This window comes from Anopheles ziemanni, chromosome 3 (assembly GCF_943734765.1).
Source record: "Anopheles ziemanni chromosome 3, idAnoZiCoDA_A2_x.2, whole genome shotgun sequence".
In the NCBI taxonomy this organism is placed as follows: Eukaryota; Metazoa; Arthropoda; class Insecta; order Diptera; family Culicidae; genus Anopheles; species Anopheles ziemanni.
In genome coordinates this window covers 37,182,511-37,326,689 of record NC_080706.1, presented here as the reverse complement: position 1 = coordinate 37,326,689, position 144,179 = coordinate 37,182,511, and the positions used below count along the sequence as shown (strand labels likewise).

At 44.0% G+C, this 144,179-nt stretch overlaps 7 protein-coding genes across 7 annotated transcripts; 4 read left to right on the top strand and 3 right to left on the bottom strand.

The window, feature by feature from the left end:
- The first annotated feature begins 37,486 nt into the window (after window positions 1-37,486).
- Window positions 37,487-66,661, top strand: LOC131284679 (mucin-5AC-like). Its single transcript, XM_058313543.1, has 9 exons — window positions 37,487-38,162; window positions 47,460-49,280; window positions 61,895-62,726; window positions 62,830-62,986; window positions 63,066-63,261; window positions 65,033-65,151; window positions 65,231-65,597; window positions 65,817-66,436; window positions 66,509-66,661. The coding sequence occupies exons 1-9, from the start codon at window positions 37,487-37,489 to the stop codon at window positions 66,644-66,646; spliced, it is 4,926 nt and encodes a 1,641-aa protein (XP_058169526.1). The 3' UTR covers window positions 66,647-66,661.
- A 4,677-nt stretch (window positions 66,662-71,338) lies between these two features.
- LOC131287470 (serine/threonine-protein kinase pelle-like) lies at window positions 71,339-73,451 on the bottom strand. Its single transcript, XM_058316520.1, has 4 exons — window positions 73,245-73,451; window positions 72,461-73,145; window positions 72,271-72,394; window positions 71,339-71,881 (listed from the first exon to the last, which is right to left on the bottom strand). Exons 1-4 carry the CDS (start codon window positions 73,449-73,451, stop codon window positions 71,377-71,379), a joined length of 1,521 nt encoding a protein of 506 aa, XP_058172503.1. The 3' UTR covers window positions 71,339-71,376.
- Window positions 73,452-74,045: 594 nt separating this feature from the next.
- LOC131286083 (recQ-like DNA helicase Blm) lies at window positions 74,046-79,337 on the top strand. The gene is made up of 4 exons (XM_058314948.1): window positions 74,046-74,149; window positions 74,214-74,316; window positions 74,398-77,293; window positions 78,039-79,337. The coding sequence occupies exons 1-4, from the start codon at window positions 74,046-74,048 to the stop codon at window positions 79,325-79,327; spliced, it is 4,392 nt and encodes a 1,463-aa protein (XP_058170931.1). The 3' UTR covers window positions 79,328-79,337.
- Window positions 79,338-80,313: 976 nt separating this feature from the next.
- LOC131288047 (thiamin pyrophosphokinase 1) lies at window positions 80,314-81,498 on the bottom strand. The gene is made up of 4 exons (XM_058317144.1): window positions 81,418-81,498; window positions 81,112-81,262; window positions 80,877-81,040; window positions 80,314-80,787 (listed from the first exon to the last, which is right to left on the bottom strand). Exons 1-4 carry the CDS (start codon window positions 81,430-81,432, stop codon window positions 80,314-80,316), a joined length of 804 nt encoding a protein of 267 aa, XP_058173127.1. The 5' UTR covers window positions 81,433-81,498.
- A 708-nt stretch (window positions 81,499-82,206) lies between these two features.
- On the bottom strand, window positions 82,207-84,215 carry LOC131286178 (asparagine--tRNA ligase, cytoplasmic). The gene is made up of 3 exons (XM_058315097.1): window positions 84,197-84,215; window positions 83,180-84,047; window positions 82,207-83,106 (listed from the first exon to the last, which is right to left on the bottom strand). Exons 1-3 carry the CDS (start codon window positions 84,213-84,215, stop codon window positions 82,332-82,334), a joined length of 1,662 nt encoding a protein of 553 aa, XP_058171080.1. The 3' UTR covers window positions 82,207-82,331.
- An 851-nt stretch (window positions 84,216-85,066) lies between these two features.
- LOC131286014 (importin-11) lies at window positions 85,067-90,910 on the top strand. The gene is made up of 11 exons (XM_058314871.1): window positions 85,067-85,328; window positions 85,396-86,252; window positions 86,317-86,492; window positions 86,573-86,761; window positions 88,496-88,707; window positions 88,787-89,057; window positions 89,124-89,337; window positions 89,408-89,645; window positions 89,753-90,085; window positions 90,185-90,359; window positions 90,444-90,910. Exons 1-11 carry the CDS (start codon window positions 85,099-85,101, stop codon window positions 90,585-90,587), a joined length of 3,039 nt encoding a protein of 1,012 aa, XP_058170854.1. The 5' UTR covers window positions 85,067-85,098; the 3' UTR covers window positions 90,588-90,910.
- Window positions 90,911-91,791: 881 nt separating this feature from the next.
- On the top strand, window positions 91,792-122,509 carry LOC131286015 (acetylcholine receptor subunit beta-like 2). The gene is made up of 9 exons (XM_058314872.1): window positions 91,792-91,876; window positions 91,951-92,462; window positions 92,531-92,663; window positions 92,742-92,869; window positions 93,064-93,239; window positions 96,468-96,620; window positions 99,595-99,674; window positions 100,246-100,355; window positions 122,168-122,509. The coding sequence occupies exons 1-9, from the start codon at window positions 91,792-91,794 to the stop codon at window positions 122,381-122,383; spliced, it is 1,593 nt and encodes a 530-aa protein (XP_058170855.1). The 3' UTR covers window positions 122,384-122,509.
- The last annotated feature ends 21,670 nt before the right edge of the window (window positions 122,510-144,179 follow it).

Below are 144,179 nucleotides of genomic sequence, written 5' to 3'. Positions count from 1 at the left end.
ACGCTATAAAGCATATACTATAGCTTTAGCTGTAATATTCAGAGCATTTTTTATGAATTAAAATTGGACATATTTCGGTAAAACAATACAGTCTTTTCAATGACAACGCATTGGTCAAGGAGTATTTTAACGTTCTGTGTGAAATATGCTTCAAAAATAAGTAATAGTCAAAATATATTCAAGTTTTTCGTACTACCACCACTATAGGAACACGATACCACAACTATAGGAACCATACCACCATAATAGGAGCAACCGACTAGGAAGAAAAATACGTTTTTTTTCGTGATTTTTGTATGGTTTAGGGTGAAAATAGATGTTTTTCAGAAGAAACGTCATGTTTCGATCATAATTGATTCAAATATGTAGAATATTGTGTTCTTAACACTCATAAATTACACCTAATTGGTATTTACAGTACTAAGTGCACCACTATTGGTACAGTTACCCTATGGGATGTCTTGCCAATGTTTTGCATTTAGGATTGTGCCTTTGATGCGCTTCCATCCAGATTTTGATCTTCTGTAATGTTAATTTTGGTTTTTATCTGTTTTGTGATGTTTATCATAATTTTTGTCTACCTTGGGTCTTCGAGGCTGATCAGAACGTCATTGATATCTTCGATACTGTTTTCTACATCATTTTGTATCTACATTGCATCCGCCTGAGGCTAAAATATCTGTCCATGAGAAGTCATCATTGTTTGGGTTATTTCAGGTTGGAATTATGACGAGCATTCATGACGGAATCATGTCGAGCATGAAGGAGAAGGAGTGTTTGCGTCTTGTGGTAGCGACGGACGTTGTGACTTCTGGTGCTCGAGATGATTGAACATCAAAGGTTTTGTCTCATGTGCCGACCGGCAAAAGCTATCTTTAGTGTGTATTACAAAATGAAATGTTTGAGAAATCTCTAGAACAAATCAGGCCAGTGCACTGTCCGGTACCTGAATAATGAAGCATTTCGAAATAACAGGCTTAAAATGAATCCTCATGATATAAGGTAGTTTTTGTTTTGTTCAAACTTATGATCAAATAATTATTGCGATTTGCTTGTCTCATTCATTTACATCATATTACTTACTAAAGACTATATTATTGAATAACTGGGTTTATGTTATAATTTTAGATTTTATTGACGTGGGAATTCAACTATTCCGGAATAAATATAGAAGCATCCATTTTATATCAAACGTGCATAGCACTGATGATAGAATCAAAATTTCCGTTCATTAGCTGGAAGTGGTTTGGCAAAAGAATTTCCGGAAGAGTTATTGTCCCTTTCCTTTCCGGGAACAAACCGTAATGAATGCTGGCGTTCAGGGGTTATCGATGGGTTATATATCTGATTTTTCCCCCGGCAGCATCGCGTTGCCCAACGGGTGGCTGGGTGGGTGGTTGTACATCAGTCGTGCTTGTTAGTTGGTTTGCGTGCCCGATAAGAAACCGGGTGGGTACATGCGCATTTGTAATCGACCAGCATGACATTCCGGTTGATGCATTTCTCCTGCCTTGTGCAGCCGTTCTCTCTTATCGCTTGGTCTCTCCTGAAAAGAAAATCGAAAAAAGAAGATACACACCTGCGAAGGAAAGCGAAAGCCGCAGCACCCGGCTTTTTAACTTGCGGCAACACCCTTGTAGGTGTTGGTTGGACGTGCTGATAATGATGTGATTCTCTTTGTGAGAGAACTGGCAGGAAGTGCTGCACGTCTGCTATATTTTCCCCCGTTTGTTTCTCCTGGCAACGTGACACGCAACAGCCTACTGATTAACGAAAGCTTAACGTGACGCAGGGACGCGGAGCGTTAATGTCGGCTTTATGTACCTTATTTGTCACATATCGTAAGGTGCGATAGTTATATGAAAATAAATTGCGTTCGCGTAACTTGAACCTATGACGCACATTTGTTTTAATAGAGAAATATCCACTGTTTGATACAGTATGTTGAAAGCACAGTAAATGAAGACATTTTATTGTGATTAAGGCAAACATTTCATTATTTCTGAAAACCCACACATTATTTTCAAACCACACATAGTTGGTAACGTTGACCTTCGTAACACTCGTTGTTTCAAAAGCATAGTCAACCAGGCATCTCCTTTTACCCTTTATTCATATCGATTGATTTTATATGTCCAATTTTGTTTACAAATAATGAATCCTTTTGTACACAAAATTTGTCTAATTTGCTTTAGCGATGAATACATACAATTAGTACCAGAAAATGTTATTTCCGCAAACAACTATTTTTCAACACTCCCAACCTATGAAACCCTTAAATTTGAGCATGTTGGTTTAGTTTTACACCCGCAAGATTAAGCAACTCCTTTTTCATAGTGAAACATAAATGACGACACGAAATAATGTTATGTTGATTTTTTATCGCTCCAAGGCTTTCCGACTGGATTTGCTGGAAGCGGATCGTGAAGTACCTGGCGCCTCCTTTTTTTCTTCCATTACATTTGGTTTAACACAATCGATCGCTTGGCGATCGGTTTAAAGAAACTAGTAAAATTGTACTGTGCAAAAGTTAAGTTTGCACTTTTCTTTTCTGCTTTATTCCGTATTTTAAGGATGATTCTCATCATTAGACTAACATTGGTTTCATAATTCGTTCACAGAACACATACACCAATCATAACAGTTGTTGGACATATTTTCGGTAAGTTAAATTGTTTAAATGTATTTTTACACATTTATCAACCATTTTCATAGACATGTTTTAACTCGTTTTCTTTGGAACGCAAAAATTCTGTGCTAATGTTAGTCAATATACGAATTGTATCTTTATTCGTCATAGCATAACATCGTAAACTACCAGATCGAAAAAGCTTAGGGAGCTTTTTGGTTGACTGCGCAGTAGTTTGTCAGGCGTTCGGGCAGAGTTAGCACTCACGTTGATGGGTCGAATGGGCACAATGATGATGATTTGCAAGATAGTACACACTCGTACAGACACCTCACCGTACACTGGCCCTCGATGATTGATGGGGTTTATAGTCGACAAATGACACTGCAGACAGGTCGGTTCCGTTCCCCACGCGTATGTTGTGTTTGTGTGTAAGGAAATGTTGGAGGGAGAGGGTTATCTAAATCAAATATACTGAAGATTACCAGTCGCTGTTTGGGTTGGTACGCAGGTGGTGCAGGTGAAAAGTGCCTCAATTGTGTGACATCACTTCATCTAGACAGGGTGAAACGGGTTAAAACTAACCCGTTGTACCGTTGACGTTTTGTTTTCGTCAGCCCCAGGCGGGATTGTACGGTTTCCATATCGATCGTGATGATGAATTTAACGCCATGGGGTTACATTTCTAGCACCCTTGATGTAGTTTTCTGGAACAAACACTAACCTGATATCTTGTGCATATAATTTTGTTCGATTAACGGAACGAACGTCGCTCAACATGGCCAGAACCCTATCAGTTTTTGCTGTGATATCGTATTCGTGAGAGAATCTTCCGTCATTGGCAGGAGAAGCGAACCAGGTTCTTTTCTTTCCGGGGTGCAAAAAAGTAACCACGTATTCCTTCGACTGCGCGCTGAGTCAGATTTTCTCCACGTCAGTTGCGGCCTGATAATCACCGGTGCCTGGTGCCGGTGCCGGTGTGTTGGTGCTCGGGCTCGGGGCCGGTGATCGCTTTATGTACGCCTGCAAGGGCCGCTTTGGACGAAAATGAACATAAAACGTGGGGGGGGATTATACTGACGAATCAACCTACTGATCGAATGATTTTCATCAAAACCCTCGATTACCGGTCCAGGGCGGCATCGTGTAGCCGGGAGAGATGTGCAGCCGTTCCATCCCAGTTTCGAGAACGAAGCGAAACTGGTTTGCAAAACCGATGATTGTGACCTTCTAGCGTCGTTCTCGGGCTGCTCGTCGCTTGACGGTGGTTGCACAGTGAAACAGGACCACGACAAGTGAGTGGATAAATTCGGTTCTATATTATTGGCTGTATCATTTATTTTTCTGATACGTTTATTTCTAGCTGAAGGTGTAAAAATTTCACACTTTATGTTATGATCGGTTTAGCTCTTTTGAGTTGTCAACGTGTGTACATTTACCAAACTAGGAGTAGAAAATAGTTATATAAATGACTAGAAAAATGAAATCATTGTTATTCTTTTTCAAATTTCTTGTAAATTTGTTTTATTACAGTAGTTTCAAACGCTATATCAAATTCAGGTTTTAATTGATTGATTGATTGAACTTGTGTTTAGTTTGGACGAAAACGAAAATAAAACGGGCGCATAAAACGGACGAATCAACCTACTGATCGAATGATTTTCATCAAAACGCTCGATTACCGGTCCACGGAGGCATCGTGTAGCCGGGAGAGATGTGTAGCCATCCTTTTTAAACTCAAAGGGGGTTGTTATAGACGGAAAAATACGGTAGTTGGATCTAATCTTTCGTGTTCTAATATCTTGAAAAAGGATTGTGAACGATAGATATTCTACCGAAAATTATTCAAAAATATTTTTAACATTTTCTTTCCTTTTCAGTTCCTTGCTAGTATTTCTAACTATCTTCAGCTATTGGGAGGATTACCAAATTTATGATTCGCGTGATACTAATCAACAAGAAAATTTAGCTACATTTTGTTTGGTTATCGAATTTCTCAGATCAAATTAGCATTAAAGATAAACTGATATAACAAATGTCCCATATGCAACAGTAATATATCATAAATTTACTTTTTACACTTTTACTTCTAGTAACAGTGCTGATGTTTTCCGGTTCAATATCTGGTATATTAGATCAAAAAATCTTAACTAATTGCTGACAAATTTAATTTGATATCTCCTATTCTTTTCGCATGGTGATTGGCCCAGAACCACGGAGAGTATTCGCAGGCGGATCAGGTTCTCTCCGGTTGAATCATGTGCACGTCCTTGCATGTTGTTGCAGGCAAACACCGGCAGAACCGAACTGCTGTGTGTTTGCCAACACGCCATGGACCGTGCGGTCCTAAGATGGGATCTTCACTCCATACTTTACACACACACGCCAAGGTTCGAGCCTGGGGCAATCACAACAAACTCATGGAGCATTGGGGGGGGTTTCTTTTTGTTCGATTTTTGCCGTGTAGCGTAGAAGGGCGACAAGTGGAACATTTTAGCTCGCGCTCTCCATCGGATTCGGCCTCTCGCGTTCGCTTTGTCGGGTGGTTGTTTTTTCCAACAACTCACGGACCGCGCCATCATATCACGTGGTGCTGGTTGGGGAAACAATGTTGCCCCTCTTTTTCCGCAGAGATGTTGTCGATCCGGTGGCGCAAAGCAACACTCGGCGGCTTTTTCGCGTATTTTGTGATGGAACGAAGGAGAGAGACGGAGAGAGAGTGTTGGTATACAAACACCCGGTGGGGACATGTTTTCAGTCCACCACCAGCTGACGCCGCGTTGCTGATGTTTCTACCACCGGCTTCATCGAATGGGGCTGCTTTGTGTGTGTGTATGTGCTTGGATGTTTGGTTTTCCGTGAGGCAACCTGTACCGTACTCACACATTGAAGGCAGCGTTCGCTGGGGCTGAAGAAGTTACATATCATCCTGCGACGTGGGAGAGATATCGGCGCGGGCCCGACCCGGGCAAAACCTCGTGGTTTCTGAAGGGCAGATCGTTAAATCGGAAGGGGGTTAAGGTTTGGGGACAAGCGAGCGGCTTGTGCGGCACTGTGTGTTGACTCTCGCAGTATTTCTCTCGCGGGTTTGCCTTTGTTTGCTGGCGTGATGTTGATGACGACGACGACGACGACGACGGCAGAGCCTTTTGTTGCTGCTTCTCCACTTCACTAAAAACAAGTCTCGTTACAGCAACTCCAACGATGTTGGTACGATACGTTTCTTGTTTTCGTTAGCTTTGAGCTTTCCAACGATAACCCTAACGATCGAGGTGTGGAGTTATCCCAAAACTTATGTTTGAATTTGCTTCTTGCAAAGTTGAAATTAAATTCTCAATTGAATGAAAGTAAAACAGGGGAAAAGTGATATCTTAGGAGAAAGGAGACAGTTGATGTTACTATTAAATAAACGAAATGTTTATCATTTTCGTAATCACATCGTCACTATAATTGACAACTGAAGAAAACTTTTTACAAAATCATATTAGACTGTGGAGATTAACATAAAAAGTTTTCCACCGCCTTCGGTTCACAATTATCATGCGATCACACTTGTTTACGAATTGTAAATTTTTTTGTTCGTAATTGTATTGTAAATTTGTATGTTATTTTCATTTGTATGTTGCAGTTCTGAGTGAGTTGAAAGAGGGAGCGTTGTCAACCCAGGTTCGTTTTACAATGCGGTGATCATTATGATATCAAAAATATCTCATAAAGCCATCCAAACCAAGCTATTGCCAAGGTTCCCAAGCAGCTGCAGCTGGAATGGATTTGAATTCAATAAAATCGATGGAAAATTGAGCACCGATTGATGGGGGGCAAATGTAACAAATCGTCAATTGTCACCACAAATCCACTGCATTTGTGTTTCGCTTCTTCGGTGTGTCATTACAAACCTCCGAACAAACCTGCCTTACCATTGGCGTTCATCAAATGACTCATAACGGCTTCGAATGGCGGAGTCCAATGGTAGTGTTGGTTGGAACGTGCAACCAACGATTGGCGCGAACGGTCATAAGGCCCGTTGTAAAGCTTCCCTTGAGGGCGATGAGTAAGCGTCACCGCGAGCGCAGTGAAACTTGTTTATGAAAGATAGAAACAAGAAATACAGCCTTACATTACATTATCTTTGCTAGACGGTTGTTATCAAGCAACGGAACGAAATAAACGTTGTAGAAAACACACTGCATTCGATTGGAGGGGGTTGGCATTGGTGTTTGTGTGTCGTAGGAGTCACGACCAGCAGCACTTGTTGATGAGCTCGATGGTGAATATAGTAGATATGTTTTGGAGCAGCCGAATGAATAAAATATGTTTTGAATGGAGAAAGAAAAAACGAATACTTGACTAAGGATAAGGAGTTTAAAAATGTTTTACAAAACATTACACAAGTATTTGTTACTTTGCAATTGATTGGATGATCGATGCTACGATCAACTGAGATGAGTTACGGAGATGCTACAAATAGGTACAGTAAAGAGGACCCAATCCTGTACGATCACGGGTCCACGGTGGAGGAAAAACAAACTCCCACTCCCGCCTTCCCGGCACATCCAACACCTGCTAGCCCAGCTTAGGAAAAACACAACCTTACCGATGGTCCAAAATAAATTTCCTCCACCAATATGTGTGCGTGGTGTGGCGGTATTTTTCAACGATATTTTTTCCTCACCCTTTAATTTCGGAGGAAGACATACGGTTCACGAAGCGATGATTTTGGTTTGAAAATTTTCTTTCATCTTCTGTCTGCTACAATCTCTTTCTCGTGGGTGGAACGCGGACGTCGCGCCCTGCCGGAATGATGGAACACATGCGCCTATCTTGTGGGCCGCCAGTTGCTGGTGTTTGTGTGCACGAAAAGGGAACGCGGCGTCATGTGGTGTGCCGAGAGCGTGTGTTGTATTTGCGCTGCTCGCTGGCCCAAATTTGAAAAACAACCTCGCGCGACTCGCGGTCGCGTTTTTCGGTTGCGTTTCACGTGGGTCGCCGTGTGTTCGTTGAAACTGTGGCCGTTCCCGGTGTGGTTTTTGAATCTCTGCGCTTTGCAATGGCTCGTTGATCGTTGTGAAATGGAACCAGACGGCACGAGCGTCAATGTAATCAACGAAAAATGGCCACCTGGACACACTTTCGCAGTTTATGCGAATTGTTTCGCGCCTAAAAGTCCCGCCCTTTCCCCCTCTTTGGTTAGCCCCACGATTCACCATAGCCGAACCTATCGATCACACTTGATCGTGCATGTCAAACAACACGTAGCCATCGCTACTGCCATTCCACCCCGATTTTTGTAGTTGCTTTTGGCATCGCATTTCCAAGTTGGCGATTGTTTATGTATTGCCCTGATGCATACTCCGTTAACATGCTGCCGTGTAAAGTTGATCATATCCTGTCCAGAGCCATATGTTTTTTTATTTTGAATCATTTTAGTCAATTACTTGATTTTGCCATAACAATTGGAGCCTTCAGCACCAAATCGTAAATGATTATTTCTTTTCATATGAGTAAAGTACTTTGGTTACTCCGACGATGTTATCAAGTTGTATTTGTCATTATGATTTCGTATTGTTCCCATTTCAGGTGATTTTTGTTTTTGTTTTTGTATTGAAACAAACCTGTCTTTCGTTTGATTTGAAGGTAGATGATTAGATTTTTGATTAAAGAAAGGTGAGAATAAACCGTCGGTAGATATTCTTTTAGTTTTGTCTGTGCTAAATTGTCTCTTGTATGGCAGAACAAAATACTCATGTTTGATATTGCACAAATCTTTTAACTTCCCTCCTCGCAATTCCTCTAATCGTATTGAGTTGCATCATTCCTAGAGATTTGGTCATTTTCTGATGAAACATGTAGACTATTTGATATTTGATTCATTTTCTGATGAAACTATAAGTACTGTAGAGTGTTGATTATCCGGTGTTTTCGAGACTGGGCGGACTCCGTATAGCCAAAATCCATGGATAATCGGGCCTTTTTATAAAAATGTATGTCACACAGATGTTTATAACAGTGGGATTAACTTGAGAAGGAATATTAACACTAAAAACCTTATTTTTTAGCAACATTAGTAAGTTGATAATTGAATGATTCGAATGAAATCAAAGTTGTAGTAACCAATGTTTTTACTCATCTAGAAAGAATATTTAAAGAACTTCGAGGAGATAGAGAACGGGAATCATGTTTAAAGAACTTTGTGTAGATTGAACAGTGAAATTTGTGAATTGTAACCCACAGAATAGTCTATAAATTCACGCAAAATTGTATGTTTCAATTGAGCTAGAAAGAGTGTGAGGCAGTCTTGGCAAATGTATCGTTTTCTGAATCACTTGATTTTTCTTGCCAGATTTTTGTAGAGATATGGTGTCCATCCAGATGTGTTACTATGAATATCTCAACTTGCTTCGGGCCTACGACATAGATATCCAGCAAACACTGTTAACGCTGGATTAGCGCTCGTCCCAGCACGTTAGAATGGACGCATTGACTATGGAAGGGAAGATCCGAATGTGCGTCATGAAATTCACTATCGGTATCCGAGATAAACTACTAAGCGGCCATCGCTGGGGCCATTTTTATTATCGCTTAGTGGTACGGGCCTGTGCGCTAGTGTGGCCTTCGCTTTGCGCTCCGTTCACTGGCTTTGAAGCGGTTCGCTGCAAACGCACATGGAGGACACGACCATGATGGTGACACACAAAGAGGCCATTGGTACCGGCGCGTTTTATTTCCCTCTGCGCCAGCTCTCGCTCTTTTTCTATCTCTCTCTTTCGCTCTCTCTGCTGTTACCCTATTCGTTCGCGGTCGTGGGGATGCAAGTGCAAATCAAAACCAACGAGCGAATGCAAGGCGAGTGTTGTTGATGATCCGGTGGCGGTGCCTTTGCATTGGCGTTGTCGGTGTCGGTGGCGGTGGCGTGTATGTAAAAAATCACCAGAATGACAGAGCGAGCAAGAACGCCGGAACGCCGGAATATGAAAACTTGCACATGGGAAAACAACAAGCGACTTCTCAGGTACAGATAGAAAGAGAGACAGAGAGAGTAACGGAGATTTTGGCCACTAACCGGTTTGTGTTGGTGCAGTTTTCCCGGCGCTAGCTTCTGGTGTGTTCTTTTGGCACCGAATGGATTACTGCTCCTGGTCGGTGTTCGTGTCATTAATTTGTAAATGGATTCATTGTGACTCCATCTCACCCATCTACCTCCACGGCATGTAATAACGGTAGTCCCAATCGTGGTTCCCCGTTCTTCGATCGGCGCGACATTTTTGGGGCTTCACGTTTTCACATCGCCATTTTTGGGACTCGCACCAAAACGGTATACCTTTACGAGCTGCTCCGAAATCCAACTGGCCATTTTTACGCCCAATTTGAAAGTGCGTTTTTTTCTCAGCCCAATCAACGAAACAAACAAACAAAGGCCGCGATGCATGTTTGCCTAGTGGCGCATACGCTAAAACCGAACACATACACGCATAGCACGCGGATGTCGTGTGCAACCGGGCGTCAACAAAACAGTTTGTCTGTGGGGAAGATCGAAGGGCGAGGAAAAGGGGAGCCTCGCTCCAACATTGTGAGTGTGTATGTTTTCTAAATCATATTTTGGCTGCGTTGGACGCGCGAAAACCCTTAGAAACTCTAAAGCTAGGATTTCTTTCGACGGTTCTGAGTACAGTACAGAACTAGAATGTTTTTGAAAACAGCAGTTTTAATCATTATAATAAAGTATATAAAATCATTACAGTCAATCATAAAAACCATACACGAAAAAAGGGAACGACGAACCGTTTTTAACACTAGAACGGTCGGTCGTTCCGACCGTCCCAAACCTGCAGGAGTGGTAGGACCATTATTTTTTAAACTGCATAAACTTTTCTTTTCTGTGGATGGTTTTTAATCTCCAGTCAGAAGCCGGTGTTGCCTTAGAATTTTTGGCCATGCTAATTTTAGCAAGTTCCATAAATTTGAGATTGAGCGAAGAGGTAAGCTCAATCAAGGTTAACATCCAGGCTGTCATTATCATTTTAGGTTTGGTGAGGCAACACTACAATAAAGTTATATACTTTAGATGACATACATTATTATTTGTAGGTAACACTACAATGAAGTTATATACTTTAGAAGGCATACATTATTTATATGAAAGGTTTTTAATTCTAATCTTTTAAATTTTCGATGGTATGAATGATCAAAAACTCCTAAAAAACAAAAATCAAAACAGCAACTTTCTAAAGCTCAACCATTAGCTTTGATGCTTAGTTTACATGAAGCCCAAAACAACCTTTACAAACGGTAAAATGTTGCCCCGTCGGACAGGCAACTGTCATAAGTTGAGCACCTGGTATTGAGTACCAATTTTATTGTTAAATAAATATACCTACGTTGTGTGTTTTTTTGTGTTTTGTGCATTTTTTATTTCAAAATTTAATTTATTTCTTTCTAATAACCTGAAGAGACTAGCTTTTACATTCAACCGACGCGGGAGCTGACGATGGAGAGCACGATTAAAAAAAGCTTCCCGCGTCTGTGTTTTTATTTTCGATTATGTATAATGTTAGTTGATAAGATTATGCATAATGTGGGTTGTACGCTGCTGTTTGTTTACACTTGAAGATGAACATCAACACTTAATGCGATTTCATTTGAATCAGTTCACGAATGTTTACGCGAAAAGCCAAAAATAATAGCTGAATGCAAAAAAATATTGTTTTAAATTCTAACGGATAAATGATCCGTTCTTTCGTGCAGAAAATGTTTGAAATATTTAAAAAATCATCCAAAACCAAGTTTTATTTGAAACCGTCAAATTGTCCACCCGATCGTTCTAGTGTTCAACCGTGTCAGAGCCCCGCTACACGACCCGAAAACTCAAAAACTTCTCGGCGAGAAGAGGGGAACAACCGAGAAGTTTACGTCAAAAACTTTTCAGCTCCGTGAGCTGAAAACTGCACCCGAGAAGTTTTTGGCAGCTAACCGAAAACTCAAATGCGTCAGAAGAAGAAGACGAAAAAGAAATAAATGTAAACATAACAAATCTCAAAAACAAAATAAACGAACATATGGTGATAAATTTACGAGTTTCTTTTGTAGTTACGGTTAGTTAATATTTTGTTATTTTATAGCTAGAATATCAATTATAAATTCACTATAGATCAGGGGTTCGCAAAGTCCGGCCCACCAACTGATTCCAAAATCTAAAAGTTTCAAAAAGTTTAATGATAAAGATTAAAATATTTTATTCTACCACTTTTTATGTAACTTGAGAACATCAAAATCTTCCTTCTTCATGCGAAGAAAGTTAATTATAGTTTCATTTGCTTGCTCTGCTACAGTATTGTCCAGCAAACGGTTGCCATCTTCTTGCCTCCGCACAATACGCCTGTTGCGTTGTTGCAAGTTTTGGGTACTCAACTCGATGACCCGCGATAGGGTAGTTAGCCACACTTCAACAGATTATCCATCTTTTACTTTTTGTGTGAATTGAAATAAGATCTTGTTTGCTTTGAAGGAAGATTTTTGAGTTAACTGAAAAATCAAAAACAAAAACCTCGTTGCGCCGCAAAGTTTTGAGTTTGCGGCTCGTGTAGCGTGGCTCACAGAATTGGTACCACAAAACGCGGCTACACGAACCGAGAAGATTTTGACGTAAACTTATACGGTTTTTGAGTTCTCGGTTGGAGTTTTCGGTTCGTGTAGCGGCCCGGTCATGCACCGCTCGGTCATCGGATTGGAAACTATTTTCATAGTATTCATCACGTCGCTACATTCTAGTACGCATGTCAACTACCCGTTTGACGTTAGATTTTCCCCTTCCATACACAGAAGGAAGCAAGAAAAAAAGGTAGTGCCGTTAGTACGCAGTAAAGCGGGTCGTGATACTACTCAGTGTTTGTCCGTTGGTGTGCGTGCGGAGAAAATTGCGCAAACAGTGGCGATTGGTGGTTGTTGGCAAGGCGCGGTGACGCCTGTTGTCATGTGTGTTCCATCCGGCAGATCGTCACGTTGTTGCTACTGCTGCGGCTGCCAAATCACGCCTCCACAAAGCCTCCTCCCCCGCCGACCGGCTTTTGCGCCACAGGGCCACGTGTGCACTCATGTGGTCGCATGTGAGCGCATCGCGTCCACCGGTGGGGGAAGCTCGGCGGAACCGCGTTTGTTGTGGCCTCCGTTCCGAATGTGGCCGTGTTGTGTGCGTGTTTTGAGCGTAGAGCGAGCTGCTTCGAGTACGACTCTTCGGTTTCGAACACACAACGGACCGCACCCTCATGTGGCCGATACCCATCTCACTCACCAACCCATTCCATTGCTGGGTTTTTAGTACTTGAACATTTTGTACTACATTTTCCCGCCTTCCCACCGTCCCCGGCTGGAGTTCTTTGTGTTTTTGCCAGCGAAAAACTTCCCCGGCCGATGCACAACGATTCCCGTAGAGCTCTACTACGAAGAACCTGATGTAGGGTGGGAGGGGAGTTGAGACATGTGAGTCACATGTGAATTGGAGGATCGGTGTCGGCGATCGGTGGCCGTCCTTTGTAACACGTGGTGTGATGGTGTTTGTTTCGAAGCTTGCCGTCACCGTAGGGGATGCTTTCTTTTTGTGTTGATTTATTGTTTTTCTTTGTGTTCCGGAGCAAGTAGCCATGAAATCGGCGGAAGGCTGCTCTCTGATGGACTTTCGGTCGGAGAGTTGGAGCGCAAGATTGTGCTGCAATGCATGGTTACAAACATGGGCAGCATAAGCCGCGCACACACACTGACATACCCGGGACATGCGGGGTGCATATGAGCGTAAAAAGGACACATCGACGACACGGCGGTGTGTGTTTCGATCAAATCGGGAGGATTTTTTTTTGTCGGGCCAGGAAGTGCCCAGGGACGTAAACCGATGAACCATTCCTACGTCGAAGGTCTGGCAAACAACATGTGTGCCGGAATAATATGGAATCCTCTTATCGGAAAACTTCCATGTTTCGATCGTAGTAACGTTTGTAAAATCCGTAAATTCGCTATCATGACAAGGCGGATAAACAATTGCTGAGATGAGCCAGCAAATCGGACCAACTGTCCGAACGCTCTTTCAGAGCACCACAGAGCTCAAAAATTGTCCTAATTCGGCCTTGTTTGCATCGCGGCCAACCTCATACCCTAATGTTGGGTGTTGAAGAGATTGAACATGTCACGACGACATGTTCCCGGAGTGCCAGAACGGATACATGACAGAAGCAGATTCTGTGGGTATACGACTTCGGCTAAGTGGGACTTAAGCGGCACCTTCTTAAAGAATCGGAGTCTGTTGCTGACCCAAAGCAGTTAACGATATGTATCGGCTCTGTTTGCAACGATTGAAATAAAGGCTGGAGCTTTTATCTATTTATATCAAGTGATACTGCAGCCTGAGTTGCTTGGAGTTTGATCATAATTAAAGATACAACTTAGAGTGTGTTGTTGCCAATCCATTTCAACTGTCTAATAACACACATTTCTAATACACTTATAAGAGGCAACAAAGCCAATGTTTCAACTTACAAGCGTGCCTAGAAGAAAATTATTGCTGGGACTAAGGCGAACATATGCAATTTACAGTAAAGTTGGAAGTTAAATATTTTATAGTTTCGGGTTTGTATAAAATTTGAGGAAATAGTTAAAATTTAACCAAACATCCTTATAAGTTCCTGCGGAATGTCTATGAATTATACATTTGGTATAGAATGTTTCGATAAATAAATCATAATGTTGATATGATTCATTTTAAAGCCTGTCTCATAGTAAATTGAGCCAAAGAAAGCGCGCTACTGTGGCGCCTCTAGTGGCGTCAGCCGGAAACTGATATTTTTAGTAGTATTAGTAACTAGTAACAATGAAGATGTGAAAGTTTCAGACCTGTAATATAGTTTTTCGCTAAATGCCGTATTTTGAAAATTGAACGACCAAAAATAAATCCGCACAAATAACTGGAGCGCCGGTGGAAAGATTGACAAGGCCTGGAATCCATAATAAAAGCAAAGAAAAATTAAAAATATTTTTCTTTTGTACAGTTATACATAAGGTTTGTTATAAAAATAGGTTTTTACTTTTTGCGTGTTCCCTGTTCTTATAAATTCACATACTTTTTTTGCCGATTTTTCGACCTGCCATTATTCTACGGTTGTCTAAGAGTGGTACAGGGCCAATAAGATTCACTTTGTACCAAAACCAAATTTCCCAGAATTTCGCCTCATCGAAAAACACTGGGCAGTCTCAAAACTTCGTCTTAGACAAACTGGTGGAATAGTTACAGATGTTCTTGGCAAGAGGAAATGAACGGAGGCTGCGAAAACGGTGTCCCATTCCACGACATGGGCGTTAATGCAGGAAACAAAAACAAAATACGTGAATTTAAAAAAACAGGGAACACGTAAATAGTAAAACCCTATTTTTATAACAAACTTTATGTAAAACTGTACCAGAGAAAAATACTTTTCATTTTTTTGTTTTTTGTTTTAATGGGTTCCCGGTCTTTTCAATTTGCTCAGTTGCCTTGGTGCTATAGTTATTTGTGCGGATTTATTTTTGGTCGTTCAATTTCCAAAATACGGCATTTAGCGAAAAACAATAGTACAGGTCTGAAACTTTCACATCTTCATTGTTACTAGTTACTAATACTACTAAAAATATCAGTTTCCGGCTGACGCCACTAGAGGCGCCACAGTAGCGCGCTTTCTTTGGCTCAATTTACTATGAGACAGGCTTTAATAAACTTTCTGACATGAGACATAATTATACCGTACTTTAGCGTGTCTTTCACTTTATACTTATTTATCTGTTTTTGAAAAAACAAATTGCCTCGATTGTGAATCTCGTAAAACGTAAAGAATAAACGATTTTCAATTATGTTGATCTAAGTACTACAAAAAAAAAAATACTTGGTAAGCAAAAAATTGTATGTTAAAATCAAAATTCCTGAAAACCACACTGGAGAGAAACAATTTTGCATGTTACAAACAATACATTTTCTGCTCTCTCACCTTGACTGGAGCATACTTTGACAAGCAAGCCTCAGTCTGTGCTTTTCAACGGAATTAAACCCTCTGCCCTTCGTTAGACTTGCAATAAAAAGTTCCTTTTCGTTCCATTGTACAAAGTGTACTGGGCAAATGGGAAGAGGATTTAAGCATTGCCAGAAAATTGCGCTCGGTGCGACGGTTGAGAAGGACCAATTCGCACACCATTGCCAGCGAATGGAGGAGTGTTCGTGCGAGTATAAGTTTGGTGGACCATTTCCCCACAGCAGGGTTTAGGCAACATTCCTCTGATGTACAGGGCCGAATGAAATTGGTTTCTTCTGCCATTGGCTTTACGAGGCAAAGAGAGATAAAGTTGCCGGGTTTGTTTTCACCTTGATAGCAACTCCAAGAACTCACAGAAAGATGCAGTTTTGGTTCCGCTGGCCATCTCGGAATTGAAAATAAAATGAACGCTTAATACGTCCGATCTCTCGTCGCATACATAAGTTCCATTACAAGTTCCAGAGCGATTTACTCAATAACTGGTAGATGCTAAAACAGGCTTTATGGCATTAATGAAAGGTTAATGAAACGCGACGTGCAAGACCTGGCAAGAGTTATCCCTGGAAGGCTTCACATCCATACAACAAACGGGCACACACAGCGACAGTTCTTGTGACCGTCAACAACTTCGGCATTCCCGGGCGAACGATAATTCCATCACGTACCGACGCTGATGAGATCCCATGCTGACAATCGACGACGGACGATTCGGTACGTTGTGCATGCACACACAGGAACGGCAAGCATACATCATACATATTTATGCTGAGCCGTGCTTCCTTCCTGCCACTTCGCTGCGGATGTTAAACTCTTGCTCCGGCCCCGGGGGTTCCTGGGGGCGTTCGTTGCGTTATGACGTTTCCAGAACACGCCCGGCACCACCAGCACACACTCGTGTAATGCTGCCTGTATGCTGCGCTCGTCTCGCGGGTCGGCGGACAATAGCCTGGAAAATCCCGCATCTCCGGGCGTCGTCCGGAAAGGGCATTCCGTCACCACCCTTCCCGCAAACCCGAACCGTGCAAAGGCAGTCGAAAACAACCGATCGTTCCTTGTTTGTGCTCACACATACAGATTGGGGTTTGCCTTTCCAACGCACACATGGGCACGGGGCGAAAGCAGCGACATACGCTGGCCAGGTAGTCAGATAGTAAAAATACGCTCGTAAAAGGGAACGAGCCCGAAGCAGGCTCAGAATGAAACGGAGCTCGAGATCGCAGCATCGATGGAGGGGAAGTAACCGGGCGGCGGCCAGCATATAGACACATGCCGACGTGTTTGTGAATGGTGCCAACGGCCGGTAGATCCAGGTGATCCTGGATGGCACGGGAGGAAGCGGAAAGCGTCGGGTTTTGTTTTGGAAAGGAAAGCTAAAGGACACGGGAAGCGCAACGGATGGCGGGAAGGAGGGAGGGTTAACGGATGCTCGGAATATAAAATCTGCGCTGTCTACCACTATTGCTCTTCGTGTTTGTGTGGTGTATGTGGTCTCTTCACACATTCAACCAAAGCTCGTGGTCGTTGCGGATTCTCGTGTTTTAAGGCTTTCTTTAGCCCGCCAGGATGTGTTGAGATGTGGAGCGATGCTGCTATAACTAGCAATCGAGCGTTCAATTCTCGCTCGAGGTGTGCCGAATAAATAGTGAACTTATCCCAGAAAAAAACGAATGTCCCGGACACGCTAAACATGAATCTGGAGAAGAAAGTATTTCCCCCCTCCAACGTCTTCCCTTCGGTAAATGAAGAGAGCGAACTATAAGAGATGGTCTGTATGACCCAAAACATGGTTGGCCAGAAGTTCTACACGTCGATCTTCGGCACTGAAGAGGAAATTCTCGCCAACACTTCCCGCAACCCCACGCGGGGGGAATTGCAGGCCACCGGGGTTGTGGTACGGCCGGTTAGTGACTTGATATGGAGCTACTCTGTTGTAACCATTGCTTTTGCTCTTCCAGCCGTCGCTGTGTGGGTGACGTGACATAACAACAACCGCGCCGAGCGAACGGTTCGGTTTCCCAAGTGCCTACTGCGATGCGAAATGCTCTCGAACTTGTCTCGGCTTCCCAGAGTCGCGACTTACTGCAAACGCAAGAAGACACTGTAGGAAGTGGGAAAAAGGAAGGGCTTTCTTATTCTTCTCCGTCCCTTTCTCTCCTGCAACGCATACTTCACGGACAGTTGAGCCAAGGAACGCGGTGGCTTGAAATTGGTCGATCGGAGTGGTGAGGTGGTTTCGTTCGGAAAGAAAAACAAAGTTCCAGGCAGATCGGCTGTGCCTGTGTGTGTGTGTATTGGTGTGTCCTCGCAACCGCGCGGTGAACGTGTGACGCGCGCGCGCACTTTTACTCGCGCTCGGTATCGTTTTATTGCGAATCGCGAGAGAAAGTCGGAAAACAAAACCAAAACAAGCAAGCATGCACGCATCGCGCGGCTCCTGAGCCAACACAACAGATGATGTGGAACCGGTTTGTCGGTATTGGTGCGGTAGCGAGCCGCGTCCAGAAGAAGCAGTCCCCGGTACAGTGACCGACAGACGGGTAGCAACAGTTAGCGATGGTGGTTTACTTTGAGAAGAACGGAGTAGGATTATTTTTTGGATGTTTTTTTTGACGAATTTTTGAAGAAAATAAAAAATTTACGTTCCCCACTTTATGTCTTAAAGAATTTTATTTGACGTGCGCACACACACGCTACGAGCTTTTCGGGCACGTTCTGTCCAATAAGTTTTCGCACTCAGCTCTACCAAGTATGGGTGCCACAGTAGGTAAAGAATAAATCTCAATCTAGTTCTCACCGAGCGCTTTTACGGGGTAGACCCCGTTACGCAGCAAAATGCAGCGGAATCTTGAGCAGCGGTATAGCATCAAATTCTGTGTTAAACTGGGCCTTAGCGCCACCGAAACCATCGCCAAGCTTCAGCAGGCTTACGGCGACGAAGCCATGAACCGTAAGAGCGTCTTTGAGTGGCATCGAAAATTTAAGGCCGGCCGTGAGCACGTTCAGGATGAACAACGCACTGGACGTCCGGTTACATCCATAACGGAAGAAAACGTGTCCAGCGTGGGCGATCTACTGACTACCAACGATCGACTGACCGCTCGGTCGATTGCTCGCGAGCTACCGTTGAGCAAATCCAGTGCGCACACAATTCTGAAGAATCGTCTTAAAAGGTCAAAAGTCGATCCAGGGAGGCACGGATCTGAGAGGAAATCATCGCCCCTACCCCAGAAGCAGCGACGGGGAAGCAATGCCGCGCAGTCTAGCAGTGGTAATCTTGAAACAACTTCAAAATCAATCTTCAAATCCTCAAAGTCCAGATCCTCTACGAACTAGCATTAGGAATAAAACGTAACTGAAGTAAACATTGATTTGCACGGAAACCATTTTGTGTACGGAAATTTATTGGATTATTGTCCAGAAATAGTCTCAGCCACACTTTAAACCTGGGGTCTCCAAACTACGGCCCGAGACCCTCTCCTCCTTCCACCCAATGCGGCCCGCGTTAAAAAAATTTTGGATACGATTCTAACTCGATACTCTAACAAAACAAACAAAACGAACACAAATGCCGTTTGTGAGGCTGACAAAATGGCTGTGGTTGTGCGGCCATTGCGCTATTGCTTGACGCCATCGCGCTTTTGCTTGCACCCATCTTCCTATAGGCTAAGGCTGGCGCACAATTTCGTGGAATGGATTTGTTATTGGATGGGCGTGTTAAGATGCTACAAGCGCAGCAATCAGGTGGAGGGATTTATTTAAAGCCTAATCATCGCTTCTACGTAAAATGGGAACAGTTTTTCTTCAGAAATCAGAAAAATTAGAAGCATTTCTTTAAAACCTTAATAGCATACACTTTGAGATGGTGAGACATTGGCGCACCATCACGGTTTCCCGTGCTGGTTTATTGTTTTTTCCGTACCTCACCGTAAGCCATGTGTGTGCGTTTGTGTCGACAGCATCACATGGGTGTTCGTGGGTGTGTATGTGCTTCGCGCAACGTGATAGCATGTGCGTTTTTGCCCTGTTTTTTCCACCACGCACGTGTGTGGAAGAGGCGAATGCAAGCGTCGTACGCCGTTGTTGTTCTCCGCGATGATCCAAGCAAGCTGCCTATTTGTTCGCTACGGTTGTGTTGGTGCGACCGGGATGTGTTCGCGGCAAGATGTGTCCGCTGCCGTTTGAAAAACGGACTGGTCAGCAGAAGAAGCGCCTACACACGAACCATGTCCATGTCACGTTGGCTTTCAGTGCTCGATCGGCGGGCTCACGGAGGGTCATCGGCACGGTCAGTGCAATGACGGGAACGACGGTTGGGGCTCTCCGGTAGCGTTTCGTTGCTTCGAACGGCGGCAGGCGGCGAGCGCAGGGTGTGAGATTATTCAAACGAACGAACGATAAAGCGAGCGCGAAGGTATTGTGGGGTTCTCGATGGTGTACGTGCGCGCTTGCGGCCGGACGGGAAGGACGGAAGCGAGCGTGTGTGTTGTCATGGCGAAGGGTGCACGTTCGCGCACGCGCCCGCTTGTTCGCGCTCGCGGTACGGATGCATGCTCTCTCGCTTGCCCCTTTTTCGCTGCGCGCGATCCGAAAGGTAGGCTGTTTGCCCCTTCGCTCGCTTCGCAGCATCCTCTCCATCGCAGCGCGAAAGCCGCCGGTGAGATGGTGCACAGCTCGCACGGGGTTTTCGACGCTCGGGCTCGTCAGTTTAGCGGTACGCGTCCGTCAGTGTGGTTCGTGATTTGAAAAACGTCCGTGTGGCGACTGCCTTTTTGCCGTGCATCGGTTGCGCCCTTCCACACTTGCGCTGCGCGTGTTTGTCGCCCGGTTCTCTTCGTTTCGCGTGTCCAACGCGTGCCGTGCCCCTACGGGGGGCTCTTGCAGCGGCTCCTCCGCGCGGTATCACACGGTGTGAGTGTTTCAGCGGCGTTCTCGCGGGGACACCGACACAAACGCACACAGGGGGGAACACAAGGCAAACGTACGTTTGGCAAACTTTTACTCTTATTTGTGCAAATCTTGTCGCTCGCCGTGGGTGAAAATCAAGAATAAACACGTCCAGAGATGCAAAGCAAAAGCCAATAAAAATACTAACGGTGCATTTGGGTACTACTGACGTCCGTCAGTGAAGTCACGAAGCAGAACAAACGTGAGCAAATCGTGAAGACGTGCATGGAACAGAAACTACACCGAAACGTTCACATCTCGAGAAGCTCGTTCAAGCTCACTTTTCTTCATAGCGCGTCGCCGCCTTTGATGACGGCGGGCCCTGTTTGACGTGCGCTGCTCTAAGCAATTCCTAAAACGGAAGCAAATGTAAGTTTTCTACCATCGTTCCTACCCTTTCCGACTCTTATATGCTCTTTCCATTTCCCGCTAGTTTTCTAGCTATCTCTACGTACGCTGTATCGGCGTATAGTTGTGTGTATGTGTGCGTGTGTGTGTTTCTGTACGTATGTATACCGAGTGAGGAGTGCGAGGTGGCCGTGAAAAACGCGTCATTTGCAAACGAGAAAATAGTGTAGTGCGCTTGCTAGGTGCGTTTTCGCTTTTCCAATCGCCCTGTGCTTGTTGATGAAGCTGCTGGGAGCAGCTCGACGTGTGTTCTGGTGTTGCAAATGCTTGGCGAGCAGTGCTGGGCGGGGGTGTTACCAACTGTGGGGCGAACGCTCCACCTTCTCAATTTTCCTGTATTTTTTTTCGTTCTCTTCACAACCACCACCGTTCGATCTTTCTACGTTCGCGCGTAGCTGTGTGTTTGCCCCAGCCCCTCGGAGGTAATGTTCCCGCGGGATGATGGTCGCCCGCCTAAAGGCTCGCGTTCTTCACGTCACCCGTCCGCCCTCCCCTTCCCTGATCTTCCACTGTAAGCCGCTCAGTCGGCTCATATCGCGCCACACAACAACCGACCGAAACCGTGTTGACAGTTGGAGGGTTTGAAGTAGAAAAAGCAACCTGACGTCATCTGGTGTGTTTCTTTTTTTTTCCTTCGTACGCCACGAACGCGCACTCTACGCGCGCTATTTTTCCACTCAACGACGGTGGCCAGCAGTGTGGTGGGCGGGGTGGTACGGGAGATTTTCAAACCGGGATAGAACATTCCCCGAAACTTGCTGCTGGTTTTTGGTATGTGCGACGTTTCTATCGCAATCGGGACATTAAATGGCCACCACGCAGCGGTTTTCGGGGGAACCAAGGACATTTTGCCATTTTGCCACAATTTTCAATGGAACTCTCGAGAAGCTCTGTTCGCTTCGGTCGTAGGAGATATTTTTTTGTTCGGTTCGAAAAAAATCCCCAACCAAAACCACACACTCTGCTATGCTGCTGCTTAGTAGCAACGGCACAATGCAGGCGATGGTCGTTGTGGGCCGTGTGCGATACATTGTGGCACACGCAGACCGTTGCGAGAAGAACCATCTCAGAACGGTCCTATGCACAACCCCCGTAACGGTGTGCGTTTTGTGTAAAGCTGTGCCCATTTTTCCACCAAACAGCGCCAGCGTCATCAAACTCTCCCCATTTTGTTCGCCAAACCCCAGCTTATTGTGTGCTTATCTCGTCGAAGGGCGAAGAATTCGGTTCCCATTTGTTCGCTTGCACATCCCCCTATTGGTCTTGCGTGCCTCGTGAATGTGTGTGTGTGTGTGTTTGTTGGTGCGCTGGTGTGGTGCGCATTGTGACATCGAAGCTGCTTGTGGTGCAATTTCGGCCCATCCAAACACACAAACACACACACCCGATTACTTTTCATCGTTGTGTTTGTGAAGGAAAAAGGGGTGTGTGCGCGCAGAGCACTCCGAAGTAGACAGCTGAGATCGACGGGTTTGTTTATGTGTTTGTGTGTGTGTGGCTTTATGCGGTGTGCCCGCGGTGTGTCACACAGCTACACGTTGTAAATGGAAGCTTGCCCCGGCCGTGTTTGGGGTTGCTGAGCAGGGAAAAAAAGCGAAAAATGAACCATTAAACGGTTCGAGAGGGGGATGTGGTGATGCGTAACCGCGTGCTGCCTCACTGTTTTGCCGCTGCATGTGGGGGAAACGGGCACCACCCTCGTGGGGGAAAGGACAAAGAAGAAAAAAAATGCAGGAAAAATCGTCCAATTGAGCATAGAGCATATGTTTTGCTCTCCAACATTGCAGCTTCTCACTCTCTCTCACTCCCTATCTTTCTCTTTCTTTCACTCTACGCTGGTTGTCCGTTCCGCGAGCGGAGATGCTCTTGCCACTTACATGCGAGACCCTATTTTTTCCCGCAGACAGTAAGCAACTTCCCGTCGGTTTGCATCAGCGCAATCCAGCACACACACGCACGCGGGTGCGGTTGCTTTGTGGTGCATCCCATCACGGGTTTTTCGAACGGCAACAGCAACGGAAAGCAAACCGTGCAGAAGGGTGAAGCATCGAAGCGACCACAGTTTGCAAACGGTCCCTTGCAGTGCACGGGGAAGGTATCGAGCAAGAGGCGAGAAAAAGGTGGTTTTGGTTTGCCAGAAGAAAGTGTCGTTTCCACATAGCAACACCATCCACTTGACACGGTGTACTTGTAGGGGTATGCTGCTTCACTCGAATAGCTCTGTGTTCTGCATCGAAGCAACCTACGGGAAACTCTTCCCACTACAAAGGCCTAGGTTTTAAATCTCATTTTCGATGTTAACGCTTTAGAAATTCAGCTACATCCGATGCTTTGTGCTGTGCGTTTCATATTGGAATGTGTTTTCGAGATCCGACGTCCGACTATTGGTGACTTGGCCGAACTGAGCATGTGACGATAGGCCGTGTTCTCGATTGACTTGATATACTTGAAGAGTGTGTGCGTGTTTGTGGTTGTGCTATTACTGACGTGTGATCGAGAACGGTTGAGTGTTTGTGCGCGGTTTTTTTTTATTGAAAAGGCAAAAGAATGGATAATCCGCGCCTCCGGGCGTAAACTCCATCGCTATCCTTACGCCTAAAGAAGACCGGTTTCCGCTGGGAGACCTAAAAAGGTGTGTGAAGAAAAGGTAAATGAAAAGAACGCACTCCCGTGTGTTTGTACTCCGTGTCCGTGCAAGCTGAAGCGTTTGCGTAATAAGGTTGAAAATTGTTGAAAACACACAGTTTAACGGAGTGATATTTTCAGGGCGAGCTGTTGCCAAACGCTAATGGGTACGTTTTATTTGTCCTGTGTGTTGCTGCTACCAGCATAAATTTATCGATGCTGCGGTTGCACGCCGCGTGACAGACGCAAAACCAGGGTGGGGAAATCATGCGCCTTTGCATTCACGAGAGAGTTACAGAGAGAGAGAGAGAGAGAGAGAGACAGAGAGAGAGAGGGAGCAACTTACGACGGGGTGCGATTCTTTGTGTGTACGGGCGCGTAGGAAAACGTTTGATCGCATCACAGTTGCAAAGGTTTTCCTTTTTAGTTTTTTTTTGTCATCGAGAAGACTTCGTATCCCAAGGGCCCCTCATCGGTTTGTAAGTGTGTTCGTGCCGAAGGATGTTTTGCAATGTTGTCCTTTTTTTTTATCGTCCGTGGAAAACGCGATGTTCCCCACGTGAGGATGTGGAAGCAAAAGGTTGCTTTGATTTGGACTTTTCCAGGCAAGTCGAAATGTGTTGATGGGTACACGAGTACACACATGTATGTTTCCGAAGTTGGAGCATTAAAAGCTTACATATACATATAGATGCACATTAACAGTGCCGTGTGTCATTCTACTGACAAAGGCTTTGGGGCGGTGTTTTTTATTTTCATTTTTGCCTCGTTCATTGAAGTTAACATTTCACGTGAAAATCCGTTACATTACGCATCATCTCAGCGAGAAGCAACAATGAATCACTTGGTTATGCTATACTTGCAAGTCGGGGGGTTGACTAGCGTCGTTGAAGTTTCCCAGGAGCTTCAAAGTAGCCTAAAGTGAACAAATCATCCATTTAAATCGGAAGGTACATCGGTGACCTAAGCTTTGGTGCCACCAAGGCACAATTGACCACAATCTGTAGTGTTTGTTTCTTTTCTTTTGTTTTGGAAATTTGTCACTAAATGACTCATAGAACGAAAATAGACCGCGGCAGTGAAAGTGGTGCGCACGCGAAGAACAAAGAGGCCGGCAGAAGAGAGATTCGCTGTTCGGCGATCATCAATCTCCATCACGCCACTACAGCGATGCGTACTCCACCCTCGCAAGAGAGCTTTTCGATGAAACGCTAGGGCAGAGGTTCTCAAATTGTTATTTTCGCAGCACATATTTGCTTACAATGAGTTTTTTTCTTTTGGAATACGGGGGTAGCTAAGAGTAACTGGATTATCAAGCTACTAGGAGTGATATTTTGAGGAATGGTTGAATAATATGTAGAGGATACATTACATAAATGTCTTATCGAGCCGGATGGAATTGCTTCAGACCCAGAATATTTGGTGTGCCAACGACACATAGCGTTCCCAAGGGGTCACCCAACTAAGCACTAACAATGCCCGATGTTACTTACCTTCGGTCGTACGAGAGCCGGTTTTTTCATCATGGTATGGTCGTTGATTCATAAATTCATGTCATGCAGCCAGTGGCGCATTTAACGGTGCGCGGATTGAGCGGCCACGGGGGGCCCCAAGCTCGCAAGGGGCGAATATTTTATACCAATTTTAATGGGAGAAGTAAAATTACATAATTTTCCTACTCTAACTATTGAATAAGAATTGTAAGACAAGATTGATAAAATCAAACTTCGAAGAATCAGCCATTAATCTTGTTGATTGTAGGATGAAAGTAATAACTAAAAATGATTTTGTTAAAATACATATAAACAAGACGAAAATTTATCATTTTTTGCAGTATTCGACTGGTATGGTTTACACGCCAGTGCTTCAAGTGAAGCGGAATGTTTTATTCATCTGATTTTAGTCTTAAGAAGAAAACATGAGAATCTCTGCGCTAGGGAATGACGCGTAGAGAATGACGAAGCTTGCCATCGGGAAGCAAGCTCTGGTCCGTCGTCGTCACACTGCTATAGAGGCATGTTATGGGGATGATTATCGCGTACCATCTCGCACATAAACTCGCGCACATTTTCCCGAACAGTGGCGCTTCGTAATAGTAGTAGTAGTAATGTCGTGGGACGATGCGCCGCTGCTCGGTTTCGCGTTCTCGCGGTTCCACGAAGCTGGTTTGAGAGTACGCATCTCGACCACGTCATTCGCGTGCTCACTCTCTTACACACACATACACGTACATGCCCAATTTCCTGCTTTCTATCTCTGTCGGGCGAGTTTTTTGTTTTGACTGTCGCGAGAGTGTAATTATTTCGCGCGTGTAGACGAGGGCGCGCTGGAGCAACAAGCGCGCGATTCGACCGGTTTTCCTTCCCTTTCACGCCGTCTGCTGCTATTTCCTCGTTTTTTTTCCCCAGACACCCGGAAAACTGTTTATGTTCGTGGTGGGTAGATTTTCTTCCTGCTCTTCGCTGGGACTTTTGCACGATGATGGTGCTCGTCCAGTGTTTTCACCAACACCAACCACCAGCAACTGTTTCCACCGGCTCGTGCGCTCTTTTCGCAAGCATTAGCCCAACGCGCTAGCGCGTTCCCTTTCTGCCTCTTGTGAAGCGAACCGGAATTCAGGATCAACGACCGAATTCCCCACCGGAACCCTTCCCGGCCCGGTTCGACGCTGCACACAACATTACTTTGGATGTGTGTATGTTTTTATGTGTCGGTTTCTGTTGTTTTTCTTTTTTCTCTTACCTTTCCGCAAATCTCCCTCGCCCCCTTCACTGATTTCTTTTGGCATCCACCAACCATTCGTTTGTTTTTGTCGACGTTGTGCAAAAAGCTCCCTTCCCTTCTTCCAATGTCTTCCCGCCCTTCTCCTTAGAGCTCGAGTGTGACACCATCATCCATGATGATGGTTTGTGTTTTTTTTTTGTCAATTAAAACCTAGCTCAAAGAGTTATAAAAGTGATAAGACATAGAGCATACGTGGCCGGCTAATTAGAGACGACAAACCCGAGATCCGAGATAGTCTTGGTCGACGGGTGTTGCTGGTTTGATATTGTCGGTGGCCAGGTGGCAGAATAAAAGTTGCGCTCTCGGGGCAAAAGAGAATGGAAACACCAAGACGAGACCCTCGAGCTGCTGCACACTCGAGCCGCGCGAACATCGCGGATGTGGTATGGGCATAAAACAAGTATTTTCCTACTTGTTCTTTTTAACGAATCCACTGATATACATTTGTGATAGGGTATTTAACTGCTTTTTCTTGTTGTGTTTTCAACATACATGTTGCGATGCGATTCATAGTCTTCACTCTGCTGTGTAGCTGCCATTCGCTCGCTTCAATACCAGCATAAAACTATATCTCATATACTCTTACTCATCCGCATTCGAATCAGAACCCTACCAGCTCCGGTGGTGGTTTTGTGTTGGGTCAGCTTTTGGTTTTATGTGTGTGTACGTGTGAAATGGAAGAACGAGTTCTTGGAAACCTTCGCCTGATGTTGTCTCGCAACGCCAGCCATTGTTTACCGGTGAGCATGGTTTCCTATGTTCCCACGTCCCAGTAGAGTCCGCTGCGCTTCACCACTATCCAACATAGTTGTAGTTTTTTTTTGTTATATGAAACCATTTATTCACTTTACCCACTTCATACACAGTGCTGTATTATATGGATACGAAGATAAACTATTCGGTTCGCAGACATGCCGGAGTGGTATGCTTATGCTGGTTTTCGTGCTCTGCGGTCCAAGTGGCAACAACATTGTTGTAATCCAGCACCATCTGCAGATGCCAGTGTTGATGGGGAATAACTTATACATAAGTCTCCCCTTTGGCAGTCCCCCTCTCGCATCTTCCCCATTCGTTGGGTACTCGGGGGCTAGAGAAAGCGACAGATTTTATTTTTGCCTGCGGTTTTTAAGGGAACAAACTCGGTTTTAAACCGCAACCAAATCCTACCGATGATTAATATTTTCGTTGAATTGGCAATCTTGTCAAAGATGCTGTGCGCACTTTATAAATTATTTAACACAATTCAACTAAATATATTTCAGTTTCAATCAGACTGAGAATCAAAAATGTTCCATAGTCAGAGCAAGATTCTAACGCAGTCTCTGAACAAGAAAGATGTATACCATGTTAATAATCAACTTATCCATTTGCATCTAATGAGGCAAACCGGAATTGCTTTTGCCGTTATGGGGCAAAGAGATAATCATATCACATCATAATTACTTTTATGAATTGTGATATGTCAAAGCAAAGTCATCGCTCTGCAGAGGCTTGCCAATAGAAAAAAATGTTTTAAAAAATAATAAAAACAATCGTCAATCTGGGACGCTGTTTGGTTTGTCGACGTTTCCTTCCGAATTAAAAGGGTAAATAATCGTTATCACTAGTGTTGGGTCAAGTAACACTTTTCGATGTACCGTACTCTGGTACCTCACACAATTTACTGTGTTGTGCATTTGTGGTAGCACAGTAAAGTGTCATACAGTCATACAACGTCTCTATTTATTCAGCAACACCTTTTAGATTCAAAATGGTCAGTGTGGTCAAAATGTTCGATTCAAAAAGTGTGTGCCACTTTCGTTGTATCTCTACGCGTAAAAAAATCACAGAAGGATGCTAAAGTATCCCGGAATTGAACAATACAAAATTAGTTCACAGTTTTCTAAGGAACAACACGGATAACGTGCATAATTTTACTTGATATTATGCATGCTCGATAAGGGCTGTAGTTAAACTTAATATGTATTCCATTAGCAATTAAAGCAAGTGTTTGAAATGTGTTTCTTATAAAAAATTATTAGTTGTTAAAAGCTGATCTATTCGAAAATCCTGTTTTTGGAATTTTAGATTCTTGTCGTTTTTATTTCAAGTATTTTTGTGCCTATCGCGCTTCAATTGTAGCCTCGTATGGTGGCAGTTTTTTTTTATACAAATAATAATGTTTGGATTATGCATTAACGATGTTCGAAATTAAAAAGACTGGAAAATTTATTCCTATCCTATGGTAGTTATGGAATTGGTATACCAAGGAACCAAAGAACGGTTAATACAAATTTTTGGTATAACTTTATGACTGTATTATTTGGTAAAACTTTACTGTGGTACCACCATTACTTTTTTTGTGTGTGATGCCACATTTTACTGTGCTGTGTGTGTTGGGTAGCACAGTAGCACACGACCCAATACTAGTTATCACAGGCAAATCCAACGAAACATACATACTTTTTTGAATGGGAAATGCACTATTGTTCACAACTTTCCATCGATTTTGTGTGAAAAATGCGTGTCTAAAAAATGACACAATTTGTTTCCATGAAAGGTTGTTACATTGAATGTTCATCGAACAACTAATAGTTATTAATAATTGTTAGAAGAGAGTCTCTTTCATGATAAATATTATCAATATAAGAGAAACAAGCAAGGAAGAACATTATATCAGAGAATTTTTTCCCATTTTTCTGCCAAAGGCAATGGTCAGGATGAAAATAAACCGTGAGGTTTGTTATGAAATCATGCCGTAAAAGATCCGTAAGTGACGCGATTTCTTAGATGGATTTCTTATGGATCAAATTGTATACCCACGAAACATGAAGTCGTATAAAGTTGTATGAATTGAATCTCATATTAGTATATTTCGAATCGGAATTGCATTATGCATGGACAATGTATGAGCAATGCATATTATTTGTTGCATATGATGCCGAGTTAGAAAAATATACGACTAAACATATTCATTTTGAATTATGTACGGTTAGCGCCTTCACTTTTGTAAGTATAGGCATTGTTTTAGCATCAGTGCGATTGCTTATGCAGTTTGCTTATCTTACATTTAATATTATTTTTTCAAAAATCATTCATACGACCGAAATAGGTTGAATTGAAATGAATATCTATGATACATCAGAAACAAAAGCACCTACCGTTATGATGATGCCCGTCCATTCTATTTTGCCGGTTTCCAGGGCTTACGTTTTGAGACAAGAAACGATCGTATGCATGCCACACCGTAGGCAAGTACTACATTTTCCACTAACGATAGGGGATTTTCCGTTTTTCTGATTATGCGCACGGCCATCTTCCGGGCACTTCAGGCAGCTTGTTGTTGGCGTAAAGAGCTCTCAAACGAAGTGAGTGGGAAAACATAGAACGCTCGAGCGTTCTTCGTGACGAAATACCGCGTCTTTTACTGAAGGTTTTGTAAAATGTGTTCACTGTCTGACAAAAATGCCATGCACTTTTATTTTCAAAATATTGAATTATATTGACATACTGTTACCTGACAAATGAAATTTCCTTTACTAAATTATTCCAGTTGTGAGGAAGCAAATATGAATCAATTCAACTGAGTAATAATGGATCATGTTCTACCACCAGTTTTTTTTAAAGTGGGTTCTTCATTGAAACCGACTGTTTGGTTTTCCATTTGTTGACAGTGAACTTTAAAACAATCCTGAAATGTTTCCCCAATGTCATGAATGACATGGACCCGGGTTTATGGTTGCGGTTCAATGCTAGTTTTCATGTGGAAAGCAATGCGAATCGTACAGTCGTTGCCATGTCTGTCGCTTTTGTCTTTGTTGAACGGGCGCAAACAGCAGACAGCGTTCTTGTTTCCCTCATTTTAGCGGGCCTAAAGGTTAGTTTGCCAGTACCGGGCTCCACCTTTTGCCAGTGGGTTTTCCAAACTCAGGTCAGTGCTACCACCGCGTGGAAGGTTGATTTGTTGATTTTCTTCGCTCACCGTCCCGGGCCTGGTGAAAGGGGTTCATTTCCGCCTCCGAACACCGAAGATAGGGAGCGAGTGACGCGTGCTTTTCTGCTGCCGGTTGCGGGTCCTGCGCAGTTTCGTCCGGAAGGGATTTTCCAACACCGTATCCACCGGCGGAAAACGCCGCACAACGGACCGTCGGGTTGCGGGCGGGAATGGAAATTAGGTGGCGTAGCGAGGCTGATTGCCTCCTGCCTCACTAACACACGCGTCCGCGAGCCGGCGAGGGCCGTTTGTTGTTGTTTTCCTTCGCAATGCCCGGGAAAGCCCGAAGCCGTGGCGGGCCCGGCATCAGAAACGGAACGCACACCGGTTCAGGCAGGCCCCCGGACGAAGGACGAACGCTCTAGTCGGGAGGTGTTTGTACGCGAGCGTGTAGGTAGTAGTGCTGTGCCAGGCTCGTTGGCTCACGTGGCTTGCGCGTGGTGCGCTACACCAAGCCGAAACCGAGTTGAAGGTGGTCATGTGTGGCCGGGAATTTTCCGGCCCAAGTTCACCAACACACCGACGCGCGAGGGAACCTGCTCCATTATCGTCTAGGTGCAGGATTGGTGAATAGATTTCCATGCCGTAGCTAGTAGAGACATTTCGACATAGGGGAAAGTGAGGAAAAATGCACGATTTATACTATTCATGTTGAATATTACATTAAGAAATTATTTCATTGTGGAGTAAAAAAACACGAACTGTAAATAATAAAGTAAAATAATATGAAATGCACTACCTAAACATGCAGAAAATTAAACAAAACAAACAAGACAAAGAATCGACACTACTATCTTGTTTTGAAAATCTTTAACCTTATAACACATTTGGACATCATAACAAGTTTATTCAAATTTGTTTCAAATGTTACAAATTCCTGTTTTACGTTTTTCAAGTACAAATTTAATTAGAAACCTTCCGTAAATTGTATTTTCATGCATTTGTGAGTGTGTGTTTTACTTGCCAATGCCACAATTCTGTTAGTGTCTCCTGCCCTACCGGGGGTGCGTTTTGCCAGACGTTCCCCGTTCAATGTCGACACTACCAAATTACTTTCAACTGATTGAACATTCACACCGATGCGAAGGAAATTTATGATCGATAGATTCGGTTGTTTATTTTACTTTGCTCGCTTTTCTTTGGCTTCACCGTCCGGAATGGGATGTTTTTTCGACTATGCGTAATGCTTGCTAACGATAGTAACGACTGGAATAAACGAAAAGCACATTAAACGCCATAATAGACGAAGCGTTTGAACAGATCAGTGATTTAATACAGTTTAGAACCCCTAGAGTTATAGAACGTATTTTGTTGTGTTTTTATTATGTGTGATCAGTGATTTATTTCATCAAAATATGTTGTTATATTATAGTACCGGGTTTAGTTGCATACATTTGATGCACTGATTTCATCTTTTCAGTCTTTTCTTCTAGCTTATTCATTCTTATTAGGAATGAAAAATGGTTTTTTTGTATCCTGGTAGACAAACCTCCTGTTTTTCTATCATTGTTATGCTATTTTAACACACTCATGGCCCACCTCAAATCCATGCCGGAAAAATATTGTTAGGATGAAAAAATGCGACAAACAAAGAGCGTTTCTAAATTGTATCACAATAAAAAGTTGCTAGTTTGTAAGCTGTTTTCCTCTGGTTCAACACAGTCGAAGCGGAAAAGAATCGTCTGTGAATTGTGTTGGTCTTATAAAGCAGCATAACTATACCCGCAGCCGATGATAGTGAACAAAGGTATCGTTTCTGGTTCGCCTCTTGCCGGTAGGCGATCTGCGTCATAAACAAAATCAATCATCGATAGTTTCCGAAAGGCACGATGAAAAAACGATCCTTCCCAACGCCTTTGTGCCTCTGGAGCTCGTCCTCAATTCCGCATCATCAATACTTCTTTTTCCCTCATACCTGACAAAGGAAAAGCGCCGTTTAGTTTTTCCCATTTGTGTCATATCGTCGGTTTCTTGCTTTCCTCCCGCTCCATTAGAACCGATCGGCGGTTTGTGTTAGGCAGCGGCAGTGGTAAAATCACACTTTCCAGTCCATAAAATTTCCCGGGCGGTTTTGGGTGGCGTATGGTTGGAAAAACCACCCCTCCCCCGGTCGAGCGTTTCGTCCATTTACGTTTGCATGGTCGAAGGACAAAGTGGAAAACATACAACTTCCCGGTGCGGGGAAGGGGGCAGACGCTATCGGAGGATAGATGGGACACGTGCGCAGTAAACGCTGGGGATAGGCCGGTGCTGCCGTGCGTGTCCTGGTGCGGGTGGAGTTTTCCATATACACATACACACGATGTTAGCGGAAAATGGAGACAGTCGGGTGTGAGAGCCCCCAGAGCTCGGTGGGAAATGTTTGGCAAGAAGTACCTCGTTCGCGTGATCATGCGCTCCATGCGTATGTATGTAGGGACGATGGTTTGCCGTTTTCGGCAACCCCGCAACCAAGGAGAGAATTGGCAACACATAATAGAGAGATAGAGGGAAATTGGCCCAAAAACAAAAAGCAAACGGGGGAAAATGCAAGCATGGAGAGTAGCAACGTTCGTTTCGGTCCAATTTCCGGTATTTGCCGGCAAATGAGGATGGATGCGTGAATGTGTGGTGGTGCTGAACTGACTCTGTCATACAGGAGAGGGACACTGTTGCTTTGTTGTGTCATCGGGACACATGCGCACTACAAGCGAACAACGGGAAACTTTGCACGATTGTGTTGTTGATTCACAGGAAAACTCTCCTCATTTGGCGGCGACAAGTTGGAGCAGTTGCCTTTACCAGCGCTTCCGAGACGGCCATAAATGAAGCCATAAAATGGTCCGAAGAGGCAAAGGCAAAGTTTCTGGCAAACGTCCTGGAAATGCTTGCACTTTGATGAAGTCTGTTTGGCGTAAACTTTATCACTTGTTTCGTAAATGTTAATGGACAATTTTCTTTGATTTCCATAGAACTCAGCATACTTTTTATTGTGCACGTCTTTGATGTCAACTTTATTCCTCCGGCCGTTGTCGGTCAGCGGGGGAAATCTTGCAAATGCACGACCGTTGCGCAACACCAGAGTGAAAAACTTTTGCCCTTTTTCTACAATCATTTTCCTTTGAAAAGTTAACGGTCAATCTCGGGCATCGAAATGTCCCGTGCCGTTTCGCAGCAAGGCAGCTGCCTGGTGACTTGCGTAACATGTACACATTACGAAAACTCGGTCGTTCTGCCGTAGAAAAGTTGTTTGTGAAACTATTATTCCATTTCTCCAGCACACGTGGTTGGTTCAAGATTCGCGTATTCTGCGTTTCTATTGGATATAAACTGCGAAGAGTTTTAATTTTATTAATCAATTTCCCAGGCCTAGTGAAGAACTAGGAAACAACTTGTATGGATGTTAGTTCATTTTTGGCAGTAAAGACTTGATGTGTTGATTAGTATTATTTATTACTATTGGATTTATTGTTGACTTTTTCCTTTGGATTTATTTAGATTAGTAAGTGCGTTCGAATAATTTTAAAATTTTACACCTTCGCATAAAAATGTCGCTGGAAGTTTATTGCAAAGTAATAAACTCATTTATAATATATTGAAATGTCTGTAAGTTAATGTTTTTTTTTACAAGGCGAAGAATAATCCAGGATTCTTTCGACTGCTTCCGGGAAACCACGTTTATTTTTCATTTTACAAATTACGAATATGAGTAATCCCTACTCAAAAGTTCTTAACTTTCACTTTCCAATTTTTTTCTTATCTCTAAAAATGTGAAACAATTGGTTTTGGTTTTTAACTTCTTCTTAGTGGGATGAAAACTTGTTGATAACAAAATGCGCTATTATTATTTTTAAAACCAGTTGTTATAATATACAGAATGGTAAAATTTGGTTTATGATCGTTTATTTATTGCAGTTCACTATAAAGATGCAATATGGATGTGAAGTTTCTGTGACGTATTGGATAAATTTCGTCTAGTTCTTTTGGCTTGGGTTAGAAATACATATTTTGTCGGTGTACTGCAACATGTTATTGACTTTTTTTGAGTTTGTGTCATATTAGTTGAATTTTTGGGGACATTTTTTAAAAACACTTTGCTTGTTCATTGTTTTAACCCTGTCTATCACTTTTTTCTACGATTTGTAACAACTCTTAGAATAAAATAAAAGTTGTTTAATAGGTTGAAAGGAAGTTTCCTGAATCTATCAAACCTTTTCGATGTGTTTCGATGTGTGTGTGTGTGTGTGTGTGTGTGTAATTCTTTGTTTAATGAATGCCTCCTATTGTTTGATCTGGCATTCCATTCCATCTTGATGGCATATTACATTCCCCGTTTCTTCCGTCCCTTTTCTTTCCACTGCTATTTCGTCCGGTTGCTCTCATCCTTACGTCAAACGTCAAAGCACACACCGCCCGCATGCTGTTCGATCGTTCCGCGTTGCCATGACCTTGCCATTCAAAATGGTTTTCTCGCTGCTCGCTCATTCCTTTGGGCCTTCTAACGCCTGCGCTCCCGCTCGCTCGCATGTGTATATTCCGTCATCTCGTATGGCTTTTTCCCTCCCCCCTCCTCGGTAACACGTAATTACATCTTCCGCCCTTGGCTTTCACCGCCGGCCGTCTGCATGATCACGTTTTCACATCCCAACAGTGCACCTGAAAGCACTACCACACGTCCGTCGGTTTTGGATGGGTGTGTGCAACTGTCCCTGCTCTTGGCTCTCCCGCGTCCATTTTCGTCCCTTTTCTCTCATTTCTTTGTGTATCTTTTATTGCTCGTTATCTCTCGGGTGCGAGTTTTTCCCCTCCCCGATCAACACAAACAAACGGATGGGTACTGTATGGGTGCGTTGTTTTGATCACCCTCGTGTTATGTACACACTATGGTGTTTCTATACGGCAATGTGCGTGTGTGTGCGTGTATGATGGAGAAGGGAATTGGTATTAGTGTAAGCCTGTTGTTTTGTTTCCCTTCCTTTTCTCTACCGTCGTGCTCTTCGCCTTTTAAGCTATATTGTCTTTGTTTTTCTCACCCCTTCCCGCACGGAGGTGGAAAATCGACGGTTTTCCACGTTCTTCTCCACGTGGTCAACGGTGGCGTGCGTGCCTTCACCGGTTGCAGCATGCTGCGTAGTGGTGGTAACACCTCATTATCGCGAATCCCACTTCTTCGCACCCTCCCCCGGGGGGAGATGAGCGAAAAGCAGAATATTGGATTGAAAGGGCGTTTTTTATTGGTTTTTTTATTTTTTTGTTTTGCTATAAGTCGATAGGAAATTGATAGTAATTTGCAGAAGGCAACTGTTGGTAGCGATTGAGATCATCTTCGCGACCTCTTCTCTGCTACGCATACCCTTGCCTCCACTCCCTTTCACTCTTGACCCCATATGAAATCTGTTGGAAAGGGAAGAACCCCCAGTTATAAGAAACGGAAAGATGAAGAGCAATGATGTGCCCCGTAACACACCTCCAGTCGATCACGATGATGTGATTTGTTGTAGGATGGTATGCGTGAACCCCCCCCGGAGGTTGGGGATGTTTACGCGATGTGTACCCCCGAACCCTGTCGTGGACAAAAGTGCGTGAGTTTGCATTTTCGTTTTTCATTCTTTGCCTTTCGGACGTTCGCCTTCCTTTCCTGCTATTTGCTGTCGTTCACATTCATGTTACAACTTTTACGGCCACGGGGAACAATTTTATTTCTTGGTTTGGTTGTTTTTTCATCAACGGTTGACAGTATTGCTATCTCAAACTGATTGCTGTTAGTTTTGAACGAACAATAGCACCAACGAAAACATAATTTCCGTATTCAAAGCGACAAGTTAAACGACTAGCTTTGACAGTTTTGTTTTTAACATGACTCTTCAAAGCACTTCCATTAACACTCGATTGGCGAGGTGCGTTTGGGGTTGTGTTTGTGTTGCGTTCTGGTCCGCCATTCGTTATGTGCTGCGCGAACCACGCAGTGTGCGTAATTTTTCGGTGCGTAAAGCGTCTTCCATTTCTTCCATTTCGCCCAAAATGCTAAGCCTCCCATGGTGGTGACTCCTCCCATCGGATGTTGAGCTCTGCTCGGGCTACAGTCGGCTTTGCTCGGTTCGTCTGAAAGGTGCTTGATTGTTGTTGAGTTTACCTTTTGGCGTTGCTATCAGTTGAAAACGTTTCCCAACCGCTGGTTCGTTTCGCTGGTCGCAGTCAACTTTAGTTTCGGCGGCTTTCGAAACTCACTGTTGAAACGCTGGGTCGTTGTGTGTTTTACCGTTAGTGATTCTAATTAGGTGCGGCAAACCTTTCCTTCCCACCGCTGCTCGTTAATTATAAAGTGCGAAAAAAGTGGCAAGAAGAAGTTGGGTCGGTGTTTTTGTCCACTCACATTAATCTTCTACGATTCCGCCGAACATTAACCAACTTTATATGTGCCGTTCCGTTTCGTGACACAGTTTTTCTGCAAGCGCCGAAAAACTTGTTTTACACGTTAACCTGTTCTGATACATAAACCCACCGTAAACGTATTTTTTTTTGTCTTTTTTCGGCAAGGGAAAAACAAACCAGATCGGACTTAAAGAAGAAAAACATGTACTGTCTTGATTGTGAAGGAAAAATGCTAAAAAACTAATGAACTTTTCGTTGTTGGTTCTTCCACTTTCCCAGGCTGGTTTTCTTCCCGGTGCGTGCGGCTCATGGTAGTTTGGCACACTTACGCACTTCCGGCTACGCCGATCGGTGTGTGAAAACGGCACCACGAACAGCAAGTACAAAGAACATCGCAGGTTAATTTGGTGGTGGAACGCCGCTCGAAAATCCGGTGGCTCACCGTGTTTTTCTGTGCCGAGACAACACTCCCTGTCCCCTCGCCGCCACCCCCGTCCTGCCGTTACCGTGGAGGTGTGCGATTTGTGCGAGTGTGCGTGCGACCGACCGATCGAGCAAGCCCGAGACGAAAGGTGAAGGTGTTTGCGTGCGTACGCCTGTGCGTAGAGATCGCGTCGGGACAGGAAAAGGTGATCGAAGAGGAGGAGGAGTAAGGGGAGCAGAGACGCACGCGTGCGTAGCCGCCCCCCGCGTGGCGCTGTGTGCGTAAGCTCCCGGTGCGCACCGTCGATCATGCTGTCCGCCGTGGATACGCTCCTGGAGGCGGCCAAGTTCCTCGAGCAGCAAGAGCAGCAGCAACCCCCGCGTCCACTGCAAGCGTCCCGCCACCACAACCACCGTACGCCCCCTCCGCTGCACCAGCACACCCTCAGCAACGGCAGCAGCAACAGTTCCGTTCGGCAGGGCAACAGCAATAATGCCACGACGGTTTCGTACGCCACGGCGATAGTGAGCCATGGCAACGGTGGGCTCTTCGGTGGTTCCGCCGCCAGCGCCCCCAACGGGTTCGTGTCCCCGCCCCCCGCCGGCACCGCCATCGTGAACGGAACCCATCACCTGAAGACGAAGGTGCTGCTCAATGGGCTCGCAACCCACAATGCCGCCCACCAACACCCGACGAGCGGGGGCGCAGGCCGGTTGCTCTCCCCCACGCTGATCAGTGTGCCGACGGGGGCACCCCTCTCCACGGTGGCACCCGCCTCGTACCATCAGGCAACGGCCACGACGATCGTGACGGCGGCGTCCGCGCCACGTCTTCAGCATCTTCCGGTCGTCGCGACGCGGAAGCGGACGTACAGCAACGCCAGCAACGGCGGAGGGGTGGTTTCGTCTACCAGCAGTGCCCCGGTTGCCACCACGTCCACCGCTACCGTACTGATCGGCAATGGTACCAGCTACGTGACGAAAGGTAGGTTTTCTTATGTTACTTTCGCTTTGAACACCATTCTACGGTTGAACTCTGCTTTCGGTTACGGAAGGGTATAAAGTTGTTTTTTCACCTCGCTAATATATATCGGAGCTCAGAACTCCAAACCAACGAGTCATTTTATTTATTTGTTGTCACTGATTTATTGAAACACAAATATAAAGAATTAAACACAAATATATAAACAACGTTGCCATCTTGAAGTCAGTTGCGTGAAAACTCCTCTTATATAGATGGCTTTAGAATTCGTAAGATTCTCTTTCTTTATTTTGAGTTCGATTCGTATTCTGATTGCTCTCTTTTCTAGAAAAGAGAAAGAAGACGGCTTGTGAAGCGATATCTTATATTTTGACAAAAGGTCGTTTTATCTAGTTGAAGTGGTTCTTTTTTGAGAAACTCTGCGCCATGAAATACAGAATTTCTGCACTATCGATTTCATATGTTTTTTTATAAAAATTCTACGCAATGTATTTTCACAACAAAGTTTGAGAATGTTTATTACACTGGTCCAAGCGTATTCTGTTATAATTTTTAAGCTATAAAGCTACCGGCAATCAAGGAATCATACATGTTTGTTCCAAGAATACCAAATGGGAATCTTATCATTATAAAAGTCTCGCAGAAACAAACAGTAAAGTTGACTTTGTTGGAAGTACTGTTTTGAGTGACAAACGAACTAAAAGATTTTACGAAAAGAATTTTACGAACTATAATCTTGCAACGGCGTATATTAACCCCTTGTCCCTTAAAATTGTGTTAGCGTAGCACAAATCATTGTTAACTGTGCGACGCCGCGGAGATAATCCCCGCGAAACTCATTTGTTTACTTTCAGGGAAGCGATGAGAGCAAAGTGGGAAACGCGAGAGTGAGTTCACTTGCGCTACGGTAACTCAATCTCATTTCTGCTCTTTCGGAAAGGCTTTGTCGGTGTGCAGCTGAGTGTTTGTGTTTGGGTGGAGAAGTAGGCAAACAAATGCACGGGAAGAGGATGATCCATGTCCGGTGGAAGGGGTGGGTATCTATGTTGTGGAGGGCGCCGGCCGGTAGTTATGCTGGTTTATGTTTCTCTTTTCCACAACCACCACGTGTTTTCGAGTTCTTTCACTGGCAAACAATCGGATTCCTCTTTGGTATTGGCGTCTGTTTTTGTTCATAATTAAGACGTTAAACTGTGTGGGGCAGGAAATGTCGGGTGGATACCATTATTATTAAATTTTATTTATACTAAATTCATCAGCAACTATTTCAAATAAATCAATAAACTCAATTAATTCTTTGATCATTATTTCATTTCAATCTCGACGTAAATGGTAACTAAATCCTTTTTATATTGAAAATCTCTTTATCACTAAATTCTTATGAAGAAACTTGTTGTAAAACATTATAGTAAATCGTATAAATTAACTTATCTGGACAGATATCTCAAGTTTTATTTTTAATTAAATTGAACTAATTGTAAGACTTATGTCTATGTTTTAATTTTTGGTTTTCTGTGTTGTAAGTCAACCAGTGGTACAGTGTTGTATGGTGAAAAAGTACATCTTAAACAGTTCATTTCCTTTTGTTTGCTACTGACTGCGATTTTCATATCGATTCATGACCGTAATATACGCTCGTGTTCGTGTGTTTAAGCAAATCATAAATCATTCTTCGTATCTAATTTAGAGCTTCGTACTTGTTTTAATTACTAATACGCTTCAAATCTTAAATGTACTAAATTAATGCTAAAAAACACAATTAATTCATATATTCTTTGACAAGCACCAGGCGCCTCCATTTATGCTTCATTTTTTCAAACTCCTTCTACACAATGTTTCAACTCCTTTCATAAAAGTAAAGTAAAGGTCTACGGCTACAATGTAGTATCGTTTTCGCGTTGGGAAACTTCACATTCTCTTATATATTAATGAGTGTATGGTTTCGTATCGAACATCGAAACCAAACACATGTCGTGTTCACGTAATTGCAGTGTATTACGTACGGTACTTTTATATACATCGCCACTCGCCTGATCCTACTATCATTCCGCACCGGTAGCTAGCAAGATTAGCTTCTTTTTACGTAACAACCACGTTGCGAGTGGGTTTACAGTGTTGCGCCCTCCGATCAAACCGCCAATTGATCGTTCGACATAGTCCGTTACTTAACAATGCGACCGGTTCGTTGGTAGGTTTATCTTTCCATTTTAATTGCAATCTTTGAGAACGCTTTGAGGTGGCTGTAAATGAGGGGGTTTAGTTTTTTTTGTTTAGGACTCAGCAAATTAAAAAGGGGTTTGAACTCAGTATATTTACATAAGTCTGTTGTCTACAGTATTCTACAGTTTACGATTGCACCAAAAGGATTACATGATTGCATCTCTTTCTGTTAGGATTTGTTTCTTATTTAGGTTACATAATACGCTCATTGTACTTTTCATTTTGGATTCTATTACGCCAAAGAGGAAATCAATGGCATCTAACCCTACCATACTTGAGGATTACATCAAAATTTCCTCCCGATTACATTAAAAACGCTATAAACACAAGCACACCTATCCGCATCCCAACAAACCAAGGGGTCAAACAGGTCAAGCGCCGCCCACCGTGGGTTCATTAGAATAGCAATCGACAGCAATAGGTGGGATGTGTCCTCCTGGAATGGTTATCCCGAGCGCTCTCGACCCTCCCAGCACGGCATTCGTTAGGCAAATGTTGTTGCACGGACGCACATTTCAAGGCACTCCAAAGGTGCATTAACCTTCGGCCAGGCGAGCTGAAGGCAACGTTCCGATCGGGTGCTTATCGTATCCAGAAACGGGCCGGGAGGGACACATGGTGCGAAACTGCATCGCTAAAAAATCGTTGTCCAGCAGCAAATGGACGGCTGGAGGGAGGACGAATGAAGGGAGGCAAAGACTCGGGTCGGGTTCGTCTCCAGGTGATGCCCCATTAGCAATGCCATCACCGAACCCGTCCCCTGTTCTCTGCTCTGTTGATGAATTCCTTTGCGATCGTTCTCGAAAGTTCTCGACTATCTTGAGTTGAAGCTACCTGTGCCAAGGCGCTCCGATCGGGTTTAGCGCCTGTTTTCTTCAGTTCCCACATCAATCATCCGATTTTGGTTTCTTCTTCTTCTTAGATTGTGGGGGCGGGGAGGAGTAGGTGGAAAGTGCAAGTAGGCTTACGCCCTCAGTTAGGAGCTTCCCATACTTCCTCCTTCAATTGCTATCCTCAATGTCGGGACGGCTTTTCACGGTCGCCATGATACGAAATTCAAATGATCGCTCCCGGTCCCACTACTCTCTCCCCTCGTTCATCATGTCGCAAAAAGGCGTTTGACCTGTACGTGACGGAACCGTAGAAAATGCCACATCATCGGAAATGCACTTCACTTCAACGATAGAACGGTGTGGTGTGATGTGTTGTTGTTGTTAGCTAAAGTTCGCTTCCGTTGTAAAACAGGAGGACGGTAGCCGAGTTGTATGCCTGGGAATGAATTATCTTATCATGACTCTCCCCACATACCACCTCGGAAATCATCTCGTGGAGTTTCCGAGAGAAACCATCAAACTCATATAGTCCACCCGACCAACGTGAAATCAACAAGGCAAAGCCAAAGGATGGACTAACGCTGCTGGAGGTGGAATTGATTCACTGGGAAATTACCAATGCGCACAACGAGCAGACAGTTTGGGGAGTGGCCGCGAGTCAATTGCGTCGATCGGAATTGTAGATGATCGATCGATACGACGATGTTGCTTTTGCGGTACGATGTCCACCGGTGTGTCTTGTGCGCGCTTGAATGGGCTGCTCACATTGATGGACAGTTGGGCAACAAATTAAAGCCTCCCGGCAGATCCAGCACTCGAACTTGCTCCATTTATGATTGCTGCAACCGGTGCTAATTTTGCAACGCCGCATGTTGGTGTATTGAATAAATTGTGCATTAATTCATAGGTACAGCTCCATTTCGTGCCCCGTGCACTATATGTGACACAGTGGCTATTTTGTGGGACACAGAGCAGCGGATGGCACGTTTTCCAAGGCACTGCCGAATGCACCAAATGAGCCCAAAGGCATGCAAAAGAGAACCACCTTCCCAACCGTCCCGGCCCCGCCACTTACAACTGGCCGCCGTCAGAATCAAATGAATAATCCAACAGCTACAGTATCCGTCTCTTCGGCCAAGGGAGCGTTTCGATTACTATATGCTCGCAGGGCCGCCGCTCTAAGCCAGGACAAAGCCTCCTTCGCTATGTGTTGCAACAACATCGAGAAAACAGAAAAGAAAAAGCAACACCATTGTTTTGATTGTTCTAGAAATGTACTCCACCCACCTTTTCTAGTAGGCCGGTCACCGGGTGAAGGGTGAGTAGAAAGTTGACGGGCATCGAAACTTCGGAGTTGCGCCACCATCAGGCGCACACTCGCACACTTGCGTTCAGCCAAGGTATAGTCGATCGATTTACGAAGAGAGGCGAAAAACAAACCGTAGGTTTGTGGGAGTGTCGGTCACGTTTTCTGACCGGTGCTCCATTATGCCGGTTCATCGGTCGGGGGCAGCGGTCCCCGGGATCTCGGGTAGCGATCATCTTTTTTAAACGTCGTTTCCCATCTCCCGTCTGCTTGAATTTACGCCGCCGTCCTGCATACCGATCCGCGATCGCAGTTTAATCTACTTAGTCGAGCCCTGCTTGAGGTTGCGCCCTTATTTAATTATGTTTTTGGAAGTTTTACGCATGTTTTATTTTATATATTTAATCGTAATGGCGATCATGGTCTATTCGTTTTCCACCGGTGGAGGCGCCAGGTGGTTTAAATTTATTTACAAACTATTGCATTTGCCTGATGATCGTATTCGATGAAGAAGTTTTTAAACATTCTTTCATCTGAATTACTCTTGCTTGAATACAATTTCCATCTCCGATCCTTCAGTTGAGGAAGTTTTCTAGAATGTTGGGGGAAATTTGACGTTTCTCTCGGGTGAGTAAATTGAGGTTTTGTAGTTTTAAAACGATTGGTGAAAATGTAATTTTCATATTTATTATAAGCAATTCAAATTATCTCTTACGTTTGAGCATCCGTAGTTGTCCTTCAAAGTATTCAGGTAATCTGGAATCAACGACGGCTCTCTAAAAAAATGAGTTGAGCTCGGCATATCATGATACAATAAATAAGCAAGTACGGAATCGCGTCATTTCGTGTTCGGCGAAACTCTCGTTCAAGTGTCGTTTTACGCGTTTAGAATTTTGCGACACGGTCGTCCATTTTTATCGCGTTTATTAATATTTACATTTTTATATGAAAAAATGACAAACCGCGATGACCTCAATTATCTATGTTTTTTTCAAGCTTGTTGAACTTACTTATATACTTATAATTATCGAGTTTTTAAATTTAAACCCTTACGATATAGTTTATTGAAGTCAGTCTGTCTTAAGGAAGGCTATCTTGGCAAGACTTGTCGAAATCCCGTACAAAATGTTTTGAATGACATCTGCATTAATATGAATTAATACGGTTTGAGAGTTTTTGAGTGATTGTTCTCACAATATTCTATAGTTTTTGATTTGTTAATTTAATGCGGGCTGTTGGTATTCATAACGGATTGCCCTCAAATTTATTCAAAAGAGCTCAAAAACTGTTATAAATATTAGGCGATTAAAACGTCGTCAAATCCCGACACAACTCGGAAGGACGTTCAAATTTACATAAAGCGAAGGGTCTACTTTGAACCTTTCTTTGTGATAACTATCTGAGTAAAGCCGATCTTCGATCACAATGGTTACATAAAAATAATTTGCATAAAATAAATGTTTCAACAACAAACGAATCAAACAACATTGTGTGTAACCAGAAAAGCGAATGCTTCACAGCAGAGGGAATATTTTCACTTTATCGCTGGAAATTGTGGAGTACCGCTTGCTTGACTGTCCTTCAATTCTTCCACCGGTCAATAACACCGAATCAGCGAAAGTACATAATTTTTGTCACGCATTGACGAACAGAAGCGAAAAAAGCAAATCCAAACCATACTGGAAGTAGATCGACGCAACAAAAATACCGCACGCACCTACGCGGAAACCGGAGTGTCCCGCCTAAGCTGGCGGATTAGAAATCTATTATCGCTCTTTGGCATTTATGCAATTTGAGGGATGTATGTACGCCCCAGCCAATGGAGGCGCATGGTGTCTGGTGCATACATTAGAATTATTTTTGGGTTTCAATTAAGTCATGCGACTCTCGACGTGGGAGCGGCAAACGCTCGATAGATTAACATGGAACCTAATGTTTTAGTCTCTAAATGCGATATCCTCATTCTCGAAATTGTGGGGTTTTGTTTACTTTCAACAAGAGCAGCTGATTTTCTTATTCTAGTTGTTGGGACGACTGCGTTTGTTCATTGCCAAGAAGTTCGTTCCCGTTCACCATGCAAAGTGTCCGTGGGGGAACGCCGGATTTGCAATTAAAATGTCCAACCCGTTTATGCCACCCTCACCTGGTAGAAGACCGATGGCCAGCAGGAGCCCCTCTGCACTCACCGTCGAGCCCCTGCGGATCGTGATCGATTGATCGCCGAATCGTGACCGCCGACGAACGATCTCGGATGCGGCGGCCACACGATCTGTTATTTAAATGTCGAAGAGTGTGCAGATGACGGCCCGTCATCGGGAGTCCTCATCCAAACTCCGAAAGAGGAGTCCGGGAGCTAAAGTGAATCGTCTTTCGACAGCCGATCATAAGTCGCCTCACTCGAGCCTGTTGCTAAGCGATTCAGGCAAAATGGAATTAGCAATTCACAGTTTCGCACTCATATGCTTATGGTGACAGCTATTGGCGCAATGGCCACCCTGGTCCTTGGACGCGACCCATCCGATATGGCAAACAATTTCCCAATGCACAAAGATGATGATGAGCATTGGCGGATTTACACTCAGGCGGGCCCCAAGCGGAAAAATGAACGGATCCTCTATTCCATACCGTAAAAAATGATAAATTTTCGTCTTTTTATATGTTTTTCAACAAAATTAATGTTAGCTTTTACTTTTATCGTACAATCATTAAGATTTCTGGCAGATCCTTCAAAGTTTGATCTTATAAATTTTGTCTAACAATTCTAATTCAATAGAGTAGCGAAAATTATATAATTTTACTTTGCTCATTAATATCGGCATGAAATATTCGTTTAAAGACTTACATCGTTTTAGAAGGCATAACGATTTTTATTTAGAATTGTATGCATCACTTTCAAGTGTATGGCAAAATCTAACACGTTATGTAAAAAAGCGTAGCTGGTTATCAGTTAGATGAAACTGTTTTCATCGCATTATTTTAGCTTAATATATGTTACGCTTAATATATTCTAAAATCATGTGTCTGCGTAGATGTAAATAGATGGTTGTTTCGAGTTGATTAACTATAAAACATTTTTCTTCCGTTACTCATCAACTCTGAATATATTCCGGTCCATCCTTTGATTATTTCATTGTGGTTCTTATCGTTAATTTTTATAGGCTACAGCAAAATTACCCATTATTGTAATACTGACCCCGTTCCAATTAATTGCTTGTCGATGTTAGGAGATTGATGAATTCTGTTGAATATTTGTTTAAGCAACAGACTTGGCCCTTGGAGGTTCGGAGCCCTTTGAGAGCATGGGGACCACAGCGGCCGCTTAGTCCGCGCACCGTTAAATCCGCCACTGATGATGATGATGATGATGATGATGATGATGAGATGGAAATTTGCTCAATATCCGTTAACCGGTTCGTTTAGCTAGCGATCGAGCGATTGCACAAGTTTTTTACACTCGCAAACGGGTTTTTTGACACCGTGGCGGTTTGTTTTGTTTAATGCCAAACTCGGAACTTGATTGACGGGAAAAGTGAGGCCCAGTTTAGCCCAACAAGAACAAAAAGAGAAAAGTTTTAGTGCTTGCAAAACAAACGTCGTCGTCGACGTAATGCAAGTATGCAAAGAAAGGAATTATTTGCATGAAGACGTATCACGCAAATGGATAAACCGACCAATCTTCCACTGAGGAGGTAGGCCGTTCCGATCCAATCCACTCGGTGATGATCTCCTCGATCCTCTTTCCACAAAGCACATGCAGAAAAACGCACCCTACTCCGAGGAATGGGACGTAAATGGAACCATGAACGTTGGGTTCTTCCACGAGAACAGCCTCGGCTGGATGGTGGCGTTTGGTGCCTGCTCTCCGGAGCTGGAGCCACCACTTGTAGAACTGCGGTGGCTTCGAGCGAGAGTTTAGTGCTCTCCGTGAGTTCCCCTTCGAGCAACAGGGTCGAATGCGCCTGTCCACCCCCGGTCCCGGAGGGCAAACTACTTGCCCTATTAATCCAAAATACGAAGATAGAGCGGGAGAGGAAGGTCCCGATGACAGCTGTCATCAGCACCGGGAGGTTTCCTCATCAGGAGAGTTCTCCCACGAGTTTCCCGGTTGGTTCGGAAAGCCGAGCAGAAAAGAGAGAGCGAGTCGGTGCACTTAATTGCCTTTCGTGCGTTGTTTGTGGCTTGGAAAAAAAATCAACAACGCAGCCAGCAACCACCTTCGCCGACAGAACGACGCTCACGGTACGTCTCAGTCGCGGTCTGTTCCTTGGCACGACCGGACGTCTATCTCCCCCGGGGCATCCGGTTGTTGACGCGTGTTCCGTGCGCTCGCATAGTGTTGTGTTCATTGAATCCGCCAAACCACTGCCTTCTTGGATCCTCTTTCGCACGGAACCATTCCCGTCCGATGGCGTGCAACGAAATTTGAGTGATTGTTCAATCGATCAACCGTTCGTGAAATCCGGAGCATCTCTCGAAAGCAAGGATCGTCGTCGTGCGACAAACAGGAAAATATCTTCCAAGGACACTTAGTGGTGCCGCACTGCGTTGGTTCGTGCGTGAGGAGCTACTGGCTACATTGTGCCTTTCCGTTTCACGTATTTTGTAAAGAGGTGTTTCGGTGTCTACACCACCAACCATAGAGGTTGCAAAAGTTTTCAGTTTCGTTGTGTGATTCAAACGCTGTGATCTTTTTTGGCTGCAGGCACGATTACCTATGGAAGGTCGTTAGTAAATAGTATCCTAAAGCAGGGAACAAGTAAACGAGGAAACAAAAACAATCCAGTGAAGAACGGAAGTATGCCTTCGTAGTACTTAGTTGTAGGAAAGGGTAGTGAGTGTCATATGTATTTGGTCTGTGATCTGAGCTGTAAAATATGCCCACAGTGTTGCCGTGTCGTTGCTGGTGAAAACGATAGAGTTATAGGATCGTTATAACCCCAGGCAGTGTGACACATCACCCGGTGCCGCTTCCCTCAAGACTCAAGAGCGTCGACTCCGCCGGGAGGATGTTTAACGACGGTAAACGTTTCCACCAGCATGGGCTGTTCGGTGAGAGTATCGGTGCCGTTGCCCCTGGCCAGATGCCCGGGACGATGGAGAAGTGTTTTCCCTATTCGATCCTGTCGAAAAAGCAGCAGCTGCTGGCGGCTGGCAGCTTAAACGGGGCGATCGTAAAGCAGCCACCGCCTGGCGCTATTCCCTCAAGGCCCTCGGCAGGTCCGCCGCTCGGTGCCGGTTACCTGACCGCGGTCCTTCCACTGGCTGGGACAAGCGCTTCCAACAGCACGCCCGTTGAGCTCGATGCCGGCGGTGCCGGTTTCTACGCGAACGCGATGGTTACCGATGTGGGCATCTGCTTCAGCATGAGCAATGTCAGTCTGAACGGTGAATATCATCCGCCACTGCCCGCGATCCCATCCGTCGCCATGTCGACGGTGGAGAGGCGCAGATCGCACGAGGATCCCGGCCCGGAAACCGCCCTGACCAACGCACGGAGGCGTGCGGCCGCCTTTGTACCACTGACGCCAAACGCTGTCGATAGCATACTCCCTCCACAGCACGCTCCTGGCGCCGGTTCCAGTAGGACTTCGATGCTGCCCACGCAGTCATTCCCGGTAGTCCCTCTGGCACATCAAGCACTACACCACCATCCTGCTTCCACTGTGTCACTCCAGCAGCTGCACCATCAACAGCAACAGGCAGCGAGCATCGTCCATCCGATGCGTCATCCGCTGCCACGGCAGCGATCGCTGGTCCTGCCCGGGAAGAGTCCGTACGGTAGCACACGTACCGAGGTTGGTCTCTCTGGTCTCATCACGAGCACCGGCTCGTCGCGGTCCTCTCCACCGTACTTCAAACAACCGGTTGGTAAGATAAACTCCATCTGCCAACCGGTAACGCAAGCGACGACCCTCTACCAGGGACCCGCTGTTGGACATCCCTTAAATCGGCGCCTCCCGCTGCAGTACTTACCGGCAGCACCACAACCCACCCAACCCGTGAGCATAGACCACCCGACGGCAGTCGCCCTGGAGTACTATCGGCTCGCGATCGAGGCAACCGGCAAGAGGCCAGTCTGTGAGTCCGAACCGGGCACGCTCGGTAAGGATGGTGTTGATGGTGCCGTCCCCACTCTCGGGACATCGCGAAGCTCACTGGTGCATAGCAGTGCCGACGTGGAAAAACGGTTCATGAAGTGTTGCTACAACAACAACGAAGTGCTGCCAATACCACAACCACCATCGATCGGTGGAACGGTGTCGCTCGTGCCCAGTCCGTTCCAAGGGAACTCACCGTCCCCGACGTCACATACTCCACCTACGCTCGCACCATCCCATCCCGCTCTCAGTCGATCCTGTCCAACTTCCCCCCATGCGGTGCCTTACGCAATCCCGAGCACGGACCTGCTCGGTACGGGACGGGGCGCTGTCGTTCATCCGGAAGCCCTACCCGGTCGGCTGGTGGAGAACGACCCGCTCGACGAGGACGAACAGCCGATGGAGGTGTGTACCGATGGCGAGGACAACAACGATGGTGACGGTGATGAACCCAAAGACTTTAGCATGAAATCAGTAACCATGGCTGGCGATGGCAGTCAATACACGGTTCATGCTGCAACACTGCCAGTGGTGGTTGGTGATGGTGGTGGTGGTGGTGGTGTGGGGCAAGTCGCCGACTGTGGACTACACCCTGGTGAAGATCGTGGCCGACGGGAGCTGAAGGTAGCGCCGAAGAAGAAATGGATTCGACATTACATGAAGGGTAAATTTTGTACTTTTTTGATGGGTACGGGAAGGAGGGGGTGCTGAATAAACATATAATTATCCCAAAATTTAAATTACACAATGAAACATAATACACAACCAAAAGTCCCACTTGGCAAGTAATAGACCTTGTGTAGTGAAGTAACCTTGAGATATCTAGTTTGCTTTTAACTGCATCAATCACACTGTGTGCTATAGCCCAGCGGAAAGTGTCTCTGATTGTCACCCTGGAGAACGCAGGTTCAATTCCTACTGGGTAGATTTTGATATCGTTGATTGATTTTCCGTAATGTTTTGTTCTTCAATTGAACTGCTTAGGAGAATACAGCAAAAAGCCATTCGTGAGATTTTTACGTCAGCCAAGATTGCATGCTCTAGACCAGGGGTCGCCAAAGTTCAGCCCACCAACTGCTTCATTTAAAAATCCATCTACATTTTTATCGGGTTTGTTCACGATGTCTGGTTTAAACTCTTCCCAAAAAATGAAGATCAAACTTGTTGAACGAGGTATTTCTGTTATATTTTGAAAAAAGAAAAACCAAAATTCAACAAAAATAAGTATGAAAATGTTTAACACGTTGACTGCCAAGGGTTTTTAGCACACTTTTTTAGAACAATCTTTTTCAATAACATTTATTTATAACATTTGCTTCCCAAAGAATTGATATTAAATAGTACTAAAATTTTTATGTTGCATTTTCATTTATTTATGGGACAAAAACTTTTTAGAACTAATGACAGCTGACTATCAAAAATGATAGCCATGGCAGTCAACGTGTTAAAAGAGTTCATCTGGCTCTTTTTAGTACACGTATGCCGACCCCTGCTCTAGACAAAAATGCTTTTGCGAATGTAGTTCGACAATAAATATGTTTTTTTCTTCCTCTTTTCACACATACGGTGTATTATTACATGGTTTTCTAAAAAAAATGGCAAGAAATGAAATTACTGTTGTTGATTCATTTGACGGGAAAATTTCTTATGGCATTAAATAATACAAATAGATCAATTTACTATGAAAAACTATCCAGACTGGACACAAACACTGCCAACATTAAGAGCACACAGTTTTGAGCACTTCATTCTTGAAATTATCAAACAATAAGTAGACAAATTCATGCTACCTTTTACAAAAAATGTGTGCGTGAAATCAAGAAAACAAATAACTGAATAACACACCGTATCTTCTATTTGATGAAATGGGAAAAGGTACTCGAAGGGGACGAAAAATCCCCATCCTTAACGCTATCGTCTTTATTTTGTTTTCCATCGTTATCATTTAACATCAGTTTCCAACGCGTGGCCGGTTTGTTATCTTGCGGAAAAGCATTTCTTTGCTTTTTGCGATGTGCTTTTTTTTTGCGACCCAGCGTGTAAGTCTATTGACACAAACAGCAATTGTATGCAAACCGTTGTGCATGCCTCACGCTCGTTCGTCACCTTCGAATCCTTAGTGCGCAGTTTATGAAGGGTGTTTGTGGCATTTGTGTGTGTGTGTGTGTGTGTGGTTGAGTGGAAAGGCTTTTGTTGTTTGTTGGGCAGTGGGATGCGATCTCCGCTTCTTCCGCGGCGCTGTAATCCTGATGTTGTTGCATAACGCACACCTCGCCACCAGTCAGAAGCTCCCGGAGGAAACGGGTGAGTGCTGTGCTGCTTTCCAGCGGGTTCATCCGGGTGCCGCATCGAAAACACGCCACTGACGTGCAAAACGGTTGACGAATCTGTCGACGATGCACTTGCCTCCGGTCCCTCCGAAAGCCACATCCTCAAACTATCCGGGAATGAACGGAGGAGGGGGGGGGGGGGGAACTGGAATAGAATGGGTCAGTAAATTGCTCTCCAGGCGGCAAGTGGTTCGACAGCGTTACGCCTCGTCAGCACTCATCATCAACATCACCATCATCATCACACCGGAGTCCACGAGAGTGCATCGATGGCGGCATTAACAGCATGTGCCCGAGCACGCAATAGTTTAGTAACTATTTGCCTACTGCTCGTACCCGAGGGGCGGAGTGGTGGGGGTGGCGGCGAGGGGATAGAATGCGATCGAGGCGATAGCGGCCACACACAACCATGCCGCGCAAACCGGTTAGATAATAATAATAACGACTGATGAAACAAACATGCAACAAGTGTACGGTTTCTCCCGCCTCCGTCTCGTTCTGATCCGCTTGCGCCACCCCCTGGCTTAGCTGTGTGTGTGTGTGTGTGTGTGCGCCTGTCATGGTGGCGATCGTCTCAAGTGGCTTTCACGGTGTGACCACTTCCCACGGCAAAGGCGGGGCAGGGGGAGGAAGCGTGTTATCGGGAGTGCTAATCAAATGTGACTAGCTCTTAGTGCCGTGTGGAATATTCGCGAATAATGGAAACAAATAATCACACGGCGCACCCCCCCCCCCCCCCCCCTTCCTTGGGCGGAGCCCCCGCACACCCTTCTCTACCGGCCTGCCAATGCTTATCTGGTCCTGGTTCGGGGGCGGGTATGTTCGTTCAGTGCATGATGATTGCGCACGTGCGCACCCCCAGCTACCCGTATTACTGTTTTTCCTCCCCCGCTGGTTACTTTATTTTCTGGTGACTGTTTTCCGTTTTCGCCTTTAATACCCTTCTCCTAGCTAGCACTTCAAATCCTGCTGCGTTCGCGAACGTAAGACGGCTCGCCCAGCTCCCCTTTCTTCTTCTCCGCTCGTCCTGGGGGCGAATGTCATAACGAATCATTTGCGTCGTTCAACCCGTCCTTGCGTTCGTTCGGTGAAGGAATGGACGATTAATTGATTTGTTGTCTGGTTCCCCCCCCCCCCCCCCCCCCCTGCCCGGTCCAGCCGGGGGGTGGTTGGAGGGGAAGTACGCAAATAGGATCCGTTCGTCGCACGAGGGCTGCCGAGGAGTTGGGGATGAGTGGGCAGGTGACTGTTCGGTAATACTCTGTAGCGCATGTAACTGACACCGACCCTGGAGTGGAAAGTAGAAACCGCACGCTGTGTGTGTGTGTGTGTCCCTCGGAGTTCCGTTTCCACCGGCGACGTCGGCGGAAGGGAAGCGGAAAGGGAAGAGATGGCTGATTCGGTGAAGGTTACCTGTAGGTTGCTGCCGCTGGTGTCGTTATGCAACCAATGCAACAAGCATGCTGCTGCTGCTGATGCTGCTGATGAGGATGATGATGATGACGACAACCACACGGGGCACCACTGATGGTGTGAGATCAATGTGTGTGCGTGTGTGTTTGTTCTGAGAAAGGAACATATTTCAAGCAGTTCCCTTTCGCACGGTGGAACGCGAACTTGAACCTTACCTTCGATTCTGGGTGGGACGGGAACACACAAGGCGAGGGGGGAAGGCTCCGGGGTAGAACAGTCATAATAATATTGCAATAATGATAATACCGTGATCTAGCGCACCAGATTTCCCACCGGCGCCCCATAATAATATTGCGAGTCATAATAATATTGCAATAATGATAATACCGTGATCTAGCGCACCAGATTTCCCACCGGCGCCCCGCCCCCTTTTCCACCATTGGCAACGTGTTGCATTTCTGCTGCATTGGCGCTTTTTGCTGATGGATTTAAAACGGAAACTGCACGATGATGCCTTTTGTTGTTGAACGAATTCCGGGAGTAAAACAAACGTGCTTGGTTCGGGTTTCGAGTGATTTTAAAGCACTTTGGTTTGTTACTGGCAAGACGATCACTGGCTTTATGTTCTTTTATGTTTTAAACATATATCTGTAATGCATTTATTTATTCTCATTTTATTGATTATTGGTAAACCCAAATATCACACAAAATATTGTTTGTAGTTTTTTTGCATATAATTTTGTAAAGCTTTTATAGTGCTTTTTCGTTGTTTGCTTTCAAATGCTGAACAGTAAATATTCATATCGAAAACACGTGTAATATAATCTATGAGCTATGAGATAAAAAATTTACTTCAATAAACCATCTACAATACATATTTTTAAGCATAAAGTTGTATTTATTTAAACCAATGATATTCTATTCGGCTTAGAGCAGTTACGGGAGTGGTTTTCCGTTTTTTACAAAAAGTAGATCATTATTGGATACTTGCTGTGAAAATATTTTCGAACCATTAGTCAACTAACAAAAATCCTTGAATGAAGATGGATAGATATATAAATCTTTCTTTTATTTAAACATTCAATATAATTATTGCAACATACCGAGAAAAAATATCGATAATTTAATCCTATTATCTTAGCGAAAAAGTTCTAAAATGGAGGCGCCTGGTACTTTGTTCACATACTCAAATCTATCAAACAATACATGGGGCTTTATTTATCGAACTCACCAAAACTCAACAGTTCGATAATGAGAAAAGTGCTCTGTGCAGGAGAATATGCTTCTTGTCTTGTTAAGGTTTGCAATTTTGTAATTGAAAGGGTTTGTTTGTATGCATTTTCCCGAAGCCCTCCGTTCTGTTCTTATTTGCGAAGTATTTGCGGTTTAAACTTCGCTCCCACCAACTCGGTTAACCATACCATCGACACCACACGCTTCGATGTTCGAATCTCGCGTGGTACCGGCTGTTCAAGCGAGAGAAGGCCGACAAATATGGCATAAATAAAAATTAGTAACGATAAGCAAATAAATAAAACGCACGTGCGACGGTGGAAAACTGAAACCCAGCACCGTCGCGTTCGATGCGACAGCCGGTGGCGTTGGGAGACATGGTTTGGATGACGCTGGCAATGCTCTAGCACCCCCTCGCCCCAGCATAGTGCCGCGGTTCCACTTTCTGCGACAATTATCGTCACCGGCGGCGGCCATCATTGTTGCATCACACCGGGCCGGCATTATGGCACCATTTTTAATGTGCGGGTTTGCTAAGCTCTGCTCATACCTTCCGCTCCCCCCGCCCGGCGTTGGCCGGAGCGCTGCACGATAATTTAATTAAACACCCATCGACGCACGCTGCTGAGCCATCGAGCACGTGGTGAGTGATATTTCTAGAAGGGAAGAAAAAACAAAGAGCTTCTCAAGAGGGCATAGAACCAAGTCACAACTATGGAGCAAAAATTACCATTTAAAAAAAAACCACTGACGTGATCGTGTTTACTTTTAAGCGAATGAACAAATATAGTTAACAGCCACTTCATTTTATCTGTTTGGCTGCGTTTGAAAACAACATGCCTCCAACAGGTGAACGGCAAGCTTTTAAACCACCATCGGCCCTACACGGAATGTCGCCCACTGGTGGGGAAACATTAGCGATTAGAGCGCCAGCTAGACACATCGAACGCAACGATGTATGTGGCCAGGGAGGAATTTATTTGCACGCGCAACCACATGGCAGCACTCGAGGCAGTTTGCTCAAGGTTCCGGCAGCCGTCAAGCACACGGCAGTCGGCACGAACTTATCGCCGTCGTCTTTTGCGGACAAAACAATCGACAAGACCTCGTGGCCCGGCGTGCTTTTGTTTGCCGATCTCCGCCCCTCCGTGTGCGCTCTGTTTCGCTTTGCTCGGGGTTGGTTTTCCATACACCGCCGGCGAGGACGAAAGCAACGCAACGCGTCCGACAATAACTGCCAGCCGCTAGTGAATGTGTTATAATCGCATTATCGCGAGCGCCATCGTCATTGGTTTTTTATCCTGTTCGGTTCTGTTGGAGCTCAACCTGGCTCGAAGACCTGATTTGGCGGAGGAGAAAACAACAAAAATATGGCTTGAAAATAGTGGATTTGGGATCAAAAAATAAGAAATCTAAAGCAAGAATTCGTGGACAGCAGAATGACAAGCTCATGACTGTCAAGTGTGGTAGAGTGGCCTGCCCTGCAACGTATCTGCCACGTAATGGGTCGTGAAAGATCGGCGATCTTATATTACTGCAGAACCATTCTCAACCGTGAAAACTTAATTTAAATGAATTTGTCAATTTCAAAATTATTCCTCAGCATATCCTTGAGCCTGGGTTTAAATAAATTCAAAGCAAACATGCTAGAGATCGACGGTTGTTTTTTACATGCTACAATATTATATTATATACATTTTAAAATATTTTTATGACTTAAATTTAAATAAAACAAAAGTTTACCATTTACCCAGTTTTAATGCGTACAAGTTTCAATTTTGCAACGATTTAAATTATAAAGCATCGTCTACACGAATCGAAAATAAGTGACAGAAAAAGTGATATTTTCGCTTGTATTTTCAGAGTTTTGCGCCTCGTGTAGACTAAGCATAATAGAGACCCGGTTTTCAATATACAGTATCCAACATTTTCGCTCATTAAAGTTATTAGTATAATAGTTTTCTCATGAACCTGATCAATTGAATAACATTTATTTTCTAAATTATTCGCCCCTTGAAACATTAAAAATCTTTTCGAAAATTCCATATCCATTTTGCCCATTCAATGGCGAAAGGAAAAGATCGGCATGTTTCCCAACCCCATACCTTTTGACTTTATCTTTACTTTTTCTTCAACGATTCTGCGAATCTTTTATGAATGGACAGGCAGTATTAAGAGTTGCACATAAAAACAAAACAGCTAACACTGCACTCTGCAAAAAAACACCTGCGTGGAAACAATAAACTTGTAAATTAACGCCACCACCGGGGATTGGCCAAGCGCAATTTCATGCTGGCAGCTTTATTTTTATTTCATGTTTTTTTTTTTTTAACAAAATAAATCGCTACAATTGGAGGATGGAGGGAGGGTGGGCTTTGGTCTGTTTTTTTAGCTGTATTTTTGTTGGATAATTCGATAACGGTAAAGCGACCCATTCTGGCCATGTGACTGACGACGGGCGTTGCAAACGCAGGATAAATCCCTCCAACATGGATCGCCGTAAGGATGGGGCAGGAGCCCGTAAGGATGGGGCGTTCCATCGAACGCGTGTGTGTATAGGTTATTGTGAAGGTCTAAGACAGAGCCAGGCTCGTGGCGCGCAGCAGGAATCCGCCGGTAGAAATCCAGCGGAACCTTTGGGGCCGCATGGGTTTGATTGCATAATCGCAGATGTGTGCCGTATCGTCGCCATGTGCAGCGGACGTGTGTGCCGTGTTCGATGGACGTCATTCGCTATTGCGGCGAACTAGAGCACTCGAAAGCACCAGCAGGAGCAGGAGGGAGGATTGGTGTGGGTGGAGCTGCCACAGCGGTCCCTAGAAACGTTAGAGCAAGGTGATTATCAAGGTGTCTCCTCCTGTCCTCCCCGGGCAGCCATGATTCAATGTGCGCAAATTTGCCACCAACTCCTCAAACCGTTGCCGTCCGCTTTCCCTTCCCCGCTCCTCGTTTGACCTTCTCGCTATCTTCCTCCTACTCGGCCAAAGGAAAACAACGCATTGGCAAATATACATGGCGTGGTACCTTCCCCCCGCCGGAGAACGACGCGGGAGTTACAAACTGTTACAACTTACTCGCTTAGTTGAGCGAGAAATTCAGGGAACACTGTTGGGATTTGTGTGCGGGAGGGAAGGAAGCATCAATTTGGGGGTTGGGGGGGGGGGGGGGGGGGGGGAAAGAGTGTCAACTCAAGAACCGGGAGACCGTCGGCTCACGTGGAGCCCGCGTATACTGCAACGTAGCCGCAACCAAACATGTATACCAGGCCAGTTTTTCCGCCTCGTTGCACTTTATTCTGTTCGGTTCGGCGTTTGCTGCTGTAAGGATTTCATTTCATCCGCTTTTCGTTCGCTCGACACGACACGGTAAATTCATCGATAAATAATGATCGAGTGTGAAGACAGTAGGACACTGGTGTGTTCATGAAAACACGTCGACACATTCATTTTTAATCGTTTACAAATTGCCTATTGGAATATGGTTTCAAAACATTGCCCAATTTTGAGCAAATAGAGTTAATTAACAAGACGTAAATCATTTCTTAATACCAGAATGAGCATTTATGATATATCTAAGATATAACAAAATCGAAAAACTTTACTATGTTATCGGCAGATCATTTGATTCATTCGACTAGAGTTTAGTATTTTTAAGTATTACTTAGATACATTTAAGTCATCGGGGGCAGTTTTTGAAACTATTTAGTTGTTCACAGCACGCATATCGAGCTATTATAATTGTTTTATGTCATAATAATTAAGTTACCATTATTAGTCATTGGTTTGATTTCAACCATCTATATTAATTACTATTCACTACTTTTATATTGGAATGAACAGAGATTCGAATATCATGGTAGTCAATAAGTAAATGCAGAAGTACTGCACGCCACAAAATTCAAATCAGAAATTGAAACAAAGAAATGAATGTTTGTTTTTTCACCCCAGTTAATTATTCTAATCACTGATGCTACGGGTTACTCTCTATTAGTAAAAGCTTCAAATTATCATGATAATCTTTCATACTGATTCAATCAATTGAATCGGGGTTTTCCCATCACTAGTTTCAATGTTAGTGCAACTGTATGGAGGCCTTAAAGTAACCCAGTTTTTACATTATTAGACTAAATTTTTCAAAAATCTTTTTTGATGCAGTTTTAGTGACTACTGATTATAAATGACTGTTTGTCCTATCTTATAGCAGTTCAAAAGTATAAACTAATTCATACGCTCAAATTGGAATATTTGGGCACAAAAGTTATAAAATCCACCGCAAAATAAATTTGACAATAAAGCTGTCATCATTTTTGTTATTAATAAATATAATATATATACAACAACTTTTCCTTCCATTTGGAATTTTTTACCTTCTTTAATGATCGATTCGCATTTGGTCGCATTTAGAAATAAGCACTACCGGAGAGTTTCGAAACTCATAATCAATTCGTCGGCCTCTCTGGACCGAAAGCAGTCTACTTATACTCCGATGCAATCGGAGGGTTAGATAATCATCTCCCCGAGCTCGAATGGCGGAGAATGAGGGTTGCATTCCGTTTCCCTGCGGCGGCACGACGACCCAAGATTAGCGTAATATAACATATGCACCTAACGCCGCGCGGTACCGAGGACCCGGTATGTAAAGCGGACGGTTTTATTGTGTTCTTGCCCGGATGTTGTTACGTCGCCGGCCCAGGCCTCCGTTAGAGACGATCCAACGGTTCTGGAAGGGGGAGGATGTATACGTACCATACGTGCTGCCCATGCGTGTGCAGGAAAGGAAGATCGGGATCGATCGGATTCATCACTCTGGTTGCCCTCGTCTGGCAGCTTTTTAAATCCTTGCGGCAATGCACCGTGCTGCCTTTTTTCTCTATCCTCATTCCGTCAGGAATTATGTAAGCGAAACGAAAGCGAATAATTAGTTCTGGGTTCGAAAACTATATCGGATCGCTGCGATTACACCCGGTGTTTATACAATTCCACCAAGGAAAGGACTCCCGAAGGTGATGCATAAGAGAAGTAAAAACGAGCCGCAACAGGGCAGTGCATTTGCTTGGCGTGACCTCACGAGAGAATGAAATGATTAGAATTGGTAATCGGCGCAGCATGTTTTAAGGGATAAGGCAATAAATTCTGCCATCGATCAATCGTGTTCTTCAGAGCTTTAGGAGCTTTGTTTTTGTAGGATGAAGATTTTGGGTTGTGTTTAAGTGGCCGGTTTTGAAAGTTGGTATACTCCATTTAAATATTTGTTACAAGTAATTTCACTTTGCCATTTGATATATCACATATTTTTCACAGAACTTTCAGACATAAGAAATTGATTCAGCAAAATAACACAAAAAGTTCGCACCTAAAATAATACCATTACTCGGTAAGTGGAGGTTTGCGTCCGGCTTACTTCACCGTGGTCACGTAATCATATTGCCTCCATCCGGCTGTCCCAGTATCGGCAGTGCAAACGCTGGGACACGTGCCTTCTGCTCCGCACGGCACATCCTCTCCGTTTCGTTCCACTCACTCAACATGAAGCGCAGCAGGACAACAACAGGTCTCAACAACTTTCCCTAGAAATGCCGCGTCCGCATTCTCCTATTTACACACATTTATATATCCTTCCGATCGCTACTGGCGGCCCGACGAAGGAGACGAATGGAGTCGATTGGGCTGATGCAATTGTTTGGCGTAACAGCCACCCTATTCCGAGGAACGTGGAGAGAATCAGTGCGAGTCGACGTTGATGGTTAGCTAATTAGTACAAAAACACCTGGCTAAGAGTCCTCTCCATGAGAGTTATATCCTGAGTGCCGTCAGTTGTTCAGACTACCTTTGAAATGAACCACCTGAAGACAACGTTTTGCAAAAGTTATTCACTTCTTAATACGCTGACAAGAAGAAGAATACGCTGACCTTTTGGCGAAGTTTTGCTCCTTTGTCCTGGCTGAATAAGCTAAGAATCTCGCTGTTAAGGTCATAGATCATCAGAGATCATGGGCATTAGAGGGTCTTTGCTAATGTTTCACGCTTTACGTAAGCGATTGTTGTAATCAACTGTAGCATTCATTGCAAGGACTTCCTTTCGCAGTTGGCGCTTTATGTTTGATGTGAAACTTTTCCGTCGGTTGTTCAAAGAGTCCACACTGTCGGGTGTTATATTACGTCAGAACTGCTGTAGCACGCGCGTGGATGAATCACTTTCGCGTACACTTAAAAGCGGATTTCTTTCGAAAAATTTTCTTGCATCCACTGCAGCCTTTTCGAGTATTCTGTTGTAGATAAAGGTGATTAATTTAGTTCAATTTCTGATAGATTCGATCTCACTGCTCTCTAAGATTCTTATTGAGAATGTTTGTATCGAGAATTGATTGCTTATACATCATTTTGTTTGTTTCATATTGTTTTTTTTTTTTTGCATAGGAATGGTCTTGTGACTGTGGTGTTGTTCGTGAATTGTTTCTACTACTCGCATACACATATCAATCACATGAATATCTGTTAGTTGTTAACCGTTTTGAAAACAGACCGAGAATTTATGTACTGTACTATTAACTTTATTTAACACAGTTTTAAAAGGGCTGAATGATTGATGTTTGGACTTACTAAACTATTTTGCTACTTTAGTTTTTGCCAAAAGGAAAGTTTACACAATCTTTACGAAAAGTTAGCCAGATATTAGCTTACACTAGAGGGGAATGAACTCGACACTGTGTAACCCAAATCCAGAAAGACGTACGAAGTGTTCTATTTATCCCTTACGGAGTTCTTGTTACTGTATGGTGGAACGACCTTTCATATATTCTCAGAAGCATTAAGATTAATTCAGAAGACAAAAATAGCAACTGGTGGTGTAGAAAAACTAAATTAGGTTAACCGCAATCTGCTGCTTATTTCTAAGAACCCATTCAATTTGGAGTATGTGAAGTACTTGTCAGTGTCTGATACGTTAAATGGAAAAAACTTTTCCTACGAAGCGTAGCTTTGTTTAAGTTGAAGATAAATTAGACTTCCCTTGGTTAGGATTAACCGGACTACCAAGAGTCATGGGATTAACAAGTCACCAACAGTCAATAAAACCGCGTGGTCCTAAGTACGATCTACGGTCATCTAAGGTGGAAGACGTTGTCCAGAGAGATGCACCCAAGTGTGTCACCAAATGGCAAGGAGGAGGAATCCGTAGCTAGATGGTGGGTCGAAGGGAGGAAGGGGGGGGGGGGCAATGCAGTGGAAACGTGATTGATGAGCAGCCGCGTGCTCGGTAAAAACGTGCACAAGCCCACGATGTGTGCCGTATGGGGGACGAGATGTTCGGCGCAGTAGGTAGAGGGCGATGTCTCAAATGCACACAAACAGCAGGCGACCTCTTTCCTCCGCCAATGAGAAGCCTCATCGGCACACACACACACACCCAAAACCCACACAACGGTACCCCGCCGATTCCCGGATGAGGCTGTGATGACGCTGGCCGTTATCCAGGAATCTACTGCAACAACCTCTCCCCTCAACCCCTCTCTCCCACCCTTGCCGTGCCCCTCTCCAACGGTCTCAGGAATGGTTGATCGTCCCGTGGATTTTGCGATTAACTAATCGTATTCCGTAGGAACTCTACGACCAAACGGAACCGCTGGAAATGTAATCAACAACGTCTCCCTTCTAACCATCCACTCCACCGAGGATTTGCAATAAGAATCTATTTTTCATTCCGACTCACAAGTGCATGTAATTATCTGTTCAATATTCACGCGATATGAATTTATACTGGTGATCGCGTTTCAAATGGTGTTTCATTGGTTTGTTTGTTGGCAAATATCAACAGGGAGTTAGAAAGGATTTCCCTACACTGTTTGGAAAACATCGAACAAAAAAACCAACCACTATGCCGTTTTTGCTAGTACAATTAGATATGCTATATAACTACTGTTCTGTCGGTTGCGGAACTTCACCGCCTGGCGAGTAATTTATCAAAAATATCATTATTGATTCGTTCAAGAAAGTTAGCACTTGAAAATTAAGTTAACGTACGTTCAATCATTTCTAAAAATTAAAATCTTTTGAATGAATTGGTTTTGCAAATGTAAATCTGAAAACCTAATATTTTGAAAAATGTTCGTAAAACATAAAAGAAATTCATTCAAGTCATATTTTTATCGGAATGAGGACGCGGTTTTACAATTAAAAATATAAAACAGGTGGTTTGTCTCAAATATGCAAAAAAAATTAGAACTACAAATTAACGTTAAAATTGGATGAAAATGGAACAATCAATTTAATTATGAATTTTTCTTTCTCTCTTTCTCTTTCTTCAGATGAACCTCTCGTCAATGGGCACTCAACGGCTCCGCCACTGGTCGTCATTTCAACCAACGGCAGCCAGCACCATACGAAGCACCTCACCACCAACCACGTGTCCTTGGTCCCAGCCACGACCCCCACCACCCTAGCCACCTCCCCGATGACGATCGACCTGTCGACGAAAGGGTTGCAGCAGCATCAGCAGAGCGCACATTATCAGCTCCCGGGCGGTCACCAGCCGCCCACGGTACACCCCGTGCTCGGTGCCGGCACGGTCCTTCCCACGACGCCTCCCGCCACGAACCTAACGTCCCTTTCGTCCTCATCGTCCTCCTCCTCGTCGTCGTCGTCCTCATCGTCCTCGTCGTCGTCGTCATCGTCGTCGTCGTCTTCGTGCTCGTCGACGTCATCGGCAAGCTCGACACTGACCGTGTCCCCGATCGACGACTCCCAGTCGTCGCTAAACCTCAGCAATGGGTCCAGCATCAATGGTTACATCACCAGTCACAGTGCCAACGCCATCAGTACCGCGGGTGGAACGCCCCCGGCCACCATCGTCACCGGCAGCGGAAGCGGCTCGTCTCCGCTTCCGCCCGGACTGAGCGGTGTCCTGCCGATCAGCATCAACGGGATACTGCAGGCCGCCACCTCCGGCACCACCAACGGGACCAACGCAATCGTAGCCGGCGGGCCGCTGCCGGGCGTGCATCAGCTATCGCTTGAGGCGGTAGCGATGCAGCAACAGGCGGCCGCACACTCACCGTCAGCCGGTTCCGGGGCCGGTGCCATGTTTGCCAACGTTCCCACTGGCACGCGCCGAAGAACCACTAGCTCCAACAGCAATGGGTACGTGTCGCAGTAGAGAGGAGAGGGGAGAGAGAGACCTTCACCAACGTTGTGAGATGTGAGAAGGAGCGTGATTAATTGACCAGGATTTCCCCCTTTTCAGTGTCGGAACACGCGAGGTGCACAACAAGCTGGAGAAAAACCGACGGGCGCACCTGAAGGAGTGCTTCGAGCAGCTGAAGAAGCAGCTAAGCCTCCAGCCGGATGAGAAGAAGATCTCCAATCTGTCCATCCTGCACGCGGCCATACGCCACATTCAGGTACGGCAGACACACTCCGCAAACACTCAAAGCATTTTGTTTAACCGTGCTCCCTACGTTTCCCCTTTCTTACACACAGCTACTGAAACGGAAGGAGCGCGAGTTCGAGCACGAGATGGAGAGGCTAGCGAAGGAGAAGATTGCGGCGCAGAACCGGATTCTGCTGCTGAAGCGCGAGATCGACGTGTCCCGGCTGGCTCCGGACACCGACATCACCCCGAATCCCTCGAGCGGAAGCCTCAACCACGTCGCCGGAGGCGTGCAGCCCGACCGAGGTAAAGACGGAGGTTTCGATTCGATTTTAATATCTCGAAATTGTCGATTTTAATATCTCGTAAAAGGCTGAATATTTTTACAAGAAAATAAGACTTTTCTTTAAATCCATAGCTGCATCTGAAATTTTTCTGTTCGACCAGTTCCGAGAACCAACTTGACTATCCCTAGAATGCTTTTTAGGGGTCATGTAGACCCCTATTTTGGAAACGCTATAACTTCACTATGTTCGAATATTTCAAATCAAATGACAAATCCGTTAACTGTTACTTTTTAGTATATTTGTCAACTACATTTTTGGTTTTTCGATGCATTTCTTTATCATTCCGCTAGCTCGGTGTAAAGTAAAAACGGTCGAAATTGTGATTTTTTTTAGCTTTTTTTCATTCAAAATTATAGATTTGAAATCCCGAAAAAAGTATGCGCTAGAAAGTTGGTATGTTGAGGAACATTTCAAAAATAAAATCATATTTTTACAATTGAAGATTTAAAATATCCCCAATTCCCATAGTAACGTGTTCCTCATAACGCTTCGAAACGCTCGCGTACGGAATAACGGAACAAAGCACAGAACGGAAACAACCTATGGAACATTTTAAAATCCACATCTTCAAGATCAAATTGTGGCGTCATTTGTTTTCTTAAAAATATGAAATTTGTTTTTAAAGGTGCCCTAATAGACATATAAGCGTTATAGCGCACACTTTTTTTCTGAATTGACATGATAATTTAAAAAAAAATGGAAAAGTGTTACAATTCTATTTACGTCGATCTTTTTTGCTTTACACCGAGCTATTGGAATGAAGAAATGGTACATCAAAACATTAAAAACGACAGAATATCGTTAGCAAATATACTAAAGTTTACGAATTACGGAAAAATTTTCAAAGATAGTGAAGTTATATCGTTTTAAAAATAGGGGTCAAAATGTATACTAGTGTTAAAAACAACCGCCCTCCTATGTGGCAATCGAGTTCCGTTCGTGGGCGTACAAGAAGGAGCTGCATCCAATGCTGAACGCGGTACTTTGACTGGACAAAACCGTTGCGAAAACAAAACACACATGCGCACCCGAGTTGAAATTGGGTGGATTGATTTGTGTATTTGGTTTAGCTTAAATATTCCTTTCTCGTTTCCATTGCAAACAGTGTATGCATTTTATGGTTGCTCTTTTCCTTGCAACCGGCAGTGGGGCGGGAGGTAAAAAGGGCTCCCAATTATCATTAAATCAATGTGCAGCAACTTGAGCATTCGATGATCGAACGTTCGTACCAACTCTTCGGTGCATATGGAGCATGGTGTTGGACATTCTGCCAATCTCGGTGCAAATCGCATCTCTTTTGCTTTACAAAAGGTGTGATTTTCAAACAAGGTGTACGCTCTTTATAAATATGCTATTAGTTCCCGGTGCGTAGGTTCAATCGCGAGAAAAGAAATATCAAACAAGGACGAAGATATGGGGGTTTACACAAAAACCAATGGTTTGGCGTAACGAATGCATTTACACAATGCGGCGCTCTTTTGATTACTCATTTACTTCAAAAACTCGTCAAACACCCAATACATCTATAATATTTTGTGTTCATTTCTTTTTCAAACCCATGGAAATGTTACGTGAATCGTGTAAATTCTAAAATGCTCACAGTTTTGTAGTTAACATAAACATGTACTAACATAAACGTTAATGTTAAATTGCGTACCTTAAACAATAAGTTGTATTACTTTTCTGCTTCCGATTCACCAACAAACGTTCTCCCGCATTACTATTTGCAGATCACCTAACGGAAAACAATATTCTCGGATCGATGGTTCCAGGACGGAACGGTGTACGGTATAGCTCCAGCAGTTCCCTGTCCAGCATCGCTACGAATGCGTCCATCGGTAACCTGCCGGTAAGTGTGAGCACTGAGTTTTCCCTTCTCGGAGAAACGCAAAACTATAACGCATCCTTTCTCGTTTCCGACGCTACAGCTACAAACGACGATTTCACCTGTCCTGTCCGTGTCCTCGCCGAGCCGGGGTAGCCCGGCGCTTCACCGCAGCTCGACGACACCACCCTCGTCCGCAACGGTGACGGTGGCAGCGACCATTGCCCCGCCATCCTCGCTATCGGTATCATCCGTGGTGCCCCTCTCGTTGACCACCAAGGGCAGCAACGGGTTAGCGTCCGAAGCGCACAATGGCAGCACGCAGCCGACGCTCAAGTTTACCACGGCACCGCTGAACGGACTGAACCTGAGCAATGCGTCCGTGGTGAACGGTAGTGTGAACGGCGGTTCCGCCGTGACCGTTAACGGCTTGACCAGCACTACCGCACCGCTACCTGTCATCGTCGGTGGTAAGTAGCGAACCTGGGTTCCAAGTGTGCGCTCCTTAATTGAGCTTGTTCATTGACCTGTAAAGTGTTTTAACTAGTGTTGCGTAATTCAGATTCAGATTCATGATTCTGAATGATTCTTTTAGAGGGACTCCTTTTTTGACTAAAAGTCTTGTCATCAAGCAACTGTTTTCAAATGTGTGTTGCAATGTGTCTAATGATTGTCCTTGTTTTCCACAGCCAATGGAACGACCAACATCGTCGGTATAACGCACTCGCAGTTGCTTACTACGACGGCCGCGCCATCGATCCAGACGCTCCCATTGAACCTGAACGTCACGTCCAGCGCCATGAGTAACGGACTGAGTGGAAACGGCGCCGGTGGCCCCACGTCGATCGCCATCACCACCAGCTCCAGTGGGCACCTGTCTGCCCACCAGGCCCTACAGTTGACCACCTCCACCGCCAAGAGTGGGCACGTCGGTGGGGTCAACGGCAACAGCATTACCACCACTGCCAGCGGCACAAACGCCCGGACGGTCTACAATACCGGCATGGCGAACGGCACGACGACCCTCCCCACCACGTTGGCGGGCACGACGGTGGTAACGGCGGCGGGTTTGCCGCTACTAGCCGCCGCCAGCGGCAAAGAACTGATCAACGGTACGATCGGCAAGAACGGTACCGTACGGACTGATACTAGTAAGCTTGAGATTATCGCAACCCAACCGCAACCCACCAATCACACCGCGGCCGTCGGTGCCACGGCGGCGGCCCTAGACCCACCGGGAACGAAGGTTATCACGCTGATGAATGGTAGCACGTTCGCACTGGCCCCGCTCGACAAGGACAGTAAGATGGTAAGTCGCCAGCAGCACGGCCTGCCGCCAACCGCCGGTGCCCATCTTACGCTCTACTCCCTTTCGCCACAGGGTGTTGTCTACAGTCCCATCCTGCTGCCGACCCCGCAAGGACTGCGCGTCATACAGCCGGGCTCCAACGGGCTGGCAACGATCGAGCTTGCACCGCCGAACGGCGGTAACCGACTACAGCTGCATTTAACTCACTAAGCACATTCAAGGTGGTCACACTGAGAGGCACAGAGAGCCACCTGTACAACGCTGGCCGGCCGAAACTGGAACGTTGCTGGCTGACCAACATACGCTGTTAGTCGTTTGAGGAGGCTGTGTGCTTAGCGAGTGGAATCAACTTCATTGGTTTATTTTGTCTGAAAAACTAAAGCAACAAACACACGCGCACGCACACAAACACAGACACATCTTTGTCCGGAGGATAATTAAACGGGGACCAAAACGCTAGCGGCAGTTTCTACTTTGCCCTCTACACCGGACACCGTATAGTGGTGGAGGAAAATCAGGCTGAACCATCTGGTAAAAGCTTTACATTTTCTAACCACGAAAGCATTTCCATTCACAACTGAAGGTACGTTTGTAGTAAATTTAATATGTTTTTCAAAAAAAAAAATTACTAACAGGCATGTTTTACTTTTTTTCTTTGACAGCGTTTACTTTTAGCAATGAATGCCATGATTTATCACCATTTTCGATTGGTTTTGGGTTCATACTACAAACGAAGCAACAAACCACAGCAGTTTCAGCCTACTTTGTTTGGGGATGGTTTTGGAAAACTGAAAAACAAGTGCACTATCTACAACACGCCGCATCATCTCACCCATTCCGTGACAATCAACGCATCGCAGCACCCCGCATTACTTGCGAAAGGAGACCAATCTGCTACGGATTCTACTACTGTGAACCTACTACACGTACTACTACTTCTAATACCGGAATTGAGCACACGCGCAGCCCGTGTATGGTATTATTATGCTGACGGCATCAGCAGCATCAACCGTTTTATTTCTTGAACGTCCCGCCGCCTGAGTTTCGAATTAAGTAGTTTTAGATCAATCCCGTTTTAGCTCCCCCAAACAACGTACTGTAGCGCCGGGGCTATGTTAGCATATTGGCATGGAATCGCATTGGGAGCTAGTGCTGGGCGAGCGAAATGATGGCAGGGTAGACCAACAATCAAACCACACGCAACAACGCGCGACACAACAGTACACATTTTGACCAATATTAGTCACTCGCTGCCATCCATTGCCCTCTCGCCCCGCGGTGTTTGAATGTGTATGTGTGTGTGAGTGTGTGTGTGTGTGTGGGTGAAAGATTTGATGCTGTGATGAGTGCGGGCGCGCAGGAGAAGTGGCGTGTGCAATCCATACCGATCGGTTTCCGGTTTCTTCCACCATTACCTTCCGTCTCTCCGATATGGGCTTTTCTGGTTTACACTTTCTTTTTTACCACCATGAGGTGAAAAAAAATAAGTGGATAAAAAGAAAAGCTCCTATGTGGGAGACCGAGATACAAATCGTGAAGAGCCATCATATTGTACAGAATCTTAAACTTAAAAATAAATTAAAGATACAACTCATATGTACAACAGAACAAACTAATGTGACGGAGAAAGAGGAGCTGCTCGTAACAAACCTATACAAGGTAGCATAAACTACACAGTAGTGAACAATAAGCGTACATACGAACGGTGAATGTGAATTGCCGGAGAAAGAACCACTTTTATCTACCTACCTAGCGCTACTCCTACTTTTACGGTTACGAATACACTGGTGTTAGACTAGCTACGTGTGTGTGTCTGTATGTGTGTTGGTGTGTATGTTGTGTAGTTCTGTTGTAAATGTAAAATGTTCCCAAAGCTGCATCCTGCAGTCGGAATAAAGTGCACGCCGAGAGAACCGTGGAGCGAAAGGATCGAAACAACACTAAACATATACTATCGAAATAGTGTAGCCGTTATTTATGTTTCGCGGTGGTATGTTCATCGAAAGTAGTAGTCAAACAGTCACTAATAAAGTCTTAGCAGTACAATTATCCTTACGGAAGTAGGCGTTGGACAAACAGTACACAAACACGTACAACCCGATGCAAAGGGTATAAACAAAGGATCCTAGAGGGCACTGCTTTGTAGGAGTAGGTTGCGGTACAGCAGATTGCATTTCAAAGTATTACTAGACCGAACCGAATTCAAAAAGGAAACTCTCATTTGGTTTGCGATGGGAAGGTTTTGGTTTGTTGGCTTTTTTCTATAGCTACATATTCAGATGCCTTTTCTCGCTATGAGGAACACGTTGAAAAAAGTCAGAACGTTTGCACTATGTGTTTCTCGGTTGGAACCAGATCTAAATCAAGCATGAGGGCACCACTACGTGCCCAGAAGAAGCCATTGGGCAGTACAAATGATTGGTTTCCGGCATTGTGGGTGGGAGTTGAATGAGACTGAGCGAAACTTGAAATGAATCCGTTTGCAGAACGAAAGGAGTCGATGAATAATGATGAATTTTTTTTTTTTTTTGTTATGAGTCTACTCTTTAGTGCTTTAGTAACACCCTCACGAAACCAAACGAGTCAACCGAACCAGAAGATCTCACGATCTTATCCACACAAAAAGCGTGCCCGATCAATAAAATAGAAACCCATCTTTGTAAGTAGAGGAAGATGGTCAGCAAAGTGCCGGTTTGTAGCGAGGCAAGAGAAAAAAAAAATGGCAAGGATGAAAGTGTATAAGGCAAGCAGTTTGCGAGTAGTTTTAAAAACTATATAAATGTCTTGTACACAGTAATAGTAACGAAAAGAAAAAAAGAGAATGAAAACTCCCATTAAAATGGGAGCTAAACATTAAATGGGCGCAACTTTTTGCCGCAGTATGAATATGCAGAAATAAAGCGAAACAAAATAAGGGACAAAAGATAAGCACTTTACACACGTACACACTTTATAAACCAAACGAACATATATTTTTCTATGTACATATTTATCTGAAAAAAAAACCATCCCATGGTATGGGGTGGGTGGTCTTAGGCGGGAAGAAGCAATGCAGGGCAAGGCACAAGCAAATGGGACAATGTTGCAAGGGAAACAAAACTAACAAAAAAAGGAAACGCAGAGTAAAACACAACAAGTCATTACACGAAGGGAACAGTGAAATGCAACGTAAAGGATCAGCAAAACAACAATGAGAAATTGAGAAGATTGAATAGGAACACAGCAAAGAAGGAAGAAAAACAATTACAAAGAGGGTAGTTTTATTTATCACACTTTTATCGGCTAAAACAGTGCAAAAGCGTATCCAATTGTTCCATAATGATGTGAACGGGGAAACTGAATTTTAAATTTGTAATTATTAGTAATATTAAAGCGAAACCCAACAACAACAACAACCAAACATTCGCTGAAAGGTCAAAACGATATGCAACGATAGAAACAAGAAAGGCAGAGTGAGGAAACCGCGCGTGAGATAAACGCTCGCTTATTTGTTTTATTGTTTTGTTTATATTTTAATTTAATTATAGTAAGTTTATTCTATTGTGTACAGTATTTAAAACAAAAAATCGGTATAAAAGTAGAAAAGAGAAAAAAGAGAGAATAAAATCCTGATGAACAATAGTGATGGCAAAGTGTAATTTTTAATAAACCCGTAAGGCCATGTGCAAAAGTTCCGCAAATCGCCGCGGTGTCAATAATAAAGAAAATGCACAGGTTCACGAAGTAAACAACGGAAACTAAACTAAAATAGAACGAAGCCGATGGCACACCGGATGATGGGTAGGGAAGCGAGGGCTTGGTGAATAAGGGAGCGAGGGAGGGAGACGAAATTGTAAAAAAACCGTATGGCAAATAAAACGCAGATGATTCGCACGTTATTGTCGAGCGTATGCGACGGCCGGTAATCAAAAACATTAATTTAAAAACTAATTCATATGCAAATGGTACAAATGAACATGCCTCCGTTTCGTCGAGGATGTTTGATACATAGGTGAAGCCGATAGGAAACACACAAGGGGTTAGATTAAGGATGAACGAAACAGTTTCGAGGGGGAGGGGAAAGGTAGCGAAACAAGAAACAATACAAATCCGCAACCACACAACCGAGAAAATAAACGGAATCAGTGTGTACGGAACCTCGAACCTCCCGACAGACAGCACGACACATTTGAAGTAGCATCTATTTAGAAGAGTGTAGCTATTTGTATAAGCGTGTGTGTGTGTGAGTGTGAGTGTGTGTATGTTTCCGTGTCTCTCGAGAGAGGAAGTGATAGAAGGCGGAATGGGGTGTATTTTCCCTGCTTTCCGCAACGCAACGGGAAAGGACGTGGAGGATGGTCCTGTAAATACCGTGCGATCATCCGATCAGAGGATCGAAAGAGGCAAAAAGTCAAACGAAAATGAAACGAAGATAAAAATAAAAGGGAGAACACTCAGAAGCAACAGCTGTAGGTATAAACTATCTAATATGGTAAAATATGATTATCACTGAGGATAAAATTACTGGAAAAAAAGAACAAAATAAAAACTATTTAAAAATACTAGCAGTTCTGGTTTGAGTATTTTCTTATGCACTGAGAGAACAAATTAACGAGAGAAATTAATTTTTATCCAAAAGTTTTATTATTATAAAAGTAAAGTGGAAGTATTATTGGAAAATATCAATGGCTCCAACAAATCGAAGGTTTTATAAAATAGCTAACATTTCTGTTTCTTTTTATAGTAATTTGAATGAAAAAGGGAATGTTTTGCAAACATTGCAGCTTCAATCATAGGTTGTATGCTTTGATTCAACTATCTTCAAAGAAAATAGAATCGTCTTGAACAATATATAACTAACAGACGTTTCGTAAGGCACATTTGCAGAAAGTATCTCGAAAGTGAAGCATTGCTTTTGTTTTCATAAAGTTGTGCCATTTCCACACAGTTGATGAATGCAATCACGCCTTTTCCAGATGCCACATTACGGCTACCATATCCGGGCGCTGTTTGGGATCGTCGGCCGTGCACAGGTGGCCGGCCATCAGCATGTTGTAGCAGAACCGCAAACCGTCCGCATCCGTGTCCGGCAGCGACTTGTCCATCAGCTCGGACACGTGGACGTTGGCGTGCACGGCCCGGGCAATGTAGTCCTTCAGATGCTTATCCGTGCGCCGTTCGTCCCAGGCGCGCAGTCCGGTACCGATTTCGTACAGCACCACGCCAAAGCTGTACGTGTCCACCTTGGTGCTGAGCTCCTTTCGGTCGTAGAATTCACGCGGGATGTACGGCCGGGTGCCGTACACGCGCGACACCACCATAGACGTGTCCTGCCGGGCACCCTGGCGCGTCAGGCCGAAGTCGCCGATGCGTGGCTGTTTAAACTCGTTCAGTAGAATGTTGCCCGGTTTGATGTCGCCGTGGATGAACGGTTTCTCGCAGAAGGTGTGTAGGTACTGGAGGCCTCTGGAAGGGAAGAGTTTAAGGGAAGGCAATTTGCTGTTAGCACAAATTTAAAGAACTTACTATAAACACAGGGTGCGTATTGAATGTTTGCAGGAATTTTAAGAATTGGGTTACAGATTGTATGGTTGATGGATTTAGATGATTAATTCCTTCACTGAAGATTCGCAATCGTCATCTTCCGCGTACGGCTAATCTATACATACACTCTGTAGACTTCCTTTTATTTTTTTTGCTACGCGAAATACTTGTAACTAATTGTGATTATGAGCCTTGGGTCAACCACCAAAGGTCAGACCCCTCAGAGTCAAACAACGGTGTGCCAAAAGGAGACGCTGATTAATTAGGCCATGAGCATCAAGTAGGCATAGACATTTCTAAACACTACATACTTAGCCGTTCCTCGCGCAATGTTCATGCGTTCCTTCCACGTAAGCGGCGATGCAGGACGACGCGCAAAAAGGCTCTTGTCCAACGATCCCCCCGGCATGTACTGATACACAAGACATGGTTCCTCTGGGAAAATGGAAAACACAGTTAAACCATTGACCAGGATGAGTACTGTTTTGACGAAACACTTACTTCCGATACTGTATCCAAACAGTGGTACGATGTTGTCATGACGACAGGCATTCAGAAAGCGCAACTCGTTGATGCTTTGCTGCAGTTGAACATGATCCGCATCTCTCGTCTTCATCTTATTGTAGTCGAGCTTCTTAATGGCCATATACGTGTGCTTGAACACACCCCGGTAAACCGTTCCGAAGCCACCTTTCCCGAGTATGTTACGCTCGCTCCAGTTGTCGGTGGCGGCCGTGAGGTCTTCGTAGTTGATTTTCGGTATCATCCCGGACAGGTCAGCCATTTCGTTCGCAAACGGTGAGTTTTCTTTCGAGTTCGACCCATTGGCCGGCTCGTTACGATTTGTTGGCCCCTTTGTCGGCTGCAGTAGCGGCGATGGTTCATTCGGGCCACGTACGCCTCCATTCGTGCCATTCGGGGTACCGTTCCGTATGTTTGGATTATTGTTAGCATCGGTGCCGGAGAAGGTTCCCAGAGCTCCCATTGCAGCACCTGCCTTGGGTTGTTTTATCCACACGTGATAGCGCGGATCGACGTAGCGTTTGATGATCTCCATGCATTCGTACAGGTGTTCGCGCGAAAGCACAACGAAAAGTTCCGTAATGGTGTGATTATAGTTAGCCCAATTTTCTAAAAGTCCTTCACCTGGTGATCGTCTGTTTTGGTGGCAACACCGTCGGATTCCCTGTAGCGGAAGTAAGGAAGAATGGCGTTAATTTTATACGTAAATCACTTGACCAGATAACCGATGCACCGACAGCACGACCAATTAGCAATTACTTACCTCCAAATCCGCCCTCGCGTAGCCCATATGCTTCACGCCCAGATCGTACCATTTGTTATTAATCTCCAACAAGGCAGACAGCCTTTTTGTCTCCATTCTCGGTAACTGATGAATGAATTCAAAGTTGGCAAATTTTGTCACGGATATCGTGCTATTGGTTGGGGCTGTTAGGCCAACAGTTGCTGGTTCCGCGTTCGGTGGCGCCATCGTCACTGTGTTCTGCATTCTAGTTTCGGAGGTCTGAACCCTAACCACAGAATCAGCGTAGTTGGAATTCCCAGTTTACGGAAATCCCCGTTTGATGGGACAATTATCTCACTGAATGAATAAACACAACGATTTAATGTTGATGTTTACGTATGCATGAGGAAAACTAAAACTTGTGTAAGACAACAGGTTGTGGCAGGATTAGCTTGGGTCCGTTTTCGTAACCAACTGTCTAGCAACGTCAGAACAATATCGGTAAATCGATGAAAATTAAACAATTTGCCTTACCATTTAAAATCGTTCTCAAGCTGGTGCTTTATTGAAGAAATGAGTCTTTTCCACAACCATTTTAAGAAATAAAAATATATCTACTTTTTTTTACTCTTCAGAACCGAGTAACCCTACTGAGTTTTGCTCGGTGGATAGGGTACTTCATCCCCCCGAGCATTGTTAACACTCTCCTGTCATAACAATCAGCTGTCAATAGCCGCCGTAGGTAAACTCGAAACAAAAGTTGCGCGTTCTACAAATGTTTAGGTCGCTAGTCGTAAACTGAATGCTGGCGTGCTTCGAGAAACAGGAAAAAGGCTCAAGATGTCTAGAAAGGGATCTTCAAGTCGTGGAGCAGTGGACCCGATGAGGCAGACAAGTTTAACAAGTTTCGTATCGAAACTTGCAAAAACAACGGAATCGTCAAGGTTTGTTGCGAACCGGTGGGTGATTCTTCGACCGAGTGAATAATATGTCCCTTTTATGCTACAGTGCTTCGTGCGAAAGTGATCCAATCATAACTTCGACAACTTCCAGCGAGCAAGCAGCAATCAATTACTCTCCTAGCATATTTAGACCAAAAGTTCCCGTGTCGGTAAGTACGGCGGTTGTGCTGGTGGTGGTACGGCCATAGAGCTGTTTATTGATTGATACTTCTCTTCATTGTTGTTTCCAGCGTTCAACCGCCTCCATAATAAACCTTATTCACAGTGATTCGGACGATGCTAGTAGGTCGCCTTCGAAACTCTCGCCCGTTGAACGGAAGCGGCTTCCGCCAAGAAACATTTTCATGGATGAAATCAGTAAACAGACTAGCTCAAAGGGCAGTACGGATGGGTTCGACGAATTCGATCGGATGGTGGAAAATGGTAACGCAGCACTAAAGCCGATCAATTACGATCCGATCGAGCTAAACCTGGCCAACGACTCACGGTACCGGGAAGCGACAAAGAAGCTGGAAGAGAATCTTCACAAGCTTAGCAAGAGCAGCCCAGTGAAACTGCCCAGTAGGTTTGAGTACAAACAGCCCAAGGCCAGCGGGTCTCGTGTTTCGTTGGAACTGCGCTCCGACAACGTTTTCGGAGGGTCGTTTAACGATATTCCCGAAGAAGACGATGTGTTCGAACGAAAGAATAAAACACATTCCACCTCGACCCCGGTCGGAAGTAGCTCGTCCACAATGGGTAGAGGTGAACCATCGGTGGTGAATCGACTGCCACCCGGCAATGTGTCCGAGTTGGAGCGTTTACTGAGCCCCAGCAAGAACAAACCGCACCATTTCTGTTTTGACGAAGTGGATGAGTACGTTCAAGAGGTCACGGCGAATGAAGCGTTCAAACCGAAAAGCCTGCATGAGCGTGACATCCGCCAGAATGCACCATTTCTTCAGGAAACTCAGCTGGGACTGCTGCAGCGGTTCTATGAGCTCTTTTCGCAGGTTCCAAGCGAGTGTTTTCGGGTGTTAGATTCCAACTTCAACGTAGAAAGTTTCGAGCGACTGAAGACAACCATCGAGAGTGTTCAAGGGAAGGTTAAAGTGAACGAGCGAGTGTTGGGAAATATGCGCCGGTTATCATCGAAAAACAAGCAGTCCAAACCGTCAGCCATTGCACTGGACGAGGCGCCTAAGAAGCGTACCGGATCGGCGATTGGTTCGGAATACAATTCCATCTCATACGAACCACCCTTCGACCCGGATGACTATCCCGATGATGATGCGGACATCATCGAAAGCACTCCACCGCGAAAGGAGTCGAAAAGGACGGAGCAAGTGGTCATGTCGGAAGCGGAATTTGATCTCATCGAACAGGAATACGCCCGAAGTGGGTTGGACGAGCAGGCCGATTTCGTCCCATCTTCCCTAACATCAAGGTCTGCTACGCTCGGTACACCCGGGTCGATTGGTGTTGCACCTACAAAATCCACCGGTGGTTCGTTGTTTGTGTTTAAAAAACCTATCGCTGGAACGTTGCTTAACAATTCCGATGCCACGCTCATGAACAACAGTAGCTCAAAAAGGAAAGATACATCGCCATTCAAAGCGGCCAATGTTATCGACGACGATGATGATGATCTGGTGGCCGATGATGTTATTATGAATAGCCTACGGGAGGCCGAACTGGCCGATCAAGGACGATCGATGCAACAGCCAAACCTTAGTGCGATCGATCTCATCACTCCGGACACATCGTTGCGAAGGGTGGATCCAGCACCACCGAGGATAACCTTCCCGGTCGAACCGGTACCACCACCTGTGGTCGTTCGGGATACGCAATTTATCGAAAACGTCCAAACCCAACTCGACGACGATGGTTGGCAGGTTTACGATCCGTCCATGTTCAACGACTCTTTGGATGAATCGTGCATTATGGAATCGATTCCGGGTACTTCTTCGTCCGCTTCTACCGGCATACAGGCACCCGCGAACAGTGGAGTAGGCCGGTTTCATGAAGGTGTCCGTAACGATGGCATTACGGGCGAGTTCGATGGCATGTCCTATCCACACTCGACCCGGCTACAGATGGTGTTCAAGGAGACGTTCGGTTTGCGTACCTTCCGACCCATCCAACTGCAGGTCATTAATGCAACGCTGCTCGGAAAGGACTGCTTCGTGCTGATGCCAACGGGGGGAGGGAAATCGTTGTGTTACCAGCTGCCAGCGATGCTCACCGCCGGCCTTACCATCGTCGTTAGTCCGCTGAAGTCGCTCATCCTCGATCAGGTGCAAAAGCTAAACTCGCTTGACATCCCGGCGGGCCACTTATCGGGTGAAGCATCGGCGGCTGATGTGCAGCGGATCTATGACGACCTGTACAGTAGCTGCCCGGAACTGAAGCTACTCTATCTTACGCCGGAGAAAATTTCCTCCTCAGCCAAACTGCAGAATCTGCTCAGTGCACTGCATCGCCGGGGGTTGCTCGGGCGTATCGTGATCGACGAGGCACACTGTGTGTCCGCCTGGGGTCACGACTTTCGACCGGACTACAAGAAACTCTCCGTGTTGCGCCAGCAGTTCCCCAACGTTCCGATAATCGCCCTCACTGCCACCGCTAATCCACGCGTGCGGATGGATGTGCTCGCACAGCTGAAGCTAGCCCGTGACACACGCTGGTTCCTTTGCAGTTTCAACCGGCCAAACCTCAAGTACCTGGTGCTGCCGAAGAAGGGCGCCTCGACCAAGACGGACATGATCGAGCTGATTCGGAAGCAGTTTCCACGCGACACCGGTATCGTCTACTGCCTGTCGAAGAAGGAATGCGATCAGCTGGCGGACGAGTTCCGACGGTCGGGCATACGGGCGAAAAGCTACCACGCCGGGCTGAGCGATAGTGTGCGTGAGGCGACGCAGAAGGAGTGGATCGGCGATCGAATCAAGGTGGTATGCGCCACCATTGCGTTCGGGATGGGCATTGATAAACCCGACGTTCGGTATGTGCTTCACTTCTGCATGCCCAAGTCGATCGAGGGCTACTATCAGGAGTCGGGACGGGCGGGACGCGACGGTGAGACGGCCACCTGTATTCTCTACTACAACTACTCGGACATGCTGCGCTACCGGAAAATGATGGACAGTGAGTACTTGCTACTAAAAATCCTTTTTAAATTACAAAAAAAGGCAAACGTCTACTTTGATAAAGTAACGCAATAACATCTTTTCAACACCTCATCTTTGTATGGAAATTCTCGAAACGCTCATCCCATTGCATTGCATTGATCGTATTGTCCAGTTTTTTTGTTTAACTGGCTTTGGCCTGATGATAATTAGGAAATTATGATATGCAACCAATATAAAACACATCCCTCAGGTAAAGCCTTCAGTGACCTACAATTCCTCTTTTTAGCAAGATAAATCTTTCATCACCATTCAGTCATGAACATGTCATAAGTCAACCAGTGAGCCAATATTATATAAGAATAGCCAGTATTTGGATTAGCCTCTAACAGTTTGATACAGGTTCAATCTACTAACTGGGCTGAGGTTTTGATTTACTGAATTTACCACAACTCTACTATATTTTAATTCAAATTCTTTCATCAACATGGACCCGTGTAACCGGGCCTTTTTACCTAGTCGGGTTAAAAAATCTAAATTGTTAACTCGCCTTTCAGGCAAACGAGCAGTCAATCCGCTAAGTTTTGCTGTTTTCATATAACTTTCAGGGCACTTTTTTATGAGCTTGAGACAAACTGAATTGAATTTTCGTGGGTTTAACTGGGTTAAACTATTTGAATTGAATTAACTTGGGTATTCATTTTATTTGCCTGCAAAGCGGGCGATTACGCTAACGTTCATTTATGTTTCTTCTCGTCCTCCAGATGACACAACGATTTCGCTGGAGGCGAAACAGATCCATTTGAACAACCTCTTCCGTATGGTAAACTACTGCGAGAATGTGACCGACTGTCGGCGGACGCAGCAGCTCGAGTACTTTGCCGAGCATTTCACCAGCGAGCAGTGCCTGGCGAACCGGGAGACGGCCTGCGATAACTGTCTGATGCAAGGCGAGTATCGCACGCTGGACGTGACGAACGACTGCATCATGATAGCGAAGGCCGTCCGCGATTTGTGCGGTGGCCGGAACCGCTTCACCTTACTGCACCTGGTGGAGATACTCAAGGGAAGCGAAAACAAGAAAGTGCTCGAAAACGGCCACCAGCGGACGGAGTACCACGGGAAGCTGAAAAGCTGGGAACGTTGCGATATTCAGCGGTTGCTACGGAAGCTCGTGATCGAAGAGTACCTAAAGGAGGATCTGATCTTCAGCAACGATATCCCGCAGGCGTACCTGAAGATCGGCAGCAAGATCGAGACGCTGGTAGGGCGCCGTGTGCGCATCGACTTCTCGATCAAGGAGAAGCGGCAGGCCCGTGGCAAGGTTACCGCAACCACCACGGCTACGAATGCTCGGGCTGCTGCTACGGATACGCAGATCGGTGCGAATCTGCGGGATCTGCAGACGCGCTGCTACAACGATCTGCTCGAGATCTGCCGTGCGATCGCGATGCAGAAGAACGCCACGCTCGCCTCGATCATGAACATACAGGCGCTGAAGACGATGTCCGAGAAGCTGCCAGAGTCACCGGCCGAAATGCTCGCCCTACCGCACGTTACCAAGGCCAACTTCGAAAAGTACGGCAAGCAGCTGCTGGAAATTACCCAGAACTATGCGGCCGAAAAGCTCTGCATGATGATGGACACGCAGGAGGAACAGGAGGCGGCGGTTGGTCCCTTCGAACTGTCCGATGGTGACTCGAGCGATGTAGAGGAAGGCGCAGACGGTACCGACTGGGGATCGCTGGCCAGGGAAGCATCACAAGCCAACACTAGCGGGCGGGGCGGTGGTGGTTATAAGCGAAAACGTAGCTGGGGGACGGGGGCCGGCGGTAATGCTAGGACGAAAAAGTTTCGCAAAGGGACCGGTCGACGGAAATCTGCTGCCAAATCGACGCCGGCACGGAAAACCGCAGCCAGTACATCGAAACGGGGTGCAGGAGGGGCCGGAAGCAGTAGTCGAGGTGGTAGGGGTCGTGGTGGTGGATCTAGGGCACCGCCGGGGCATGAAGGCGGCGGATTCGGGTTACTTCCGATGCCAGGTGGCTATTGACAGCTTGCGAATGGACTCGATATTAAATGTGTTATACTTCTTAATTTTTGTTTATTTTTGTTAAATAAAAATGACAAACATTTCTAATCACGTTTTTTTAACATTTCCAGGAGTTCACTAGCTAGATTTGGATTTGGGTTCTGGAATGCAATAGAATATTCGAACGATTGATCGATTTCGATCGACCAACATCGTGGGAGATTTTCGACGCAATTTTCGATGGTATAAGCTTATTTTTTACAAAAAGATAAGAATGTAAGTATAAAGCCTGCTCACTAAATCGTAAGCGGTTGATGCTCTGTTATAAATAACCATTTCCAAATAATTATCAAACTCCATAAGAAATGGAAATTTAAATTCATTTTTAGCATTTCCAAAAGGCAAATAGTGAAAGCCATTCCATTGAAAATAACAATTGAATATTTAGAATATCCCGATTTGAAAGACATTAAAGAAATGGATAAATTATTTGTTTTAAATATTCAATCTTTATTTTTTCAAAGACTTGAGCCATAGAGAAAACATTGTCCAAATCAGAACTCTCCATATCGTCTGATTATGTTCCTGCTTATCTATCGGCGCCTTATTTCATCTAGATATTTTTTCTAGGGTACTAATCAGCATCTATAAAAATGCAAATTTAAGGCAATTCCTACTTGGACATGTTCATAACATGGACATTTACAAACCAGGTAACAATAACTACTACTTTCTCCGCAAAGTAGGGAAATGGAAAGAGGTTAACAGGATCTAAAGTTTTGGTCTAAAACGTATATGTAGGTGCTAATTTGTATAAAGGGCCGAAAAGGTGTAAAAACAATACAAAATAAACAGATTCCATCCAAACGGGCGGCCTAAAGACTGGCTATTTACAGATAAAGGAAAGGAAAGGAAAGGTGTTCAAGTATCATTGGTCGACAGCTCGGGAACCCCTGCTTGAGTGCTTACGACGTCAAGTAACATTCACAGCTATTATGAAGCTCCTATCACATGTCCTTCGGGGTCGTTCCCATCGACCAGAGGAGCGCGCCATCGGTCACAATATGCACTTGCTCCTTGGAGTAAGTATTTGAGGTGCTCACGATACTGCCAAACTGCAGCGGTCGGCTTCCGTCCAGGTTCCACTTTAGTCCCTCGGTCGTACACTGGCAAGATTGGCCGATCGGTACGAGCGAACACCAGATCTTTTCCATCAAGAGCCGCTGGGGAATGTCGATAGTGTGCACGCCCGGCCGAAGCAGCCAGGAAAGGGAATTGCTGGAGCGCAGGAACACACCGACCCCGGGAAGGATGGCTTCCGCTAGGAAGAGCGTATTAATGTTGGCCATTATCTGGTCGAGCCGGCCGGACGATTCGCACAGCGCCAGGACGCGTGTTACCTGCCGATCGTAACCATGTGACTGCAGCACCTTGAGCGATTTCGTGAAATCGGTCGCGTTTTGGTCGGGCGTTTTTACGATCTGCTGGGTAAGATACAAACAACCCTTCTAGAGGAACCGGTGAGGAAGGCCAATGACTACTTTGGTTTCTATTACAGTGCTCACCGTACCGTGCAATTGAGCTGCTCAACGTATTCCATGGCCTCCTGATTGCACGAATCGAAATCCCCTGTCACAAGCTCGGGTGGCTTGAGTTGGTACTCCTGGTTGATGTTGTCCTTCACAAAGTCAACCCAGCGGTTCGTTCCACCATCAACCGCTACACGCACTTTGGCTGAAGTTAAAGCAGATGGAATTTTTGTGTTTAACGCACAAAATGACAAATTTTCACTTTTCACCACCTACCAGTGTTCCATAGCGCAGTGAAGTATTGCTTCTCCAGAAGGATAGGACGGTTCAGGAGAACGATCGCCAAGGTATCGTCCAGCGCGTTGCCATCGATCAGGTCGCCAGGACTCCAGCTGTAATATTTTACAACCCTGCCACCGTTCGTAAACTGCAAAAATATCGATTTGATCCAACATTTAGTCATCACTGAAAACATATCTTTAAAAAAAGTATTAGATGATTGATCGTAATCCATGCACGTTGTTCTCCAGGGTAACGGAAGTTTGATGAAAAACATTAAAAAACAAAATCGCGCCTCCTTACGTCATCGTTGGGCATCGCAGGGACTTGAAGGTGCGTGTTTCCGGAGACGGTGGTTCACGTGGTGGTGGTGGGCTTGCGTTCTTTTGACCTCTGCCGTGAAAGGCCACCTCCGTTAATTTGTTGCACGTTACCGTCCACGCAGCTATGCTTGAACTAGATACACGTTTCACGCTTCAAGTGCCGTGCACTACTCGTAGTGAACGTACTGTTTATGTTTACGATCTGCACATCAATAAAACTCGCTTGCTGCGCTTTTCGTTCCGAACACGAGAACTGTCAAATCGAACCGGCATCGGAAAGCAACACCGGATTCGAAACAACATCGACGGACACAGGGATGTTCCGCGCGGGCTGGCAAACTCTGCTAATCCGGGTGTCTAAAAATTGTTTCACAAATTCTTCTTCGAAGAATTCTATGGGGTTTACTGTCTCATCGCATACTGATTTCAAAACCATCAACAGAGATCTAAAATTCGAACGGATCTTCCATTAGTTTTTTAACAACACGCGCTTCGCTATTGCGAATTAAAATAATTTAAAAAATCCTCTGACAACACTGTGGAAGATAAACGTGTTTAAGTGGTTGTTTGCCTTTACGCATAGTTTATAAAACTGATAGGAATTTTTTTTTTCATTTTCGAGACAATAAGAGTATCCTTTTTTACCAACAAATGCTGTAAAGATAACATTCATTTTGATATGCTTCCATGGAATATTGCAATATTAAATAGACATTAAAAATAACTTTATTATGTAGAAGACACAAAAGAAAAATTTGACGATGAAGTATTGCCGAGATAGTTAAACTTTATTATTAGAACATTTAAATAAGCAGAGCCAAAACGTGCATGGCTTGTTTGAGAAGCGTTGCCAGAAAAATGCTCATGTTTCGTTCACGCATGTCTTTTACCTTTTTAAGGTTTGCATCGCTCGAGGAACCGAGGATATAGGCAAACTTCTCGGATATGGTAACGGTTGAGCAGCCAGCAGAGGAACCGCTCCAATCCCAGCCCGTAGCCACCGTGCGGTTGCGTGCCGTACACACGCTGATCAACGTACCAGTAGTACGGTTTCGGGTCGATTCCTTCGCGCTTGTAGCCATCCATCAGCTCATCGTACTTGAACGACCTCATCGATCCGCCGACGATTTCACCCACATTCGGCAGCAGCACATCGACGCTCTCCGTCAGGCGTGGATCGTCCTCGCATTTGGCCATATAGAAGGATTTGATTTCCGCCGGAAAACGGCACAGCATGATCGGCTCGTTGATCGTGTCGGTCATCTTCCGCTCGGGCGCTTCGGGAATATCCTCACCGAACTCGTAGAAGCTACCGTCCTCCTTTGTTACGTTGTTCTCCTTCAGCCAGGTGATCGCATCGGCATAGTTCATCCGGCGGAAGGGACGCTTCGGTGCGACGAAGCCCGGGTTCAGCTCCTGCACCATGTATCCCCACGGGGATTTAAGAACGCGCTCGGTAACGTCAACAATCAAATCCTCGAGACGATCCAGCAACTCGTCGAAGGTGATGAAGGGACACTCGCCTTCGATGTGGCTGTACTCAGCCAAATGGCGGCGTGTGCGGCTTTGTTCCGCACGGTAACTTTGCGCCACGCAAAACACATCACCCAGTGCCGGGATGCATGTCTCAAGGTATAGCTGGGAGCTTTGGGTAAGGTAAGCTTCCTCACTGGAAATACAAAAAAAAGTATTACAATTTGTTATACTATTGTAATTGTTTACAGCCTAGATTTGATAGTCACCCGAAGTAATCAAGTTTGAACAGCGTCGATCCTCCTTCGACTTGCGTTTGGACGAGCGTTGGTGGAGTGACTTCCGTGTAGCCACGGTCAAAGTAATGCGAGCGGAATGCCTGCATCACCACATCGCGCATCTTCAACACCTTGGACGTGTTTTCACCACGGATCATGATATGCCGGTTGTCCAGCTGCACGTCCGGGTGGGCTTCCTCGTTGAGGATGGCATCGGCACCACCGGCCGGCGCCAGCCCAATCAGCTCCCAGTAGTCCACACGCATTTCGTGTCCGCCTGGGGCGGTTTTTCCCGCCGGTACTTCCTTCAGCGTACCAAACAATTGCACCGACGATTCTGTCGACAGCACCAACGCGTTGTACGTCTGACACAGGGTGTCCGTAAGTACGCACTGCAGGAAACCCGTCCCGTCGCGCAGCGTGAGGAACATCAAGCCCTTACCCTGCCTTCGCAGCCGATGAACCCATCCGTAAATGCGCACACGTACGTCGCGGCTCTTGGAGCCATGGATGATTTTAATGGGTTTTGCCTCAGGCCAGGATGGATCCTGCTGGATGGTGATTTTTTTCGCCTCCTCCAGGTTCTGTTCGCGGTTCTTGGCCTTCTCCTCTTCCTCGCGCTTTTGCTTGTCGCCTTTGTTGTTGTCGCGTACCCAGAGTTTCTGAATTTTCTTCAGCTGCGACTTGGCGGCCACCTCGTACGGTGACTCCGACTTTTCGTCTTTGCTGTCGACGTAAATGGTCGGGAACGGTTCCTTACCGGCGTGCTTCATTGCCCGCAGGATGGTTTTGAACGGTTCCTGTTCCGTTCCCTTGCCCGTTTCATCGTTGCCCCGTTTTTCGGAAGTGTACAGTTCACCTAAAATAAGTGAAAAATTATAGGTACGAGTGTGTAGGGAGGAAAGGGCAGAAGAAATACGAATACTGCATTGCATCAGCATCATAAGGATAGACACTATTTCGATACACAACCGAGAAATAGTACACTGAAATGGACTAGATACTTACTTAAAGTTAAGTTCTCCATACTTTGGGTGGTTTTAAACACAGGGAACGATTATATACCGTAAAATATGCGGTTTCTGCAGAGAAGAACGATAACTGTGCCACCGTTTGGAAAAATGCATGGAAAGTGAATCGAAGTAACATGCTGTCGTGTGGTGTTTTGCGTAAATATGTTTATAGTATACGGTTCTGGTGCTCCGAATTTGTTCCGGGGTGCCGGTGCTAAGCAAATTGGAACAATACACACTGCTGTACGGATTTGATTGTCGAAGCGTTTGTCGGAAGATTTTGAAGCGTTTCTATCACTTTAAAATAAACCTTAGATTTCGTAGAGCGCTTTTACGGCGTACAGGATTTTCATACAATTAACATGTTTTATTTTTAAATTTATTACACCCTTCGCTTTGCAGGAAATAAAGAAAAATATTTTAATTACCATTGTTGACTTTACAACAGCTGATTGTTGACAAAACGCTTGGCAGTTGTCAAAACCGGGCATTCCTGCATTTTTTACTGCGAAGCAAAATCGTCACACTAGTCATTGCAGTTAGTTGCGTGTGCTGTAAAAATTATCCGAAACAGCCTTCCGAAGGAAAACAAAGTGGATTGAACTGGAAGCTAAGGTTGCCAAGAGCTGTAGTTCATCATCTGGTACCAATTTTTCAGCTGTCGGGCGGGTGGTTTGGAGAAAATGTTGATACTTTAAGGTACTTTATGGTGCATGGTGGCAGATAAATCATATGCATATGGGTCGGGCAACAATTGGGAATTCTTTGGAACGCTGCTTTATTGCTTTATTTGTGTGAAATTTTATTCCACAGCCCGTGCTCTGGCGTTGCAGAAAACCAAGAAACACTCGCATAAAAACAAATAAACTTCAAAGATAAGCAAGAAACAAAAGCAATATGTCCGCAGAATCGGCTGTTTACGAGGCGCTGATGTACGCCTGCAGTCAGGATGCTCAAATGCTGAAACCAGCCGAGCAAAAGCTAGCGGAATGGGAAATACAACCAGGGTTCCACCTGACGCTGGTGAAAATATTTTCCGACCAAACGCTTGACGCAAACGTTCGATGGATGGCGTCGTTGTATTTTAAGAACGGTGTACTAAAGTACTGGCGTAAGAACGCTCCGAAGTAAGTGCAAGGTTCTTTTTCCCACATATCGTTATGCCCTATTAATTAATGTTTCATCTTCTTCCAGTGGGATAGCACCGGAGGAGAAACAGGAAATAAAGCAACAACTGCTACAGAAATTCAATGAACCCGTCCAGCAGATAGCAGTACAGATAGCGGTCCTTATTGGCAATATTTCGCGCTACGATGGCCCCTCGGAATGGCAGGAACTGGTGCCAACGCTCGTGAAGGCGGTACAAAGTGAAGATTCGCTGGTCCAGTTCCGGGGGCTTCTGGTACTGCTTCACGTCGTCAAAGTGCTCTACTCGAAGCGATTGCAGCGCGATCGCCACCAATTCCAGCTTCTTACCTCAACGCTGTACGATTTCGTGCTGAACCTCTGGGATGGGTTTACGCAGCTGTTCTTCAAGAACATTTGCGAACAAAATTGCGCCATCGAAGAGTGCGCCACCAATCTGGAGAAAGCCATCATCTCCCTGCGCATTCTGAAGAAACTGACCATATACGGCTTCACCGTGCCGCACCAGTCGGAAAGCTGCATGATGCTGTTTAAGGTTGCATTTCAACGGTTGAAAGATTTGTTGGAGTGTCGGTTGCGTGTGAAACGATTGCACCAGGGGGACGGTGGCGTGCAGCCACCCAACAGTGAAGCAATCGAGCTGGCCCGCAAGCTCACCGGCAACGTGGAGAAGTTTATCGTGAAGCACATGAAGTTTATGAATCTCTTCTACGAGCAGCATCCGGCCTCGTTCGTGGAGTTTGTGCCGACATCGTTCGAGTTTTGCTTCAACTACGTGTTCCACGAGGGCACCAATCTAATCTTTGAGGACAATGTCATCACTTTTCCCAACTTTGCCATCCAGTGCCTTGGTCTGCTGAAGGGTATCCTTTCGCAGAACATTGTCTATGTGGAGCAGGCGAAAGGTACGGGTGTTAGGGTGATTGAAAAAAAGCTTGACTTACTTTGATGATCTTTTCATTCCGATAGAGCGCATCAACAGTGCGAAGGTGGATTTTTTTACGCCGGAGCGACTGACCTACATATTCGAGAAGATAATCGTACACTATTTTCTGCTCACGCCGGAAGAATTCGAACAGTGGGACACGGATCCGGAAGCGTATACCTCGGACGAAGGGGGCGATTCGTGGAAGTTTAACCTTCGTGTAAGAGATTGTCAAGCGCATTTGCAATTGATGAACCATCTCGTTCTCATTATTTATTTCCTGTGTTTTTTTTCTTTCAGGCTTGTGCCGAAGCGTTCTACATGATACTATTCCAAAAGTACAGTCCCCAGCTGATTCAGGAACTACAGAAATACATATCGAAATCACAATCGATAACGCTCACCGAGAACTCCGACCTGAACGATCTGTTGATAAAGGACTCCATCTACAATGCCACCGGGCTGGCGGTGTTTAGCTTGTTCGATGAGGTACGGTTTGGGGTTTGATTTCGAGTGGTGATTGCGACGTTGGGCGTGGGCTTGCCAATTGGGGTTGGGGAAACCAATCGCCGCGTGTCATTTGTTTGCTACGTGAGCGAAGATAACTGGCACTGCGTGTACCGCGTGGTCGTACGAGGCGATAAGGGGGATCACACAGTTTGTGTTTTGCTTTTGGGGACCCTTGTGTGACGATGACTCACTGCATCCAAATGGAATTCAATTGTTTCTTCAGCAACCGCCATTAATTTCTATTTTGAAATGGCGGTATTGTGGTTGAATGATTGAACAAATAGTTTTTCATTTATAAGCAGCGGAAAAACTTGTAGAGTTGATTTATTTTGGACTTTATGGTTTTATAATATTACTTGCAGTTTATTTTAAAACGAACATTCCTTAAACATGAACGGAAAATTCTTCTTCTAGTAACCTAAGAAAACAATTTTAGCAATTACAATTGGTGGAAGAAGGTCCAGCAGTTTCGCCAAACTTTGATTAAAATTACAAAAACTATTTTCGTTTTTGCGGGCATAGATATTTTTTCTTTTTGAACTAAAGTTTTAATGGAATGTGCAAATGTGCAACATCTTTTGATTTTTGTTGGGGTTCTACTAAATCGCTTCGAATCGCTACAGAACAGTAGGAATACAACTCTATACATAGAGAGCGTTTAAAAACAATGTGTTTGGAAACATACAAGTTTCAATTGTACTTCGGAAATCGATTCTCGATTCGAAATTTGCAATCGATTTTAAATTAAAGTGGAATTGTTAAGATATTTGGGAGAGTAATACAGGTTTCCTTTTGCTCCAGGGGATATTCACCAGGGAGTATTTATAAAAAAATCAAGGTGATGCTGCTAGTTTTGATCGAATTCTGTATTATTCGTATGGATATTGTGCTGTTGGTTCATTTAATCCCTTAACAGCCTCAATCCATCGAATCGATCGAATGGGTACACTAAAGTATGTTTTGTGCGGTTCACGGGTGCAATTTATAAAGTCGCTATCGGGTGTTGTCACTGTGTATGGCAAATAATACAAGTACATACGGTCGTGCCGGTTGTGTGATTGATTATCCGGACTGAATCTGAGCGGGAAAGGTGATTTTAAAATCCCAACTTCTAAAAGTAAGACAACAAAAGCGAGACCACTAACGGGAGCGTGCTTCTATTTACCTTTGATAAATAGTTAAACTCCCCTTCGCCGCATGCTCTACCTTCCATACCCGACCATGGGAACGTGTGCGCTCGAAGGATCGTTGGTATTGGTAGAAATGTACAGTACCACAGTACAGTACCCGAATGAGGCACCCCGATCCGAATTCAGGTCGTCCATTGTCGCTTTTATTTACGAACCGACTAGCGGCAAAAGGGACCATCCAATTTTCGGACGGAACCATCCCCAGTTAGTTAACAGTGGAACTTGATCGTGTCAGGATCGTCACTTCGACGGGCGGCGGGTTGACCTGCGTCACGTTAGGATCGTGTGTGATATTGCAGTGGAAAGGGGATTCCTTCTTGACAATTACTTTGGCAGCGGTGAATCTAGCTGTGAAAGTAGCATTTCTGTGACTATGTGCCTAATTGGACGATGTGCTTGGTTGATGGCGTACATTAGCAAAGGCTAGGTATGGAGGGACGCTTTCCATAACCTAGAAATCTATGGTTTTCGGCTTGCTGGGGCAATGTTTCTAATCGTGTTATCAAATATTTCATTTTTGCAGATTAATTTTGACGAATGGTTCACCCAGCAGCTGCTGGACGAGCTGAAATTTAAATCCCACAACTTCCGAATCATTCGAAAGCGTATCATCTGGCTGGTCGGGCGATGGACCAGCGTTAGGTTTTCGAAAGCACTGCGACCACAAGTGTACCGAGCCTGTTTGGAGCTGCTACACCCGACGGAGGATCTTGCCGTTCGCTTGACAGCATCAAAGTATGAACCAGTTATTTTTACTTTAAAGCAGTTCTTCTTACCGAGATGAGTTATTTTTTCTCCCAATCATCAACGATAGAACTCTTCGTAGCATCATGGACGACTTTGAGTTTGTGGGCGAACAGTTCATGGAGTTCCTTGAGCCAGCGATCGCACTGCTCTTCGTGCTCCTGAAGGAAGCGGTTGAGTGCGAAACCAAGATGACCGTGCTTCACGTGATGACGTTCATCATTGAAAAGATGTCCATGTCCATGCGAATCGACGTGCAGAGCCTAGTTCACTATCTTCCGCTGCTGTGGGAAGAGAGCCGCGACCACAACATGCTGCGTTGTGCAATCATATCGACTTTGGTAAGCAATGGTCTAATCAGTTTATCGGCAGCTGCGCTTCGATTGCTTTCCCTTTTCCATTTGCAGTTGCAGATTATAAAAGCCTTGTACGAAATACCTCCCTCCGAGCAGATAGTTTCCTTCATCTACCAGATTATCGAGATGAGCACGAACGTGAACGAACCGTCGCACGTGTATCTGCTCGACGAGGGGCTGGAACTGTGGGTTGTGGTTGTACATTACAGTCGTACGATGAACCAAGAGTTGGCTAATCTGTGTGAAAATATAGTACCTCTGATACGTAAGTCGTAATGTACGACAACACGACAAATGTTCTTGTGCTAACACACTATTTTATTTACCCCTTCCAGAGCAATCCTCTAGCAATATGCCCATGTGTTTGGCAATTGTACAGGCGTACATATTTCTCGATGCGGATCAGTTCCTACCGCGGTATGGGCCGGAGGTTGTAAAAGCTTTACAGTATGTGCTGACGGATCTTCGCGTCGAGGGCGTGGTATTGATCAACCGGTTTTTCCTAACGCTACTGCACGCCGCCCCAAAGTATGGCATCGAGCTGTTGCGACCGTACATGGTTGATGTTTTTCGGTAAGATTGGTCTTTTTTTTTCTCACGCCCAGGATCAGTAGTGTTGTTTTTAACACCTGCCTTTTTTTGTCTTTCTTTTATTAATTGCCACACACGAAAACAACCAGTGCGTACTATCAACATTCGGAGTACCCACAAGTGCAACAGGTGTACCTGCAGCTCATCTCGCGGGTGCTGATCAACGATCAGGTAACGTTCAGCGTCATCCTGTCGGAGATGGGCGCTCAGGATGCGCTGGAGAAAATTCTGACCCACTGGCTCGAGGGTATGCACATGGTAACAAGACTCGACGAGAAGAAGCTGCTCGCGTTGGCCCTCGGCAGCTTGCTGCCGTTTTCGAACGAGGTAATCTTTGAGAACTTTGGCGGAATTTTGACGAACATCACCGAAACATTGAACGATATAATGAACGAGGACGAGCAGACGGGGACGAAGGTTGAGTAAGTGTTCGCGAACGAATTTCCATAGGAGTTTCAAGTAACAACAGAGAGTGATACCATATTGATTGGTTTTTATCAATTGCTTGCACATTCTTTCAGTACCCTTGTTCTCACAGAGGACAATGACGATGAAATTGGGAATACTTTGTACGGATACGGGTTCATTGATTCGGACGTGTTTCACGACGAAACACCTCACTTTACGCGGTGCCGATCGATCTGCATGCGAGATCCAACGCACGTGATAGTGCTGAAGGACTATCTGCAAAATCAGGTAAGAGCTTTTGGTGTCCTTGGGATGGTAGGGGTGCTTTTTCAATTGTATTATGAACATTAATTAACTTTTCTAAATTTGCAGTTGATTGTTCTTAAAAACAATGTCGGTGCTGAACGCTATCAATCGCTGATGTCGCACGTCGATCTGCAAATTCTGAAAGAGCTGAGCGATTTCGTGGTGCTCGGTATAGATCTGCCTGCGAGTGGCGGTGCGCAGCAGCAGTAGAACGATGGCCACCCGTTCATAATGGCGAACCAGGCAGCATACCACAGTTCCGTATGCAGCTGTAAAAAACCATTTCCATTTAAATCCATGCATCTACTCTCTACTTTAACGTTGAATTTGCGGTACACAATTCGTTCGTCATTTTACGGTGCGGTTTTTATTTTTCGAACGCTCTTTTTCTAACATTCTTCTTTTTTTTCTCGTCCGCAAGATGTAAGCTCAATTTCTAAATCATATAATCAGCATCCATTCAGTATACTCATCTATAGGGGCGCGATTGTTAAATATTGAACTTATTTAATAAATTACACGTCTACACCTTTTGTGTCCAATCTTGTGTCATTTAAATGCAAATTAAATGTTTAAATGGTTCTACAGGCGCGGATAGCAACGATGCTGATTAGCCTCACTGATGGTACTTTTGTATAGTTGTACGTTTAATGGATGTCTAGTGGGTTTTGGGGACCCATCATTATTGGGAAGCATTTATATGTTAAACTATTGCTCAGAATTGAAAAATGATCCGAAAAATTGGAGAATGCCCGGATCATTTGATGGACTGTAAATAAACTGTATAAAACTGTATGCAAATAAACTTAATGCATTTATTAGTATAACGAATATAAAAGGGTGTTATTTTTATTCACGGCATACTACGGTACCCTGTACCAAGAATAAAGATGGAAAAGAGTACAAAACAACACCTATCAAAGTAAACGTAACACGTGGTTTTCCCACAACGTGTCGTCGAGCTCCCACTCGGTGGCAACGAACCTTCTACCAACGGTGACCCCGTAGTCATAGTAGTAGCATTCAGCGTGTTTGCGTGTCCTGTTTGCCGGGGAGTGTTGATAAACGAAAGCACGTGCTACTTCCGCTGGTGGGGCTTTGTTTTGTAAACAAACGCATGCGCACATGGTATGCATCCTTGCGTTGAGCTCAGAGAGGGCGATTCCCGTCTCTCCGCAAAATTTAAGCTTATCGATTTTTCTCAACGCAACGGTCAGGAGATCGCCCGAGCCCATTTGATGCCAGATTTTCCCTCTTGCAGCATCCGTGTTTTTCCGTATCCCGTGCTAATGGGCGTGCACGGGCGGCGGTTGTAATTGTACGGTGAAAAACGTTTTGTAATATGAAAAACAATTCCTAAACCATCCGTTTGGTGTGTGTGTGTGCGCGCTTGTGGGTGCGAAAAGTTTTCGTGATGAAGCTGTCGACCGATTTCTGTATAAAAATGCTCAACGCCAAAGTGATTCTTCTTTGTCTGGTCGCATCGAGTTCCGCCCAGGGTAGGTGGGGAGGGGCGTATTTTTGTCCTCGGAGTAGTACGTTTCACAAAGTATTCCGTCCGTTTTCGTTACAGCATCCGTCGCCCACATCGAGGCCAACCCGGACGCCAAACGATTGTACGACGATCTGCTCAGCAACTACAACCGCCTGATACGGCCCGTCGTAAACAACACCGAAACGCTGACCGTTTGGCTCGGACTGAAGCTGTCCCAGCTGATCGAGGTTAGCCTGCGGAACCAAGTGATGACGACAAACCTCTGGGTGAAGCAGAAGTGGTTCGACTACAAGCTGAAGTGGGACCCGGAAGAGTACGGTGGCGTGGAGATGCTGTACGTCCCGTCGGAACAGATCTGGCTGCCGGACATCGTGCTGTACAACAACTGGGACGGTAACTACGAGGTTACGCTGATGACGAAGGCCACCCTGCGGTACACCGGGGAGGTGTTCTGGGAACCACCGGCCATCTACAAGTCTTCGTGCGAGATGAACGTCGAGTACTTTCCGTACGACGAGCAGACGTGCCTGATGAAGTTTGGCTCGTGGACGTACAACGGGGCGCAGGTCGAGCTGCGACACCTGGATCAGGTATGGCGCTTGGGAGAGGGCGAGAATATAGAACGGCCTGTTGGAATGCCTTTACCCTTCACTTGTAGATCCCTGGCAGCAATCTCGTACAGATTGGTATCGATTTGAGTGAATTTTATCTGTCGGTGGAATGGGACATACTGGAAGTTCCGGCAAGCCGCAACGAGGAGTACTATCCGTGCTGTCCGGAACCATTTTCAGGTAGGCGGATGAAGGCGACACAGTAAACACTCGATCGTGCTGCGTGCTTAGCGTTCTGTTTGTTGTCCCCTTTTACAGACATCACGTTCAAGCTCACCATGCGAAGGAAGACACTGTTCTATACGGTCAATCTGATCATTCCCTGCGTTGGCATCACGTTCCTCACGGTGTTGGTGTTCTATCTTCCCAGCGACTCGGGCGAAAAGGTACGCACCACTGTTTGGGTGCGCACTTGTGCCCCCGGGTAGCAAATATCCTTACGTATTAGCTGTAGCCCTCCTCTTGCGGGTGGAAGTACCCTTGAGTTGTTCCGCGGCTTTTGCAGAATCAGAAGAAGAAGAAGGAAACCGATGCCAATGTAATCAATGCATCTTTCGCTGTTCCCCGTTTATCTCAACAGGTCACGCTCTGCATCTCGATACTGGTGTCGTTGACTGTGTTCTTTTTGCTGCTGGCCGAGATTATCCCACCGACCTCACTGGCCGTGCCACTTCTGGGCAAGTATCTACTCTTCACGATGATACTTGTCTCGCTGTCGGTGTGGACGACCGTTTGCGTGCTGAACGTTTGGTACAGGTTAGTGTTGGGAAACACCCGTGGGACAAAGGGAACATTTTTCGATTTAGGGGTTTGAGAAGTGTGTTTTTGTTATTCGGGAGAAAATGTATGCAGACGTTATTATCAAACTAAATTGCCCATAATAATTTCTTTCGAAACCTATCGCACCTAAATGTTCTTTATTTCATTATTTTTAAATTAATTGAACATAATATTTTCTTTTGCAAATGTACTGCAGGTAAATCAGAGAATGGCAAAACTTTCCCAAAAAAGGACCAGATTATACAAATTACGTCCGACTAAATTGTTCTTGCGGGCCAAATTGAATTTAATGGCGAACGGCTTTCCCGACCCCAAACTTTCAGCAAAAAGTATAAGTAATAGAGGAAATTTTTTTTGTTTTTTTTTAAATATTGCAACACAAACGAAATGAGGTTCATACTTCATCATTTGTGCCTTTAGTTTTACTTATTTGTGTGAGACTAGTAAAAATTGTTTTTAAAAAAAGTAAAAATTGTTTTTAAATACCAATGCATTATTGACATATTTATACTTACACATGCTCTACAGCGTTTCACTTACAGTTGTCACTTGTAATTGATAGCTAAAATAATGTCTCCCACTGTTTCATCCATACCAGGTATAAAAAAAACTTTGAGGAGTTTATTGGATTGGCATTTGTTTATAAGACATTTCAATTTCAATCAATCTCAAAGAATGAGCAACAGTTTTATTCTATCTTCACGTCCGTAGTGACCGTTATTGATCATTGGTATCCTGTTCCTGTTTCATTAAACACATTCCCAAATTTTATTTTTATGGTAAGGGAAAGCATTGATTTTTAATGTTAAGGCGTTAATGTTATGGAAAGCATTAAACTTTAATGTCTTGTAAGCGATGTTTCTAGTTACACGTAAAATGTTGATTTCTGAAATATGTGAAGGGTTTAATTGGAATAGACACGCCTGGTTTCTTTAGACCTAATGCCCTGTTTGTTACAAACGTTTTTTTATAAATCTTGTAACGTTGTAGCTGCATGTAATTGGTCGAGTACCAAGATGGCTTTTGCAGTAGAACTCATCGGCAAAAGGATTTAAACGGACGCGAATGGAAGGAGTAGATTAATTTTATTAGTTTTTCCCCAAAAGAAATTTTACGACATCTCCCTCAAGTTGTAATTATAGTGTTGTAACACTGCTAGTTGTTTTTGTCATACAATAATTTACTGTTTATCCATCATACCGGTTTTTTACCGTCATACAATACCGTTTAAGAACAGATTTTTATTTTTATTTAAGAACAGATATCTTATTGCAAAACACAATTCTTTCGGTGAAAACTAGTTGCAAAAAAATCAATCAATCGGCGACAATCTTTGGACATTTAAATTATTTCTAAAACAAGATAATTCAAGTTATCCCCTACAAATCATAAAAGTCTTCACATGCATAGAAAACTGGTTGTGCCTATTCTGCACTAATCATAAACATGGAATGAAAAAAAAAATAGATGGAAGGTATTTTTTAGCACTCATATGCCTTCATTGCCTAAACGAGACTATTTTAAATCCATAAACAAAACCGTGAATATTTTTTCAAAGGGAATCCTTGCTTACTAGTTTTTTTTTGTAGATGAAATGTGCGGACTTTTGTCGCACCATGCGATGCGAATATGACATGGTGATTGAGCAGTTGTACCAAGCTGGAAAATGATTTTTTGGTAATTTTTTCGACCTTAAACTTTACTGTTATGCAGGAAGTTTTCATGTGCCATATTTGTTAATCACGTGATTGAGTTATATAGTGGACGAATGAAAAAAAAAAACAACGTTGTGTAACATACTACACCACTCCTGTGCGGCTGAGGCAATAACTATAAAAGCTTACACGGATGCGGGACGGGGTTGGCCCTCATGGGAAACCGATAAATAATTTAACGCAGCAGATTTCAAGACGTGTAATTATAGGCGTCGCAACGTAACGGTACGTAATTTACAGCCACCGGCCGCAGCCACCGTTTCCGGTGCGGTTGAATGATGGACCAAATTTATGACCCTGGTGGGCGCATTAGTGGGTCGGCTGGGTGGTGTCCAGCAGCCGTAAAGTGGGTGTTATATACGCTTAAAAAATACATCATCCGTAATCGTATTCCCTGTGTGTGTGAGAGTGGTGTTTCTTCGTTGTTGTGTGTGCTTTTTGCCGGCCCGTATCTATCCACCAGGACAAGTCCGAGTACGCCCATAGGTAATGCATATTAAAATTATGTGTCCCCATTAAACCGGATGATGTGTATTCCGTTTCCATGCCACACTTTAAGATTAACGTTTCGGTCCGGTTTCGGCCCAAAAATGGCGAATGGGAAACGGGTATCACCGTGTCAACCACGCAGGAGAACTGTCGAGAGAGCGTATATAACACTTGTTACTTCCTCTGTATTCGTTGGTATAAAGGGCGACGGGAAATGGGAGTCGAACGGGGGAAAAGTGATGCGACCGGGGATGTCATACAAACGACACATCGTTCTATTCATCACCGCTGGCCGTCATGGCGTTTTCCTCGACGACGCCTTGAGTCCATTAATTCGTGGAACGAACGAACGGACTCGCATAATACCAACGTGCGTCCTTCAAATGTGTCGATCGCTATCCGCTTCAGCGCCCCGGGACGGCACGTGCGTGATTTTCCTTTCTTTCCTTTTTAATGACAACACACTTGGGCCGGCACTTGCATAAAACGGAAGCTTCCAGTGTCCGTTTTTTTTTATAGCGGTTGAGTGTTTTATACATTCCGCTGGGTGGTGGTTCATGGCGTTTGTTTTTTTGCTGTTGTCGTTCCGAATTATCAAGGACCCATTGAGCGATGTGACCATTGCTGGTGTATGGTCGTTTTTGTATCGGTTCGTGGAAGGAAAGGATTAAGATAAGGCCACACAGTAGGGACCTGCAACCGTCTAGAGGCGGCCGTGTAGGCATACCAGTGTCAAAAGGGCGAGAAATAGGATCCCGCCGTGAAAAGGTGAGATCGAAAATGTCTCCGAATACCCGAAAGGCTTGGTTCTAGAACTCCCATGGGGGGTTACCATCGTGTGCCCGGTATCGGGCGGTCGCATTTGATCCGTACTCGTGCCGAAGATTCATTGCGCCATCGTGACGTGCGATAAGCGGACGCGTTGGGGTCGGTGCGATGAGTTAAACTGCACCCATAACCATCAACTCCAGCTAACACCCCGTTCCATCTTCACACACAGGAGCACATCGACGCATAAAATGTCGCCCTTCGTCCGGAGGCTGTTCCTGGAGATAATGCCGAAGATCCTGATGATGCGCCGTGCGAAGTACACGCTGCCGGATTATGACGACTCGACGCCGAGCAATGGCTACACGAACGAAATCGAAATGAGGTAAGTGCCTGAGGCGAGGAGTTGGTTGATGCCCCAACGAAGGACGTTAGGTCCGGCCGTAAAATTTGATCCGATTCGGTTCTTATCGGAGGAAGTTTCTAGTATTTCTTTTTGTCCTGTTGCATACACACGCACTCACACATCCCCACTCGTGCTCGTCGGTAGAATTGCCCGTGGACGATGCTGGTTTTTTTATTCCAATATTGATTTTCCCATGGCAATGTATTTTATATATCGGTGGAAAGTAATCATGCTTCGGGTTGGGAAAAAAAGTGTCCACTTCCTTCCAAAGTCCACGGTAATCAATATCGTCACTAACGTCATCATCTGTCCCGATAGACGAGGAGGCAACAACAAAAAAAAGAAAGAAGAACAAAACTCGCCGCAACGTTGGGCGCAAGTTTCTCTGCAGTGTTTCGCTTTTACTTTTTTATTTTGCCGGCCCTTATGCTCCTCGAACCTTTTCTGCCCTTTTGTGGAAAACATTATATTGAATTATCAGCCAGCTCGACACTCGCCCCCTAATGATCGTTATCGTTGTCATAAACGTTAATTGAGTTTAATGTTCGATGGTTCATAAAATGTGTCACCGTTATCGGGACGGATTTCTTCAAAATGGAATTATTTTCTCTCGATCGAGAAATTAGCCGGGGGGTGCTAAGCAGGAGGGGGTTGAAAATGTTTCACAGTCGAACGAGACAGCTGATACTAGTGGAATTATTGTTTTCAAACAGATATTTAGATGTTTTTTTTATTATTTTATTAAGTTTTGCGATTTGTTAGGTATTGTAAGAGCTTTGGTTTAAATGTTCGAGCTATGTATAAACGGCTTTATTGTATTTTGACTTATTTGTCTCTTCAATTTTTAAGTAAATGTCATTAATCTTTATGCATTTTATTTGATGCAGCAGTGTCCGTTTTTAAGATCTTCTACCAGAATAAATAGATTTCAGTGTTTCATATAATATACATATTTGTTGAATGCTTTTGTTTCTTCATATCATACTATAAAGCCTTTTCTAGTTGTGCAGTATTTTATATATTAATCGCTATAATTGATAATTGCTACAATCACTAAGATAATAGACTATAGTAATTTTATTTTGTTTATCCTGTTTTCAAGAACTCTGTTCGTTGCTTCTTATGCTTGGGCAATTTTATTTAAGTTTTTCACCGGTCAGCTAATAAGGAATCGATGTACAACATAAAGATGGTGTTTATGTTTGCGTTAGGCAAAAGTAAATATATTTTTGCAGTCTTCTCACCGATTTTGTGCAATCTTTACATGTGTATCTATCCATTACCGGTATCACATCGGAGGACGGGATCTTGAGAAAACAAACAAGCTCACTCGCCTCCCGAGCAGCTTCCCGTGCCAGGCCATTCCTTAGAGCCTGGCGTATGCATGTAGGAAGTCAGAACAAGTTAGTTTAATTTCATCGTGTACAGTTTGCCTCCCTCGCACGGGCGGACGGTTCTCGAACCGGAGCGCATACGCCTTACCGACATGTTCCGGTGAAAGCTTGCCAACGGGAAGAAAAAACTCAGGGAGGAGGAGGAGGGTTTTGGGGCCGATCCGCTTCAGTGCTCGATGTGGCTGCCCGGGTCCACGAAGTTTGCTCGACAAGCTGCAGGAGAAATACATTATTTTATTATTATTAAATTCATTACCCCGAGGATAGGGCGGCAAGCACAGGAGGACGGACGGAGCGTCCGGCAGAAGGTGACTGCGGACGAGGGGGTTTTTGTTGCGTTGCGCATGAAAGCCTTCCCGTGAAAGGAAAGATAAATTGCCCGATAAGACGACGTCGCTCTTCCCGTGGGTCGTACAAGGAACCGGTGGCAGCATAAAAGATGTATGATGATGATAGTCGGGCAAACCGCCACCCAACCAAACACCACCCACAGCCGGGTGTGTCGTCGGTGTGTATGTGTGTGTGTTTGTTTATCGTGCCCCGGTGCCCTAGTGCCCGGTAGGGTGAGCCATGATACGGTCGATCCCCTCGAACGCTGTTGGTAAACTTTTCCGACAGGTTTGGGTAGTCTTGGTTCTAGCATTAACCGAATCCGATCTTGATCCGATCTGGATGTATTTCGTTGGTCTTGCAATTTGGCTAGCTTCACCCAAGCCACACACTGCTAGAGTTGGTTGTGCATGACGATGCATGCATGCATGTCGGCTTACACACAAATTAATTAAATGGAAAACATGAAACGAAATGCAGTTGATGGGACAGTCCAGTAGAAATTTGGACTTCTTAAATAATCTATTGGGGTTAGTCAACAGATGGCTCTTTGTATGTATGTCAAACATTCTGAAAAACCATGATTGATTTACTACTTTTTGCTAACTTGTTAAATATTTATAGAGTCAAATTAAATAGAGCATACCATACATATACATATCAATCTTTGTAGGTATACACAAGCATATAATATAATACCTTATTAATGTTATATCATTCGATTAATTAATTTTAACAGTTTCGTATTGTTCCCTTGTTTTTGTACTGTTTATTTAATTCAGTTTTTTTCCCCGTTTAAACATCTTAGTCGCCTATATCTAAAAGATTATCAAATGATTTGACCAACACTTTTCCTTTAGTTGATGATGACATGATATTTTACATGCAACAAGAATGTTACAAAATATTTATATATTTTTTAAACTAAAATTATTTCGTTTCCTTAAAATGTCTTATGTAAGTATTATTTTCCAAGCTTGGTAATGATTTTGAAAACTTTCCTTCCATTATGGCACACTAACTCGAGGCTTTCTCTCGGGGTGGCATGATTCCCTATGCCTTAGTAATCCGCCAGAATTATTTTCGTGAAGATACTTCTTAACGACACGGTCATGGTCATACGTGTAGACAGTAACTTTATGAATGCATGATTGCGTCGTACTTGTTTTCATCTTTCTCACATTACTTGTTTACTCTCTTTCTCGCTTTCCCATGTACTTCTTTCACAGTGTTAGTGATTTTCCAGGCGAATTCAAGGAGGGTGGCGACAGTTTCGATAATATAGGAGTTAATCTTTCCCACGGTTCAGGTAAGCTTTTCGAAGGGCCCCGGTTTTGGGATTCAACCCCGGCTTGGGGCCGGTTCGTTCAACTTTTTGATCCCCATAAACCGGCCGGCGTACACACGCGCAGCACGGCCCACGGTCAGCCTAAATTTCCTGTCCGTCCGTTCGGTTGTGATAATTTATAATTAAATTTTGATTTATTTTATGAGCCATTTCGTGCTCGCGCGCGCCATTTTCCATTCAAGTTCTTGTACACGCCAGGCAAGCAGGCACGAACGCACGGAACCCGGGGAGTTTACGGTGTTTTCCCACCGATGCGAGATGCCGTCGAGCGGAATGGTTTTCTAAAATTGTTTTTCTTCCTTTCATCTTCCCCCCGAAAACATCTACTACGCTGACCGAAAACCCATCGACCCTTCGACTGTCCGGAACGGTGCGGTGCGGTCCGCTGAACGAACGACACTGGATGGATCGGTTCCGCTGGCCGGTGGGAAACACCTTTTGGAAATAATTTCCGGAACCATCCGATCGCACCTTCGGTGTTCTTCATGTTGGGCGGGTGTACCTTTTTCATGCCCGACGCGACGACGAGCAGTCGAGGCGGAAAATATCATCCCGAAGCAATTATCACCGGAGGTGCTGTCCGCAATACAGGCGGTAAGATTTATTGCCCAACACATTAAGGATGCTGATAAGGATAATGAGGTGAGTAGTAGACGACAATTGTGCCCTTCGCCACGCCGGCAGGGCGTAGGTTAGGGCGTCTAGGCCGTGCAACGCACCGTGGCAACCCAAAAGAGTCGTCCCGGGTCCGGGTCGGCTATGTTGCTACAATATGCGTCCCATCCACGCACTGATGCCTTTCTGATATACTTTGCAAGGTGATAGTGTGTCAAGTGAAAAGTAAACATAATTACGCGCCACCGATTATCCGAGATTTGCGATAAGGAGTGGAAAAATACGGTGATTTATCGCGGGAAATAACTCACTGCACTGATTTACTACCATTTGAAGATTTATTTCCTTAATTTAGTTAAAAAACATCATCTATTCGCCTGCCCTTATCCACTCCATTGACGAACGGTCACATTTCATCTCAATTAGCTGCAGTCATGAGTTTCTGTACGAATTAGGTAAATGTCTGTCGATCACAGATAATCGTAATTTAAAAGCTGTGAATAATTCTATCCATTAGAATTACACTCGAACCGTGATTGAGTGTGGAATATGGTAATTGTGGGTGCTTACCTATGAACCTTTGAGGATCTAAAATCTGATTCAGAAATTTTCATTTTTAACCGTCATTCGCGGTCCATTCATCCGTTAATGGGGTGATTAATAATTTAACCGGACAATGATCAATGAAATATTGTAAAGTGCTGATTGTTGTTCATTAACTATCAACTGCTTTTAGCGATAGTTTGAATCCGTTGATGATGGTAAAAATACTTTTTAAGGATAGTTTTGTATTGTTTTTAGGCATGCTTTGTCTACGAGATTTAATATGGTCATTTGATTTGAAACATGGAAGAATAAGTATGTAATAAGTTTCTTTAATTGTTGAAGAAGAACGCGTGCGCGATTTGTATATATCACATATTTATAGTGAATCTAATTAAATAATGTTGCAAAAAGTTGGTGAAACACTCAGTCTGGATGCATGAAATTTGGATTTCATATGCACACTTTATTGTAGTGTTAAAAAGAAAAAAACATATTTGCAAATATTATATTGAAATTCTATTGACATTCTCTTAGCTAAAACTTATCTGTTACGGAGCGCTCAAAGTGTGCATTTTTTTCTCAGGCATTTTAAACATTAATTGCATCCAAGGGTTTATCGAAAGGGGTTTCTGGTTTCCTAGCGTTTACCAATCAATCTCGGTTTAATGCACCGATCAGTGTCATGCAACAGGAGTCGTGAAAAGTCCGCCCGAGTGCTAATTAATATCCATTCAATGCCGCTCGAGTGTAATGCATTATGCAGATTACAGTCCAATAGATTAATTGGTTTAGCTTAATACATGATTGCGTGGCGTGGCTCGAGGCTTGGCGAGGGGTTGAAGGGTTGGGGAGATTATTGGAGAGTTTGCTTCCGAGAAAGCACCTCACTTTGACGAGCGGTTACCGATGGTTTACACGGCATCTTTGTAAGCGAAACAGCACTTACCTGGGCGGTTTGTGCCGTACGCTGTGAACCCGTTGCGAAAGATGCTGTCAAAGCCATTAAATCCTCGATGCACGCCCGTCATGTGTACGGGCCCCCCTTCGCGTGCGATGCATTCGTTGATGCGGGAAGTGGAGTTTTCCTGCATTCGGTTCTGTACTTGAAGCAGCGGCAGCAGCGCTTATGTTACGGTGTCATAAACAAAACATCGTTTTACCTGCATCGCTTCCTTTTCTCCGTCGGAAAGGATGCACACTAAAAGATGATTGCAGCATCTGGTGTGGCAGATCAAAGCTAACCGAGTTGGAAGTACTTCGAGGGCCTTGCTGCGGCTGCAGGGTTGCAGAAACTCTTGATTTGATGGGAAAATAGTGTTTTGAAAAGCGTTAGAATGTATTCGTGAGCTCTGCTTTAATGGAAAACGGAATGAACGTGATTTGGTTATTAGAATCTTTTAAATATGCTTCATTGAAAATACATTGTACTGTAGATGTGCCATATTTGGCGTAGTTAAGGAAATTCTGCATAAAAAGTTGAATAACCAAATCAATGTTCGGTCAAATCATACAATTTTTTGCACAGTGCTAGCCTAACTACCATAAAATATAAGAAAAATAAGTGAGAAACTCTTAAATTGATATTTCTTTAAGTTTCAGAAACTCTTTGTGTGGCACATTATGTTCCTAACTTGGCGCATGGTTTTAGCAATGTTCTTTACTTGGCGCGATGTGTTCCTAACTTGGCGCACTTAAAATAAAATGGATGTAGTTCATCGAACTGAACAGCTTCATTCAAAATTCAACTTTTTTTTTTTATAAAACATAAACTATTTATTTTATAAATAGATAAGGTGTACAAACAAAATTTTCTTATACTCTATAATCACAAATACAGTGCACACTTAAGGACATTTACATCGATCGCAGCATCATTGTTTCCAATGATGTGGATGATGTAGTTTGCAAACAAACGAAGGACAACCTTCCGCTGCGCAATGCTTATCTTCCCAAGCACTGGGAATCGGAGACACTCGAAGGACGACTGACACCCTGGAGCTTCATTCCTGATGCACTGCTGCAGCAGGTCCCAGGCGGCAATAACGCGAGTGCAGGAGGTGAACATGTGTTCCAGGGTGTCACACTCAACACAGAACATGCAGGAAGCCGAAGACGTGCGTCCCATACGCATAAGCAGCTCTCCGTGCGGGATCTTGCCATTCGCGAGCAAATATAAGGTGGATCTTTGCTCCGCTGTTAGTTTGCTTCGGTGTATGTTGTTCCACACCTTTTTCCAGGTTGCCTTCGGATGGGACTGAATCTTGGCTGGGGGTAGTCTGTTCACTTGCAACCTGCGGAGGGCCTTGGTGGATAGCTGTTTTTTTACCGCCGATGGAGTGTACGCCAGTTGCTGGATAACACTGCGAAGGCACGGATACGTAGATGGTATCGGTGAAATATCTGGGGGGTTTCCCGCACACAAGATGTGTTGGGCTCCAAATGGGAGGCTTTGATGTTCTACAACATAGCGGTTTGTAAGTAGGGCTGCTGTCATCACGGCTGGGATGTGGAGGTTTAAGCCCCCACGGTCTCGTGGCAGGGCCAGCTGCTGGAGCGAGACACGTATACCCCCAGATCCGTTCCATAGGAGAGATCCGATCAAACTTGTTACCTTGGCTATGTCCATTGCGCGAGGGCCACAGACTGACGCAACAAACCATAGCTTAGGGAGCAAGAATGAGTTGAGCAGCGTTACCTTTTGCAGCAGGTTTAGATCTCTCACCCTGTGCAGCCATACCAACTGACGAAAGTGATTGATAACAGTATCCCAATTGTGGCCCGCTGTTTCCCGGATACTGTTAGAGAACAGAATTCCAAGTAAACGGAGCCGTTCTACGGTGTGCAGCCATGGCAGGTTGATTCTGTTCTCGGTTGTCACCATTCCGATGTCCAGAGCCGTGGTTTTAAGGACGTTTAACCTCGCTCCAGAAGTGACTCCAAAGGCCTCAATTTCTGCTCTCACCCGCTCGATTGTGGAAGGGGAAGTACTCACCACGGAGACGTCGTCAGCATACGCGTTGATCAGGTCGTCCTGATCGCAGCATATATCTTCGAGTCTCTTGATGAGGGGGTGAAGGTAGAGGATGAACAGGTGCATTGACAAGGGATCTCCTTGTCGCACGGAACGTTGGATGGGAAAGGCAGGTGATAGGGATCCATTTACAATGACACGGGACGAAGATTGCTCACCAATTTTCCTCAAAAGCCGCACTAGTGCGGGATTAAACCCTAATGAATCCATCGTTCCAAACAGGAAGCCCCTGTCAACACGGTCAAACGCCTGCGAGAGATCAAAAGAGACGAGTTTTGCACACTTCTTCTTCCGTTTAAGTTCGAATATTCTCTCCTTAACAGAGAGTACAGCCTGGAAGATATTGCAGGGTTTATTGCTACACTTCTGCGACGGTGAAATGATTTGCCACCTAGCAATAATCTTCTCGAGCCGCAGCTTCAGAATTCTGGAAAGCAGCTTGTAGTCAGTGTTAAGCAGAGAGATCGGACGGTACGAAGATAGTTTGCACCCATCTCCCTTTTTCCTCGCAAGCACTATGACCCCATCGACAAAGGCCGCCGGGAAACGACCGTTGAGAGCCTCGTTGAGAATCAATATGATTTCTCTCCAAATTATCCCAAACGTTCGCTGATAAAATTCAATCGGAATTCCATCCGGCCCAGGAGACTTTCGAGGTTTCGATTTTTCAATTGCATGAAGGACATCACCGTAGGTGATCTCATCCATGCAATCGTTGTTGATTTCGCAATCTTCGGGGATTACACGATGACAGGCAAAAGTATCGTCAACGTTTGTTGTCTCGTCGGTGTATAACTCCCTGTAGTACGTATGTATATAGTCTGTCAGTTGTTTAGGAGAGTCCAAAACAACGTTGTTGTCACACGTAAGTCTGGTGATCACGGTGCGCTCCCGCCTTCGTTTCTCAAGCTGAAAGGTGGAGAGGTTTTCCCCACACACCCTTGTTTCGTTAATCCGTGTAAAGTCCTCAGAGAAACGCCTCTGAAGGAGTAGCATTTCTCCTTTTATACGGTTGATGTTGACCAACTCGATCGGATTGGAAAGATACCGACCGTATGAGGACTCTAACTTCGCATAGAGAATGTTATGCTGCAAGCGGAACATGGAGTATTTTTCATTCGTTTTCCATCGGAAGAACGATTTTATTTTTGGTTTGGCGAAATGAATCCACCATTCCATCCAGGAGCCAAAGCTCCTTCGCTGTTTTGTCCAATAGTTCCACTTACATCTAAACTCCTCCAAGTTTTCGGCTGTCAAGATATGTGGCCGAAGTTGCCAGTATCCATTTTGCCGTAACCGAGGTATGTTTGGAAGGCAGATGCGCACCGTGAGCGCCTTATGGTCCGAGAAAGACAATACGTGCATGTCTGTTGCACGCAGTTGATCCTTCATGTCCTTAGAGACGTAGCAGCGATCGATGCGAGAGCCCGAACCACGTGTGATGTGAGAGAACTCTACAAAGTTTCCTTTGAGAGCCTCCCAGCTGTCACACAACTGCATACTGTCAACAAAGTTTTGCAAAGTGAGACTCGTATTCCCCATACCCGTCGCGTCCTTGGACTTCAGCACGCAGTTGAAGTCCCCTGCAAGGATGACCGGTCCCGGTGCATTCCGCAGGTAGTACGCCAACGAGCGGTTGAAAAAGAGTTCCCGCTCAGCTCTGTTTTGACTTCCCGAAGGAGCGTAAATGTTGCATAGCGTGGAAGAATTCTCAAGCCGGACGCAGATTAGTCGTGAGTCCAAGCTACGCTCGACGTGAGAAAATTTTAGGTTCACCCGCAAGGCGATCGCTGTACCTCTCCTTGTGTGGTCAATGTTTGTTACAACATTGTACCCAGGGAGCACTAAGTCTTTGACAGAAACTTCTTGTAGGAAGATTATGTCTGTGTCAAGAGTACGTATGAAAGTTCGTAGTGCATCTAGTTTGGTGGAATTGGATATCGCATTGATGTTTATCGTTGCGATCGTCACTGATGTCATCAACTCATCCATTTCCACCAAACTACTATGCGTCCACTTCCATTACCCCAGTCGGTTTCGCTGCCGTGGCATTGGTCTTTTTGGGAGGACGACCTGGCTTACGCTTGATCGGTTCCTCCCCAGACTTGCACGACACGTCGCTGTCCGTCTGTTCGTCCGTCTTTCTCTTACCTGCCACTGTTTGCCAGGAAAGGGATGAAGATGTAGCGGAAGGTGAAGGGACACGAGGGGCTTTGAACGTCGATGAGGTATCGGCGTCCACCTGAAGTCCGGCGTTGTCCATCTTGGTGCTGGTCGATGCTGCCGGTACGGTCAACGCACTTGCCCGGATGAAAGATGCTACTGCCGGGACGGTCCGTGTACTAGCCGCAACGCTAGTGGCCTGCATCGGGATGATCGTTGCTGGTGCGCCTATTGTCAGACTCGAAGCACCGGCCGGTGCGCTCGCCGCGACGGTCGATGTGCTCGCCGCGACGGTCGATGTGCTCGTCGGGACTGTCGGTGCGCGGACGGCCGGTGCGCTCTCCGGGACGGTCGATGCGGGCGCCGGGATGATCGGTGTGCTCGATGGGATGAGCATTGTGTTTGCCGGAACGGTCGGTGTGCTCACCGGGTCGGTCGGTGCACGGACGGTTTGTGTGCTCGCCCGGGGGACTGTTGCTGGAGCAGGGTTTTCGGTGCCATTCTGCACCGCTGAGGCATACGACAGCCTCTCGTTGACGCTCGTCTTCTGAGCCACCAGTTTCCTGCCTTGGGTGCAGGTCATCCCATGGTGTGCAGCAAGACGGCATGTTCGACACGTTTGCTGCTGTCCCCGGTATGTTATCAGCGTCTCTTCCCCTCCAATCGAGACGTATGACGGCACCGGCTTAGACAAGACCGCTGTGACGTAGCGGTATCCGTCAGGGATTCCGGCACATGGGTATGGCTTCGCCCATACTCCGGCTCGGATTGACCGGACTTCTCCGTAGCGAGCAAAGAAATCCGTAATGCATCTGTCCGTGATGTCCTCGGACAGGTCGTGGATTTTGATGACCACGGAATTGTCGACCATTGCGATCGGAATCGGGAATTTCTTCCCGTCGCATTCGAGAGAATGCTTGCCGTCGTTCTCCTCGACGGTTCTTAGAGCAAGGCTCTGGTCCTTCACTCGGATGTGAAGGAAGTGGGATGCCGGCTTCGTCCGGATTGATAGGATAGAAGAGCTGCTTAGACCCAGCTTGGTCATGGCGAGGGTTGTGGCCTCCATCAAGGACGGCCTTTTGGGGAGCTTCGAGAAATCCACCCGCAGGGTGCTTCTCGAAGCAGCCATGATGTGGCTTGCTCTTGCACGTTTTTTAACACTCTGCTCTGTAAAAAGTGCGTCCGATCGCAACGAGTCTCGGAGAGGAACTACTTAAAACAATAGAAACACTTTTCAACATCAATTTAAAAAACAATTTAGCTTTTTTTTGCAGCGGACTTTGGCTGCTCTCGTGAAAATAAAACTATCTCATCGCTAACTTTTATAATCTCATTCATCAAAGCCTTCTATGATTCAAAAATAGCTAGCAGTGCGAACAGTCATATTCTCCATGGTGAATAATTAGGAACACTGTGAGCCAAACTTGGCCCAAAATATTTTCGCTTCAAAATTAGTATAAAAATCTCAAAAAGCGCCGAATATAATCATGATTCATTGGAAATACTTATGTTTTAACAGTTTCTGATAAAAAAAATACCTAATAATTTTTCCTTTGCGGATAAATGATTGGAAACAGTTTCACCTTCTCCTTAGCAGCGTTGCTAACGCGGGTAAAAAATGGCGCACTTGTGGGATGGAATTTTTCATTTAATTAAATTTACATTCAATAACAAAAAATCAATAACATGTTTTGTTGCGGATATATAGTACAAACATGTACAAATATATGACTACATATTTTAGGCTGAAATAATTTGGAAATAGTCTAATATCGAAGAAAATATTAGAAAGTGCGCCAAGTTTGGACCCGCGCCAAGTATGGTGCTTCTACGGTACACTCGTTATATTAAAGTTGCAATTTTGATGGATATCAGTAAAACAAAATCTAGCTTGCGTTGTCTTAAAGAATAGAAAATTGCAAAAACAACTTTGTGAACAACACTATTTATTATAACCTAAGCTTCGATGCCCATCATAATTGTGCGGCAAAGTATGAGGCTTCGTCACACAAATGTCTCCTTAATATGCAGTTTTGTGGGCACCTCGGTTCCCTTCCAGCAGCCGGCACTCCGATGCTAGTGCAGTAAACAGCTTGGAAAACACTCGAACACACCAATCGGAGCATAAAGGGCAGTTTCCTGCGCTTCTGGTCGGGGCGTTGTTTGCGATGCTAACGAACTTTTCCTTTTCCCGGTGTCGGTACCGAACTGCATGAAATCAAATATCAACAAGCCATATGCACACGGTGAGTGCGCAAAGTCCCTTTCCGGTGTGTTTCCCTAACACCCGATCGGGGAAAACTCGAGCAGCGAGTGTCGGTGTCGGTCTCCGCCTGAAGTGCGGAGAGTGGTTCACTGTTCTTGATGCGGTACAGTTGTTATGTGCGGGCTTTGCCAGATGTTTCGTGGTTTCTGGATGGCTTTAGCTACAAAAGACTGGGCGTCTCCATTGTTGGGACAATGTGCAAAATTATTTATTTAATCTCGCTAACTCGATGCTGGGACACAATGTTAAAACAGCGTTAGCAAAGTTAATACATTTTTTATATGCTAATTGGGTTTGTACTTTCTGTTTTGAGTTACAAAAATTTACGAAATGCCTTTTACTGCAAAAATTTAGTAATGTGAACCTTTATTAAGCCGGTTTTATTATGCCAAGAGCAAAACAAAAAGGCCAACCGTAAAGCAAATGTTTTAATATTGCGTTTAAGTTTCAACCTCACAAATATTTTTTGATGAAAAAACGATTATAGCATAGCGTATTTCTTACCACCTCCATATTCCTTTCATGTATATTGAAAGGAGCTTTTTTAATATAACCAAGGCCGAACGAATATTAAATTAATTGATTCGTTAGAACCATTTTTTTCTCAACAATTTCTCTCCAACTGAGAGTGTATAAAAAATCATGGTTATTAATATTTCATTTATTTATTTATTTACCATACATTTCTTTGATCAAAAAGTCATCCGCATTGAATAATGTATAATTCAAACATTTGAAGCATACAGTCAGCCCTCTTACGAAGCGGTTTTCTCATTCCACATCAAAATAATAGCCATATATCAAGCTTGAAAATTTTAAAAAATATTAAAAATATCATATTTCTACTGGTAGCCATACTTTACCCGCTCTTATGACAATTTTCACATGATATGAATAAGCGGCTCATTGCAGCTAAGGCAAAAGTTGGTCTACAAACTGTTATCTGTTCGTAGATTTGGTTTTAATTTGCTGATATTGTGAAAAAATTGTCAAAAGCAATTCTTATTGGAAGCAGTTTGACTATTTGACTATTGTGTTTCTATAGCACAATTGCATTACCAAGATTTGGTTATACCTTTAGAGAGTTCAAAATCCACTGTTTGAAGAGAATGTTTAGGTATTAATTTTTCATCTTTGAGTGTGTTGTATTAAACCATTTTTGCTAAAAGACTAAAACTCGATTGATGCGAAAGCGAATTTCAGATAGAATTAAAAGTAATACTATAATGGACGTTCGGTATGGTCTTTTAGTCAGCTTGCGCTGTTCTATTGGTTATTTTATTGCAGTTTGCAAAAACATATTAAATATAGCAAATCTACACAGAATACATCATCAAACGTCGCAGGACTTGATGTTCCATCTACCGTATCTGCAAACCGTGCTACATTTACGTTCGATTTTCCGCTGACGAAGTACGATTGTCTCCCATTAGCTCCTCGCAACAGAAGGCACGGCACGGCACGGCAATCGGCACCGGATGTCGCGAATGGGCCCCAAATATGGGCTTTAAGGCACGCGTGGGACACATAAAGGCAACTTTCATCGCGCTCGCCGCAGCCGAAGGCGAAGGTCGCTGGCCACAGAGGCAGCGGTGGGGTGCGGAGATGGCTTGGAATTTAAAATAACATTATAAGAAAATGATGTAATCGAGCGGCCGGAGCGTCGGTGGAACTTTGGCCGCTTTCTTTACGCCACATGCGCATGTTTGCACAAGTCGGCAAACATAAACACAACCAGTGACAAGTGGATGGTGGTCGGGGGCGGAGGACACAAACACACACACACACATAAACTAGCGAGGATGTGAAATGGATGTAAGAGAAAAGTGAGGAACGGAGAGGGCGAACGCCGTTTGGAGGAATGTACACATGAGCACCATGACTTTTCTCAGGCTTTTCCTTTTCCTCCCCGGTTCCAGCTGGTTTTATGTTGCGGTCTTGAGCGTCGGCAGGCAAGAGTGGGGTTGAGTGGGTGGAATGTGGCGCTGGAAGTGTGCCGAGCCAAAACCAAAATCTGTATGTTTCCCGTCGTGCGCCCGAAGGAGCCCCACCCAAAACCCGTCCGGCTCGTGCCAACGTAACGTGTAACGTGGTGCTGGGTATGGGTCGGTGTGGGTGTGTCCTTGGTCGTCGCACCCCGCGGCTATCCGGGTCTCCAGCAGCTGGCTGGCCTTAGAGCCTTACCGCTCCAATCGGGTCGGACGCGGGGAAGTATTCTTTGAAGGATGTGATGCAGGAGAAATGCGAGAAATTCCTTTGATGTTTTTCGCTTCCAGCGCCAAGCGAACGGTGGGCGCAGTGTAACAGAGTACCCCACCTCTCCTCCCCCACCACCACCCCCAGCGATGGTCCTTCGGGGCGCGCAGTTCGGTTGGAAAATAGTTGTGCGCTGTCAGGATGCTGGGAGCTGTTTATTTATTTGCGCTGTTATTTTGTTTCTGCAGCTTGATTGCCAACATTGCGGCCGGAACCGACTAAACGGAACGTGCGTGCGTGTGTGTGTGGGGGGTTGGGAGGCGGGCGCATGCTGTGTGTTGATCAACTGCAGATAAGGAACAATCGGCTCCGGTCTTCGTTCGGCCGCACACTGTGTCGATGCGTATGTTTTCGCATGTGCGAAGAGTATTTTGATATGATTTACTCGTGAACTCCGGACCTGAGTGGCTCGGAGTGAAGTAGGAAAGGAAAGGTTGATCTCGGAGAAGGGGATGAATTTCAATGGTGTGGAAATTGCATGGGAAAAAAAGAACTGTAAGGGTTCATAATGCGGTCGTTCGACCATGGGAGGCATGCGTTCCATGGTCAGCAGGGAATATTCTCCACTTTTCCCATATTAAAGCTGGATGCAAATATCCGTTGCCTAGCAACAACATGGAACGGGATGAGTTCGGGACATCGGATGAACCTTTATTTTTAAATTATCACTTCCCGGAACCAAACTTTAATATCGGTACGAGTTTTTTTTTCTTTTTATTTTTACCGTTAAAGGGAAAGCTCCAAAAACGAACTTTTTACCGCGTTGCCAACGTATGGTGGAGGAGGACATTTATAGCACTTGGACTGGGGTTTTTTTTTTCCTGCCGGGTGTGCCAGCAAGTGGCCCGCCGACGGTGGCGTAATAAAAATTGAACACGACAGCGTTTATGAAGGCGAGCGTAACGTGCATTTAGAGCTGACGGGATTGAAGGTAAAATATTGCCTTTTGTGTTTTTTGACTCCTTTCTCTCTCTCTGTCCCTCCCTACAGGCAGGGGTCCGCATTGTACCGGAGGGTTTTATTTTCCGGCCAGCAGATAATATGCCCAATGTGTGTGTATGTGTGTGTGTGTGGTATCATTTCTTCGGTCGGTGAAGTTGCTGAACTCGGCTAACGCAAAACTCACCGTCCAGCGCACCATAACCGTTATCGTAAAGAACATCCATTTTGACAGGATTCAATATCTCGGAATTCTGCATGCTGCCCCAGCTCCACGGGCATGGGACGGGATTGCGGGGGTAAAAGTCATGGTGTGATGATTTTTAAAGATGCGAAGGCGTAAAACCAGGCCGGGATGAAATGGTTTAGCTGCGGGATGGCTGCGGCTAAAGAGTCAGCATTTTCTCAGCCCGTCCAGGGCAGTTCCGCCTCGGTTCGACGTCAGTCGCTCGTTCTTTTGGGGATTTTCACGCTTTCAGCGCTAACCGTTTGATTATGAATCCCACGAACCACGGGTGGGTGTGGCTGTAGGTAAATGAGCATCCCGGAGCATCCCCCCAGCGAGCACCGTTTCGCTCGGGATCGATTAAAGCCATAGCCATTATAATGTGCTCGGTGTGTTGGCTCGGTGGGCCAGCCCGGCGCGCAAGATGGTATAATTAAGGCGGAAAGGAAAATATTTGCTGCCCGCGCACCGCACCACATCCGCATCACCACACCCGGAACCGCGTGCACCGTGGTGGTGGTGGTGGTGGTGGCTACCATTCGCGAAATTGAAATTGGCCCAGCGCCGGGTGCTCGCGCGCCCCGTTGGCCAATTTGTCGAACGGAAATCGTTATTTGAAAGTGTTGAACGTAATGCTCGAGAAGGGCCTCGTAAAGCGATCGGGAAAGCGCGCCCGTTTCAGTTAAAAACCACGATCGAAGCGCAAAAGTGATGGCCGGAGGAACACACACACACACACACCCAAAGTCAGTGCGTGCCTGCGTACCGCCTGGCATATTTACAATAAACGTTTAGCTAAATTGTTCCACCCATCGTTAGCGGTCCAGCGCTGATGGAACCGTTTTGGGAAGGTTTCCATTGCAAGGCGAGGGGGGGGGGGGATGGGAAGATTTTACCGAAGCACAATCAAGGTGAATTGTTTCCGAAAACCGCCAAATCATCGCGTCAGGGACCACGGCGGAGAGAAAGTAACAATTAGGCTTCCGCTGTCAAACGGTGCCTCAGTTGACTATTTGAAAGTAAATAGTCTTTTATTAGTTATTTTTATTGTTGCTCAAACCGTTGTTTAGTGCTTTGTATGCAAACTAGTAAAACAGTAATGCCAAAATCGGCACTGATGATTTCCAATGTTTTTTCTTGGTACTTAACTACCATCTTTGCTAAACATTTATGATTTATGTTTCCCTAATAATTTTATAATTACATGGTTCAAATTAAAATGAGTTATATTTTTGCTAAAAAAAATATTATTATTATTATGTATTTTTTATGTTCGCGTTCTTATGCACCATACCTTATGTTCGCGTGTATTTATAACTTTTTCTACACTTTTTTAATATTGTGTTGTTTTTTTACTAAGCTTCCATTGAATGAAATTGGTTGTACGTGTATTCGTTTTGCCAAAAATAATTTCTAGAAAATTTTAACTTTACCTTGATTAGTTTCTAACATGAATAGAATTATAAATAACCTTGGCTAAGCAACCAGCAGCGATAGGAAGAATCTGTCTGTTAAATTTACGTTGACGAATTCATCTAGTTATGTACCATACGATAAGGTTATAAAACATTAAGTAATTATAAATCCAGCATTTCATTTTACTTAAAGGATTTGTTGAGGTAGCTGTTTTTCCACCGCGCAAATTAAAGATCATTATTGATCCATGGCAATTTTCAAATATTAATTGTTGCTTTACAAAATCGATGCTTTACAATAATACTAATAATTTATTGTAAATTTATTATACAAACTGGAAATCGTAGGAGAATAGTTAATTAACCATAAATCATTAAGTTTGGTTGTTTGATATTAAGATTACGTTAGCATAAGAGACCGCCAAAACCAGGGTTCTCTTAGATTGTTTTTTTATCAAAGTTTGTGAAATTGAATACTATGAGTTATATTATCAATCTGCTATAACGATCACCTAATCTTTGACAGTAAAAGAAAGTTTAGATTTTTATGTTTTGCTTGTTTATTGATCATATATCATTTAGCATTACATTTGGCAAATTTCTAATTTATATTATCAGACCATTTGTATATTAAAACATTCAATTGGACCAGCCCTGAGATCCGGTAGCTTAGAGTTGCTGTGTTTGAAAGGAAGAAGCAATTCACTTCTTTAATTCCCAGAAGGTTAATTTCATCACAACAAAGAATGCTGCAAGACGGTGGATGCGAAAACTTTTGCCGAATGCCACAACGAAAACCTGCGGTTAGTTGATGGGCAAAGAAGCTTGTTTGTTGAAATCATGATGACTTCTGTTTTTGCGCGTCCACGCTAACCAGAAAAAAAGCGTACAAAAACGAAGCAACCGTCTCTCGTACACGTTGCGGTATCTTGTGCCCTTGTCCCTGGTTGCACTGTGTACCAGCACGCTGTAACACGCGGACTGGCGGTTGGTCGGGGCTCATCCCAAACCGCAAGCCGGTTGAACGGTTGGAAAATGGAAATATTTCACCTCTCGGCTAAGTGCGAAAAAAGTGTGAACCCGGGCAAACGTGGCGGAAAAAAGAAAGCATCCCGCACCGTGCGGGATGAGGGAGAAATAAATGGCTCCGTTCTTCGCGCGCCGAAAGGGAAAACATGTGCGCTGCTCAGCCAGCAGAGGCCCTATCAGCACGGCTGATCGACATCGATATTTCACGCGGCAACGCTCCCTTCGGACCGGGGACCGTTTTGAAAAATGTTTGCGGCTGCGGCTTCGCAACAACCGACCACACTGGCGGTCCCTCCCCGATCGTTGCCGGAGGGGCTCGCTAACCACATGCTTCGAGAGGCACGTAAGCCGACAGACAAAAAAAAAAGGGCGCGAAGGAAAACAACACCACCGCACGGAGAAGAGCAGTTAAAATGATAAATAACAAATGGCTGCCGGGGGTTATCGGCTCGCGCGAGCCTTTGAGCCGTGCGTTCCGATCGTGCTCGACTCCCATCTTGGCAGGGTTGGGTGTTTTTCGCCTCCGCTGCGGACACCCCGACCCGGGCCTGGCTTAAGTAGACGCAGGGTCGGCAGAACCCCTTTTGGGTGCGCTGGGTGGGAAAATTGCTTCCTTCACTTGTCCGTGCCTCCCCGCAGCGGGGGTGCCGTGGGAGGCTTTTCAAAAGGGATGGCCCGTCGGTGGCAGTCCATTACAGCTCATTGAAAATTCCCTTCAGCTTTCGGTCGATTTGATCCCAAAGTACTATCTCATCGCATATGAACCGTGCGAAGCCCGGTCCGGTCCGACTCGGGCCGCTCCGTTCGCCCGGTGGACACGACTCTTAGACCTTTCATCTGCAGACGAAGCACAACAGCGGACGCCACACTCGCGCTAGCTGCGGCGGGTCGTGTGTATGTGTTTATGACGCACAATCGATTCGCTTCGGTGCGACCAAAGCCTGATCGCTGGTTGGCGTAGAACATCCGAGTGCTGGCATGGTGGCGGACCATTTCCCGGGTGTTTCTTTTTTCGCGACACGATGCCCTTACACCGTGCCACGCTTCAGGTTGGCGAAGGGTTGGCGTTCGATTTGAATGGGCTTGATGGATCATTGAGTAACGGGTGGAACGCTTCCTTTCGCATCTTTGCAAGTGTCGGACGCGGGTGTCGCTAATTGTTTGATTGACCGAAGTTTTCACATTCTCGCGCTTTGTGGGCGCCTTTCTCGGCAAGTGTTGTGAATTTAGCGCTGAGTTTAGCTTTTATGCGTTAGTTAACATTCATGCGTTTTCTTTGGTACGCGTTCTATTTTGAACCTTGTATCAACTCAACAGGAGTTTTGAATGTTAAAATTCACTATATATTTTTATGTATTTGGTGTGATTTCAAAAATTTTAAATATAAAAATCTTAATTTTTGGAACTTTAGTGTTATACGCATAGAGCTATAGATATAGTTTCCATAGAGCTAGAGCTATAGATATAGTATAGATATAGTATATTTTAATTCAATTTTCAATTAGAAGTAACTAGTGTTTAATTAAGCAACATTTATTTAAATGCCGTACTGTAGTATCACACTCAGTTTACTGTGGCTGTGTGATAATACAACAATGTTTCATGCAAAATCACTATTTGATATAAGATTTTATTGTTAAGATACAACTGGATCCTTCTTTAAAAAGTTTTGTTTTTGATTAAATTTTTTTTTCATCACACGTTCACCTGTTATGTGTAATGTCAACTTAAAGGTACGATTTGTTATGTTTTATTGACAAATATTTCATTCCCATCACTCAATTCTTGATATAATTCTGCATGTCTCTGCTTTTGAGCTACTCTATCTCTCTTTTTCGAACGATGTAAATTTCTTTAATACTAAAAATGATTATTTACCCATAAAAACAACTCCACCTCGACACCGGTGCTTCAATTGTACATGTAGAGTAAGGACAATCAAAATACTTCATATTATACAAGGCACTGATATTAGTATTGTATTGATCTGGTCCGATACTTTTCGGCACATAACAGATTACATATAAGCTTCTCTTCTATCGAAAGTTATTCGTGCTAAAACCTTACCTTTCGCTGGTTAATTTAATTTGCAAACCATTACGTTTTGCAAGTAAATTTGAAAAAGTGTTTTTTTAAATATTGAAACTCACATTCGCTATCCAATCACATGTTTCGATGTCAGTATTATTTAACACATTGTTATGTATCCTGGTGACACAGTAGCAAGGAGATCAAGTCCATTAGTGGTGTAATCATCATTCTCATCGTAATGCTTGTATAGAGCAAAGAACGAAATTTTAAGTGCTTTCTGTAATAGACTAGCTTAGCTCTAATATTCTTGTCGAACATACTTTCTAACTTGGGTTGGTGTTTGACAATCTGTAAACCTCTCGTTAGAAGATTTCAAATCACTGTTTTTGCTTGCTTCAAACCTGCGAGTAAATCACTATTTACGTTTGTTAAATCGGAACGCTTTTAATTGAACAATATTAAATGTACACGTCACCCCTCGCGTCAATATTTCAGCCAAACACAAAAGCGAAATGAATCCTTGTCAACATGCATAATTCCAGCCATTCTACAACACCTCCGATCGTGGTCCGCTCCCCGTCCTGTCAAACTGTTCGGCATTAAAGTTGTCGAAGGGCGCGAAATTAAAACCGTCTACATTCGAATGAATAATAAAGGCGGCTTTAAATGGGAATGGGATGATGTTAAATTGACTTAATGAAAATGATACCGAGCCCCGTTTTTCCCGAGCCCGAAGTTGGCGGGGCCCGCCCTTGGGGTGGGGTGGATGGAGTCGTCATCCGAAACAGCCTTGGCACTGTTTGACAAATATTTCGCCCAGTTTAGCTCGCTTTGTGTCGGTGCGTGCTTTTCGTTCGTTCGCTCGTTCGGTTTCGCCGGCACAGGGACACTCTTTGGAGGCCGTTATGATTGGCTACCATTAGCCGTTACGAAGCGGACACCAGATGACTGGCCATGATAAACGGATAAGATGGCTTCCCGTTGGTTAACAACGGGCCTAGGTAGAGCATAGCTTACCCCTCCGTTCGCTTTTTAACGTATCGAGGAACAAAAAAAAAAAAAGGAAAGAAAACACAACAAAGAGGAAACCCCAATGCTTGACTTCCGCCATTGTAGTATTGTGCGAAGGGCTTTAGGCGAGGATCCATGGTAGTATTCCGATGATAAATTCTACGAACTAGCGGAAAGCTTAGCCCCTGGAAGGGGCTATGTTTAACTCGATTCAAGTAAATGGCCGGCACTAATCGTTCGCCTGGCGAGGGTTGGAACGGGGTGGCGGAATAGAAAAGATTTTACCATTTTTTTCTAATCCCTCCACAACCCTCCCGAACTGGCCACCCAACGTAACAAAGTCGATGTTTCGGGAAACGGTTTCACCCTCTGTCTTTGGCCATCGCATGGAAAATGGACACCCGTCGGCGGGGTTTCGGGGTTTTGGGCGAATATTCGGAGGATGGAATGACTGTAATGATCATTAAAATTTAATCCCTTTACTTTTGGGCAAGCTTTTTCCCTTTTTCCACCTCCGTTTTGCACTCTCTTTCCTTCAACGTCTCGGTGTTTCTAGGTCGCACGGTGTATATTTTTCTACGGTGTTTTGTTCTTGGTGGTGCTTATCGTGAAAAAATAATAAAATAAACAGACACCACGTCGCTGTACGGTATAACCTCGATGTATTGGTAACTGTGTAGACCGTTTGCCATCGCTTTTCAGTGTGCCTTGACCAACCAGACCCAACTTTTGCAGCACGTGAAACCCCCCGTTGAAACTGCTTCCGAAGCGCTGACGAAACGACCGGAAAGCCCTAATTAAAGATGATGGGGCGTTTGAGTTCGTAAGTCACCGAACTAAATCCTCCAAACCTGACCAGGCTGGGTCAACCTAAGCCGGGGTGGGTCTGTATGTGACGTTTGCGGCCTCTTGGTCATCCTTTGGCTTGGATACCGGGTTTTTGCTGTTTCTGCGTGAAACTGTGCGTCTTGCCAGGTTACCGAAGTGCACCTTGTTTTTGTTCTTACAAACGCAGCACTTTTTGGGGGTCACTTTTGGACTTATAAAATCCTTTTTAGGGGGAGGTAAATTCAATCCCAACTTTGGCGTACGGAAGGATGCTTTTTTCACTACTATTTGGAGTGTGTGTTAAGTAACACCAACTTCAAGGGCTCTGAATAGTGATGACGGTTGGGATTTTTGCGTAATGCTAATGCGAATGCCACTGGTTTTAGCGCTAGGATAGGGTTTACGGATAAACATTTGATTTGGAATCATCCTTACCATTTGGACGTGCTGATAAAGACCGTTTAGCATACAATCCACATATTTATGAATTTAATTAATTTTAAATGTGAAATTTATTAGTTGTTAATTTCTTAAACAATTGTATATTTTCTTGCATCAGCTTAATACCTTTATTTTAATTGAAGATTTGTCATTTATATTCTGAATTGGTTCATCATTTTGTTTCAATAATAGAACTAGGCAAATATTACAATTTAAGATGCAAGAGATTTTCATGCCTCGTGCTAAATTCCATGATTAAATTCTTTTGTGTTACAGTCTACAAAATAAGCTTTCTGATAAAAGTGTTTAATTTAGAATCACAATTAATTCTAAAAAGAAAGATTATCTTCACGGTGTCTGAAGTTAAATGTAAAATTAAATTTGGTTTAATGGTAATGTGCGAATATATTAAAATTAATTGAATTTAAAACATTAATAAATTATGGAGTTATGGAGACATGATGTACCATATCTTATAGTTTACACTATAAGAAGTGTGATGAAATGTATCGCTGAAGCGAGATGTTGAGATATAACACTTTGATGGATTGACGTACAGGGTTTTTCAAATGATATCATAACAGCAACAGCATTATTTCTAACGGCAGCACATGATATTCCAACTGCATCAGTTGATTTTATAACGCGATCATGTTTATTATAACTTCATCAGTCGGCCGAGTAGCTTCTATCGATTATGATACCAATTAATGCTTCCAAGCATTCACCGGTTTAATCCGGTTGAATACATACTTGTCGAACTAATCGATTTTAACCTGCACATTCGCGTCCTTCTTATGCACCGATCGGGACCTATGCAAATTGCGTATTTCGCTCAACTATAATTATAATATCAACTGCTACGATTCTGATATCAACTGATAAAGTAATATAAACATGATCGCGTTATAATATCAACTGATGCAGTTGGAAATAATGCCGCTGTTGTTATAATATCATCTGAAGATCCCTGTATTATTCGTTAATTTGTATTTGAACATCCTTGAAAGATTCTAGTAAAAACCTGTACCTTGACGACTGGTCCCGTCCAATTTAAAGTGAGGTTCCTTTGGCCCTTCCTTTCGTTCTTTCGTCCCGCATTTATGCGTTTTGCGTGCCATCATTATAGCGCTATCAAGCGGTTCTTAGCGGTCCTTTGCTCGCGGCGTCTTCAAATCCTGCTCGAGTGCACTCTGCCTCGATGATGAATACATTTTCTAGTCGATTCTCCTTAATCGGGCCTTTTCAGTTCATCGAAACGATAAAGATTATTGCCGTTTATCGTCCCACGATCTTTCGGGCCCTTAAAAAAACCGGATCGTTCCCCCCGGTGTGCTCGTGTGGATGTCGAACGTCGTTAGCGGCCTGGTTGCGTTCTCGCGCTCGCCGATCGCCTGATTCTCGCTAGTTTGCCTTATGGACCATTTCGGCAAGGTGAAGCAGGGCGACGGATGAGATGGCTGGCGGCGCAAGGGTTTGCTGCAATTACAACGCCCGTTACCGAGCACGGAAACGATAAAGCAAGAAGAACCATCCTGTAGGGCGGACATTTTCCGGAGGATAATTAAATTTACTGAAAATAAATCCCGGGTGATTAACATAAAACGATGTGCGGCCGGCCTGCGTACAGCCATGTTGAGAACATCAAATGATAACGAACTCATGGTGGCGAGTGGCTGAAAGGTAGTGACCGGAGGGAGGGAGGACCCGGACTGGGGACAGAATGAGCGTGTTCCCCAGTCCGGGTCAAACGTCCCTCCCCTAGGTAGACGTGGCCCTAATGGGCGTGCTTCGGGCGCTCGGAGAATGTCTGATCTAATTTTTCCTTCAATACATTTTACCGTCCACCCCCGTCCGTCGGGGGGGAAGGGCACGCTAATCTATTGCAAAAAGAATAGCCGAAAAATGGTTGCCTAGTCGGGGATTCTCTTAATTTTCCCTCGACAACGACCCTCCGTTAAGGCCGGTCCGGACGGTACGGACAATATTTTCCGAGCCTCAAAAATGTACATTAATTATGTAAACACATTTTCGACCGAGTGACGTTCAAGATGGCACGAATAATATAATGCTTGGTAGGAGCAGACATGAATTTTCTTTCGCCTTGGCCAAGCTAGCGTTCTAGTGACGTGCTCGATAGCGCACTCCATGGGGTTGATTGTTTCGGGAAGGATAAACGGCTGGCAGCGATAGAACTGTACGATGAGCGCACACACATTGGACTAAAGCCCTTCAGACACCCACCGGGGATGGGCGTAAAGCCAACACGTTGATCCAGTCACATTTTATCTCCGTTTCGTGCATGCATTAGATCGCGGGTTTTCTCATTTAGCTCGACTCAGGGGAGCTTCCAGATGTCAGTAACGTTTGTACCGGTGTTTCTGAGGGGGATGAAAAAAAAAATATACCGAAGAAAAGTGCCCAGTGGAAAGCGGTGTGCCATAGCCGGTGTGCTTATTCGAGTCGAGTTTAGTGTCATGTGGCATTCGGAGTTTCTTTTCCTCATACGAAACATTATTTGAGAAACTTATACGTCATCTTTCCAGGAACGATGTTTCAGATCATCAATCAATGTGGGGAAAATTAAATTCTGGGTCTCAGTTTCACTTTGATGTGACGATTTGATGCCTTTTTTCTCCATGGCTCGTTGTTCGTTCAGCTGTTAAGTAAATTTATTTTTAATAAAATGTGTGATAAATATCCACCTCTGTTTGTACTTTGTTTCTTTAAAGTCGTAATACTTTGTACTTTACTTTGACTTGTATCATACAAAATTTCTTGACTAACTTTGCCATCTGTTTTCCTACCCACTTAGACACTTTCATTATTTGCCTTTCAATCTTCGTAACGGTTGTTGATTTCAAATTGTTCGGTTTTCAATTCTCCGAAATAATTTTCCTTCAAACCACGCTACGCGAACGACTGGCAATCAACATCAATTTGCGACAACGCTGACTTCATTCATCTTCGTTTATCCAATGGTCTCGGTTGTAATGAACGCCCCCAAGCCGCTTCACGGATCAACGGAAACCGGGCGTGACTCGTGGCGGAGCACGAGAAAATTAAAACAATATCAGAGTATTCATTCAATTTTCCGAAGAATTATATGCATATTAATCAATCATGTCTGTTGCCACATGCACAGCACCAGACGCATTTCGTTTCGCTGGACTATGTGGCGTTTGTTTTTTTTTTTTAAATTATATTTTGGACCGAGTCCTGCGAAATGATGCCTTCGTTCCCCGGTTTTCCAGCGGTTGCAGTCGACACAGTTTCGCGCGGTCATATCTGCCGGCCATGGTATGGTGCCTTTCCCCCGAATGTACCCGAAATGCGCTGCGTGGAATAAAAGATTATGTTACGCGAGAAAAACGCTTCGCTCGGGGATGAAGTTGATTTATTTTCAGTGGACCGTAATGGCGGTCACCGCTTCAAATTGGCATCAAATGAACCGTCGCGCTGAGAAGGATTGGATTCACGAGCGTAGGGAAATTATTCTGTCGACTGGCACCAACTGGGAAAGTTGGGCCATTTCCTACCAACCAGGCGACCAGTTATTTATTCCTGTGATTTAATTTAGCACCGCGCAAAGTTGATGACATACTGCGGGAGAACTCGAAAGAAAGCTACAATTACACCCTTCTGTTTCTTCCACAGATTGTCGAAGATTGGAAATTCGTGTCGATGGTGCTGGATCGGTTCTTTCTGTGGGTGTTTACCATTTCCTGCATTTTCGGCACGTTCGGCATCATCTTCCAGAGTCCTTCGCTGTACGATACGCGAGCACCGGTCGATCAGCAGCTGAGCGAAATACCGCTGCGTAAGAACAACTTTATGCTGCCGCCGGATATCGTACGCATCACGCTAGATTAAGCGGAAGGAGGTCTCCTCTCAACGGATGGAGATTGTCGCACGATAAAAAGTGGGGCATTTTTTTAAAACGGCAAACGGGAAGAAACAACCACCACGTGTAAGCCACTGCTTCATGGAGCATAATATGCACGCACGGAAAACGTTCAAGCAAAAGTTCATCGTACGACGACGCGCACGTGGCTATGCCCAACTATGATAAAGTTTTTGAATCGTACACTACATTTATACTACTGAAATTACTACGAATACGAGCAGCGAATCGACAGCATTTCCTAATAGAAAAATAACAATTACGACAAAGTTAGCAAATAAAGTCAACTGTTTGTACTGGGTTTAACCAATGTTATTCGTAGTGTTTTGCTTTCCACTCTTGTATCACTGCTAAGGTATTACGTAGGTTGCCTTTTAAGTTTCGGGATTTGAAAAAACTATTGATGCAATCTACCAACTAACAATTTTATCGTAAAGTTTGACGTTTTTGAGGTTATACATACTCAGAACGTTTTGACATACGAGCGCTATTTGTGTTGTTAAAAAAATGTTAAAAGTGTCAATGTCCGCCAAATTGTGGAATTGGGTCGTGGACATTTTGTGCGATTATTTTTTGCAACTTTCGACGTGAGTTGACACAGCAGTAGTGCATGAATGAACTTAATTCAACTTTTGGTGATGAAGCTCCATCAATGATTAGTATTTATCGATGGTTTGGAAAATTAAATCGTGGTTGGAGTTCACTCCAAGATGAATTTCGTGAAGGTCGTCCAAAATCAGTTGTCGTTCCGAAAACAATTGATGCTGTGTGTGAACGGATATTGCAAGATCGTCATGTGACTTTTTGTGAGATAGAGACAACCTTAGGTATTACTGGGACTAGCATAGACTTAATATTGCATGAACATTTAACTTTAAAAAAAATTTGCTCGTGTTGGATTCCACACAATTTGTCAATCTCTCAAAAAAAGACTCGAGTCAATTGGTCGGAAGAAATGCTCGAAAAATACGATTGCGGTGCTTCAAAACCCGTCTTTAATATCGTGACAGATGATGAATCGTGGATTTATGCGAATGAGCCCTTAACTAAACTGCAATCGACTGTATGGGTGTTTCAAGATGAGGCGAATCCAACCAAAGTTGTTCACGCACGAAGCACTTCTAAGCAAAGGGTCGCATGTTTTTTCGGAAAAACTGGATATATCGCAACCAAACCTCTAGAACAACGCAGAACAGTCTATTCTGAGTGGTACACAACAATTTGTTTGCCAGTTGCCTTCCAACTAATCAGCAAATTCAACCGCTGTCAACGGATCACCCGTCACCACGACAATGCGAGCTCTCACACATCGGCTCAAACAACTGCATTTTTGAGTACTCAAAACATCGATTTGATGAGTCATCCGCCATATAGTCCTGGATCTAGCACCAAATGACTTCTTTTAATACCCGTACGTAAAAAATAAACTGAGATTTCAACGTTTTTCAACACCTGAAGAAGCGAAGATCTCTCAAAAAAGACTCGTGTCGATTGAAACTTTAAACATTTTTTTAACAACACAAATAGCACTCGTATATCAAAACGTTCTGAGTACGGATAACCTCAAAAACGTCAAACTTTGCGATAAAATTGTTAATTAACAGATTGCATCACCAGTTTTTCCAAATCCCGAAACTTAAAAGGCAACCCTCGTATTAGTAATTTGTTGACGTTTGCTAAGCAAGTATGATCTACTTTATTCGGAAGAAGCAAACGTGCAGAAAAGCACACCCGAACGTAAGTAAGTTAAATCGTTATGTTCCACCCGTTTAGGAAGCATTGTTCTCTAGTGAATCTCTTTGTTCTTCCACCAAAATGCTTCAACCATCACATTGGAATCGAGTTGAAAACTTTGGTTAACCACTAGCACAGTTTGTTGCGTTGTTTTTTCAACGAGTTCTCCGTGAAGCAGTTTCTCTAGAGGTGTCGAGAATTTATTGAGTTAGTGTTATTCATCGCTTGCTGTTGCACTGCGTTTCCTTTCACTTGTTTTCTTTCCATGTCTTTCCACTTTGATAAGAGCTTTTATGAAAATACTTCAAAGTTCTGTATCGTGGAAAGAACAACTAACATAAAAACGGAAGATATTGAAAAATCTGAGGTGGAAATCACAAGAGTTCAACATTTTACGCGTTGCTTCTCCCGTTTTCAGCACACGCAGAAGAGCTTGGGACGGGGATGAATCGACCTGGAGTATTTAATTTCATCTTTTTCTCGAAGGGTTCTCTCTTGTTGAGTTGAATGAAGTTTGTTTATCAGCTCTTGATGTTAAAGTGCAGTTTATACTGGAATTTTCTTGTCATCCATTATCCATCCATATCCTACGAAATAGTGGTGAGTTGAAGATTTTCATTTAATAATGGATGTTATTTTCTTGATATGACAAATAACAAATTGACTTTTTGTACGATGGACATACTAATTAAAAAGAAAAGTAATTTGGCGTAAGCCTAAAGATTAAACCTGGTAAAGTGTTCCACGAATAAAATATGCGCTTCGCGAACATCCGAAATAAAAATCTGTTACTCTACCTTATGTTATGTTTTAATTATGAATAAAATAACATGATGCATATAATTTCATATCTTTCTTACCCAGCACCACAAGCTCTCTGGAGTTTGCTCGGGGTGGTACTGGAAAGAATAGTGAACGTTTCGCAGAACTTTCGCTAGGACTCGCAGAAGAGTGCGAAGAAATCTTGCTCGCCTAAAATCGTAACAACGCAAGACAAAAGTGTAGTGGAAAGATTAAAGACAAGTCGGTGCAAATAACATACCGTACGAGCGCACAGAGGGGTGAGATGAAGCTTTTATTTTTCTTCGCATTTGAAAATATCACATTCTGGCAGGCCAATTGTAAGACCAAGGAGAGCACTTGTTATATATTCATGCAGCTTGGTTCGACATGCTCCATTTGGGGGTAAAAAACAACACACAACCGTACGTTGCTAAGGAAAACATTTCCAAGAAGATGTATATTTTAGAGCGTTAAATATAACACACATGTAAACATGTAAATGCGATCGTGTGCCATGGTTTTAAATAGTTTCCTTTAATGTCCTACACTAAACAACACGTCCATCATTGTGTTTCTGGCATAAAGGTATACCTTTCGCTGTACGTCAGGAAAGTTTAATAAATTTCGATCGGCAACAGAAATAAAACCGACAACCTAGCGACGGTGGAAAGTCACCTGTAGAGGAATGAATTAATATCGCCCTAATTAAATGCGGTGCAGTTTTGCATCCGGTTCCTGTTGCTCAATTAGAAGTGCCAAAGCTTGATACCCCCCGGTTACGGTAACGTTGGAAAAATACCCGTTTCCATGCTGGTGTTGCCGCTGTCAACGCCATTGGCGTTCCGTTTCGGTTCACCATCTTTCTAGGGCGCTTCGGTTGCAGTTGAAGAGTGTGTGTGTATGAGTGTGATTCGGTGTTATGATGCCACCATTGCCAGCTTTGACGAAGTGTATGCTTTTCCCGGTGGATGGGTGGAGCTCACAGCATTGCGCAGCGTGATGTGGATGGACGTTCAAGCCCTGCCGATGCTGCCATTACCGATATGGTTGTTTTCCCAACGGATTCAACAAATGGGCAAAAAAACCACTACAACCATGCCAACGATGGAGAGTGCATGTTGCAAAGTTGGGTAAAAGTTTCCCATTTTGTTTTTCAACCCCACAGAAAAGGGTAGTTGGGTCGGCACATTGTTCTTTCTTTTTTTTTTTACTCACAAGGTTGTGGGAATGTGCAAAAATGGTTCACTGCAGGCAAAAGTTTCCCGCATACATCCGGATTTATGTAAAAATTTTGACCCTCCATTGTCGGATCCAACCGAATTCCGAGGGAAGGGTTCCATCGATGGGATTGTAACAAGTGTTGGTGGTTCTTCGAGACGGTTTGCATAATTTTTTTTATCATACTAGAGAAATAAACTAGGCTTGTGTGTAGCTGACTTACCTTTGTACACTGTGCAATAAAGAGCTATGAATAGTGAAAACTTTAAAACTAGTTTGAATTGTTACTATGCTCTATGATTTATGAATCAATGATTATGAGTTTGTTATGAAAGATGGTATTGTTCACTAAAAGATGAAAACGATTTCCTGTAGTTAAAATGAAAAGAGGATAATCATGTTTCGTAACAACAATAATTTTATACCAATGTAAAGTGGAGTGATGGCAAACTCATTTGACCTCGCGCCCTACATTTCTTTCGAAAATAGGTTTGCGTGGCAAAACGTAGTATTGGTTAGATTTATGACAATAGGTTCTCATCAGTGTACTTTTAAATAAGTAACCAATCATGATTTACACCTTTGAAATTTTAAAATCTTATATTACCTCTTATTAATGTGGATTTTATAATATCAAATTTTGTATCAGCTGTATTTAATTTTCTTGAGCTAAGACGCACCATTATATGAGTAACTTGCAGTAAAACAAGGTCAAATCTAATGGTTTAATATGCATAAAAGCGCACATTTAGTATAGCAGTGTACATGATTGGAAACGACACAATGCTATGGTTTGAACGGACAAGAAAATCAGTAACGTTTCTAAAATCTAAATTGTTATGATCAAGAGAATGTTTCTTGACTTGCCCAAACCTGACAATTACCTGAAATGGACTGCAAAAAGATGCTTCCTAAACTATATATCTTTATGTTTTTTAAAATGAATTTAATTTGTTTAAATTTACTTGGAAGGATGGGAATACATATTTTAGATTTGCTATTATTGTGGGATTTTCTAGTTAGTATAATATAATTATTAATCTAGATAACTTTCTCGTACGAAAACATTCATGGTAAGTTACATCTTGAGCACTACGATCGATGTGAACCAATGGTGAATACCACTTTTGTATAACAATTATTAAAATGGAGGTTCAGTCCTCTTGTCCATTTAAAATTCTCTGCTTTTAAGATTTGACTACATTTGTAAATTAAAAAAAAAATGCTATTCAAATACTCAAGGATCCAAACTTTCCATATATTGTTTCAAAGGAGTCGCTGGTCGTATATTTGACATCTCTGGTGTAGTGCAATATTAAGCCACAATGAAACAGTTCATAGTGGGACGGATGCAAGAAGATTTCTACTTTTCCGATTCCGGAGCTACAGAAACTCAGAAAGTTTTTGAGTAATGATTCAGTTTCAAAGTCGTTCATACCATGGTAATTCTTAAGCCCCGTTATATTTGATATATCATTTTAATAGCAATAGTATCCTTTCAATGGTAAAGCTCGTGAAGGTTTTTGTAAAGCATCTACATGTAACACAGTGGTTGTGAGCATGAGTTTCATTAAAATATTTGTTACATTTGAAGTGTTTCATGTGAGGTTTGAGTTTTTTTATCTATCACAATCTTGAAAGAAAAACAAGTGTTTCCGCTAATCTCACCCTCTGTAATTCCACATCTAAAAAATAATCTGAGATACTTAAACTCCGCTCAAGAATTTTAATTTACTTAGCGTGGTCTTTAAACAACTTCAAGCCTTTCGTCCTGGAATTGTGGGAGGAAAAAACCCCGGTGTAAAAAAAGGAAACAAATCACAGGCACTTGAGAGCGCGCTGGAATGTGGCCGCACTAATTGATATTAACGATTATCCCGGGTGGCGTGTGAGCGCTCGGTGAAAATCGTGAAGCTGAATTTGTTCGGGCATTTTCAGGGCAGTTAATTTGGCAAATATTAAACTTTATCTTCTTCCCACCAGGGGGGAGCACGTGGTGGGAAAAAAACTGTATTTAGATGAGCATAGAAAAAAAAAGACTCGGTTAAACCGAACCAGTGGGCCAGAATGAATGGTAAGAAAAAAGGACCGGCTGGTACATTCACTTACGAATGACCATAATTCATGCCCCGCTAGACCCGCAATATTCTGACCCAAAAATATGCTGCACCATAAATTACTGCAATCGAATGAAAAGGTTTTTCTTTCCACCCGGCATTCTTTTGCGGGCTTTGTGATCTTTTGTGAAGATCGTGCATCCACCTTAGAGGAAACGGGGAGAAAAACGGTACGGCTCGGACGGAGGCTGGATTCGATACGTGAGTTCATTTCGTTCGAAACCGCTCGCCGGGGGTTTTCCGCTTTAAAGGTGGAATTTTCGGCTGAGATTTTTGCTGCATCATGCGATGGCGAGGTGGCCCGAGTGGCTTATCCTTATCCGTAGCTGGTCGGAAGTTGGTACACTGAAATTCTTTCCGTCGGTTGGTTTGCAAAACCCATCTCCGTGGGTTGGTGGGTTTGCTCGTGCTTGTCAGGAGATATGAGAAAAATAAAATGGCCCTTTTCTCGCCGAACGCACCCGCACGACGTTTATGCGATGGTGACGGCGTCGGCATTGGATATTACATCGTGCTGTGGGAAAGATTTGGTTTTTAAATTTAATCATGACCGGCTTTGGACGCTCACCCTGGGAAGGCTTCCCCCCGTGGGAAGGCATCCATTTACAAGCCAGATTACAAGTTACGGCTCGTTTAGGAGTCGGTTCGCGGTTTCGTTCCCTTTCCCGTCGCAATGTTCGATAGTGAAAATATCCACTGGTGGGAAAATGGTGGTGCAAGAAAGGGAAGCGAAAAAGAAAATCCACAGTCTCGAAACTGCCGTTCAAAAAGACAGACAACACTGAACGGTTTTGCTTGGCGAACAATGCGACGGGAATCCTTCGCCCGCGGAGTCAGAATATGAAGGAAAATATTGACGTGCGAAAATCTCCAGTGCAATAAACGGAACAGAAGAAAAAAAAATACAGAAAACCAAATTCTCGTCCCAGAAAGTGAAGCGGAGTGAAGTAAAATAAACCCTAACGAGAGGGACAGCAAATAAAAATATGCCAAAGACGAATTTGGCTCGAGCGAACCCACGAAAACCGTGTCTCTGCCATTGCGCGGATGATGTTTTTCTCTTTTTTTGATGTATTTTGTTGTTTTATTGTGGTTCTTCTAAATCGGCTGCCCTATTGCATCGCAAAAGTTCTATCATTTCGGAGCGTCTTTTGGGTATTTGCTTGCATGCTGCTTTTTGTTTCCGTTTATCCTTGCCACTTTATGGGCCTTTTTTTCTCTTTCTCTCCCTCTGTTTCCCGTTGGGCCCAAGTGGAGAGGAATTTCCAAAACTGTTTGTTCCGTCTGAATGTTGTTTTTATTGTTCTTGTCCGCTGCTTACGAATATATTCATCCGAGGGCACGTTTATGATCAAAATATGATTTGCGTTTTCCCCCCGCAACGGCACTTGGTAACATTCGACTTGCCCGTTGCGTTGTCGAATGTTTTCGCTTTCGTTGGTGTAAAAGTTTCATTTGTTTTGCGTATCCATTCTTTTGCCGACTTTGTATTTGTTGTATTTTCTTTTCGCAATTTCGAGGAAGTTTTGGAGGGATTTGGATGATTGTGAATTTCAGGGGTTTTTTTTCTATCTGTTCTGAATATTTACTCGTTGCCTGGAACTCGTGTTATTGAGTTTGCAAATGAAACTGATAACTCTAGCATCTTCATCAAACACATTAGTAGAGCTTCAATATTTAAAAAATGTTTAGGCATTTTAGAAGTTTTTAGATGGTTATGGCGTTGAATAAATTTGCTGTAGATGGCTCTACAATGTGGAATACTCAATTGCCTAAACATTATACTACATACGTTTCCTGTAGATTGTTCCGTTAAAATATATAAAATATATTTGATATGAGTTAAGCATGTACAATGGTCTTCTAGACGTACTAAGAAGATATTTTGTTCAGTCTTTTTTGAGAGTTTTATCATATGATCTAAATGTTGCGCTCTAATAGTTTAGATACTGGTTGAATTGCCTTCAATGAATCGTAACTTATCAAATGCTTTTAATAATGGAGAAAGTGTGAAAATTATACACGAACGATATATTTGTTTTTTTTATTTGAATAAGATTATATTGTTCTTATACTACCGTTGTAATATTGGAATACTGCAAACTTATTGATATTGTTTCATTTTTATGCTATCATATACATTACATTGCCATTAATAACGATGATCAGTTTCAAATTCCTTCGATTTTATCAAAAAAATTCATGCAGTTGGACTGGGGCAGGATTGCAAAATGCTTTAAATTCCTTTTTCAACATTGTTTTTTACGGTTACAATGAAGCACAGTAATTATTTAAACGAGCTTCAAGAATGAAAACTTCCATTGGCTCATTTGTCGGCCGGATCCGGTAAGGAGATGGTTTTGCCAATTATGACTCCTTATTGTGTTCGAACAACGGCATAATAGATTATTTGCCGGATAGATGTTTTTCATCGGTTCCATCGGTATTTAACCGAATGTATAAGTGCAAGGGAAACATATTTGATTTGTTTGTTATAATTTTTACCGAAATATAAGCAGTTTTGAAATAGGGAAGTAAGCTACGATATCACTATCAAGTGGAAACCTTTTGAGTAAGTTCCACACAAGATATAAAAAACATTAATTTCTTTAGTTGGCAATGTAAATTTACCGTGTTGCTTAACTTTATAAGGGAACAAACATATTTTAACTCCAATTCGTTACCACAGCTCGTTGCTTTGAAAATTAGATCATAGATTTTTATCCAATTGCTCAAAGGTTTTGTGTTTGTTGGTTAGTTAGGTTCGTATAAATACTGGCAGAAAATTGGATCACGCTGCAAAAAGGTTGATTACAGAGAATTTTTATGCATGACTTGTTTTGTCTAACCCTAGGAGCCGCAGTTTTTCATTAGATTCGTACGGTCGAACAGTTTCAATAAGAGAGAAAAACTGTTTATACCCGACAGAACGCCATCAGCAGTTAAAATTCTGACGTGATCGGTTGGCAAAATTCCGGAAAATAGTTTGGGCAACAAAACGTTTCTCAATTCAATCGATAGTGTTTGTCTGGACCCCGTCACCCAGACCGACGGAATCAGTCACGGCAAACCGAGCTTTGGAACCGGTCGCCCGGCTAGGCAGACATCACGGTTGACAGTGCGGTGTCCAACGTGTTTCGGGCGTGGGTGTTTCTGGTGGTGAAACTAATTTCGTGGTTTACCTCGAGTATGATCTCTCACCTGATGGCAAGGGAGGGATAGGTTTAGGGGGCAGAGGGCCTGTCGGTGTGTTTTGCTGTTGTTCAGCATTCGTTAGTACATTCGTGCACCGGGCTCCCTGAGCAGCGACGGGACATGAACCGATATACCGGAGCAGTTTAACCTTTCTTGTTTTTCGGTTGGCCGGCCTGCAACAGAGTGCAACCGCGTCGAGTTTTCCTCAACCACACCGAACGGCAACAACGCCGGTGGGTCATGCCCAGGCCAGGTGACATGTAAATTGAAATTGAAATGGTCTGCTAGTTCTACGGCCCTCGGGTATGTAGGGGTGGGTCAGCGGAGGGCGGAAAGGCGTTGAAATTGGTTTTCTATACGATGAAACATAATTTAGGTTTATTGCGGTTTGAGAACTTGTTCTCACATGGCACATCGTGTTACTCTCGATGAAAAGAGGAGGGTTTAGAATAAAAAAAATTAAATATTGTTTTCGAACACGGTACGTTGTTTTGGGATAAATTTTTAGCAATTGTTAAATGTTCGATCTCAAATTAAAGGTAATGTTTGGCATTTTGCACTTACTTCCATATTGATATTTTTAAAAGTGTATGTTTCTATTTCTCCAACTTTACGAACAAGAAATCAGATTTGGATGTTTTTCAAATGTTATATCTTTATTCTTCTTGACGTAGCGACCTTTTTTACGCTTCTTCTTCTTCTTCTTCTTCTAGGCGTAACGACCTCTTGGTCAAGCCTGCCCTTTAAGGGCTTACGAGACTTGTTTCCCTGTTGTACGTGGATAGTCAGTCCTCTCGTACAGGGGAGGGTCCGGACTCGGTTGGGATTCGAACCCACGCCGTCGAGGTGGTGAGCCCCGGCGGCGCTCATGGGTCGATTTTCTAACCGGCGCTACCGCTCGGCTGTCGCGGACCCCCGCGGATGTTGTATGCTATGTTAATAATTTAAGACTCAATAAGTGCTAATGATTAAATATATAACGATGTTGGATAGTTACAGGAACAACTCTCGTGGCTTGCTTTCAATTTCATTTCATGCATTTCATTTTTGTTACGTACGTTTATATTTTCTCATATTAAAGTTCATATAGCTGTGTTTGGCAATTTATCGCATTTTATGTAACATCATACGAAAATTTTATTGTAGATGCCATCCAGTAATCATATGAATGTTATTTGTTTTGCGAAAAAATTTCAAATTAATAATTGATCCATCAGTAAAGTAACAATTTATTTGATTGCAATATTGTACGAGATAATAGATTCATTAAAATAATTAAATGTTCCTTTAAAATGAAGTTTGATTCCCGACAATTTTATTCCAGTCTGTAATGTATTGCATAAAACTTTTTTTGTGTGATTGATAGATATGATGATGGATATGCAAAGAACAAAGTGAATTTGTTTTAGATGCAGCAACAGTAGAAAACATAAATCTACGATGAGTAATTTGTTTACGTTGTATGGAGGCTTACTTTGAAATTCAAAAATGGGTTAATGGCGAAATAATTAATACGCTACTAGAAAATAGCAAACCGTTTAAATTATACGTGTACTCAGTTTATTCATAACTGATTTTTTTCATAATGTTATGAATTCTAATATTTTTGAAACGACGAACCACGCAAATTTGAAGCAGAAAAATATATTACATTGAGCATACGACATGCTAAGTTACAGTAACAGAAAGATAAATAAAAAAATTTATGAAATGTATTTGGATTGTTTTTTCGCTTCATGGAGCATAACTTTTTTTTTCAAATGTTTACCTTAAGAATATCCGAAAAATACAGCAAACAAATTAGAAATACAGAAAAATGTCTGCTCGAATGTAAGCATTTGAAATTTATTATTTTTCACTTCATAATTGCCCCATCGTTCGTCGTTGGTTATCACCGTTCTCACGTCACAAGTTTAGCACCTCAACGGTGCAGAGCTGCACAATTGCACGGTGTTTGTCGTTGATCGTTGAAATTATGCCACTGATCACTTGCTGACAAGCATGGGAAGGATTGCACAAATCCACTGTATCCTACCAAAACTGTCAGTGCTAAGATTAATCCTGACAATCGACCCACCACCATCTCGCTCTTTTGCCTACCGGTGATGTCAACTCCCCAGAGCCCCCGGTCACCTTTACTTTCATCCTTTTCCTCACCTTCCCTTGCCCATCCCGTCGATCGATTTCGGCTTCGGCCATTTCCTAGCACTAAGCTGCTGTGATCCATTAACGTCGCATTGATTGAAACATCATCCCAGTGAGTTTGGCGCGACGAAAGGCCATGGGAGAAACAGCCGACCTAAGCCGGCACGGCGGCACACAAACTAAGGCCATTATCCTCAGCCACCGATCGGGACCGGGCGACTCGGCCGGTGGAAAACTGTCGAACGGCCGGCCCTGGCTGCCGGTGCAACATGCCAGAACAACCCAACAACTAATTCCCATTCATTAGGAGCGATTGATTGATTGGGGCCAAATTGTTTCTGGTAGTTCTGGGGGCCTAACATTCGGGCTGGGGAAGGGCTTCGGCCTTGGGATCGAAGTATGTGTCCACCATACGTTCACCCTACACCAGACACACCCTTGGCGATTGACGCACAACAACAGCTCGCAAGCGGATTCTCGTGATTGATATGATCGTGTGTAGGACAAAAACAGGACACGTATTACCGTCTCGTTCGTCCGGAAGTGTGGTGGAAAGCGGAAAAGTTTCTTTGAGTGCTTGGGCTCACACATTCTTGCATACTCTCTCTTTCTATCTCTCGCTCTTAGTTCTCTTTCTTCATCATCCTTTGGTGGGTTGTTGAAAACATTTTGTTTTTCCTTTTCCGACACGGGCTTAGATCCCACCAAGAACGGGCTTTTGCAACCCGAACAGAGAAATGCTCGAGGCGCGTGGAAGCGAAAGGAAAAACTTTTCCAATGAATGCAAAACTTCCCGGCTCCGAACTATGCCGGAAATGTTTGTCGAAGAGCGAGCGCCGGCCACCTTTGGCTTGGCGGTGGCCAGCGCTGTGTTCGGTTTGGTGCCGGCATGAAATAAATCCTCCCATCGGCCAAGAAAGCGTGCTTTACGGATTCACTGCACGGTGGGCCATAAAGAATATTTGCCCGCCGCTCGGAAAAATCGACCGGAAAGGACCGAACCGCGGACACAAACCGCAACCGGGCGGCCCTCTCGAGGGTCCTTTCGTACCACGAACCGCACCGAGGAACTAGGGCGATGATGGTGGTGGTGGTGGTGGTGGTGGTGATAGTGCGAAGTTGTACTGGTTGGGCCGTAAATGTCGTAACATCGGCACGATATTTTGCCTGCGCCGTTCTCCGTTCAATATGGTTCGCTTTCCGAACCTCGGCCACTAAAGGCCACTTGTGGTGGCACATTGTCCGGAAAAGCCGGGAAACCTAACATGCATTGTATGTTAGGCTCATAAATAATGTACTCGGACAATGTGCGCCAGCGTCCGATGCAGACTCTGTGAGTGTGTGTGCTCATTTTTTAAATGTGCCCCTATTCCTTTATCCAGAAAGGTCCTCCTTTTCGCAACTTGCAACACAACTTCTTCCAGGCGTAATGCTCTTTCCGGTCATTGGGAATCGATTGCAAAGAGAACTTTGAATCTCGGCGCTGACTGGAGGAGTTGAGTTTGAAATATGTTCATCTTCAACTTCTATTTCGGCGCCAGAAAGCCACATCTGACGCTTGGAAAAATCGCTGGAAAAGTCTAGCGATTTGACTGGAATAGGGATGGTTGTTTTAGTTTCTCCAACTGACCACCTAAGGAGCCGGCCGTACGCGGAATACTCGCTAGGGAAAGTTTTTACCCAAGTTCGACCAAAAGGCACACAGCCGCAAAAGCAAAAACCTCATCGCTTCAAAAGGCTTGTGCATTTTGCTGAATAAATGTTTAAAGATGAATAGTAGGGCCGGCGAGTAAGGTTGGGAGGGGTTTATCAGCGAAGGCATTCCGACACCAAACCAGGTACTTTGTTTGAAATTATTCATCATATTTGCTGATGGTAAGTTTCGAACTATGAATAATCTTGGAACTTTTTTGTTAATGTTAATCTATTTATTCTATCTGCGTTTAGTTTTGTTGTATAAGAGGTCGGACAGTTATGATATTCACATTTACTGATGTGATTGATGTGTTTCAAAATTAATTTTGTGATCCTTTATGGTAAATTCAAACTTAAGCATTAATTTAAATGTGGGGTACTTGTTTATTTTGTTCTTTTGTATATTTGTTTCATACACCGACAAGGTTCCAATGAATAACTAAAACTAACGTACCCGGTCTTTAAACGGTCGTACTAGTCTTAAAAAACCGATCCGTTTGTCGCCAGAACAGAAGAAGAAGTTAAAAAACACCAATATTTTCAACCTGTTTGACTGAAACTAATTTTTTTTTTAAATGTTCAAATAAAAATCAAATCATCACCCCCAGAATTTATAAAATTCATTCATCATGAATAAGAAAGGTTCAAAACTAATTGTAACCCTTTCTTGTCTGCTGTATAGTGAACACAAGTTAAGTTTAATGTTAAAATATAACATTTGATGTAGTTTTATTTTGAAATTTAGAAGCGTTTTTAAAGTAAGCTTTAAAATGATATTGGTCGAAACATTTTTAGTTCGGCCTTTTGTCTTATTATTCAAAACTATTTGTTGCTCCAATATTTAACCCAAATTCAAAAAGTAAATAATAACCATTGAAATAATTCAATTGAAGTTTTGCTCCGGGAATGACTTTGATGTATGTTTGACTAAAAATTATTCTTATTCTGTGTTCCAAACGTGTTTTCTTTTGCCAAAAATAGCATTCTTCTAGTCACGTACAAAGATTCGGATAAAGCCATATCCCTACGAACGTTAAGTAAAGTTGCATCGTTAAGACTCCTACTTCTTCGCACGAATCCTCGTATTACCTAGACACACGCTTGGTAGTGCTGGAACTAATGAAGATTTTAACTCCTGAACTTCCGAAGCTAGCACCACAGATACCTCCTCCGAGTGACGCACGTACCTACACGGACGATGAAATTTAACGAGGTGTTATTTAACGATATCTCCAACCGGTTATCTCCCGAGTGCTCCTACATCCGGTGGCACCACATTTGCCCCCCTGCTGTCCGAAAAGTTGTCTCGTCTCCAACTATCAAGCACCAGCCGGAGTGCCCGGTTTGGTTGATTGTTACTTTAATCTTAATCACACCGAGCGTTGCCAGTTCCGGTTTGCACTCTTCTTTTGGCGTTCCATGTTCTGCTTCTACCGGAGTTGCATTGCGGGCTGATGAACTCCGGATTGCGAACGATTGCGGGTAGCGGAAGGACAGGAAATAAATATAAATTAGTGCTGCCATTCCATTTCCGGTGCGATGCAATTAAATTGTTAATTTTTTCCAACACAACTACGCTGTGGGGCGGGATGCGTTCTGTTTTCCTGCGCAATGAAGAAGGTGTATGTGTATGTGTGTGTTTATGTATGTGCACTAGGGGTGTTGGTTTGACGGCAAAAACACTTAATAGCGACGGCAACGAAATGAGGCTGGGCCTCTCGCGCTCGATAGGAGAAAAAAGAGGGTTAATTAAGCGTTAAAACTTTTTAACATATTTAGCCAACAAGCCAACTCCAACGCCGTTTCTTGAAAAGGGCGCAGTGATGAATGCTTTAGATAATTTATAGCGATAATGGTGCGATGCAGATGGAATGGAAAATGAAAACCAGCATACAATTAACACCGTGCATGGTTGGTGCAAAACTCCTCCCAAAATACATCCCGCCGAACTTTTGGATCTGGATGACGAAAATCCATTTGTTGGAAAAAACTATCCGCGAGACTGCGGAATGCATCGCGCGCGCGTGTGTGTGTGCTTGTGTATTTGCACATTCGTAATTCGTATCTGCAAAGTACTATCACGAAAACTTGTACCATGTCGAGCTTTATGTGCTTCATTGGAGCTACCAAACCAGGAGAGTTTATCCGAGCCGAAGTTTTAATAGTGACAGACAACAACTTCACGAGATCCCAAGGTGCTGCAGCCTGAAGTAAGCCTCCGTAGGGTTCATTACGAAGGTCTTTTTTGGTTTTATTTTGAACGATACTTTACTTGAATAAACATTATTCTAAAGTTAACTTCAACGGTACTTGCGGGCTTCAAAGAGTGGAGTGTAAATTTATTTTGCAGAAAAAGTTTGCTAATGAATTTAGAACAGGTTTATTCTAATGATTCTTATCAGATCTAGTTTAGCATTTTTCATTTTCCTTTTTCAGTTTGTTTAAATCACAGGAAGTTTATTGATGGAACCAAATTATTTAGCCTTTTTAGCCCTATCTTTATAACTGTCGAAAAGGAATACTACATCATTGTAAACATTTCAGCTCTGTCTCAACCCATCGAGTTGGCAATTTATAAGCCAACGTGTAAGTTAATGGGCTCCACTTTCCGGCTCCATTTTCTGGCTGCCAGAAGATCGGATCTCGGCCAGCCCGGTAATGTACCACGCGGTTCAGGTTGCATCCGTTGAACACGTTCGGAAAATGGAACCCTTCCTTGCGGCCAACCACCCAACTTTTCAAGAACATTGAAAGATTCTCACAATGGTCTCGCTTTCGTGCGCCCTCGGACAGGTACGTTGCAGCTTGCACCGAAGGTGCGTTAGTATCATCACCCTGCCGCGCCTGCATCGCCAAGTGGTTGTCGCTTTTGTGCAGATGTGCTTACTTTGGGAATAGTTTGAATTATTAATTTTGAAATATTACCATAGTATGCGTTGGGAGTATTTGTACGTTCCTGGAAAAAGGTGGAAACCATCGTCGCCTGCTGGCCGTCGAGTGGATGCCGAAGTGTGCATGTGCACGGCCACCGGGCGATGTAGGTGATCCTTGATTTAATGCCGTGTTGGAGTTGGTTTATTGAGGCACTTTTGCAGCGGGGAGAGAGTTCCACTGTTGGATCACCGTGTCCGCCTTCTGATCCCTGGAGCCTGCTCGAAACAGGGAACTGGTGCTGGTTAGGTTTTGGCGAATATGGGCCAGTTGGATGTCAATGTGACTCTCGCAGTGCATGAGGTTGGCTGTTTTCTGACGCGGACTTTTTGGACTACACACCTATGGGTGGCCGCTCTTTCGGTCCGTGGTGAGAAATAAAACCCGACGAAACGACTTCCATGCGCGATTCAAGCCCGGGCTATGCATTTTGGATGAGCGCTTCGTTCCGAACTGTTACGCTCAACCATCCAACCAACCAACCAACGGTTTGCCACTGCTTGGGACCAGCCTCTCCTTTTCCTCACTCACACATCCACACAGGCTGCTTGCGCGGCCTGCTGATTGATTTATGTGCCCGGCAAACATCTTGCACCTAGAGCAATGAAACGGAACAGGCCGACTGACAGCGCACTAGCCGCATTTTTCTACATTTCACTTTGATGTTTTGAGGCCGGACGTTCGGGGAGTTTTCTAAAGGGCTGGCCACAGACAGAAAAAAAAACAGTGAGATGAGTGGTACCAATACCCAATATGTAACATCCATCAATCGGGATGAAACTTGTTGAAACGATTGATTGGCGAATTCGAGTCGAAGTTATTGTTCCCTTTTTTCGTTGTTTATCAGATTCAGCATTTGCCAACTGAGGAAACTTACATTTATTCTTTTTTAAAAATTGAAATTTTCTAAACTGCTCTTAATGACTTTCAATACATCTTCCATGGAGACAACACATAATGAGAACACTTTTGTTGTCTGATTTATTACATTATCCAGAGTTCGTTGTCATTTTAGATATGTACTTTTGGGACTAAAACTCTTTAGTGTCACCATCAGAAGGCCTTTTAAAATTTCTATGTGTAATTTTTTGTGGATATGATTTTTTTTTAAAGTTCATTAACAAATTGAAAATATTTCCTCCGAATGTTGAACATACGACCAATTTTAACTGGGAGACGATTCATCTTAATGCTCATTAGCAACACATGAAAAGTATCCCATTGTAGGAATATTTTGCCTTTAAAAAACTGACTCATATGTCGTTTTTCTTCGCTCGTATATTTTTGTAGTTTTGTCAGGATCGTGAAACGGAGAAAAGAAATAGGTGAAATGAATAAATTCTGCATGGGTTAAGTACATGTAAATATAATCATACTAATAATAAATTAGTTTTCTCATATTTCCATTTAGATCCTTCTGATAAAAAAAAATCCTACTGTTTGTTTCATATTTTTCAATACATTTCATATCAAATTTTGTCTTCATTCTGTTGGTTTCGTGGTCAGGATTTTTATTCATACGCTAAGTCAAGGTATGCTATCGTACACTTAGAGATTTAATCTACTATATGGCACGTTGTAATCGTTTATTTATCATTTTGAATAATCAATCACTGTAAAAGAATGTGTCGTAAATCATTTTTATAAAACACATCAAGTAATAATTCTAGATTTCGTCCAGAAATTGTCATCTAACAGTAATTTAACATAAACTGCATTTCATAGTTGCTAATTTTGTTTCAATATTTATTGAATTTATTTTAGTTTTTATTTTATGTTTAAATGTTCTGTTATTGGAATCAATTATTAATTTTCCTACTTGTAGAACAGTTCTTCCATATTGTTACGCTATTTCCAGGAATATTTAAACTTAACTATGTATGATTCAGCTTGGGAAAATGGATTTTCTAATTTTTAATTTGTTTTAAGTTCCAAGTGTTTGAGCGAATAGTTTCTCTTATCTGAAACAGTGATTCAAGTCTTTGTTTCGAAACCTCCCTTGATGTGCACGGTTCCAAGGTAAACAGATTAAGTTCGCACAGCATTGGTTTGTTTTTCGTGCTCGCCCGTCGTTAAACCGGTCGTGTAGTGCTAACGAACGGAAATTCGTGTCGTTCGAAGCGTGTTTACCACGGATTGAACCGGCCCCAGTCGATGTTCGGTCCATGTCAGCTGGTGGCTCACGAAAACGGTTTCATTAAAAATGTAAAGAATATTCCGAAATCTATTATAAATATATGATGCTCCATGGCGCTCCATGCAGAGCTTTCTAGCACTTCCGCTCCCGCCGGGCAGGGTGGAGCGGGCGGGTGGCGACGTTGGCGATGAATAGAAGATTAGGATCTTGTTGTCCTTTCGCGACGGAACCACCGAACGAGCAGACAGCAATCGGGCCGGCGGTAAGCAGGGCATAACAATGTTTGTTAATATTTGAAAATGCATCGGGAGTGTTTTCTCCGCTTGAGCAGGGGGTCTTTTTTATGATCGCACCTGCTGATTAGAAAAGTTATTCCACTTAGCTCACCTTCTCGGCTCACCTGGTTGGCTTTTTCTGGGAGAGGGAGTCGATGGTGAAAGATTGGGGGAAATTCTCATGTGCGTCAGTGCTGCAAGTCACGCAGTTTTCTCGCACTGTTGAGAAGCGGATATAAACTTCAGCACTATTAACCACTATCGATTGGGGGATTATGGGCGAAATTTCCCGCCAGGAGGCAACAAAGTGGAGTTGAATGTGTGCCATCTTGACGATGCTGTAATGCTGTGACGCAGAACTGTTCGTCCCAACAAACATACACACACCCACGTCACAAACCGGTAAGCTGTTTCTTCCCACAACTTTCGTAATTACTTTGGCTTCGGGGGAACTGCTTTCCACACGCAACATGATTGGAGGTCAGGAGTTGGGCAAAGTATGCGCCGAACTTGGTTCGTCCGCCCCGAGTCAATGACTGGTCTGTCAATATTTTATGGACGTTTCCTTGCTAATCTCGTGTGACTTTTCGATTGTTTTATGGTGCGTGAGGATGCATTGAGTAAGGCCAACTTTTACTCATTCGTTTGAATGTGCAGCTCGACAATGGGGTTTTCTTCGCAAACGTATGATTGTGTGTGCGCGCTAGTAGTTGAGACTGACAATCCCAATGGCTCCATTGGGGTTTGTAGTCTGTGATGCTTACACAAAGTTTGCTTCATCATTTCCACTTAATGCCCTTATAACTAACAAAGCTGTCTTGTCGTAGTGGTTGAAATTTAGTAGGAAATGCCTGTAAATTGTTATCAAACTTCTTCGAATATCTTCGAAGAAACATGAGCAATGTTAAAGTTTTAATTGAGATCTGATGAAACACAGAGTTTCTGTGTACCTCATTTATCGAGCGATATGGTTCATCAAGGTAGAAGTGGCATTAAATATAGTTCGGATGTTGTTTACAAAGTTTACCAGATTATTCAGATTTAGGCTATTGAGATTACGTAACAATTCGAGTTGATATTGAAAAGCATATCTCTTCTATGGTTGTTAACAAAATTTTCTGTATAAATGTAATTCTTTCAATTGAAGACCAATTTTATTTCAGGTTGAAATGCAACATGTTATAGCTTGAATAAGTTCATATTCATATATCATCTAAACTTAATTTTCTTATCAACATATGTCAGAAAGACATATGGTGATTTTGAGTTATATTTTATATTTGTTGTATAAAATAAGAAACATTTCAATTTAAAAGAATGTTAAGGTACTTGTAGACAGAAATCCCTTTTTTGGTAACTTATGTTGTTAGTTTTGGGTTAGTTTAGTGTTTCAACAAAAATGGACACACGCATTTATGTATGCTTAGTTGTGTGATTTGAACTCCAATTTTATTAGAATTAAGTTTAATAACTGAAGCTAGATTGTTAATGTTTTGACAAAGCATTCCATTAGGAAATGTTTTGCATTCAAAATGTCTAGTTAGTTATTCGTAATGGCTATGTTTTGGCTGGTTGTTTTAATAACAGAACGACACGCAAAGAAGCAAAAACTATAAGGTTTGAAAAGACACGTTTTTGGATGGACCAAGTAATTTGGCCCTGGACGTTGCGTAAACTGTAGCACTTGAAGCAATTCCCTGGCGATAAACAACATCAACTAATCATCTTTCAATAGCCCTCCGACGGTCGTCTAATGGCACCAACAGTAGCAACAACATATTCACGGCACCGAAGTTTCCCTTAATCGGTCCCCCATGTGCTGACGTTATCGCTTTGGCGAATGTCAATTTGGCGTCACAATGTCGTCCCTCTAACGAGCGCTGCTTCTCTAATCGACAAGTTCGTTTCTTCCTGATGGGTTCCTCGGTTTCCGGCATCCGGTTTCTGCATGCTTCGACCCGAATTCGATCTTACCTGTCGCTCGTACATCACCTGTTTTGCCACAAATAATTCTCAAGTCATCTGGAAAAATGACACCTCGTCTCAAAGGCTACGACCGTACGCGAACGTGAGAAGAAATGGCTTCCCCTCTAAATGGGTTGATAAAGGGAGGGAGGTACACCGGTTAAAGGAAGTGAAGTGTGTGTGTATGTGTGTGTGTGTGCGTATGGGTGAGGGATTTCACGTGAGGTTCTCGCAATCAAAGGACTTCACTTCTTCGAGCCGCGTTGAGTTCGGGGCATACCATTTACCTCCATTGGTCTATCGCCGCTGGGTCGTTTAACACTTAACCTATTTTGTAAGTGTACCACAGATGCCGTATCCGTTGGAACCGCATTTCCAGGAGGAATCATCAACGGGCAAAGCACACACATGCTGGACGCAGAAGAGAACCCAGTTGGGGGTGTATAGGACATAAAAAAAGAGAACATGGACGTGTTGCATTTCGGAAGCAAGGAATGAGAACATTTTCACTTAGGATGGCTTGTCCGTGCGGTTGTTTGTTGTGTTAGTGTGTTTGAATGGGTATGTGCGTTCGCATACTCTTTATTTTATTTCCCAATAGCACGTATCTTTTGTTGTTGTGGTAGCAAAAGAAACAACTAAATCACTACGAAACAGTTTGTGTTTAATGTCGATAGTTGAACTTTTGCCACTCATTCGTCTCAACGTTTAAAACTATCGTTAGTAACAATAGAACTCCGCTGGCACGTTTTCAACGTTTCTCTAATTCTCCTTAGACGTAGGTACCTACAAACGTATTCATGCATCATTGGCACAGAGTTACCATCCGGTTGAACCTACACACACTTTATGTTACAGAGTGACCTACAGAAGAGGGGTTTAGACTTTGCAGTTTTCTGGTGCAAACATTTACTTTTCACGCGGGTTCCTTTGAGACCCATATGTTTGGCATGTTAGTGTTATTTACTTTACATTCATAATTGTTACTGCTTTAGTTGACACATTTTGTGCTAGCTTGGATGCCAGCGTATGGTAGGTAGTATATGGTTTATTAAACGGTAAAGTTGATTAAGGTTTTCTTTTTCCATGTGATATTATCAACTTTGATGTTTACAAATCGCTACTGTTTTACTGTGTACAGAATGTTACCGACATCGCCACTCAGAGACGAGTGGACTTCTTGTGCGGTTATGTGTGTTTTTATCTCAATGTTTTTCAGATGCTCGAATATAAATTTTTTTGTCACTCGTTTGTTGGTAGTTTGCAAATGGTGTTTAGAAATTATTTTTATAACCAAACTCGACATCTTTTCAGTACTACGTTGGATCGAGTGCATACTTTTCGTTCTAAACGAACTTAAAACTAAATAAAATGAATTTAAAAAAAATTGTGGCAGAATTTTCCAACGAAATGTGCATGTTAATGTCACTAACCTTCGAGAAGGAGGATTTTCTAAAGTCCGGCACAGACTGAGCGGTATATAAAGGAATCGTATATTAAACCATTGCTATCAATTGATGATCCACCGTGCGAAAAGGGAAACTCACTAAAAGGCTTATGCATCTAAACT

Bases quoted from the DNA above. Each gene is read 5' to 3' on its own strand.
- LOC131287470 (XM_058316520.1), bottom strand. From the start codon at position 73,451: ATGGCGCCACCGAACGCGGAACCAGCAACTGTTGGCCTAACAGCCCCA. The intron at 73,146-73,244 runs GTAAGTAATTGC...CTTCCGCTACAG, and splicing joins ACGCGAGGGCGGATTTGGAG to GGAATCCGACGGTGTTGCCA. The intron at 72,395-72,460 runs GTAAGTGTTTCG...CCATTTTCCCAG, and splicing joins GTTTGGATACAGTATCGGAA to AGGAACCATGTCTTGTGTAT.
- LOC131288047 (XM_058317144.1), bottom strand. The intron at 81,041-81,111 runs GTAGGTGGTGAA...CTTTAACTTCAG, and splicing joins CACTGCGCTATGGAACACTG to CCAAAGTGCGTGTAGCGGTT. The intron at 80,788-80,876 runs GTACGGTGAGCA...CTTACCCAGCAG, and splicing joins TTGAGCAGCTCAATTGCACG to ATCGTAAAAACGCCCGACCA.
- LOC131286083 (XM_058314948.1), top strand. From the start codon at position 74,046: ATGTCTAGAAAGGGATCTTCAAGTCGTGGAGCAGTGGACCCGATGAGG. The intron at 74,317-74,397 runs GTAAGTACGGCG...TGTTGTTTCCAG, and splicing joins GACCAAAAGTTCCCGTGTCG to CGTTCAACCGCCTCCATAAT. The intron at 77,294-78,038 runs GTGAGTACTTGC...CTCGTCCTCCAG, and splicing joins CTACCGGAAAATGATGGACA to ATGACACAACGATTTCGCTG.
- LOC131284679 (XM_058313543.1), top strand. From the start codon at position 37,487: ATGCTGTCCGCCGTGGATACGCTCCTGGAGGCGGCCAAGTTCCTCGAG. The intron at 38,163-47,459 runs GTAGGTTTTCTT...TTATAACCCCAG, and splicing joins TACCAGCTACGTGACGAAAG to GCAGTGTGACACATCACCCG. The intron at 66,437-66,508 runs GTAAGTCGCCAG...CTTTCGCCACAG, and splicing joins TCGACAAGGACAGTAAGATG to GGTGTTGTCTACAGTCCCAT.
- LOC131286178 (XM_058315097.1), bottom strand. The intron at 83,107-83,179 runs GTGACTATCAAA...TTGTATTTCCAG, and splicing joins TTCAAACTTGATTACTTCGG to TGAGGAAGCTTACCTTACCC.
- LOC131286015 (XM_058314872.1), top strand. From the start codon at position 91,792: ATGAAGCTGTCGACCGATTTCTGTATAAAAATGCTCAACGCCAAAGTG. The intron at 92,463-92,530 runs GTATGGCGCTTG...CTTCACTTGTAG, and splicing joins AGCTGCGACACCTGGATCAG to ATCCCTGGCAGCAATCTCGT. The intron at 92,870-93,063 runs GTACGCACCACT...TTATCTCAACAG, and splicing joins CCAGCGACTCGGGCGAAAAG to GTCACGCTCTGCATCTCGAT.
- LOC131286014 (XM_058314871.1), top strand. From the start codon at position 85,099: ATGTCCGCAGAATCGGCTGTTTACGAGGCGCTGATGTACGCCTGCAGT. The intron at 86,253-86,316 runs GTACGGGTGTTA...TCATTCCGATAG, and splicing joins CTATGTGGAGCAGGCGAAAG to AGCGCATCAACAGTGCGAAG. The intron at 89,338-89,407 runs GTAAGTCGTAAT...TACCCCTTCCAG, and splicing joins AAATATAGTACCTCTGATAC to AGCAATCCTCTAGCAATATG.